Genomic DNA, 144,179 nt, shown 5'->3' on the forward strand with positions numbered 1-144,179 from the left:
ACCACCACACACAATCTGTGTTGGCGAGACAGAGCCATCGCACTCAGAGAGACATAGGGACAGACGCAAGACAGCAGCAGCAGAGAGAAAGCTGAGCAGTAATGCAATCCTGAGATAAAGGGTAGGAAATAGCATTCTGGGTATAGAAAGGCAGGCTTCAGATAGCTAACAAAGGAACTGTCTCCTGCCGGTTGATATCTGTATCAGTTTGCCATCCAGAGGTTCCTTTTCCCGTAGATTTAAGGACCAATGCCGGGGCCAGGGAGCCATGTCCCCCCACTTTTTAACAAAAGAAACTTAAGTGCAGAATTAATGTCCCTGCAGATTCCCCTCCGCCCCCCACAGAATAATAGATTCTGCCGTGCTGCAATAACACCTTTCACCCACCAGGGGCTGCTGTGGTGCCATAAGAGAGGGCAGCTGGCTCACCCCAGAGCAGCCAGCCGCAGAGAGGGAGGGGAGACTTTGGCCTTGACCCCGCACACACACACACGCACTTCTACAAAGGGTCCAGCGCCCTTGGCCAGAAGGACAATTAAGATCGTCTAGTCGGACTAAGATCATTTAGTTGGGGAATAGGTCCTGTTTCGAGCAGGGGATTGGACTAGATGACCTCCTGAGGTCCCTTCCAACCCTGATAGAGTCATATAGTCACAGACTTTAAGGTCAGAAGGGACCATTATGATCTTCTAGTCTGACCTCCTGCACAACACAGGCCACAGAATCTCATCCATCCACTCTTGTATCAAACCCCTAATCTATGTCTGAGCTGCTGAAGTCCTCAAATCATGGTTTAAAGACTTCAAGGTGCAGAGAATCCTCCACCAAGTGACCCATGCCCCACTCTGCAAAGGAAGGTGAAAAACCCCCAGGACCTCTGGAATGAGGAATTCCTTCCCATCCCCAAATATGGCGATCAGCTAAACCCTGAGCATGTGGGCAAGACTCACCAGCCAGACACCCAGGAAAGAATTCTCTGCAGTAATTCAGATCCCACCCCCTCTAACATACCATCACAGGCCATTGGGCATATTTACTGCTAATAGTCAAAGATCAATTAATTGCCAAAATTAGGCTATCCCATCATACCATCCCCTCCATAAACTTATCAAGCTTAGTCTTGAAGCCAGACGTGTCTTCTGCCCCCACTGCTCCCCTTGGAAGGCTGATATTCTATGATTCTATGACCTGTGCATGACATGGACCCGAGAACTTCACCCAGTAATTCCCACCTCTATCTAGCCCTACAGCTTGGCCGAAAACAGCAACACATTGTCAGGACTGAAGTTTTACCTCCCTCAGTTTCCAGGGCAGATTGCAGCCTACACTCAGTGATGGTCCTGGTCTCTCCACCTTACCAACACACTCATACAGCCTATGGGACCATAGCTGCAACTAGTTACAGGTTTGTTTCCCAACAATCATCTCTGAACTGTTTCCATTCATGGTCTTCCAACCCTGTCTGTCCTTCCTGGCTTTCCAGTCCCATGCCATCAGACATCCTGACATGGCCCTCGTTCCATCGGTAGACTGGAAAGTGGTCTTATTACTACAATTCCCAGGCTGCCGTGGGGAGGTGGGGAGGGGGGTCGTCGTCAACTGTAGCCAAAGCTTAAACGCACACACAATCACATCAAAATAAATTACCGGGCATAAATGGAGTTGATTCCATGATAGGCATCTCTGGTTCGGTTGTATTCTGTATTTCACTAAGTAATTCTTGTTGAGCTTCTTCGGTCTTCCCAATGAGTTCTGGCAATTGAAAATTCTCTTTGATATTCCTGCTGATTTCTCCTGGAGAGTCTGCACCCAGGTCTGCAGATTTAATTAGTAAGTGAAAGTCTTTCCCTGAATGAAAAGTATTGGTATAGATTGGAGAGGGGACCTCAGCAATCCTATGATGGCAGAAACCTATAGACAATGGTAGGAGAAGCCTAACTTCAAACCACATAGACTTCTACAGCCATGTCATTTATTGGGGAAAGATAATCCTGGCTAATATTTCAGCTGAGTACAAGTAAAAGGGACACTCAAGTTATGTAGATCGAAAGCTGGATCTACAGTGTGCACCGACCCAAACTTAACAGCTGTGTCAGAAACGAAGCTGATTGAACAGTGCAAAGCAGGGCGTGGATGTGTGCACACGCTCGAACACATGTCCCAGTACTGAATGGCTGATTAGGCCAATCCCATTCCCGCTCTGTGTTGCTCACTCGTGAGGAATCTTTGCACCATTGATGGGTTGATCACACAAAATGTGGGAGGTTGCTGCTTCTATGTATGAATCCAAGGGGAGTGTGCGAGCGCATCAGGGTGCTTGCATGGGAACAAAAGCAGTCACTACCTGTTCCACTGTTTAAAATGTGAAGGTGGCGATTATTGGTTATTTATTTGTATTATGGTAGCACCTAGAGCAGTGATTCCCAAACTTTTCAGGGTCACACTCCCTTACCCCTGTCTGGACCCTCTCCCCAGGGCTCAGAGTAGGGGCATGGCTCGGGGAGGGGGAGACATGGACAGGAGTAAGGGGGCCAAGCTGGGGGCAGGGAAGGGGCTGGAAGTGGAGCCCTGGCAGGGGGCCGAAACTGGCAGCTAGGACCCTGAGCGTGGAGCCCTGGGTGCGGAGCTGGTCTCCGGGACCCCGGGAACGGGGCCAGCAGCTGGGGCGGCTGGGAGCAGAGCCCAGGGTGTAGGGCCAACATGTGTGGGGCAGACAACTGCCGGGGCTGGGGCCAGGAGAGGGGCTGGGTGGTTCTCCCTCCCTGCTCCCCATGGGGGCTGGCCCAGGCCCCAGCCACACACCCCAGAATGTTCCTCCATGCCCCCCAGTTTGGGAACCTCTGACCTAGAGGCTCCAGAGGACACTTGAATTGTTTGTCCAGCATGGGACAAAACTTCAAAGGCGAGACTAAGGGAGCCCCCACATCAGAATACCCCATCGCTCAGTGGTTAGGAGACTTCCTGAGAAGCTGGAGCCTCCCCCCATTCAAATTCCATTCCCCTCATTTGGCAAAGGGGGAACTGAATCTGCTATTTAGGGTTTTTTAATTTAAAGTAGTGGCAATTTAATAATTTTTTTTTTAGGAGGTGTTAGGAATCAATGAACAGGGATAAAGGTTTTTTGGTTGATGTATGATTGGTATAAGTAAGTGTGTTTTTACTTCATATTACTTTTTTAATAGATTTTAAGCACATACACATATACACTATAGCGACAGGTTTAGAGCACTTTAAATATAATAGTTACTTAAACTTTTGAGATGGTTTTGAGAGATTAACAGCCGGGTTTCCAGGGGCCCTCCTTCCATCCAGCTGCTGGGGAGTTTAGGTGTTAGCTTTTGCCTTGAAGAAAAGATTTTTTTGGATTGTTTTGAAGTTTATTTTGATTTCATTTTTTATAGTTAATATAAATAAAGTATATCATTTATAGTGATTTTTAGTGAGTTATTATAGTAATCCCTACTGGATAACTATTTTTTTTTGTTTTAGCAAATTGTTTATTTTTTATTAGCAAAGTATTTTTAGTTATAATAATAAAATGTATATGTTAGGGGTATTTAAAATTAAGGTTGTTGATTTTTTTTATTTTTATGGTATATTCATTTTTTGATTTTTTTAATTTTGATTAGTAAGACTGCAGACATGCAGCTATTTGGCTTTGCTTTTTAGAGTTTTAAAAATTATTTTAGTTATGTGGTATTTGGTTTTTAGCTAGCAGTGGCTGAACACACAAAATGGCTGACTGCAGTAATGTCAAATTTAATTCTCCCATAACACCACATGCCAGGTATGTGCTCTAACCACTAGGCAAAAAGTTATAGGGGATCTGCCTCCTCCTCCACTTGCCTTCAGGAGAGGGGTTCCTGGCTGCAGGTTGCTGCAAGAGGGGACAGGGCTTAGGAGACAGGGCTTAGGACATGAGCACCTCCCATTGGCTAGTATAGGCAGGACACCACCTCACTGCTGGTTTTCATGGATCGCGTTCTAAGGTGCCTGTCTCTCCACATCATTGTACAGGAAGTGTAGACACCTAATTCAGACTTTGTGCATTCCAGTGATTTTCTAGGTGCTTAGAAGTTAGGCATTACAACACCTAAGTCTTTTGTGGATCTGGGCCCATGTCTTTTATTTGACTGTAAAACTCCACATATGTTTTCCAGGTTACATAAATGGTGATAAACTTACCGCTGTTTATGGGCATTCGTCCCAACTCACCTGCACAAACTGCAAAGATAGGAAAGACAGGGATTCATGAATAAAGCACACACAAGACCAAGCAAGCCAAGGCATTGTGGGGTCAGGCAAAGATTTTCCATCAATACTTTTTTTTTGGTGGAAAAGTCAGATTTTCAACTAAATGAAAATGTTCACAGAAAGTCTCTGTTTTGCTCAAAAACGTTCAGTGTTTTTGTTTAATAACTGAAAACTTCATGAAAAGTCAAAATTTTCCATGGAGAAGAAAACAAAAATTGCAACCAGTTCCAGTTAGTCTTAATAAGACATGCCATTGACAAGAAGGAAGGAAGGAATGTCATGTGGCTTCTTTGGTACAGGGCACGGATTAGGGACAGAGCTCACTGTCCGGAAAGGTGGTCCCTGGAACAGAGGGGAACAGGAAACAAACAAAGGAGAAAGATTCTGGATTTGCAGCATTGTCTTAACTCTTATGAAAACCCACCAAATTCCATCCTATTTAGCCTGAGCTGCCTTGTCTGACAGCAAAGATTCATAGAGATGTTAAGGCCAGACGGGACCATTATGATCATGTAGTCTGAGCTTCTGCATTACACAAGCCAGTGAACTGTGCCCTTCACCACTCTGATTACATGGGCAGCGGGTAGCACAGGCAGGGGAAGGCTGTGCCTCCCCAAACAGCCTGGCATGGCACTGCCCGCTCTTCACTCCCAGGCTCCCTCCTGCCTGCTTCCGCCAATTCCCGTCCTGCTCTTCTGTGGCCGAGAGACTGGGATAGGCAGGGGCCAGTGCACACAACACCACAGACATCAACCTTTCCTGGCACCAGTGGGTGCTCGACACCTGCCCCCTTCCCCACCCCCGCCCTGCCCCCATTCCAACCCCTTCCCCAAACTCTCCACCTAACTCTGCCCCCTCCCTGCTTCCATTGGACCCTGTTGAATGGAATTCAGTATGGTTTGCTGCAGAGCTAAAACAAACTCAAAACACAACGCCACTTCTGAGTAGTTTAAGAAAACAAGATACCTCTAATCTCCAAAGAAAACTTCAGAGCTTGCGTCCATGTCTATTTGCTTGTTGTGTGTATCTTCTAGACTAATACATAGCCTGACTTCAACAGGCAGCTTTGCACACACACAGACTAATGTATTATCGTAACAGATAGATCTCATGCAATGGGTTGTGTTTTCCTAATACAACACGTTATTTTTTATATATTTCAATGATACAAGAATAGGGTGAAAAAAATCGGGAAAAAATGAATAAGAGTTTTTATAAAGCCTGGGATTTTTTCGGTAAAAATCGATTTAAACTGAAAACGAAGGGGTTTAAGTATGATTTATGGATTATCTCTCCGATCCTCCATTATCCAAAACGCTTTGTTGTTGAAACAGGGTCATGCTCCGTCTATGAAACCCAGGGAACAGCATTTCCCGTGACGTTGGGGTAATGGGAGTTGCGCCATATATTGAACTCCAAACACCTGCATCATCATCATCATCATGACAGAGCGTCTGCCGAAAAGGAAATGCTTTGTATGACCAGTTACTAAGAAAAGCCAGAAGACTGGCATGGGAGTAAGAAGTGGTTTGGAGCCATCATCAGGTATATGCAATCATCCTGTGATCCTTATCCATGGTACAATACCATCAGCCAGCTAGGAGATAGCCGACATGGCAAGACAGGAAAGGCTTTGCTATTGAAGCCACATGAAAAGAAATGGAAAAATTGAATGTTTAAAGGGAGAAATTACAGCTTGGGAAGGAGGTCAAGACTGCAGCAGAGCCCTCGTGCCCAGTGGACGCTTGTGTTCATCTAGGGGGCTGGACTGGTAATGCGTCGCTGTTTGCAGTTAATGGGACGATATTAGCTCCGTCAAGCAGGGCTGTGCTGGCATTCAAATTGCTCCAATTTAGACACTGACAGGACTCCCGGCAGTGCCGCGTCTCAGCAAATGGGGCTTCCTTCGGCTTACTTACTGCATTTGTCACTCATTTCGCTCCTGACCACATCCTTCACTTCTTCTTCCTGTGTTTGCAGCAAGCAAAGCTTGGTTTTAGAATTAGTTTCTAAACTCACCAGGACCTCCTCTTCGATTCCATGCCCCCCAGCTACCTGGAGCCACACATATCTGACTCTGCCCCCTTGGCCAGTGGATGTAAGTTACACCCACTTTACTCCTGCTGCCGGACCCTGGTGTCACTGGGACCCTGGTGTCACTGAGAATCAGGTTCAGGGTGCGCAGCGTGTGGATAACTCATCTAAAGCAATTTTGAAATACATTTGATTAGGGCTGTTTTATAATGTAACTAAATCTCTCTTCAGTGGTAGGTGTTGCCCTGCACAGGTGAGAAATTACACAGACCTAAAGCCACATAAATGCCTGTTTCTGCCTTCAACACTATTTCATGATTGGAGATGTTGGTTTCTCAGGGTATGTCTACACTGCAGACAGGAGGTGTGACTCCAGCACACAGCAGCATACCCAAGCATAGATGACTTGTGCCTCCCCATACTGGGGTGGGTGGGGGCACAATCTAAAGGGGAGGACATGTCATTGCCCCATGTGTCTCCTCTACCCTCCCTCAGCCCTGGGTTCAGCCCGGGGTCACAGCGCTCTCCCCCCCAGCACTTTACCTGCCAGGGGTGGGGGGTGGCCTCTGGCCTTCTCCCACTGCGCCACACTCCCCACGCCCAGCATGGCTGGGGTGGTGGCATCAACCCACTCTCTCCTCAGGCCCAGCTGCCGTGGACAGGGGCTGAGTGAGGTGGAAATGCGCTGGCGGGGAGAGGGGACTCCGGCTCGCTCAGCCCCTGTCCCTAGCAGCCGGGTGGGCAGCGGGTGGCCCCCACCTCCCCAGCCAGGCTCTCGCAGGCAGCAGCTGCACTGCACGGAGCAGTGACCCGAAGAGGCCAGCTTGAGCTGTGTGAGCAGCGGCGCCCTCCCGCTCCCTGCCCAGGCTCAGCTGCCAGGGAGAGCGGCTGAACCAGGGGCATAGCCACAGGTGGGCCCACCCACTTAGCACCCAGGCCCACCTTGCCAGCCCCAGCTCTGCTCTAGCTACAGTGCTTGCCCCGCTCCGCCTGGTGCTCCTGCTGGGGCAGGGGCTCAGGGGAAGGGGCGGCGCAAGGGCAGAGGCTCGGGGGAACGGGAAGTGCGAGGGTGGGGGTTTGGGGGAAGGGGCGGTGCGAGGGAGGGGGCTCAGAGGAAGGGGCGGTGTGAGGGAGGGGACTTGGGGGAAGGGGCAGGGAGGGAGGAGGCTCAGGGGAAGAGGTCATGCAAGGGCAAGGGCTCAGAGGAAGGGGCGGTGTGAGGGCTTGGGGGAAGGGGCGGCGCAAGGGTGGGGGCTCGGGGGAAGGGGCGGTACGAGGGCTCAGGGGAAGGGGCAGTGCAAGGGCAGGCTCGGGGAAGGGGCAGTGCGAGGGTTTGAGGGAAGAGGTGGTGCAAAGGGTCGGGGGAAGGGGCAGTGCAAGGGCAGGGCTCAAGGGAAGGGGCAGTGCGAGGGCGAGGGCTTGGGAGAAGGGGTGGTGTGGGGGGGTGGAACCTTGGTTTTGGCCCCAGTGGTCCCTACACTGTTAGGAAGCTTCTGCCTCCCCTACTTCAGACATGTCTGATTCAGAAGCCAGGCTGGGAATCTTAAGAAAACAGGTTCTCTGGTGAGATTTCGGATGCTTCCCGGTTCCAGGGGGATCAGATAGACTCAGAGAACCATAGAAGATGAGGGTTGCAAGAGACCTCAGACAGTATCTAGTCCAGGGGTTCTCAACCTTTGTCTTTCTGAGGCCCCCCCAACATGCTATAAAAACTCCATGGCCCACCTGTGCCACAACAACTGGTTTTCTACATATAAAAGCCAGGGCCGGTGTCAGGGGCGGCTCTAGACATTTTGCCGCCCCAAGCAGGGCGGCGTGCCGCGGGGGGCGCTCTGCCGGTCGCCAGGAGGGCGGCTGGTGGCTCTGGTGGACCTCCCACAGGCGTCCTGCGGAGGGTCTGCTGGTCCCATGGTCCGCTGGTCCCGCGGCTCCAGTGGACCTCCAGCAGGCATGCCTGCGGGAGGTCCACCGGAGCCGCGGGACCAGTGGACCCTCCGCAGGGACGCCTGCGGGAGGTCCACTGGAGCTGCCTGCCGCCCTACCGGCAACCGGCAGAGCGCTCCCTGCGGCATGCCGCCCCAAGCAAGCGCTTGGCATGCTGGGGCCTGGAGCCACCCCTGGCCGGCGTTAAGGGGTAGCAAGCAGGACAATTGCCTGGGACCCCATGCCACAGGTGGCCACACTAAGCTAAGTTGCTCAGGCTTTGGCTTTAGCCCCCAGTGGCGGAGCTCAGGGCCCATGCAGCGAGCCGAGCCTTCAGCTTTCTGCCCTGGGCCCCAGTGAGACTAACACTGGCCCTGCTTGGTGGACCCCCTGAAACCTGTTTGAGGCCCCACCAGGGGCCCCCAGACCCCTGGTTAAGAACAACTGATCTAGTCCAACCCTCTGCTCAAAGCAGGACCAAACCCAACTAAATCATCCCAGCCAGGGCTTCGTCAAGCCAGGCCTTAAAAACCAATGAAAATGGAGATTCCACCACCTCCCTTGGTAACCCATTCTAGTGCTTCACCACCCTCCTAGTGAAATAGTTTTCCCTAATATCCAAGAGCATCTTCTCTGATTGTGTTCCAGCACCTCTGCTCCTGTGCTGAAGCCACAGGGAGCCATGGCAACAGGTTATATATTTACAGGCTTTTCTACAGCGCTCGTCTCCACAGCATGCGAATGCCTACTGGAAATGAATGTATTAAACCTAACTGCATCCATTTCATTTCCCTCATTTAACAGATGTGGAGACAGAGGCCCAGAGACATTAAGGGACCATCTCTGAAATCACACAGAGAATTGGTGGCAAAGACAGGGAGAGAACATCATTCTCCTGCATCCCACCCCTGAGCCTTAACCACCAGACCCTCCTTTGCCCAAGTCAAAATACAAAATAAACCAATCCTTTGGGAGCCTCACTCACTTTCCCAAGCGTTGCTAAAGTGTTCCCACTGATCCTTATTATATAGGTACCCATCCTGATTCACTTCACCTTCATTCCTCACTCTAAGCCAGGCCTAACCCATTGCTCCATGTGTGTCATCCCCCCCTGATCTTAATGATTCCGTTTCATGATATGGGAAGGGACACCTCCTGGCACCTGAACGTTGAGTTTCTCCTCATCATCTTGCTGTACCTTCATCTGGAGTTAAAAGCATTGTGGCTCCTGTTTTCTTTTGCCATCTCCCTTCTTGGGTGGCTCTGACCATCATCTTCATTTCATCAGCTCTAAGTCTCACTTCCTTCCTGGCAGCTGTTTCTTCACTGACTTACCTTCTCCTACATGGTTCCATGTCACATCTCTCTCTCATTCACACATTTGCCCTATCTACCAATCTTAGGGTTTTTACACAGCCGACCAGCTGTGGTACCTGCACGCCTTCCATGTAAAACCGGTTAGCAATAGCAAAGTCCCTATTTGAACTTCATGGAGTCTCAGCCTCTTCGCCCTTTTATGAAATAAACAGTCTGCCGGTGGTAGGGGTATGCTGTTGGTGGATTGGTGGTGTGTCAGTTTAATTTTGGGGTGGAGGGGATAGGTGTCAGCATTATGAATGTCATTCCTCTTACAGCAGCAAAAAGAGTCCTGTGGCACCTTATAGACTAACAGACGTAGTGGAGCATAAGCTGTCGTGGGTATACCCACCTTGTCAGACGCATGGTGCCACAGGACTCTTTGCTGCTTTTACAGATCCAGACTAACACGGCTACCCCTCTGATACTTGAGTCCTGTTACAGGGGACAGGCTTTGTCAAAGCTTCTTTTTGCTGCTCAAAACCAAGGGCACACTTCTGTCTCCCCATCGCTGTTGTACAGTCTGGTCTTGTCCCACCCATGGAATGCCTACCGATGTCAACAAAAAGCAGAGGATCCACACTGAGGATGAGAGAGGAGAAGTTTGCCCCTAGTCCCGCACGCTCGGAGAGCAGAGCTGCGGACTGCTTTGCTGTGACACTGCTCTCTGCATTCTCTCTGACTCAGCGTGCATCTAGCTGACATCTTATAAGCCACTAATGGTCCAATGCGCTGCAAACTCATCTCCTGGAGCCATTCGGAATGAATTTGCTCTGAGTGTCTCTGTCCTCCCCTGTACCTCTTAGGCATCATTTGCCCTATTTTCTCTATTCTGGCTTGTGCAATAGGCTGTTGATTTGGGGATAAAGTACTCACAGAAAGGCCAGGACCTCCTTTCTCTCCTTTCACACCAGCTGGACCATTTCCTCCCTGTTAAAAACACTTAGGTAATTACAGAGGTTCAGCAGATTAGGCAGAAAATGTCTCCAACAGTAAATGCATCCTGAATAGAAAAAGATGCTAAAGAAAGATGGGGAGGGACCACAAGGTTCAAATATGTTTTCCCGTAAATTTAAGAGACATCAGAAAATAGTTCAGTAAACTGAAATTGCCAGATTCATCCCAATGCAGGAGAGGAGGGGATACATTAGGGGGCTGGTTAAGTCCCCCTGCTTCTGTGGACTGATCTGCACTTGCCCCAGACACCAAAGGAGCTAGAGTAGCCCAGGGGCTGCTCTAACATATGCTATTTACATATGGTCCCTAAGGTACCATAGTCCAAATGAGAATCTGCTTTGTACTGATGGTCCCCTCCCAGCTACCTGAATGGACCTCCTACCCCTGATGTGCTCCCAACTTTATTCCAGATCTCCTCATGCCAGGTGAATTCTTAGCGAGCCAGCTACAGACAAAATTCTGGCTCTGTTGCATTATCTGAGTGGAGCAAAAGTTCTGGGTTGGGGAGAGAATCTGGCCTCAAAACTGAGCTACTTTACAGTCCTGTAATTCAAATGCCAGATAGACGACTGCACCAACAAGCCTTCTGATGGCATCGTAGTTACAACCTTGGGAACACAATGCCACCGCCCTCAAGGGAAACAACAAGCAGGATGGAGGATTTCTCTACTCAGTGCAGACAACTGTCTTGCAAAAGTTGCTCTGAGCCATTTCCAGCCAAATTTGTTGATTAAAAATTGCTACGCTAAAAAAAAGCCTACACGGCACAGGGCGAATTATCCGAACGGGAGCCGTGATGGCCATTTTTCTGAATCTGTGACTACTTAATGGAGGCAAAAGCACTGGAACAAATTGCATCAGCCTCAAAGGCTAAACCTGTTACGGGGCAGAACTGACATGGCCACTCACTGCTGCAGTAAAACAGTGAGTCAAGGACGTTGACATCTGTGGCAGATAAAACCTCAGCCAGAAATATGACTCAGTAGCAAAGATCTAAAGCTGTCCGAGAAAGGAGGATAAAGAGACGGTGATTTCAGAATCAGTCAGCCTTTTGCCAGTCAGTTCTCGAGCTCTGCCACCGTACCCAATTCCTGGCCAGACTAACAGGCACGAATGATTTACGTTGCTTGTCTCTGGCCTTGTTTTGCCTTCCGTCTGGCTAACTTTGTTACTGGAGTATGGGCAATTTTAGGCATTTGACTTGCTTGCAGAATAACATAAAACCCTTCAGTTCTTGCATCTGTTGCTTTTTCAAGGTTGTCTGGCCTAGTCATAATTTCCCTCTCGCTAGCAATGCAAATAGAGAAAGCCAAGATGGTCAAAACGGGAGACTAAAGTTGGGCTGATTCCATAGTCAGACCTCTGAATAAGTGGCCCGGTTTTCCGTAGTGAGAGCAATCAGCAGCTTGCGGGGTGATCTGCCCTCTGGTAAATCAGATTGCTTGTTTAGAGGCAAACACACGGGCTCAGAATCCTAACTTTAGGCTCCCGTTTTTGAAAGTCTTGGCCCTGGCTTTTTCAGCTAGACTAGCTGGGTGAAATGAGCTCTGTCGAGCTAGCTAGTCAAGCGCTTTCTGGAACCCTCAGAGGATGTAGCATCGCACCATTTAATTGGACTGCGCAACCCTCTCCAGTCAATTAAAAGGGGGAGGCTGTCAAGGAGGGTGGGCCCCAAATATAGTGTTTCCCAAAGAAGTGTTACAAACATCGTTGGCAACGAGGGTTGGCACATTGCAAATGCCTAAAGCAGACAGACAGTCTAGCCAGGATTGTGCCGCAGGACCCGGATTACTGACCCTGAGGGTGTGTCTGCACTGGAGCTGCTGGTTGTGATGGAGCTAGCGTGCTAACAAGAGACATATGCCTGCAGCGGTGAGAATGGTGGGACAGGCTGGCCACTTGAGTATGCACCTAGGATTTCAGACAGGATCAGATTCGGGTTGGCTAGCCCTGCCTGCTGCTCGCGCCACTGCATCTACACTGCTATTTTCAGCGGGCTAGCTTGATTACCTATGTCTCTGTGAGCTGGAAGTTATGTCTTCCAGTGTAGACACACCCTGAGAATGCCAGCACTCTGGGCCAACACGCTGTCTGTACACAGAGCAGTGACAGTCCACAAGGCCGGCAAATCAAAACCGAAGTCAACAGCCTTCACCCAAGACCTGATCTGATGGACTTTTCTCCTGACCCAGGGGGGGAACGATACTAACAAACTCTGCTCCCAGAGCTCAGCTGACAGTTGGCCTGACCCTCTGTGTATCAAAGCCAGGGGACAAGTTCCTGCGGAGTTCAGTGGCAGAGCATGGGACTGAATCTGGATGTCCCAAACCTCAGTTCAGTGGCCTATTATATTCATTATTTGTATTACTGAAGTACCTAGGAGCCCCAGTAACAGACCAGGGCCACCATTGTGCTAGGCATGTATAAACACAGAACAAAAAAAGAAGGTTCCCTCCCCATAACCGCCCCCTCACACACACACACAGCTTCAGTACTCACCTTTTCTCCTTTGTTGCCAGGAGTACCTGCAGGACCCCTGAGGCAGAGCTGAGGTCTTCCTCTTCTACCTCTTGCACCCTAAAAGATATAGCAAAAAGAATCATTGTATTCTAAGTGACCGGCCAGCTTCCACAGATGCCTTTGAATTCATTCTATATTTCTGCGTGTCCCCCCCAAATGCTATTCTCAGCATAACAAGACTTCAGACATCAAAGGCAACTTGGGGCAAACATCTGGAGTTCAGGTGTTGCCAAAATGTTTCCCCTTCCACCAAACGTATTGGTTTATGCTTCAGCCCCAGTACCTGCCTCATCCCCTGCAAATAAGAACCCCAGGGGACAGTAAACTGAGCAGCTCTTTAGAGTTTCTTCTGAGTCATCCCAGCAGGAGTGTGAGCTTTGCTTCTTCTGAGCCCTCCAACAGCCAAGGACGTCAAACCCCCCTATACCCATGACTCTCAAGCAATCAGCCATTGCCCCCTTCACCTCTTGGGAGCCCCCCCCCCAGCAGACAACTCCGCCTAACCCTGTCCTTGGGGTTCTCCATGGAGGACCCAATTCCTATCCTCCACCCAGTGTGGCCCAGGACCAACCTCTTGCTTTCCTGTCCAAGTGAGGCTGCTAAGAGTTTGTTGAGTCCTGTCTTTGTTGGGATAGGTCATTTGCTTTCACACACATAGGCAGCAGTCCCCCGACTAATTTAAGAACTACCATCTCAGTGGGAGGAAGAGAGCTCCCGGGGCTTTGACGGCTGCAGCTCCCTCCCATGCGGGCATCTGGAGGGCCTTGGTGCTGTTCCTGAGGCCTTTATCTTTTAATTTAGGGGAAACACAGGAAGCAGCGTGGGTGGGAAAGGCAGCATCTAATGTGTGCTTTAATCAGTGCCAAAGCTGGCATCACTAATGATCTCTTACACAGCTTTTTCGGTGTGTGTCACTTGTACTGCTAATAGAAAAGATCCGGCTTGTTTAAACATACATGAGGGTATCTCTTGCTTTCAGTTCTTTCCACCCTCTCGGCTGCTTTTAAATAGTTTTCAGCTCCAGGGACGGCAGAGAAAAGGAACAGGCCAGGAGTGCCGGAAGCTCCCATACCCCGCACTCCAACCCCTTGCCCCAGCCCTGAGCCCCCTCCCGCACCCAAAGTCCCTCCCAGAGCCCACACCCCCTCCTGCACTCCAACCCCCTGCCCCAGGCTCAGCCTGGAGCCCCCCCCCACACTCCAAACCCCTCGGATCCTCCAAGAGCCCACACCCCCTCCAACACCCCAACCTCCTGCCCCAGCCTGGTGAAAGTGAATGAGGGTGGGGGAGCAAGCGACAGAGGGAGGGGTATGTATGGAGTGAGTGGGGGTGGGGCCTCGGAGAAGGGCAGGGACACGGCCTTGGTGAAGGAGTGGGGCAAGTGTGTTTGGGTGTGTGTGATTAGACAGTTAGCATCCCTAACTCCTCTACAGAAGAAGCCAAACTCAGCACTCTTGCGAAGCAGCGCTGGGTACAGTGGTGGGCTGCAGCAGAAGCAATGGAGGGGATTCTGGGCTGTGCCTTCTTTACAAAGGCGCAGGAATTAGAGATGGAAGATGTTATAAGTTTCAGGAGGGGCACAATTTAGGGTTGCACCAGTGGCCCAGCAAGCCAAGCCAGGTTCCTTACACAGAAATGATAGACTCTAAGCACGTAACACTGGCCACTCCGCAGGCCTCACAAAAATCTCTTTCCCACGGCTTGGCCTGCCTGCCATGTTGCTTTTTGCTAAGGAAACAGAAAACACTGGGCATCTGATTCACCCCCCATCCTCCAAACACAGCTTTCTGAGGCTTGCTACAAGACAGGCCTTTACTAAGAGCAGCTGCTAACCCAGGCCCCAATCCTGCAACTCACTGTGTGTGTGGGCATCAGCCTCAACATGAGTGCCAGGGTCTAACCCTACACAGGCAGTTCCAGGATCAGGGCCCGGGCTTTCTGCAGAGAGATCTCCGCAGAATGTATGGCACGCAAAATGACGCCGATGAAGCCTCACCGATGGAAAGAGAAGAAGACAAGGAGATAGTGAAACAGTGTGTAACACCATAGAGGCGCTACGGACATGAGTGCAGCCGCTGGTGGAACACTGTATCCAGTTCAGGAGTCCACAATCCAACATGGAGGCTGATAAATTGGAGAGGGTCCTGCCAAGTGCCAGTAAAATGATTAAAGGATTGGAAAACCTGCCCTATGATGATAGACTCAAGGAGCTTAACAAAGAGAAGGTTACGGTGTGACATGATTACAGTCTTTAACGACCTACATGGGAAACAAATATTTAATAATGAGCTCTTGAATCTAGCAGAAAAAGGTGTAACACTGTCCAATGGCTGGAAGTTGAAGCTAGATGACTTCAGACTGGAAATAAGGGGCAAGTTTATAACAGAGAGGGTAATTAACCACTCGTAGAAGTGGTTGTGGTGGATTCTCTATCACTGCACGCTTTTAAATCAAGATCTGTAATTAACAGTAATTAACTCAAGGAAGTCCTATGGCCCATGTTGTACAGGAGGTCAGACTAGATGATCATAATGGTCCCTCCTGGCTTTATAATATATGAATTCCTATGGAAGCACAAAGCATGGAATGACATTACAAACACACTGACATTTACTACTTGTGTCAAGGTTTCTTTCCCCACTCTGAACTTATGGGTACAAATGTGGGGACCTGCATGGACATGTCTAAGCTTAATTACTAGCTTAGATCTCGTATACACCGCCACCCCCCAGAATTCCAGTGCACTCTCTGTCCCCCCAAAACTTCGTCCCCTCCCTGGGTTGCCTTGAGGGACTTTACCAATTCCCTGGTGAACACAGATCCAAACCCCTTGGATCTTAAAACAAGGAGAAATTTACCATCCCCCTCCTTTCCCCCCACCAATCCCTGGTGAGTCCAGATCCAATCCCCTTGGATCTTAAAACAAGGAAAAATCAATCAGGTTCTTAAAAAGAAAGCTTTTAATTAAAAAAAGAAAAGGTAAAAATTATCTCTGTAAAATCAGAATGGAAAATGCTTTACAGGGTAATCAGATTTCTATAGACCAGAGGCCCCGCCCCCTCCCCTAGCCTTAGGTTCAAAGGTACAGCAAACAGAGGTAAAATCCTTCCAACAAAAATAAACATTAACAAGTTGAGAAAACAAACATAAGCCTTGCCTGGATAATTACTTACAAGTTTGAAACATGAGAGACTGATTCAGAAAGATTTGGAGAGCCTGGATTGATGTCCCGTCCCCCTCAGTCCCGAGAGCGAACAACGAAAAAACAAAAAGCACAAACAAAGACTTCCCTCCACCAAGATTTGAAAGTATCTTGTCCCCCTATTGGTCCTTTGGTCAGGTGTCAGCCAGGCTCACTGAGCTTCTTAACCCTTTACAGGTAAAAGAGACATTAAGCCTTAATTATCTGTTTATGACCCGCCCCCCAAATCTCAGACAGTGTGGAACCACACTGGCGGTGATTTCTTCCTAGAAATTTAGAATAAACAGATTAATAAAACACATGCACCTTTACATATACTACTAATTATGTAAAACTACAAGATTTTCCACATTTCAAGGACAATTTTTAACCAGTTGATTTTGGGAAACTTTCACGGGAGAGTGCATCAGCTACTTTGTTAGAAGCTCCTGAAATGTGTTGAATTTCAAAATCAAAATCTTGGAGAGCTAAACTCCATCGAAGCAGTTTTTTGTTGTTTCTCTTGGCAGTATGAAGCCACTTTAGCGCAGCATGGTCGGTTTGTAGCTGGAAACACTGTCCCCAAACGTATGGGCGTAGCTTTTCCAGGGCATACACAATGGCGTAGCATTCTTCTTCACTGATTGACCAGTGGCTTTCCCTCTCAGACAGTTTTTTGCTGAGAAACACGACAGGATGGAATTCTTGATCCGGTCCTTCCTGCATTAAAACTGCTCCTACACCACGCTCAGACGCATCCGTGGTTACTAGGAATGGTTTGTCAAAGTCTGGGGCCCTTAGCACAGGGTCAGACATGAGGGTTGCCTTAAGCTGGGTAAAGGCCTTCTGACACTTAACTGCATTCGGCTGTGTCTTTCTGGTCAGGTCTGTAAGTGGGGCAGCGATTTGGCTGTAGTGTGGTACAAATCGCCTGTAGTACCCGGCCAAGCCTAAGAAGGATTGGACCTGTTTCTTTGACTTTGGGACAGGCCACTTTTGGATAGCATCCACCTTGGCCTGTAGGGGGTTTATTGTTCCTTGACCCACCTAGTGTCCCAGGTAAGTCACTCTGTTTTGGCCTATTTGACACTTCTTAGCCTTAACCATTAGTCCTGCCTGCCTGATGCGCTCAAAGACCTTTTCCAAGTGTTCCAGGTGTTCTGCCCATGAAACAGAAAAAATGGCCACGTCATCGAGATAGGCAACTGCATATTCTCCCAATCCTGCTAGTAGACCATCTACAAGTTTTTGGAAGGCGGTGGGTGCATTTTGCAGCCCGAAAGGAAGCATATTAAATTCATACACCCCTGCATGGATGATGAAGGCTGACCTTTCTTTGGCGGGTTCATCTAGCGGTACTTGCCAGTACCCCTTGGTTAAGTCTAACGTAGAAATGAACTGGGGACGTCCCAATTTCTCCACTAGCTCATCGGTGCGTGGCATTGGATAGTTGTCGGGACAAGTTACAGCATTTAGCTTATGGTAGTCCATGCAAAAGCATATGTCCCCATCTGCTTTGGGAACTAGAACCACTGGAGATGCCCATGCACTGTTAGAGGGGCGGATTATACCCATCTGTAGCATGCTTTGGATCTCCCGTTCTATAGCAGCTTGGGAATGAGGAGACACCCGGTAGGGTGGGGTTCTAATTGGGTAAGCATCACCTGTGTCAATGGAGTGGTATGCCCGTTCAGTCCATCCTGGGGTGGCTGAGAACATTGGGGCGAAGCTAGTGCACAGCTCCTTGATCTGTTGGCTGCTGCAGACGTTCCAGGGTGGTGGAGAGGTTCACCTCTTCCACGCCACCATCATTTTTTCCTTCATAGTAGACACCTTCAGGCCACTCAGCGTCATCTCCTCCCTGGGCTGTAAACTGACAAACCTTTATGTCTCTGGAATAAAAGGGCTTTAGAGAATTAACATGGTACACTTTAGGCTTTAGGATGGAGGTGGGGAATGCCATGAGATAGAAATCTTCATGAGGTTCTCCTGCTAGAAATCCCAGGGAAGCATCTTCTCAGGAGGGAGGAATTGAGAGCTGGCCGGAGGCGAGGCCTCCCAACTCCACAGATCCAGGGGATCCCAGGGGAAAGGGAACCCCACAATTCATGGCAGCAGGAATAGACCCATCAGAGTTGGCTCCCATGCCTCGCTGCTCTGTCTTCCATTTCCCTATGAAGCATGGCTCCTTTGTAGCATCTGGGGAGAGCATCCTATAGGAGGTAAAGCTGCTTTGGGAAGCTTTAACTGCAGAGGGACTGCCAGGTGGAGATCCATGGGGCTGAATAAAAGTTCCAGCCTGTGTGAAAAACCAAGCCCATTGTGCTACCTTCTCTCGTGCTCAGCCAAGCCCTGGGACACCCCTTCTGTGTGGAGTAGTACTGCTTTCTTCTCTTGCATGTTCTGAAGGGAGTTGAGCCTGAGTGAGGTCCCCTGTGCCTGCATAAGCTGAAAGGACAACCTGGGACACCAGGCTCAAATTCTGGAACCTCTCTAAAACATGTGGGGCCATGCATTGGCATAACAGAGAGCAAGATCTGGCCCTGTGAACATGCCAAAGCTAACTGCACGCCTCCTACTGCAGAAAAAAAGATTTAATGAACATTAGGATAGCACCACTGGACAAGTGTTACTCCCTTTGTAAACTCCTTTTCTTGGGGTTTTAGAATTTGGATGGGAATCTTGATCTGGGATGGATCTTTAGTGATAAAACTAAGTGTGGATTTTAAATAAGAAGAGCAAAAAAGGAAGTTACACCTCATAAGCCAGATGACTCCAAACGTGCTTCCTACTGGGACGCTGGGGTCGGTTTCTGCATCGCGCTCTCCCATAGTGGTTTGGATGTTTGCTACAGTAAGGGACGATATAGGCCCATCTTTTGTACTAAAGATACTTCAGGAAATGAAGGCCTGTTACTTTGTTTGAGCTTCTGCATCACGGAGTTTATTTTGTCTAGATCAGGCCCCTCTTTTATAGTATCTCCAAGTACATAATTAAGCTATTAAATCTGACAATTACCATAATGAATGCAAGCTAGAATTAGTTGTGTTCACTGCATTTGCCCTTATCTAGTTGTCTCCTCTCTAGGGTCATGATTCCCCACTGCCCTACACCTGCATCAGTAGCTACACACCTGTGCCAAAGGGCATGAAGCACTACCAGCATTTTATACCTCACTCACTTTGTACAGAGGTAAATGATGACACATGGTGCAGGGCAGTGGAAAAAATCAGGCTGCAGATTCATGCACACTGCACTAAAGACATATTCACTGCCTTTGTGTGGTCCAAGATAGGGGTCCAGTGAAAGCTAGGAGAGGACAATCTTGTGACTAATTATTGCTCATTTCAAACAGTGGATTTGGAAGCACGGTTTGCATCCCAGGCTCAAATAGAAGCCAAGGGGAAATTGGGGTGTAATGTCAGTTGTTCCATTCAGTTCAGTTCCATTTGGCCAAATTTTGAACCACTTGGAAACTACGTGTCCTAGATTAATGGAGGAAACGGAACTCTTGAGGTGCAAGCTCAGTTTGATGCTGATGTAATAAGCCCAAGGCTGCTCTGTGTTCCGCTTTTCTGTCTGTCTGCTTTGGGTCATCCCAGGAAATAGGGTTTGAATGACTTCCACAGGAGAATCTCTATTGTTTGTACAGCACAGACATTATAGAATTGTATCAGTCATACCAGCTCTGCACATCAAATTCTCCGCATCTCTTTATATGATGGGATTTGCTATATGATACTTTATTCCTCCCCCCTGTCGCCTCCCCCCACAACTGACAGGCTGACGGTGAGAGAGTCTTAAGTACTTGGGTAACACCACATAATAGTTAAAAGCAAAAATATTGGGTCTTTGTCCTCTCCTCCCCCAATATGTTGTTTTCCTGAAGCAGAGACACAACTTACCTTTCCTCCAGGAGGTATTTTACAGACCGTATATTCAAGAATCATTTCACCCACCTGTGACGTTGTGTGATGAAATATGACTATTTATGCCATTGATATTACCACTGTTATATAACTTATAACCATAAATATTGTACAAAGTGTATCATGTAAGTTATCAATGGAAAAGTTACAGTCTATCAAGTATGATTATCCTGGTTAAATCCATGTATCATCTTTATAGTGGACGTTATGACTTTTGGCTATGCAAACCTGTGCTGTATTCCTGGGAGACACCCACCAGATGGATTCACATCAGAGCTAGACAGCTATGTATTGATGGTCCATCAAGGACACTCAGATCTGACAATGGGCCTTTGAAGAAACTCATCCTGCCCAGTAGGTTTTCCTGCAGGATGCCCCAGACAGCAGGGAGCCAATGACTACTTCCCTGTGATACAGCAAACCATGTAAGCAAACCACATATACTCATGTGACCCTAGACTCAACCTTGGGCCAGTAATTTTCTACACACAGTGGCTGTGGGCTTTGTTTGGGACAGTAAATTTCCATGCACATGGCAGAGGACATAAAAGACCCCTGAGATATCTCCATTTTGCCTCTCTTCCTGCTCTAATTCTCTGGACTGTGGATTTACAAAAAATGGAGCATCTTGAACTATGGACCGAGGACCTTCCAATCTTTTGGAAGTTACCAGAGATACCTTACAAGCCAGCAAGCTATTCCATCCCTGCTACAAACCTGAGAGAAAGGCTTTGCAATCATTTGTACGTATATGATCTGTGAACCATTTATAACTCTCTTCTTTCCTTTTACTATTACAATCTTTAGTTAGTTTACTAAGGATTGACTGGGAGCATGTTATTTGGGTAAGATCTGGGATTCGTATTAACCTGGGGGTAAGTAAGTGTCTGATCCTTTGGGATTAGAAAGAACCTCACATCTGGCGAAATAGGTTTTCAATAACTTCTCACTATATTAGATTGGGTTGCCTGGATGGGAGCCAAGGGCTGGAGTGCCTAAGGGGGACTTTGTTTGGCTTCTGGTTAATTGGTGTGATGCTGCAGAAGCTCTTTTGTTACTGGTTTGGTGAATCCAAGTATAGGGTGAACCACCAGCTCTGGGGATTGTCTCTCCTATTTCATGCAGTCTGCCCTCAGTGTGACATTTTCAGTGTGGCTCATCCTGGGCATCCGGGGTCACACCACTGCTGATGTGCAACATGCAGCCACCTATGGTGTGAAACATGACACACTACAGGGGACTGGACTAGATGACCTCTCAAGGTCCCTTCCAGTCCACCGATTCTGTGATTCTATGAGCCCTCACCTATTCACTGATAGTGATTTTTAAATGCCTATTTACAGATTAATTTATGGGAAATGGTTGGCCTTTCAGACATTTACCTCTTCTATGCATTTCTCATGTTCTCCATTCTTTTGACATTCACTTACTTTTATCGTCTAGCTGAAGGCTGAAACTCTGCCTTTCCCCGCAGCACAGTCGAGAGGTATGTTTTTATTTTTAGTCCTGTTTCATTGGCAGATTTCTTGCTTATTTAATAAATGATGCTCGTAGGTTGCTGATTAGCATCAATCTACGGTATCCTCTGCTGTATTGTGCTCGCATGCACTCTTCATTATCATAAAATCTGGGGGCAGGACATTTGCATTCCTCAACAGCATTAGCATGTCTCATTTCCAAGTCTTTTTGTTATATTTCAAAAGGAGCCTAGCGTGTCTTGCGTGCAAAGACACATCTTAAAAATGACCCACAAATAGAGCTTTAAAGCATCCAATTGCTTCAGAACTATAGGCACCAAATACCCCAAATGTTTAGGGTTGTCGGGGCACATTCACCATGCTAGCAGCTTAAAATTTACCTTGTTTTCCTTTCTTATTTAGGTGCCAGTTCCTGCCCTGGAGGCTTTCCAACATGGACAGGAAAAGGATGTGAGAACGGGCATGTTGTTACCCCCATTTTATACATGGGGAACTGATGCACAGAGAGGTTAAGTGACTTGACCATGATCACAGAACAAGGTGGTGGCAGAGCCAGGATCAGAACTCCAATCTCCTTCAGCTGTCTAGAGGTCTAAAGTCCTTTATCTCTGCGGAGGCACGTCCTGCTCACCTTGAAGAGTTAAAAGAACAAGAGCAGCAGCAAAACCTGCAGACATGGACTGCTCTGAGTTCACGTTCCCACACTGAGCAAAGTTTGAGACACCTCCAGCCCATGCCACCCCTCAGGGCTTTCTTTTGTTCTAAACGTGCTTTTGCCAGGTGGCTCTGTGTAGCAAGCCCACCAAAGCCCAGTGGGACTGGAGGACCAGGCACAGGGTCTGTCATGCCCACCTACAGTTCGCAACCTTCCTCTTGCTTAAGTACTGTTTCCAAGCAGTATCTAGCTGGCCCCCATTGCCATAGTGATGGGCAGTATTTATCCCCACAACACCCCTGCAAGGCTGCCAATACCCACATTGTAAAGATGGGGAACAGAGGCTAAGTGACTTGTCCAAGATCACACAGGGAGTCTGTGGCAGAGCAGGAAGTCTCCCACATTCCAGGCTAGCATCATAACCATGGGTCTGTCCTTCCTCTTGCTGAGTCAGTAGCCCGCAGGGGGGATCCTTGAAGAGATTGACACGTGAGCTTTCTGTGGAGAGTTTTGCTTCAACTGGTTATTTCCCTCTCACCACTGATTTTAAATCTTGCCTCTTGGGTTACAATATGCCCCAGCGACTATTGGTGAGGGCCAAACTCTGTCATCTGCCACGTACCAACCACGTTGTCTGTGGAGAAGGCCGTGGTTAGAGCTGGCTATGTTGCTTATCATTGTCAGTTAGGTGCCTGTGTGCTGTCCGTATGCTGTCCCAGCACTGCGCAGATAGCTGGTTTGGAAGACCTCGATCATACTACCCAGAAGGAATGACCACTGGCACGGTTCAGTGACAAAGGCACTCGGCCAGGTTTATTGCCCTCATGACACAGTACTAGTGCCCTGGCTCCAGGGTTACAGGGACACTAACCCACGAGTGTCCAGTGGCAAGGAACAGCTCAGTCCCCAGCAGCAGGAATTTCTGCTGTCCCCAAGGCCGCACAGAGGGTTAAGGCGAGGCACCCCAATATTTATAGATAGACAAATAACTCATACCATCTTACGTGTTTCATGACATCTGCTTATTACCTCCTCTTGTATTGTGCTCCAGGTGTCTCTGGCACAACTTCCCTATTCATTACCTCTAGCAGACCCTCTGATCTGGCACTGGCCAGGATGTCCCTGGATTAAGCTTTTGGGGTGTGTTCTTGCACATACCCAGTATCTGTCACTTCTTAGGAGTGCCTGTGTTTTAGCCACACTGGCAATGCTTTTGCAAAGGTCATAGAGTGAACTTGTAAACATCTGCTTTAATATATGGCCTGACTTTGGTTCACAGCCTCTTGTCCAGGCCTCAGATCTTGCACCAGGCCCCGTGCTCCAGGCTCTCTTTTTCTCCTACAGTTACCGACTCTTAAAAGCCGAAGCCAGTGGGGTTATATGGATGCTCAGCTCCCCCGAAAAGCAAGCTGCAAGTGACCGGCCTTGGCTTTCAGGCTGCACTCAGCCCGCTAGCTCACACCCCTCTAGACAGTCGCTGGAGCTGTGTGAATTCTGCAGAGCATCTAATGCAATGTGCCCAGAATGTCTTACCTGTGGTCCTGGGTCACCCTGTGGTCCTTGAGATCCAGGTGGTCCAGTCACACCAATCTTCCCCGGCAATCCAACCTGCCCTTTAAATCCGCCCAAGCCAGGAACTCCTTTGGCCCCCTGAGAATTCCAAACAGACAGTGGGTCAGAGACTTCCCTTTAAATACAAATGCTATAGACATGCTCCCCAGAAAATGGGGGTTTGCAAAGGCCTACCCAGCCCATGCTGTCAGTGGGTTTACTGGCAGTGGGACATATATTAACCCTTTACATCTGGTTGTCCTATTAATAATGCAGTGAAATGATTTGAATGTGTATGGGGGGGTGCCCTTTGCCAACACAGACGCAGTGCTTAGTTCATCCATCCCTTGCATTCACTCAGTGCTGGCTCCAGCTTTTTTGCCACCCCAAGCGGCGAAAAAAATAAAAGAAGAACCCGACTGAGCTGCCGCCAAAGTGCCACTGAGGAGCAAGACAGCGAGTGAAGGGCCAGCCACCGAATTGCCGCCGATCCGGAGCAGGCCGATTTTGCTGCCACCGAAGTGCCGCCACTGCCCAATCTGGACGTGCCCACCTGACAAGGACACATTGCTGCCCCTTTCTATTGGCTGCCGCAGGCACCTGCCTCTTTCGCTGGTGCCTGGAGCCAGTCCTGCATTCACTACAGTTATGTCTCTGTGCCGGGCCCTCTGCTGCAATGTCAAAACAGCAGAACAAATACATTTGTGTCAGATTACACTCCCAGAGCACCCTCGTTATCTCAGAGACACTCTACCCAAAGAGCTGCCCTGTGCTAAGAGATGAATGGGGATGGGAAAATTTTCCTGGCAATATCCATTTCCATTCCCATCAATGCCAGGTGCAGGTGGGTATGGCCTCTGCTAAGGAACAGTGTTGATGATCTTGGCATCTGAACTCTTCTATTTACCCACAGAACAGTGACTAACCATCGAGGTACTCACCTGGCCCCCATCACTGAGCACTTCACAGATGTACTGATCCTCACAACCCCGCTCCCCAGCGCGAGGCAGAGCAGTGCTTTTATCCTCATTGTACAGATGGAGAACTGAGGTGCAGTGTAGATTAAGTTACTCACCCAAGGTCATGCAGGGAGTGTATGCTGGAGCCAGAATTTAAACCCAGGTCTTAGGAGCCCAAGTTCTGTGCCCTTTCCACTACATCATCCTGCCGGCCAGTGCCTGGCCTGCCAACGTGCTTCAACACTCTGGTGTGCCCATCTGTCGGGCTGAGAGGGTTGTTCAGACACCCTGGCCCAGTCAATCCCCAACCTTTCTGAAGAGGCTGCTACCAAACATGCCAATTGTGACAGTGATGGCCACACCCAATGGCACCGTCACTACTTTGTGACATGGACGTCACCCATCTACTGGGCGCTAAAGTGAGATGCCTAACTCATTTCACACGTGCTACCCAACACTCCCTGGAGGGTAACATGCTTCTCACTCCCTCTGGACCCAGGCTGGATGAGTCAGCAAGCCCAGAGGTGGAAAGGCTCAGTTACTAATACTTCAGCCATTAAATGCACACTAATGTGCACTAATGAGAATTCTCCTGAAGTTGCTCCGAGAAGAGAGAAGAACTTGAAGGAGGTGGAGGGGAAGACCTCAGTGACTCAGCCAAGCTGCATTTCTAATTCATGCAGCTGTTTCTTTTGAACACTAAGAATAGAAGCCCATCCATCTAAAGCAAGGCAGAGTCCCAGTAAACTATTCTGACGGGAGAGTCAGCTCCTTCCCTCACCCTCCCCAACCACTCCAAAGCAAAGCTCTCTTGGGGAATGAGATGGAGTGTGAGTCAGTCGGGTCGCTGAGTGTTGGAGGATCAAGATGGGAGCCCCCCCGACCTGATTGATGCAACGCATTCCCCCTGCCCAACAGAGCCTGTTTTCTCATTTAGCACAAGTGACCCCCGGTGACTCTCAGTTTAATTGTGTTTCAGGCACTGACTTGCATAAGCTTGTGCGTGGCTGTAATACAAAGGAGGCGCTCACAAGCGTGGGTGGCAGGCTGGGTAGCCACAAGGCTAGAACTTCTAAAGCAAACTAGCAAGAAGAAAAGTACGAAACTCTTCTTCTCTTTCTTCTTTTATAGGATCCCATGGTCAAGCTAGTCCAGATCCATGGTCCATCCACTCCAGAATCCCAACTCCAACAGGGTCCAAACAGATGCTTCAGAGGAAAGTGCAAGAAACCCACAGCATGAAGAAGTGGGGTAATCTGCTCCCATTGAAGATGTCCTCCTAATCCCTAGCAGAGATTGCACTGAGCCCTGATGCACTGAGGTGTTATAGCCCTTTCCAAACTTTTTAGCATTAACTGTTAAAACTCTGGATATTTTTGCTATTTATATCAAGGTCCAACTTCCTCTGACTCTTGGCAATGTTTTGGCCTCAACAGCTTCCTGTGGCAACCCAATTACACACTGAGTGGAAAAAACTGCTTCCTTTTATCAGTTTTGAATTTGCCACTTTCAATGTAACTGCATGTCTCCTTGTCTTTGAGAAATGAGACTGGGAGAAAAGAAACTCTCAATCTACTGTCTCTATCCCCTTCACTATTTCACATAGCTTTATCACGTCCCCTCTTATTTATCTCCTTTCCTAGGTAAACTATTCTCTCTCTTCTCTCTTATCCTGCTCCCTTCATCTCTTCTCCCCTCCCCTCCCTGTAGCTTTCTATCCTTCTCCATTTCCCCTCACTAGCTAGTAGCAGACAGGCAGGTATGCTGCATTAATTGTGTCGCTAATACGTCTGCATTGTCATTGAGCAATTCCGATGGCTGGAATTTTAAGTGCTGAATTTGTCCACAGCCTGGATTTCCAAGTTAATAACCCCCCCACCCCTCCACCCCCGCAAACCAACATATTTGAGTTTTGCAAAGCCTTGATAATGACATCATTTAGAAATACCATTTAAGGCTAAGAAGAGAAACAGCCAGCATGAATTCTCCTTCAGATAAATTTCCACCACACATAATAATGCATCAATTAGATTGTGATAAGAATAGAGTGTGTGCAATTCAATTCAAAGGAATTTTTTTTAATGTGAAAAAATCTGTAAAGGTGAACAGAAAAGCTGTTTTGATGTTAAAAACTCTTTAGGATACAAAAGCAGCAATAACCTAGATATTGGTGTAGTCTGCAAGTGCAGAGAATGAATGAATGGCTCCAGTGACTGGTCGTGGGAAATACAATAGAGCTGGTTGGAACATTTGCATCACACCAGTTTCCCCATCAGAAAATGTCGTTTCTACAAAAGCAAATTATTATTTTTTATTTTTGCAAAATTGTTTCGGGGAAATGAGCAACAGGGAATGGATCACTTGATGATTACCTGTTCTGTTCATTCCCTCTGGGGCACCTGGCACTGGCCACTGTCGGAAGACAGGATACTGGGCTAGATGGACCTTTGGTCTGACCGAGTATGGTCATTCTTATGCTTTTATGTTCTTATGTAATTCTGACAAAATTGCATTTAGAAAAAAAATTGGAAAAAACATTTAGAAAGTGTCAAAACATCCTGTTTCAACCTTTTTGCAACAAATCTCTCACTTTTTCATTTCAAAATGACTTTTCATTTGAAACTTAATTGTATACAAGACCAAATTTCAAAATTCAAAATTTTGGCTTTTTTTCCTGATTTGGGACCATTTAGAAAAAACACGTCAAGTTTCATGGGGCAGGAAATCTGTTTGCTAACCTGCTCTAATATACGTTCTTTCAGCACTAAGCCACAGACCGTGATAATACTGACTTCAAGTTGCAGCCATGCAATGACTGATTTAATGACCAACATGAAATGAACTGGTGGGTCTCAGTGTCATTCCAACTGGACAGTTGTCCATGTCCTCAACCCCACCCCCACCCATGGGCATTAGTAGAGAGTCTGAATGTGCTAAGAGCCTGAACTTCCTTTTCATCCCTAGAGATGGCGCTAGAGGACAGCACCATTACTGGTGGTGGGATAAAAAGGGGTCATCAAGCATGTACACTTGGCACCTTTCACCATCACTAAATTCACACACGATCATGCACGCACCATTATTAATGAGAAATTACAAATGCGGTGATAAAACAATAGAGCCGAGAAAAAGGCTGCCCTGGCACAGCACTGCCAGCCCCAAGCATTCACAAAACATGAGTCAGGACCCCCGAAAAACAATAGATTGGCTTTAAAATCATGAGGCTTTAAAAATAACACCTTTGGGTTTGCTTTACTTGCTTTCTGGAGTTTGAGCCTATAGGTTTCAAGTTTTCAAGCTTTTCTCCTCCACACAAGGAGCAGAAGCTTAGCCTTGGTCCTTTAAATGAAAGTTGAGATTCTAAAGTAATCACGTGACTCTGGGAGGTGGGGCTTTAAGAAAAAAACACCATATATATGGCAAGATGACTCAGGATAAGTCATTAGAGTTGGCAACACCTGACATTATCCGCTCAGTAACTGCTAGGGAGTGTGAGGAGGAGCAGCCAAAGCATGCATGGAGGGAAGAGTAGTTTGGAAGGAGAGCCAAGAAGTTTGGTGGGAGGGGAGCTAAGCAGTGAGGAAACCAAGGCACATATGAGAATTCGAGAGGTGGACGGGGTTGGAAGAAGCAGTAGCACAAGCAAGCCAAGGGAGCATATGGGTTTAATCTGGCCATGAATAAATTTCGGCTGAAATTGAGAGGAAGGTTTTAACCATCAGAGGAGTGAGGTTTTGAAAGCCTGCCAGTAGGAATAGTGGGGACACGGAGCCTAACTCATTTTCAGATGGAGCTTGGTAAGTTTATGAACTTCATAGAATCATAGAAATGCTGACCCCGAGAAGTCAAGTCCAGCCCCCCACATTAAGGCAGGACCAAGTAACCCAAGACCATCCGTAACAGGTATTTGTCCAACCTGTTCTTAAAAAACTCCAATGATGGGGATTTCACAGCCTCCCTTGGAAGCCTGTCTAACTTAGTTAGATAGATTTTCCTACTATCTAACCTAAATCTCCCTTACTGCAAATTAAGCCCATTACTTCTTATTCTACCTTCAGTGCACACGGAGAACAATTGATCCCCATCCTCTTTATAACAGCCCTTAACATATTGGAAGATGGTTTCTACTAGAATCATAGACTCATAGAATATCAGGGTTGGAAGGGACCTCAGGAGGTCTTCCAGTCCAACCCCCTGCTCAAAGCAGGACCAATCCCCAACTAAATCATCCCAGCCAGGGCTTTGTCAACCTCTAAGGATGGAGATTCCACCACCTCCCTAGGTAATCCATTCCAGTGCTTCACCATCCTCTTAGTGAAATAGTGTTTCCTAATATCCAACCTAGACCGCCCTCACTGCAACTTGAGACCACTTTTCCTTGTTCTGTCATCTGCCACCACTGGCAACAGCTGAACTCCATCATCTTTGGAACCCCCCTTCAGGTAGTTGAAGGCTGCTATCAAATCCCCACTCACTCTTCTCTTCTGCAGACTAAATAACCCCAGTTCCCTCAGCCTCTCCTCATAAGTCATGTGCTCCAGACCCGTAATAATTTTCGTTGCCCTCGGCTGGACTCTCTCCGATTTGTCCACATCCCTTCTGTAGCGGGGGGACCAAAACTGGACACAGTACTCCAGATGTGGCTTCACCAGTGCCGAATAGAGGGGAATAATCACTTCCCTCGATCTGTTGGCAATGCTCCTACTAATACAACCCAATACGCCATTGGCCTTCTTGGCAACAAGGGCACACTGCTGACTCATATCCAGCTTCTCGTCCACTGTAATCCCCAGGTCCTTTTCTGCAGAACTGCTGCTTAGCCAGCCGGTCCCCAGCCTGTATTAGCTGCATGGGATTCTTCCTTCCTAAGTGCAGGACTCTGCACTTGTCCTTGTTGAATCTCATCAGATTTCTTTTGGCCCAATCCTCCAATTTGTCTAGGTCACTCTGGACCTGATCCCTACCCACCAGCCTATCTACCTCTTCCCCACAGCTTAGTGTCATCTGCCAATCCATCCCATCATCCAGATCATTAATAAAGGATCATTATAAAGCAAATGCCAAATCTAATCATTCTACTATGACTTATTTCTAAAATATTTAAACTTTAGCTCACATTTATGACCCAAAAAATTTCATATTCATTAACTGCTATCAATTTGGACCCCAAATTACCATTGCTATGGAGACAGACCCCAGATGCACCAACGTGGCTACCTATGATAGGGTACTGGAGATGATGACCCAGGAGATCCAGGGCCAGCGCTTCCATTTAGGCGACCTAGGTGGTCGCCTAGGGCACCAGGATTTGGGAGGGTGGCAGACTACTCCGGTGGACCTCCCGCAGGCGTGCCTGCAGAGGGTCCGCTGGTCCGGCGGCTCCGGTGGAGCATCCGCAGGCATGCCTGCAGCAGGTCCACCGGAGCCGCGGGACCAACGGACTGTCCGCAGGGACGCCTGCGGCAGATCCACCGGAGCCGTGGGACCGGCGAGTCGGCCCTGCACCTAGGCCGCCAAAAACCCTGGCGCCGATCCTGAGGAGATCCCTTCCAATTATGTTCCTATGGAGCAGCACTGCAGACAAGGTGGATGGTGGGTACTGGACCAACCAGCAGGCAGACAGCTTGGGAGGCAGGAGGGGATATAGGGGAGAGATGGGCAGGTGAGGATCACGTACAGTGGCTGCACAGGAAGGGTAGATGGTGCCGATCCTGAGGAGATCCCTTCCAATTATGTTCCTATGGAGCAGCACTGCAGAGCAGGTGGATGGTGGGTACTGGACCAATCAGCAGGCAGACAGCTTGGGAGGCAGGAGGGGATATAGGGGAGAGATGGGCAGGTGAGGATCACATACAGTGGCTGCACAGGAAGGGTAGATGGTGCGGAGGAGCAGAAGCGGCATGTGGGATAGGACAAGAAGAGAGGTCAATGGGCAGAAGGGAACAGGCAGCTGCAGGGAGGTCAGGAGACATCTGGTGGTGTGTTGAGGTGAACAGATTTGAATGAAAGCTTTCCAAGTCTTTCCCCACTTGAGAACTTTGGCTGAGAGGGCCTGGACCTCTTAAAAACATCCCCATTATTACAACTGATGCAAATATTTGTGCAGAGAATGTTTCTTTCAAGCTAGTCCAGGGAGCTGCATGGTTGGGAAGCATTTCCCTCCCTTTCCCTGCTCTGCTTTGGATGCCACCACCATCTCACAGAACCTGGACCCCGAGTCCCGGCACAAAGGATGAAATAACAAATAAAAACGTCACCCCTGCTGTAACTGATGAGCCTTCAGTATGAGCTGGCACAGCAGTGTGGATCGTACCTCCTCACTTACACAGTGTCAGAGCCTTATTTACCTCCTACATCGGCACATCTGCAGAATACAGTGGACCTGATTCTTCAGGGGCTTAAACCAGTGGAAGTCAGGAGTGACTCCAGGGAGCAATTTAAATTAAATTGAATTAAAATTGGTATGAGTGAAAGGAGAATCAGGCCCAGTATGTTGGATGTAAAGAGTCAACACTGTGTGTATTTCAGTCCTTTAAGATCAATTTGCGATTCTACAAAAATGGCCTGGGGTGTATACACCACACCAGGGTTTCCACACCAAGGCCTAATTTACACATAGATTTTGTACCAGTATAACTATATTGGTTAGAGGTGAAATTTTTTACCAAAACATTTGCCAGTGTGGACACAGTTATACCAGCATGAAGGTATCTTATACCAATATATTCTCCTTCTGCATAGGAACGGCTATTTATGCCTTTATGCTGCTATAACTGCACCCGCACTAGGGGATTTGTACCACTTTAACTATACCGAGATAGATAAAGCAGTAGACCAGCCCCAAGGGTTAAATGCATTGCCACAGAGTGAACTTAAGGAGACATCTCCCCAAGTCCAAGCTTAATGCTTAAGACAGGTGACGCTTGTCCTCTGGAAAGGGTACATGAGATTTAGCAAGTGTATAATTTCATTAACTCAACGTGATGGATGGTTCATTCAAAACATGGCCTCTCGGTGTTCTTCTGAGAGTACTAACCTTTTCTCCTTTCTCCCCAGAAACTCCTCTGGGGCCATCTGCACCTGACATTCCTTGCTCACCCTGGAGGTAGACAAGAGAAAAATCAAAGCCAATGCATAACCGTGTCATTTTCCAAGCCAGCTGTAATTCAGTGACAAGTGCACACGCTGTTTGGAATGGGCCCTAGTACCACTTAATGCAGGAAAGAATTCATTAGATGTCACCTTAGAGACTAACAAATGTATTTGGGCATAAGCTTTCGGGGGCTAAAACACACTTCATCAGATGGATGGAGTGGAAAATACAGTAGAAAGATATACACTACAAAAGTGATTTTTTTCCTCCTGCTGATAATAGCCCATTTTAATTGATTTGTCTCATTAGAGTTGGTACGGCAACCCCTCATCTTTTCATGTTCTCTGTGAATATATATCTTCTTACTATATTTTCCACTCAATGCATCTGATGAAGTGGGTATTAGCCCACAAAAGCTTATGCCCAAATAAATGTGTTAGTCTCTAAGGTGCCACAAGGACTCCTCATTCTTTTTGCTGATACAGACTAACACGGCCACCACTCTGACACCTGTCATTAGATGTTGTGGCTCACTAGATTCCCTAAGATGGCAGTTCTATTTTGGGAGAGTAAAAAATAAAGCATGGTAGGTTGTTAGCAACAAAACCCGAGGTCTCAGGTTTTCCTTATCAAACAAGCCAATCTCCCACACATGCACAGCATCCCACCCAGGTACTAGGCGGTCACAGGGTCAGGTATGTTGTCATGGCGCCCTATTGAATCCAAGTGTTGCAGTTCGCGTTTACTAGAATTTGGTCAGCCCAGCAGAAATCCTGATGAGTAACATGCAGTGCCTGCCTGACTCTCTCTGCAACCCCTCTGACTGGGTGTATCACTGGCAGCAGATACGGTGGCAAGTTATCAGCTTTGGTTTGACACAATGAGGGTCTGGTTCAATGCCATTGAAGTTAATGGAAAAAATCTCATTGACTTCAATGGGCTCCAGATCAGGCCCTGAGTGAGTGCTCAGAGCAAGCAAACTAATGCATTGGCTGGCAAAGCTTGACACCTGCCCTCCCCTCCCCGACCAGCCATAGAGGTGAGAAAAGAGAACAAAAATCAAGAACCAAACCCAGGATTCGCTGACAGATATTTAGCATTCAGCTTTTGCTGTTCAAAAAGACCCCCCCGCAGTGTTCACTAGGCAGAGGTGCTGGAACAATTTGTACAGTGGAGGTGCTGGGAGCCATTGAACCAAACTGGAAACCCTGCATATGATGGAAACCACTTCAAGCCAGGGAGTGCTGCCATACTCCCTAGTTTTAGCACCTATGTCACTAGGCCTGGTCAACTGACCGAAATTTACAGCCATTTAACTGTATTTGGTAACAAACTGAATTTAAGCTAAAACCAGCCAGTCTGAAACTGATTTAAGCACATCCACACATGAGCTTGCGCTGATTTAGCTGCATCCGTTTAGAAGCAGATTGTGTGAAATCAGTACCATTTCTGTCCTTAGACAAGCCCACGGAGAGGGACATGGGCATTGGGTAATTATATTTCAAACAGCTGTAATGCCCTTACAAAGCTTCCAGCTGAGAGAGAAGAGGGGCCTTCCTACTCACCTTTGGCCCAAGCAGTCCATCTGACCCTGGTATCCCTGGTTTTCCAGGGCTGCCAATCTCACCCTGCATGTGGAACAAGATATTGGAAATATAAGCAGGTTGGGAACAGAAGGCACCAATTAGAAAGATGGTGGAGGGGATAATACATGTGAAAATCAGACCGAATGGAGAGTATTGCGATAAGGCGCGTTTAAACCTTCTCCAAACTGGTGAATGGATCAGCTGTCAATAGAATGGGCCATGGACTGTGTCCTCTGTTCTCCGGGTTGGGTCTGAGACAGGTTGGCAGAACATTATGACAGGATCTGTCATGGCCCAATGCTGGGCCTGACCTGTGGATAACTAGGAGGACCTCATTGCCCTGGGCTGTCATGGGCACACACTTCCCTGCGCTAGATCCCCTTTAAACTAATGTTAAAAGGAAGAAGAACAATAACAGGTCCTCACCTTTATTCCATCTGCACCAGGGCTACCCATCCGCCCGGGAAAACCACGTAAGCCCTTGGACAGAAATGACAACTAGCTGGTAAAGATACGTAGGACAAAACACAGTGATATCCACCCCTGTGAAAAGGGCCAGCACTAACTCATGCATGGCTTAACAGAGCCTGTCATAAGCAGCTGGTTAAGGGTTAATGTCTCTTTTACCTGTAAAGGGTTAAGAAGCTCAGTAAACCTGGCTGACACCTGACCAGAGGACCAATAGAGGGACAAGATACTTTCAAATCTTGATGGAGGGAAGTCTTTGTTTGTGCTTTTTGTTTTGTTCGTTGTTCGCTCTGGGGACTGAGAGAGACGGGACATCATTCCAGGCTTTTCCAGTCTTTCTGAATCAGTCTTTCATGTTTCAAAATAGTAAGTAATAGCCAGACAAGGCGGATGAGTCTTATGTTTGTTTCCTCAACTTGTAAATGTGTGTTTTTGCTGGAAGGATTTTTACCTCTGTTTGCTGTAACTTTGAATCTCAGTCTGGGTGGGGCGGGTCCCTCTAGTCTATATGAATCTGAGTACCCTGTAAAGCATTTTCCATCCTGATTTTACAGAGATAAATTTTACCTTTCCTTTCTTTAATTAAAAGCTTTCTTTTTAAGAACCTGATTGATTTTTCCTTGTTTTAAAATCCAAGGGATTGAGTTTGAACTCACCAGGGATTAGTGGGGGGAAAGGAGGGGGGAATGGTTAATTCCTCTTTGTTTTAAGATCCAAGGAGTTTGGATCTGTGTAGCCTCTCAAGGCAACCCAGGGAGGGGAGAGTCTGAGGGGAAAAGGAGGGGGATGGTTAATTTCTCCTTGTTTTAAGACCCAAGGGGTTTGGGTCTTGGGTTCCCCAGGGAAGGTTTTGGGGGAACAAACAGTGTGCCAGACACTACTTCTGGCTGGTGGCAGCGTTACCAGATCTAAGCTAGGATTTAAGCTTAGAAGGGTCCATGCAGGTCCCCCACATTGGTACTCTAAAGTTCAAAGTGGGGAAAAAACCTTGACAGAGCCTTTCTACAGAGTTGTGTAAACACTGCACTGCTCTCTTCTTCACCTGCCATCCACCTATCTAGCAGAGTGGTCCACTTGCCATTTTCTACAATCATTCAGGTCAACCAGTTTTCATATTTGTGGCACCATCTTCCCCTCTGCCCCTGAGAATAGCCAAAGCACTCATTATTTCTATGATGATGCTTGTTTCTTACCTTAGATCCTTTCCGTCCAAGGTCTCCAGATATACCAGGATCACCTTTCACTCCCTGAATAAAAGACAAACATGATTCTGAGAGAGGGAGAGAGGGAGAGGGAGAGAGAGAGAGGGAGAGGGAGAGAGAGTGTGTGTGTGTGTGTGTGTGTGTGTGTGTGTGTGTGTGTGTGTGTGTGTGTGTGTGTGTGTGTGTGTGTCACTTGCCCCACACAGAGCAGAAGAGATAAATTAGGCCAGAGGGACACTACGCAGAACCTTCTAATTAGAGAAGGGCTCAGTAAGCGAGCCAATCTGGAGGTGGCTTGTTGCAGCAGCCAATCAGGGCCAGCAGGGGCCATATATAAAGGGCTGCAGAAGGCAGTCTCTCCTTGGCCTGCTAGGGAGAAGGACTAGGAGCACCATGGCTAGAGCAGTGCTGGGCAGGGTAGCAGAAAAGAAGGAGCTTCTGGCTGACTGCTGCCAGACTGAGACCCTGGAGGAAGGGCAGATACGGTGCTAGGGCTGCCCCCACTCGCCCTGAGGGAAGTGGCCAACGTGGACTGCAGTTTTCCCTTGGAGCAAGGGACTAGACTGGTGACTGCAGCAGGCAACCAAGGCAAGTGGCTGGATTACAGACTGCCGGTTCCCCCAAAAGGCCCAGAAGAGGACGCTGCGGTCCGGGGAGCGATGCAGGTCTCAGAGAGGTGGAGACGACAAAGCGGCGTATCGGCGAGTGAGACACCACCAGAGGAGCGCGCCCTGCGGAAGGACTTGAGCTAATTCCAGAACGGCCAGCAGGAGGCGCCATGGTGGTGAGTCTCGCACCACCACCGTGTGTGTGTGTGAGCATGTGTGTGATACATACACATACACACAATGATCTGCAACTAGAAAGTTAAAAATACAGGTCTCCTAATAGCATCATCTTCAATTTATATTGCCCCTTTCACCCCAAAGGCTCCACTGCATTTTATAAGCTTGAATAAAGGAATCATTTCCCCCATGGAAATGCAGCCACCTCTGGGATGGAAAACACAGCAACACACACAATAGCGGAGTACACTCGAACACAAAGTGACCCCAAAGTGACTATCCCTCTCTGTCTTCGCATCGCAAACAATCTACTGATTTCTACATAGCTGCCAGGAATATGGTTGGAGTGTGATGAGGCTGAAAAAGTGCCATCACTCATCACAGGATGGCAGCTTGTTTTACGGGGATTCCCGATGTCAAGTGAATTGGAATAACAAACAGCCTTGAGTGTCTAGAGGTTTGGAAAGATCATATCAGTGCTGCGACAGCTAGCAGTTATTAGACAGTCTCCGTTAGCTCATTGTAGCGGAGTGGTTACCCTGCTCCTGCCCTGAAGGGCTTAAAATAGCCCTGGGAGAGGGCTGTGGCAGGGGAAAAGCTGGGCTGATTAGGAAAGCAGCCACAGCTGCAGCCAGTGCAATCAGGGCCCAGCTGACTCTTATAAGAGGGTGGTGGGCCGGAAGGACAAACACACACTCTCTCTAGCCTCCTGAGAGAGAAGGACCTGGCTGCCTGGGCGGCTGGGAAGGGTACCTGAGGTGGAGCAGTGCTGGGGAAAGGCAGAGGGAGCTGGGGAGCTCCATCCAGGAAATACCCCAAGCTGCAGGCCCTGCTAAAAGGGCCAGATAGGTACTAGGGCTGCGGAGGGGCAGCCCAGAGATAGGCAAAGGCAACTGGCCCAACCCCCCTTGACGGTGATGAGTTGAATCCTTGAGGGGGCAATTTAGGGGACTGGTCCTGCTTTGAGCAGGGGGTGGGACTAGATGATCTCCTGAGGTTCCTTCCAACCCTGATAATCTATGATTTCTATGTTTACAGATTGCATTCGGCCCCAGTGAGCAGGGGCTAGATGGTGACTGGCAGTAGCCACTGAGGCAAGGTGGGGATAGAGGGTTGGGGGTTCCCCTGTGAAGGGAGACCCAGAGCGAGGGGTTACTGCGGTGGGCAGAACCCCTGGGCAAAGGGCAGCGGGGTCCGGGAGGGACACTGGGGCCAGTGGCAGGCAAGACACCAGCTGCAGAGGGCGCTCTGGGCTGGAAAGAGTTAATTCCTGAGACGGCCAGCAGGAGGCGCCACACAGGTGAGTTGTCACCGCACCACACTCACATATTAGTTACTGCTCTGAACATTGTAGTGCCTGGCTCGTTCCCTCACTGAATGCTCTAAAGGGCTCTGAGGACTTGTAACACAAGCAGTCTGATGTGCTGCCCTGGCTTTGCACAGAGCTGGCTTTCGATATATTTGCAAAACTTTTTCAAATTCATTTGCAAAAGATTTTGGCCATTTTCCAGGAAGAGTCAAAACCAGAAAGAGTTCCCTTTTCCCCCCTGCTCCATTTTGGAGATGTTGAAGGCATTTAAAGGGTTAATGAGAGAAAAGGACAAAATTCCAACAGGAAACAAGAGCCAATTTACAGACCTTGTTTTGCCCCAGGGGAAAAGTCACTTTTGCCTGCAGAGGAAAGCTCCAACCACAATTCCCCTCGCCTTCTGTAACAAAAAAAATCTCTTTCCTAGAAAAGTTTGCAGAACTAGCAGCTGGCTGATTTTTTCCCCCTTCTCCCCACACCAGTTTTACCAGCGCTGTGGATATTGTGGTTGGAAGTAGCATGCAGGTAAACATCTGGAAAGCTGAACTTGCCCTGGGAGAATGCAAAACTGTCACAAGAGACTCAGGGCAGATTCTCAGCGGGTGCTAATCAGTTTCCAGTGGAACTACGCCAATTTATACATGCTGAGAATCTGCCCACAGCATAGCTCAGAGTTCTCCAGTGGTGTCATTCAGTAATTTTGCTTACAGCAAGTCTCACAAACAACAACAAAAGCACTTGAGGGCCTGCACCTAATGCTGAGGATTCGTTTTTTGGCGGGAATTCCAAATCTGGGTCAGAAAAGCAGTGTTGCCAACTCTCATGATTTTGTCACGAGTCTCATGCTAATTATTGTCTTCCTTAAAGCCCCAGCTCCTGGAGTCACATGGATCTGTGATGATTTCAGCCTTCATTCTTAAAGAAAAAGTCAGTTTCTAGCCCTTGCAGCTGGGGAGGAAGCTTCAAAATGTGACCCCCAGTGCACCCTAATGGCTCAGAAAGCAGAAGGCAAATAAAAGACCCCCTCATATATTATTTGTACATATTCTCATGATTTTAGAGCCAATCGCATGATTTTTGGTGAGCCTGACTTGTGATTTTTGAACACGTTGGGGTTGGCAATACTGGAAAAAGCACCAAGCCGGTTTTTCAGCCTTCAAAATATCCCTCTGTCTTTCTTTGCGAGACTCACCGGTTCCCCCTTTTGACCCTGCAGACCTCTGTCGCCTTTAGCTCCTTTGATTCCATTCTTCCCATCAAGGCCAGCCATGCCCTGTTACAAGAGGAGTAATATTAATTTCTCCATGCTGCCTGCTGGGAGGCTTCTGGGTATATTAACAAAAACAAAACCTAAATGATAGGACTAAGGCAGCGTGTCCTCCTGGGCATAGATCAGAAGCAGAAAAAATGTACTAATATTAATGCTGCAACTTTGTATTCATATCGCACTGTCCCCGGAGGGTCTCCAAGGCTTTGCACAGGTCAAGCCTTGCACCTGTGAGAAGTTTTATTACCCCTATTTTACAGATGAGGAAACTGAGGCATGCAGCAGTTGAATGACTTGCCATAGGTCGCAACACAGTTCAGTGATAAACATGCATCAAAGCCCTGAATACCAAACTGGACAAAGTGACCCATTTTTATTTTGGGAGCGAGGAGTGCACAGAGGAATGGAGATTCGCTCGCACTTGTAAAGTTGGTCTGAAGCAAAATTTGGATCTATCCACCAGTGAAAGCAGGATATTACTATGAAAACAGGGAAAGTCAGTCTCCCACTCTCCCCAGTCTCCCTATTGGTTACAATCTTGTCTTTGCATGAAATTTGCCAATAAAGAAAATAAACAAACAGCAGCAATTCTGAGAAGTGCATAAATTCATAGATTTGAAGGCCACAATGGACCATTATGTTTCTCTAATCTGACCAGGAGGCCACTGAATTTCTCCTAGTGAATCTTTTATCAGTCCCATGTTGTCACCACCTCCTGTTATTTCTGGTCTTACCTTGCGACTGTTTGAGGCAGGGCTATTGAATTTTCTCCAGCTGTACTTTGCCATGCACCCTATGGCCCCATAAACCTCTTGAGCTTATTCTCCAAGTATCTCGGGGAAAAAAGGTCAAAAGTTTGCTCTGGAAAAATCTGCGTAAAGTTGTGAAAGGTTTCATCTTTCACTGCAATTTCCTTAGGAACTGGACTGGGAGCAGGAGCTCTGGGTTTGCTTCCTGGCTCTGCCACTGGCCTGCTGTAAGACTTTGGACAAGCCACTTACTCACGCCATGCCTCAGTTTCCCAAATCTGAACAACGAGGATAGTGACACTTTGAGATCAATGATTACAATGACATTTTCACAAGGCTTGAGCCCACAGTTTGACCAGGCCTGGGAACTGAGCGAGTAGAAATGTCCAACATTGCAAAGGCTGCTGGTTCAGCTGCAGTTTATTTATCTAGTTTTGCCACCTTCAACTTCACAATTAAGAACTCCAACATTTCTGCTGACTGAAGTTGGACTCGCCCCCACTTCGGCAATGATGACTGACTGCAGAGCACGCAATGCCAGGCGAATGAGCGTGAGCCGGCTGCTTAAACAGCTCATGAGATGAGTAAGTAGCACTCAGCGGTTTGAATCAATTTGCAGTCCTTTGTTGAAAAGAAAGATTCAGTTATTAAAAAGAAAGCAGCCACCGGAGTCTTATTTAGAGAGAGTCCATTACCTCTAAAAGGGCCATTTCCCTGCCTGAAGAATGAACATCAGATCTAATCACAACAACAGGTGTGTAGGCTGCTGCTTCAGTTGTTGTCGCCCCACCAAGTCTCTATCTGACACTTCTGAATCATTTACAGTGACCAAAGGAAAGTATCCAACACAATTACCATAAACAGGGCCTGATTTTCCTATATGATGCCTACAGATCGAGTCAGCAGGGCCAGTGGTTTCAGGAACCACACCGCTCCGGCAATTAATCGCTATAATTAACCAGAAGGCATGATACCCTCTACGTCCTTTTTATTTCCACGGAGACCAGTGATTGTTTAATGACATGGTCAATTCTGTGTTGTGGCAGGATAAGTAAATATCATGTACAAACAAAGCAAATAACAGGGTTCCATTTGCTGTCTAAGCCGGATTGTTTATTTACAGGGTAAATGTCACCTGGGAAGGGAATGAGAAATAAACCTCTTTGGTGTGTGATTAAACCTTGTAGGAAGCTGAGATGTTGGAGAGTCTTCCAATATTTGATGTTTTGACTTCAAGCCCCAGCACTTGGAGTCATGTGATTATATGAGAATCTACTGACTCCAACTGGGATCAGAGCCCCATTGTGCTGGCTGCTATATGCACACACATATTCTGAGACAGTCCTTGCCTCAAATCATTTACAGTCTAAACAAACCAAAGGTGGGAGGGAACACAGATGGCTTGCCCAAAGTCACACAGCAGGGCCATGGGAGCAGCAGGATTAGAACTCAGCCTCCTGATGCCCAGCCCTGTGATCTATCCACTAGACAACACTGCCTCCCCTAAAATCAAATCCAGTCTTGGGTGGGAGAGGTGCATATTTTACATTCACTGTAACTGACTAAAATCCATTTCTCACCATATAATATTTGAGAACTGAATTTCTCACCATATAATATTTGAGAACTGACAGGCTAGGAGCAGTTTGCAGCTACAGGCAGTTACACACAGTGGGCCAGATGCTGCCGTCTGTTACACCAGTGAAAATCCAGAGTAGCTCACATTTGTTAGCGTCTGAAAATTGACCGTGCAAAGTGCAGTCCTATCACACCGTTTGGACCACACTCCCCTGGCTCAACACTTCTGGGCTTGGGGGGATGTTACCCAGGGGTGTTTCTCTGGATTTACAGTGCTACAAAAAGCAGAGTCTGACCCCAGTCACTGTCTGGGCGTGGAATATGCCAATTTGCCCATGGCATTTCCACTGAGATCAGTATATTCTGTGCTGTCTTTGTGTCCTAAAACCATAAGCACCCATGTCACATGGGGGTGAAACTAAGCTTTTAGACTGCCCCTGTATAACCACTCCGTGCACAGATCTCTCCAGTAAGAGAATCATCCAGCCCCTGGGTAAATACCTGTAAGTGGCTATTTCCATCCCAACTAGAGCCTCGTCACAGGAGCTGAAAAGGGTCACCAAATGAAATAGGGGTCACCAAATGAAATTAATGGGCAGCAGGTTTAAAACAAATAAAAGGAAGCTCTTCTTCACGCAGCGCACAGTCAACTTGTGGAACTCCTTGCCTGAGGAGGTTGTGAAGGCTAGGACTACAACAGCATTTAAAAGAGAACTAGATAAATTCATGGTGGTTAAGTCCATAAATGGCTATTAGCCAGGATGGGTAAGAAATGGTGTCCCTAGCCTCTGTTTGTCAGAGAATGGAGATGGATAGCAGGAGATAGATCACTTGATCATTGCCTGTTAGGTTGACTCCCTCTGGGGCACCTGGCATTGGCCACTGTCGGTAGACAGATACTGGGCTAGATGGACCTTTGATCTGACCCGGTACAGCCGTTCTTATGTTCTTATGTTCACACTGGCGCTATAACTTCCAGCGTGGGCTGACATACCTGCACTTCCTCTTATCGTGCGAGCATACAGAAAACAGCCATGTAGCCACTGCAGCCTGGGAGGGGTGAGCTCGCCACACCAGGTACGTACTGTGATAGACCCAGGCCAGTTGGGAACAGCAGAGTAGTAGAAGAGAGATATACTGGCCACTGGATAAGCAATTTTCTGTTCCCTGAGTGACCAGAGCAGGGGCTGCTCCAGGCTAATGAGAACACCTGACTCCAATTAACCTGCTAAGAGTCAGGTGAGGCTGTTAAGCACCTATTCTAATTAAGGCCCCTCTAATGCTATAAAAGGGCTCACTGCAGCCAGGCCAAAGAGAGCTAGGGAGCCAGAGGAGAGGAAGTGCGTGTGAGGAACTGGGAACAAGAGGTGTGCAAGAAGCTGAGAGTGAGTAGGCATACTGCTGGAGGACTGAGAAGTACAAGCGTTATCAGACATCAGGAAGAAGGTCCGGTGGTGAGGACAAAGAAGGTGTTGGGAGGAAGCCATAGGGAAGTAGCCCAGGGAGTTGTAGCTGTCGCGCAACTGTACCAGGAAGCACTCTAGACAGCTGCAGTCCACAGGGCCCTGGGCTGGAACCCAGGTTCCCCCCAAACCTCCCAACTCCTGATCAAACACAGGAGGAATTGACCTGGACTGTGGCTTCTACCAGAGAGGAAGGTCTCTGGGCTGTTTCCCGATCCACAGGGTGAATCTGTGAGGCGAGCAAATCTGCCAATAAGTGCAGGATCCACCAAAGTAGAGGAGGAACTTTGTCACAGTACCTAGAGCAGGGCCGGTGCAACCCTTTAGGCAAACTAGACGGCCGCCTAGGGCGCCTAGTGATTGGGGGCACCTAAAATCCCCCTCAGGCGAGGAGGTGGAGGTGAGCTGGGTAGGGGGGGTGCATGGGGAGCGTTGCCCGCAATAACGAGGGAGGGGGCGCAAAAGGGAACAGCTCCCCGCCCCAGCTCAACTCCGCTCTGCCTCCTCCGCTGAGCACACAGCCCAGCTCTAAGTCTCCTCCAATCATCGCCGCACACCTGGGTGGGCAGGAGAATTAGAGCAGGGCAGGTGTGCTCAGTGGAGGAGGCGGAGCCGAGGTGAGCTGGGGTGGGATACCCAGGCAGGGTTAGCTGCCGGGGGGGAAGGGGGGAAGTCTCCCCAGGCAGGGTTAGCTGCCGGGGGGGAAGGGGGGAAGTCTCCCCAGGCAGGGTTAGCTGCCGGGGGGGAAGGGGGGAAGTCTCCCCAGGCAGGGTTAGCTGCCGGGGGAGGGAAGGGGGGAAGTCTCCCCAGGCAGGGTTAGCTGCCGGGGGGGAAGGGGGGAAGTCTCCCCAGGCAGGGTTAGCTGCCGGCGGGGGGGGGGGGGAAGGGGGGAAGTCTCCCAGGCAGGGTTAGCTGCCGGGGGGGGAAGGGGGGGGAGTCTTCCCCAGGCAGGGTAGCTGCCGGGGGGGAAGGGGGGAAGTCTCCCCAGGCAGGGTTAGCTGCCGGCGGGGGGAAGGGGGGAAGTCTCCCCAGACAGGGTTAGCTGCCGGGGGGGGGAAGGGGGAAGTCTCCCCAGGCAGGGTTAGCTGCCGGGGGGGGGAAGGGGGGAAGTCTCCCCAGACAGGGTTAGCTGCCGGGGGGGGGAAGGGGGGAAGTCTCCCCAGGCAGGGTTAGCTGCCGGGGGGGGGAAGGGGGGAAGTCTCCCCAGACAGGGTTAGCTGCCGGGGGGGGAAGGGGGAAGTCTCCCCAGACAGGGTTAGCTGCCGGGGGGGGGGGAAGGGGGGAAGTCTCCCCAGGCAGGGTTAGCTGCCGGGGGGGGGAAGGGGGGGAGTCTCCCCAGGCAGGGTTAGCTGCTGGGGGGGAAGGGGCGAAGTCTCCCCAGGCAGGGTTAGCTGCCGGGGGGGGGGGAAGGGGGGAAGTCTCCCCAGGCAGGGTTAGCTGCCGGGGGAGGGAAGGGGGGAAGTCTCCCCAGGCAGGGTTAGCTGCCGGGGGGGAAGGGGGGAAGTCTCCCCAGGCAGGGTTAGCTGCCGGGGGGGAAGGGGGGAAGTCTCCCCAGGCAGGGTTAGCTGCCGGCGGGGGGGGGGGAAGGGGGGAAGTCTCCCCAGGCAGGGTTAGCTGCCGGGGGGGGAAGGGGGGGAGTCTCCCCAGGCAGGGTTAGCTGCCGGGGGGGAAGGGGGGAAGTCTCCCCAGGCAGGGTTAGCTGCTGGGGGGGAAGGGGGGAAGTCTCCCCAGGCAGGGTTAGCTGCTGGGGGGGGGGAAGGGGGGAAGTCTCCCCAGGCAGGGTTAGCTGCCGGGGGGGGGAAGGGGAGAAGTCCCCCCAGGCAGGGTTAGCTGCCGGGGGAGGGAAGGGGGGAAGTCTCCCCAGGCAGGGTTAGGTGCCGGGCGGGGGAAGGGGGGAAGTCCCCCCAGGCAGGGTTAGGTGCCGGGCGGGGGAAGGGGGGAAGTCTCCCCAGGCAGGGTTAGCTGCCGGGGGAGGGAAGGGGGGAAGTCTCCCCAGGCAGGGTTAGCTGCCGGGGGAGGGAAGGGGGGAAGTCTCCCCAGGCAGGGTTAGCTGCCGGCGGGGGGGGGGAAGGGGGGAAGTCTCCCCAGGCAGGGTTAGCTGCCGGGGGGGGGAAGGGGGGGAGTCTCCCCAGGCAGGGTTAGCTGCCGGGGGGAAGGGGGGAAGTCTCCCCAGGCAGGGTTAGCTGCTGGGGGGGAAGGCGGGAAGTCTCCCAGGCAGGGTTAGCTGCGGGGGGGGGGGAAGGGGGGAAGTCTCCCCAGGCAGGGTTAGCTGCCGGCGGGGGGGGGGGAAGGGGGGAAGTCTCCCCAGGCAGGGTTAGCTGCCGGGGGAGGGAAGGGGGGAAGTCTCCCCAGGCAGGGTTAGTTGCTGGGTGCAGGGGGAGTCTCCCCAGGCAGGGTTAGCTGCCGGGGGGGGAAGGGGGGAAGTCTCCCCAGGCAGGGTTAGCTGCCGGGGGAGGGAAGGGGGGAAGTCTCCCCAGGCAGGGTTAGTTGCTGGGGGAGGGAAGGGAGGAAGTCTCCCCAGGCAGGCTTAGCTGCCGGGGGGGGGGGGGAAGGGGGAAGTCCCCCCAGGCAGGGTTAGCTGCCGGGGGAGGGAAGGGGGGAAGTCTCCCCAGGCAGGGTTAGGTGCCGGGCGGGGGAAGGGGGGGAGTCTCCCCAGGCAGGGTTAGCTGCCGGGGGGGAGGGGGAAGTCTCCCCAGGCAGGGTTAGCTGCCGGGGGGGAAGGGGGGGAGTCTCCCCAGGCAGGGTTAGCTGCCGGGGGGGAAGGGTGGGAAGTCTCCCCAGGCAGGGTTAGCTGCTGGGGGGGAAGGGGGGAAGTCTCCCCAGGCAGGGTTAGCTGCCGGGGGGGGGGAAGGGGGAAGTCTCCCCAGGCAGGGTTAGCTGCCGGCGGGGGGGGGGGAAGGGGGGAAGTCTCCCCAGGCAGGGTTAGGTGCCGGGCGGGGGAAGGGGGGGAGTCTCCCCAGGCAGGGTTAGTTGCTGGGTGCAGGGGGAGTCTCCCCAGGCAGGGTTAGCTGCCGGGGGAGGGAAGGGGGGAAGTCTCCCCAGGCAGGGTTAGCTGCCGGGGGGGAAGGCGGGGGAAGTCTCCCCAGGCAGGGTTAGCTTGCCGGGGGAGGGAAGGGGGAAGTCTCCCCAGGCAGGGTTAGCTGCCGGGGGGGAAGGGGGGAAGTCTCCCTAGGCAGGGTTAGCTGCCGGGGGGGGGAAGGGGGAAGTCTCCCCAGGCAGGGTTAGCTGCGGGGGGGAAGGGGTGGAAGTCTCCCCAGGCAGGGGTTAGCTGCCGGGGGGGAAGGGGGGAAGTCTCCCCAGGCAGGGTTAGCTGCCGGCGGGGGGGGGAAAGGGGGGAAGTCTCCCCAGGCAGGTTAGCTGTGCCGGGGTGGGAAGGGGGGGAGTCTCCCCAGGCAGGGTTAGCTGCCGGGGGGAAGGGGGGAAGTCTCCCCAGGCTAGGGTTAGCTTGCTGGGGGGGAAGGGGGAAGTCTCCCCAGGCAGGGTTAGCTGCCGGGCGGGGGAAGGGGGGAGTCTCCCCAGGCAGGGTTAGTTGCTGGGTGCAGGGGGAGTCCCCCCAGGCAGGGTTAGCTGCCGGGGGAGGGAGGGGGAAGTCTCCCCAGGCAGGGTAAGTCTGCCCCAGCAGGCTCCCCAGGGGGGGGGTTGGCCGGGGGGGGGGGGGGGGGGGGGGCAGGGGGGCGGGGGGGGGGGGGCGGGGGGGGGGGGGGGGGGGGGGGGGGGGGGGGGGGGGGGGGGGGGGGGGGGGGGGGCAGGGGGGGCTGCCGGGGGGGAAGGGGGGAAAAGGTTGTGAAAGGGGTAAAAGGGGGAAAGGGGGGGGAAGCCCTCCAGGCCAGGCAGGGGGGGAAGGGGCAAAGGGCCCCAGGGGGGGTTAGCGGGGGGCAGAAGGGGTTGGAAAGTGGCAAGGGAGGGTTAGCCGCAGGGTTAAGGGGGAAGGTCAAAGGGGGGTGGGAAGTCCCCCAAGGGTAGCTGCCGGGCGGGGGAAGGGGGGGAGTCTCCCCAGGCAGGGTTAGTTGCTGGGTGCAGGGGGAGTCTCCCCAGGCAGGGTTAGCTGCCGGGGGAGGGAAGGGGGGAAGTCTCCCCAGGCAGGGTTAGTTGCTGGGGGAGGGAAGGGAGGAAGTCTCCCCAGGCAGGGTTAGGTGCCGGGCGGGGGAAGGGGGGGAGTCTCCCCAGGCAGGGTTAGTTGCTGGGTGCAGGGGGAGTCTCCCCAGGCAGGGTTAGTTGCCATGGGGGGGGGCGGGGGGGAGAGGGTTTAGCTGTCGTGCTGGGGGGGCTAGCTGCTGTGGGCGGGGCTCCCCGAGTGGGGTGGAGTTAGCTGCCATGGGAGAGTGGGGTTAGCTGGGTAGGGTGCAAGTTCGCCTAGGGCGCGAAACTTCCTTGCACCCGCCCTGACCTAGAGACCTGGACAGGATTGCACTCGGGGCAGCTACTCAGTTGCCAGGCAACCAACTTTTCGGTCAATTGGTGACTTTGGCATATAGTTTATGAGCAATAGGAAAAGTGGACTACTGCACACATAGAAGACACAAAAGGGCCTTAATTGCCTGCTTTTGAAATTCTCGAATTAGCCCCTTCAGGCTTTCTCCCAGACTGCCCCTCAGACTGGGGAGGTATTCCCCATACACGTCCTCAGAGCCACTTCGGTCCCTGGGGAAAGCCTTCCTTTGCTGAGAGGCCTACAAAAACCTTAACAACAGGCGGGCTGAGACCACTGCCTACCGTGCTCACTAGTACTGTCTCATTGCTTCCCTGCATCAGCCAGTCTGTATCCAGGTGTTGTCTCTTGGCTTATACTTAGATGGCAAGCTTTTTGGGACAGGGACCGTCTTTTTGTTCTATCTCCGTACAGCACCTAGCACCCCGGGGTTCAGGTCCGTGACCAGGGCTCCTAGGTGCTACAAGAATACACCAACACTCATAATAAAAAGAGGGGAGAACAGCATTCCCCCAAGGAAGGCATGCTGAGCACAGCCACTAGGAGTGGTGCCCTGGAAGTGATATTTTTCCAAGGCGATTTGTATGTAGGGCATGAAAAGAAGCTTTGAGAGCGCAGAAGGTTGGGGGAAAGGGAGATGACAAAACATAAGGAGATGAGTGGGGAAGAGGGAAGCATTTGGGGCAGGGCTGGGGAACAGTTTGATGGTGTTTAAATTCACTCTCCGAGATTTACATTTCAAGCTTCTCCAGGCAAGTCAAGGCAGGGCAATCGGAGCTCCGAAAAGGGCCATTTAAAGGTAATTACTGTGGTGGTTCTGGAAATAACTACCAATAAGTGGACACAGTCATTAAAGCACTGCCTCAGACAGGTTTCAGCTCTCTGTATAGATATTAGGTAGCACAATAGCGAAGTGATGTAGATTAGTCATGAAGGCTGAGTGCTGGTGTGACGCAAAGAAATGGTTGAACAGCCCCGGAGCACTGCCTCCAGCTACAACACTGGCCAAGCTTCGGGTGCAAGCCTGAGACGAAGCCCCTTGGTTACTGAGCTGCTGTTGCTGCTAAAGTGAGCAAATTGGGCATTTACTTCACTCCCGTCAGGGAAATGTGAACTGCAAGGGAGGGAACGGGACTTCCTAAGGACGAGCTCAGGCAGGACACCTCTGCTCAGAACAGCAGTGAAAAGCCAAATAAAAGAGCTGATTTGTTCCCAAGCCACAGGGTGGTTTGTAACCACCACTCACAGGCTCACTGCCTACCAGATTTAGAGAGATATTTGACAGGAAGTGTCTGGAGTCAGCATTCGCACAGAGGCCTCGGCGTTGCCGACTCTTATGATTTTGTCACAAGGCTCACGATAATCACTGTTGACCTTAAAGCCCCAGCTCCTGGAGTCAGGTGGATCCGTGATGATTTCTGCCTTCATTCTTAAAAAAAAAAAAGTCAGCCCTCGTGGTTGTGGGGGAAGCTTCAAAATGTGACCCCAGTGCACCCTAAAGGCTCAAAAAGCAGAAGGCAAATGAAAAGAACCCCACATCCATTATTTTTACCTAAGCTCATGATTTTATAGCCAATCTCAGGATTTTGGGTGAGCCTGACTCATGATTTTTGACCACTTGAGGTTGGCGATCCTAGAGGCCTTGATCTGCCAATGACACCAACTGCAAGCCTCCTTCCTTCCCCCCATATGACTAAGCACTTTCTTCCACTCCACCCCTGCGCTTGCAACATCCTTGCCCACATCCCTCTCCAATGAACTCTCCCTCTCCTCACTCAAATCACTCCCCAGAACACCCATTTACAGCAGCAGCAGCAGAATAGCCTTGTAATCACATAGTCACAATGTGTCCTTCCTTATTGTTCCCCTGCTCCTGAAGTATATATCTTCACTTGTCACTCATGTCCACCAGCGCTCAAGTCCACCAGGACCTTAACCCAGGCTCCACCAGGGGAATGTGCTACTCTGCTTTGGTTGGCAGAACATTTTGAAGGTCTCCCTGGGCAGCAAACCTGATGGTCTTTGTTCTGCAAAGTGCCAGGCACACTGATGGAGCTATGTTAATGACTCACGGTAATGTGCACTCGCTCCCTTCTCCAGCAGTGCTCAGGGTAATAAAAATTGGTGCATTTGAGGAGATGCATGTCCAAGTGTGACCCTCCTGGTGCTAATAAGGCACTTGACTGTATGCTCCCCTTTGGTCTTACTCTTGCTACTGAAGTGGGGTAACCTAGCATCTGCTTGGCAATGGCTCATGAAGACTGGAATCACTTGTCTGGCTCATCACTTTTTTTTGCCTAGCACATACACATGCTCGGCACTATTGCCCTGCAAGATCCATCTCTCAGTACCCATCAGCGACAGGCCAAAAGGTTTAGATTCATAGATCATTAGGGTGAGAAGAGATTTCAGGAGAGCATCTAGTCCAAACCCCTGCTCAAAGCAGGACCAATCCCTAACTGGCCCCCTCAAGGACTGAACTTACAACCCTGGGTTTAGCAAGCCAATGCACAAACCACTGAGCTATCCCTCCCCCCAAGTATGTGCTCTCCTGCATCCGTGCTGAATTTTGGGGCTTCTGATAAAATGGAGCCTGACTGCAGTGCTGACACAAGTTTCACAAAACCAAAAAAAAAATTTTACAGTCCAATCCCAGCTCCAATGACAATACAGGTACTCTTCCGAATGCAGAAAATATCCCCCATTAACTGCATCCTAATAAGGATTATTAGCCGGCGTTCCTGAACCATGAATGTTTACAAGGTACCGATTTCCAGTGGTTATTTGTCTGATACGATGAAATTTGTAGATGTCAGGAAATCAGCACGATACAGAACCACAATGTCATCCAAAGTGTAGCACAGAATGAAGAGACCATTGGTTTGGATGCAATTTGCAAGACAAAATGACTCTGAGCATAACCCCCACAGCCATTCAAGAGGGTCAAGCAGCTGGTGAGCTAACTAATGGCTCAGTTTGCTTTAGTACGGTGAGTCATTTTCTTTGGGGCTGTGTATATAATCTGAAGGGACTCCCAACAATGTATACAAACACAGGTCTGCAATTTCATGCCCGAGTCCTGCTGAGATTGACCAGATGGGATCACCGCTTTCTTGTGCACTGCTCAGGGCGCAATATTCCTTTTGGCACCTAGTCAGGAAATCACGTAAGCTTGTGCCTAAACTGACCTCAGTAGCACTCTGCATAGGCTTCAAGCTAAGCATACGCTGAAGTACTTTACGGAATCAGGGTCTTTGTCATGGGAGGCGAGTATCAAAGGCCAGGGGAGGTTAAGCCTCCCCTAACCCAGGCTGTGGCCCCACCCACATGCCGCCCCAAAGCCCCTTCCTCTCCCGCAAAGCCAGTGGGGGCTCAGCTCTGGTTGAGGGCCTGGAGCTGGGGGTCGGCTGGAGGTCTGAGGGTAACTTGGGCCAGCAGGCAGCCTGGGTCAGCCAGTGGCCCAGGGCAACTTGGGCCAGCGGGCAGCTCAGGGCTGGCCGGTGACCTGGGGCGGCTTGAGGTCAGATGGCACAGCTGGGGTAGATCGGCTGGGGAAGGCTGGCTGGCAGCTCAGGGGGCAGGCCAGCCAGTGCATCTGGGGGTCGGTCTGGCACTTGGGGCCAGCTGGTTTGGCCAGGGCTCCTCCAGCCATGGGAGAGGGGGTGGCACTCAGGGTGCTGGTGAGCGAGGGGGCGGGGCCTCAGGCAGAAGGGGCGGGGTCAGGGTTTTGCATCCCCAAAGGGGTAGTTGACACGCTGCCCATGGCCTTTGTTACACTTTGATGAGGAATTAAAGCTTTGGATCACACACGCGTAACTAGAATGAAATCCATGGCTTCCTAGAAGTTCCATGACAGTCACTATGCAGCATAGAATGGATACTAGGAATTTCACAGGAACAGGAGTGATAGAATCTGTATCCTTTTAGGTCCCAAGCACCAGCCCCTATCACTCGAGCTAAAGGAAAACATTTTCACACAGGGGAACTATTTGAAAAATGGAGAGCATCTTTCATGAGCATTTCTGAGAGACTCTAAAGTTTGCTCAAAGTTTTTCATTACATTTTTAGTATTTCATCAAAAAACTTGAAACAAAAATGTCTTTTCACTTAGTGGGAAAATGCCTACTTTCTGTCACCTTTTGAACTTCTTCCCCCATCCCCCATGAAACTGGTGGGAAAAAAGTCAAGAATGGCAAACAGATGTGGGATTTTCCCACCAAAACAAAATGAAAAAAAAATGGAAGCCCTTCAAGAATTTTGAACAGAAATTTTTCATTTTGAGTTTTTTCTGAAAAATGGGGAATTTCAAAGAATATGCAATGCTTTCCTGAAACATTTCAGTTCAGTCAAAACATCATTTTAAGACAAATTGTTTCGTTTGGCTGAAATAGTTCAACCAGCTTCTAGTTTGCAGTATGTGGACTATGAACAGAATTGAGTAGTTCTCATCCCATCCAGCAGAGGGCACTGGTGCACATTTCCAGTAGCCAGTTCACTACAGTATATCCTTTTCAGAATTCATGTGCATGGCAGTATTCTAAGGTTTAACTACTACTGTGACATATATAAGCCTATATACATGTGACGTTTTGAACATATATTAGCTTCAGTTCTGCCCATACAGTACACCCTGAAATAGGGTGACCCGACAGCAGATGTGAAAAATCGGGACAGGGTGGGAGGTTACGGGAGCCGATATAAGAAAAAGACCCATAAATCGGGACTGCCCCTGTAAAATCGGGACATCTGGTCACCCTACCATGAAAATGCTAGAGTAGTAAAATGGGGAAATGCATATTTTAGGTATTCTTTGATGCAAAATGAAACGCTCTCATTAAATAGCATCTCTGATCTCACTGATCCATACAGCCACCCTCGAGCTGTTCAGATCTCCCTTTTCATGCAAGTGTTCAAGAAAGTTTTACCCAAATTATTTCCTTCCTGGAGGCATCTTCTGCCTTTGAAACCCACAGCGTTAAGCTGTCAGTGAGTCAGAGAGGAACACACTGCACATCAAAGCCCCCCTAGCACTTCCACCACAGGAGTGCACCTGAAAAAGAACAGGATGTGCCATGAAGGGGCTATTCATGGATCCCCACATAAGGAAGGGATGTACCAAAAGTCCTGCATGTACTGTGATCCCAGCTATCAAAGTACCTGAACACCAGGCAACGTTAGCACATCTCCCTCATTCTTAATAATCTTTCAAGAGCCTGTTGACTGCCTGCTGAGAAAGTTAGAGCTCAGGGTGCTCTCATCAGCAGTGTGCAGCATGAAGCCATTAGACCAAATGGACATTATCCCAATGCTACTAACATAGGGTGACCAGACGTCCCGATTTTATCGTGACAGTCCTGATTTTAACACATTTGTCCCGTGTCCCCACCTCACATTGGTTGGGATGCTCACCATGAGTCACTGCCAAAGTCCCGGAGCTGCCGGGGTGGTGCTTCCTGGGGCAGCTCCCAGTGGCGCGCCCACCCGCCAGCAGGATTCTGCAGTGCTGGCAGCCCCTAGGCACAGAGGTGGAGAGGATCTCTGCATGCTGCACCGGTTCCCTCCTGCCCAATCAGAGCTGCGGGGGTGGGCTTTGCAAGCGCCAATAGCGGGAAGAGAGCCCTCTGCCCCCCCACTCCATCCACCTGACATGACCTGACCTGACCTGACCCTAGGAGCCAGAGGGACCTGCAGAATGCTTCCCGGGAGCCGCCCCAGGTAAGCACCGTGGGGGACTCCCCACCTCGCCCCTTGGCCGGTCCCGCTGGCTTTTAGGGTCTGGGCCCCGTGTGCGGCACAATGAGCCAGAGAGCACTGTCCTGGACTCCCAATATTAGAGGCTTTGTCTTACATAGGCAATTATTCCCTTCCCCCCCCCCCCGGCCCCCCCCCCAGGGGGCCTTATTTTTTACACTTGCTATCTGGTCACCCTATACTAACATGAAACGCTCTCACAACTCACAGCAAATCCAGGCAGGCCATGTTCTCCGGGTTCTCCCTGGGAGAGAAGGAACAATGAGTTAAACACACAGGAAAGTCTTCTCTACACTGTGCAAACAATTACCATTCAGTCACTTGATATTCTTTATCCCTAGTAAGGATTCCCCTCCAAAACCAATATCATCATCATTTTAGCTTCTGAAGGATCCCAGAGCACTTGGCTAGCTGTACGAACACAGACATCGCTTATCACACTGACTGCCAAGATAGCCACCTCTGGGGTGGGATGTGGCAGCTGTCTAGCCACCGCACAGCATCACAGCACACAATTTAGGATGGGAAGTGAAAAATAAAACATCTGATTGAAGAAACTGCAGGGGGAATTGAAAGTTGTTATTCAGTTCGGAGATGGAAGTAACACCGTCAACTCTTGCAAAATGTGCCCTGGGATGACAAAATGGTCTGATGTCAGACGGATTTCATTTATCGTCTGAAACACAATGGGTCTGGCTGACCTCATTCCCTTCGCAATTTGATGTTCTGTGGACTTTGCTCCAATCCCTTCTTTTGCAGCAACTCCTCCTATGGCAATGTGCATCCTCAGAGCACATTAGGAACCTCAGTGAGGGCATCCAGCACCCCAGCGAGGTAGCGTTGTCTCCAGTTGATAAATGGGGTAAGTGAAACACAGGGGCCTGATTCATCCTTCCAGCTGAGATGCACTCAGTGCAGGAACCTCTGCACCTGCTGGCATTCTGGGCCTGGCTGGGGGACCTGGCCAGGCCTGGTGTAAGTTAGAGCAGCCCTCAAGATTGCTTCAACGCACATCCAAGCTGCCCATGTGCCTCCCTAGGAGGAGGAGTAGGGGGCTGGCATACAGCCTTTCCACAGGTGGGCTCTATGATGGCAAGGGAACTCGCTTACTCAGAGGCATTTCACAGGAAGTTGTGGAGGAGAGGGAGAAATCTGCAGCCTTTAAGGTCTCTTTACACCACTAGGGACCTTAGAGCAAGGGGCCCAGAGAGTTTGAGTAATTCCCAAGGCCACAAAAGGAGTCAGCACAATCCCCAGGCTCAGGACTTCCTGCTTCCAGTCTCGTGCCCGACCACTTGGAGAGCACTACAGCACATGGTTCCTGATCGCCAACCCTAGCAAGATACAACTGTGCTCTTTCCACCGGAAACACTGTCAGGTCAAGCACTAACTCCAGCTACCCATGGGATGGTACAATCCTGGAGCACTACGAACATCCAGGGTACCCGGGAGTCACATTAGACCAAATACTGACATTCCAAGAGCACATCAAGAAGCTAAACAAGAAAGTGAACTCCAGGGACTGTGTACTCAAGAAACTAGTCAAATGACCCCAAACCACTCCAAGTCACCAGTCTCTCCCTGTGTTACTCGACTGCAGAGTACGGTGCCCCAGTAGGGTCATGCTCAAGCCAGGCACACAAAATTGATACTGAACTCAAAGATCATCACAAGAACTTTGAAACCTATTTCCACACTGTCCTTATACTATGTAGCTTGGGGGGGATGCACCACCACCAATGAGCTAGTTGCCTTCAGTCAAAATGAGAGTCAAAACCAGGTGTGTGATTGGAGACTCCCACTGCATGGACACGTTCCACCATCAAAGAGGCTGAAGTCTAGAAAGAGCTTTGCCTCTGAAAATCCCTTAAATAGCAACACCGAGGAAGACTACAGAAGAACAAAATGGCAGGAAACGCTGGACAACATGGCTCCTTCAGAACACTGACCTCAAACAAAACTACTGGTGTGCTCTAAATGGAGTCCGGTTGGGGTGGCAAAACCTGGTAACAATATGACCGAAGTGGAAGCTGGGGCATGTCCGGCCTAGACAAGCCTGCTGCAGTGTCCCACTGTGAAGATCCTGCCCCCCACCCCAGCCCCCCGAACTATTCAAGGTAAGTGACAAAGCCAGGGTTCGGTTGCAGTAGTGGAGCGACAAGCTAGGATGGTAACCATGTAGGTTTCTCAGCATTCATTTGGGCCATTGTACTAACCTTCTGCCCCACTGGTCCTCTCGCGCCGAACAGCCCTATGGCCCCTTTCGCACCTGCCTCGCCTTTGACCCCCTAAAATCGAACACACAAACCATGAACCTTGTTTATTCAGAAATTGTCATTTCCACTTAAAAACATACCTCGCCTCCTGCCCCCTTACACCTTTACTTGGGATTACAGATTGGGGCCTCCTCGACATTCAGCTGGCACCCATGATTTCCCCAAGGGGTGAGGTTTTCCAACGTTTTTACTCTGTGGATCACCTCATAAGAAAGATCACCACCCCACCCCCAACACCCATTGCCACCCTCCCAATCCCCCACTGCTGGCTTCTCAAACGCTCGTTCTGCACCATCGTTTAGAAGCGCTGATCCAGATGTTTGATTAACAGGGGTCACTTGGTGAAGCTCTCAGATCCCTGGGGAATCCTGATTGATGAGGCAGGGAATTTACTTCTTATGTAGAATATGCCACGGAACCAGTGGCGGCCTCCTTTTTAGGAGCTGCATCAAATACATCGCTGGCAGCTATTGCTCCTGAATTGGCAGTCAGTGGAAGAACAGGTGGAAATGGCATAGAATTATAATAGCAACCTACATTTATATAGAACCTTTAAAGATCCTAAAGCACCATACAACTATACATGTGCATAGGTGAGGGAACCAAGCACAGCATGCTGCATAATAGCTGCATGTGGGGAAGAACAGAAAAGCCAACCAGCCCACACTGAAAACGCCCTGGGATCTGCAGCAGCCACACAAGGCAAAACCGATATCCGTTTTTAAGGAATCATAATCCCAGTTCTCCAGTGAAGGGGAAGTTACACCATTTCCCCTGATGATACCGCAGTCAATTGGCTAGAGTGGATGTGCACTGCTGCCTTCTAGTGGAGAGAATCAAAACTGCCCAACTGTTGATATAGCCACCACAGTCATTACATCACTTGTGCATGTCTACACTTTGCTCCCTATGTCAGAGATGTGCATCCTCACCAGGAGAGCTTGAGCTGTCAGTGTAAGGCATTGTGGGATGGCTCTGAAAGCCAGCCACAGTTGAAGTAGGCAATGCAGTGTCTACACTGACACTGTGTTACCCTAACTACATCAGTGCTGACTTTATGCTTCTTGTGGAGTAGTGTTATTAAAATGTTGCAGTGGGTGAGTTACGTCAGTGGGAGCGAAATTTTAGTGTAGACGCTTAGAGAGTTAAGGCAAAGTAAGCTGCCTTGTGTCAACCTAACTCTGTAGCGTAGACCAGGGCTAAATGAGCCCCTGTACACCAGCCAGTAGAGTGTGTTGAGCAGATACTATGCAAGATAGCCTATAGAGGGCAGCAATGCACATATACACTCTGTATATCACAAATGAAGCCGCCTAAGATCCGCAACGGATAAGGAGGTTCCTACCTTATCTCCTGCAGGCCCATCTTCCCCTTTCTCGCCTTTGTCTCCATCAAAGCCTGGCAGGCCCCGTTCACCCTACGGGATCAGACAGAAGCTCCATGAACTACACTCGCAACGCAAGAAGGATGAGCCAGCATCTTCCAAACCTAGTCATGCCTCTTTGCTGTGCTTTCACCAGGCGTGCATCTAAGGAGCTAGCAGCACTCTGTGACCACAACTCACAGAGGTCTAGCTCAAGCTTCCCCACCTAGCTGCCTGCCAATTCTGCTTGGGGTGAGAAGGTAGCTCAACTCCACGCCCTCTAGGAATTGGATCGCCACCCAACTTGTTTCGCACAGGCAACCAAACTGCAAAAATTATTTCGCAGCAGCTTGTACAGCTGCAGAAAAGTATTATTAATAGCACTTGGCACTGTGCAGCTGAAATCATCTGCAGATCTCAAAGCATTTTGCCAAAGGCTAATAGGTATTATTAACCCCATTTTCCAGAAGGTCAAACCTAGAAAAGAGAGAAGTTAAGTGACTGCCTAAGACTGCACAGTGAACTAACTGCAAAGATGGGAACATACTCCAGATCTGCTGGACTCCTAGTCCCATGCTCTAGCCACTGTCCCACACTGCTTCTCTGTAGACAATCAACCCAGGGTCGAAACCAGCCACCTAGAGGTGAGAGGCCCTTTATGCTCTACCCAATCCCTGGAGCTCTCCATCTCCCCTGGCTCAGCATTTTATCAGCTAGCCAGCCCCCTGAGCTAGTCACCAGACCTGTTCATCAGCTCAGCCAGGGCTCCCATCTCAAAAGCCACTGAATGCACAGAAACCAGAACCAGGACATGGAATACACAGGAGAGCAGTAAACACCAATCAAGTAGGTTAAGACTGAGGGCTGTAATACTTGGGTCTAATTCTGGCAGTTGGCTTGGCGCGGGGGGTGGCTAGATGGTGCTTGGTGGCCTGTGATATACAGGAGGTCAAACTGGATGATCTGGTGGCCCCTGCTAGCTTTAAACTCTGTGACTCTTAGGTCCGTCTACACTGCAGTGTAAGCCCAGGGTTAATAGAACTCGAGTTAGCAGACCCTGGGTTTGTTAACCTAGGGTTTGAGTGCCTACACTCATTTGTAACCCCGGGTGAGAAACTGTTGAACCTTGGGTCCCAGCCTGGGGCTTCAGCATCTACACTGCATTATGCGGGCCCAAGTCCAACCACCCAGACCCCAAACTTCCTAACAATCTCCCCAAATGTAGCCGCTCTAACCATTTGTTCATGGTGCAGTGCGGGAAAACTTGACTGTCCACCAGCCAAAGGGAGTCAGCCTGTGGAATACTGTTGGCAGGCTCCCAGTGCATGAGTCTACACTACAAAGCAATAGGGCTTGAACCCTGGGTCCCAGCTTGACTCGGGCTTGGACCCTCCATGCCCGTGGAATCCTGGGTCTGAGCCCTGGCTTAGCATGATGTGTGAACAGACGTAAGGGGGGTTAGGATGGTGTCTGGGTTTGAACCCTGGGTTTCCACTGCACTGTAGATATATACCCAACAACTACTACTGCAGATAAGAGAGTGAACTGCTCCCAATTACTGAAGGGCAGGCATGCTTTCAAAGAGAACCGTCACAACCTACCAGATCTCCTTTGTTGCCTTTATAGCCTTGAGGTCCAAAAATAGTAATGGGGTCACCCTAGGAAACAGACAGGCAATAACGATGGACACCCAAGCAATGATGCAGAATTGCAGTTACCATATGCCCCACTGGACAGACCAACCTTTGCTGTGAATGGCTCATCAGACAACATGCTGGGCGATTTACAAAGCAATAACAAAGGTATACAAATATCCACCCTGCCCCTGAGCCACAATACAGATTTCATGGGCTGGCCGAGAACTGCACGAGGCAAAGCAGGAGACCTAGGTTCATTCCTGAGCTTGGGTGGCAGATGCTGCGGAGATGAGAGACTTCCATCCCAGTGTGGCGAGCTGGCTCCTCACCCTAGAGTGGCGCTCACTTGAAAGACAGAATATAACGCTAGTTCACATTGATCTCCCCAGCGCTGCACTAGGATGAACTATACCGGTGACATCTCACTGTTTCATGCGTGGTATCCCGTTATACAGATGGAGCCGTGGAGGGCAGGATGGGGTGTTCCCTCTACAGAAGTCCCAAGCAGGTTAATGTGGGCCAGAAGGGGCAAATTAACCCTATTTGCTGCACCTGGAAGGGAGCCAGGGCTTGATAAGGCCTAATTGCAGATGGAGGCCTGCTAGGGAGGAGCTGGGACAGGATAATACAGCCAGGAAGTGAGAGCAGGAGGGGGCTACACAGCAGGGGCCTGCAGCCACTGTCTAGAGGGAAAGGGACTTGGTCAGGGACAAGGAGCAAGTCTAGGGGAAGAGCACACCTTGGAATCCGGTCCTGGTCTAGGGAGTCTGGCAAAAGGACATGAGGGGTGAAGTAGCCATGGGGATCTGAGGAAATTCCAGTGGAAATCCGGAGATAGAAGGGTGGGGTAGGAAGGAGCTCAGGGAAACAGCAACAGGGACTGAGACTAAGCAGATCTGGATTGTTAGTCACAGGGTCCCTGGGCTGGAACCCAGAGTTGCCTGCAAGCCTGGTTCTCCTACCAGCCACTGGAAAGTGGTACAAGGCCTGGAGGTGGAATAGAAGACCGTCTGAGGTGGCATCCAGACAGTTTGTCCGGTGGGAATTTGATACCCCGGACAGGGGACTGGACAGTGGCCTGGCCAAGAGGGCCGAGTCATGAAGAGCAAGCACTTCGAATTGCAAAAAAAGAGTGGGACTGGCAACAGGGGGCGCCACCATGGGCAAAATCTAATTCCTGGCCCCACCTAGAGGAGGGAGCACTTGCAGTGAGCGGAGCCCTTCACACCAAGTGAATCGGTAGCAGAGCTCAGATTAGAATGCAGGAGTTCCTGGAGCAGCAGTCCCCAGCTCAGTGCACAAGACCGTGTTTCTTTCTTTGAGAGGAGAGGACTAGGGCAAGGATGGCAGTTGAAGGGGTCAAGGGATGGAGAAGTATCAATGGATGATGGGCGAACTGCAGAGTGTGGGGTTCAGGCATGTGCTAAAATGCAGAGCTGGGAGAATAGTGCAAACACTTTTCTGGGAGTTGCTGTTTGAATTTTGCAATGAATGTGTTTCAGTCGCGCTCACACCCTGTCAACATCCCAGCACTGGGTGACTGAGCTGTATTAGTGGCAGCTTTACAAACATTAATGAGTTACGACCCATACTTAATGGTGATGTCAGCAATGTTAAGTGGATATACAGCCTAGGGAGGACACCAGGGAGGTTTTGCCTTACAGCACGAGTCTGGTGATGGGTATATATCGATTTCAATATCTATTGGCGAGGGAAGTGAAACCCTCGTGGAGCACTGCAGTGTATTCCCGACCAGGTAGCAGGCAAGATGACGCTGAAAAGGAATGCACCACTTCTTATTTCCATGCTTTTCAGGTTTGGGATTGATGGGACGTGTCTTGATGACGCTTTAGCTGGCACCAAACATAGGCTTTGTTTGGTAATTAACTATGAACTTTAGTAGCACAAAGTGCACATTTAAATTGTGTGGCCTTCTTGTTAGCTTCTCTGGAGACTGTAAACCATTTGCAGCAGGGATCTACTGTGAGTTTGCACAGCACCCAACACAAAGAGGCCCCTGATCTTGACTGCAATACAAAGAATACATTCATCATCATCATCATCCCTTCCAGTTTGAGACACTCTTCCACTTTCCTGGGCTTGAAGGGTTCCAAAGCAAACTGGACTGGGATTAACAGATTTTTAAGACCAGAAGAGACCATGGGCTCATCCATTCCGAGGTCCTGCATAACACAGAGTTTCGCACAGGTGAAGCAGGAGCTAGAAGGAAAGTTAGGAAGCAATAAATTGGAAGAACTAAGCACACCCCAATGATCTCCCCCATCCTGTTTTATCTCACCAGCCTCCCTATATTTTATTAAGGCATCCTTTGGAGAAGGCATTCCACATTCCTTTAGGTTGGGAAGTATTTTCAGGTACCTTCAAGAAAGAGATTAAGAATTGATTTGTCACTGGAGCAGGGCACCTTTGAAAGTAGCTTCTTGAGACACAAATCAGCCTTAATCATTTAATACTCTTTGGCTTAACTTTAGAATTGCCATGTAGGTTTTCTAAACCTCCTTTACTAATAAGCTGTTTCACCCAGGAGAAAAGTTAACAGGAAACTTGACAGAGATTCAATACTTTCTGGACAAAGGCAATGGGGCACTTTTCAGATCTCTTCTTGGTGTTGGTTTAATATTACTTGATATAATCAATCTCATGATTTTTAAGACTCTAACATGTTTTGAGATGACCTGTGCAAACTATAATCAGATATATTTTTCACTTCCTGTCTTAAACTATTACAAAGCAGTACAGTGCAACATTAATCAGCTGCCACATTCCACCTCAGTGGTGGCTGCATTTTTGTGGTGGGTGAAGAATTCCTTCGGAATTCTCATGAAAGCAAGGTTTCATAGCAGTGACTCCAGTCAGCCATGGTGCTAACAAAAAATGGTTGAAGCTTCTTCATACAGCCCTGCCATCTCAGCTCATATCTAACTTAGAGTACTAGGCTCGGTTCTTGGTAAAGACAGAAATTTACTAGGGACAAACTTGGGTCTACAAATGCCACGTTTTCCATCTGTGAACCAAGGCAGAAGTTGAACCTAGGTCTTCTGAGATCAGAGGCCAATGCAGACACCAAAATTCAGGATCCATATCCAGAACTTGCTTCAGATTAGCTGCACCACTGTTCAGGGACTATACAGCTCTCTCTTCTACTTGGTAAGAAAACAACAGAGGTCCCAGATGTCTGAAAACATATTTTTTTCCATTTATGTCTCTAATTTGTCCACTCATTGACATTATTTTAGATACATGTCCAGCTGCCAACTGGCATGCATAAAGCCCTTCCAACTTCTTACATCCCACCTCTCCCAGACAGTCAACATTTTTTATGTCCCTTACTCTTTCTCCCTTGGGTCCCAGGAGGCCACGATCACCCTGAAACAAAAAGGACAATGAAAGGCTTTTTCTCTACCATTGGCACATCACTCAATGCACCCATCTGTTTATGAACTGCTCTTATGTATAATGCTCAGAGAATGCAATTCAGCTGAGCATCTCGAATTGCTTTGCAATGACTAACTCATCACACAAAGTTGCATGTAATGCAAGTATCGCTATACCAATTTTATAGCTGGGGAAACTGAGGCCCAGAGGACTTAGGTGACTTGCAGAACAGGGTGAAATGCAATACAGGGGGTGTTCTTCTCAGCAGGTGTCTATAAACAGGCATTGATAATCCCACAAAAGGCAGAGTCCTGGGATTCCTCACTGTCTGGCAGGAAGAATAATCCGCACTATACTTTGCCCCTAAATACCACTTTACATTCTCAAAGCGCTGCGCAAACATCAACCAGTTTCCCCATTGTCTACAGCGCCATGAGGCAGCTCAGTGTTATTTTCTCCAGCTCACATCTAGGGATCGCCCCCCATCTAACCGACACCATGACCGGATTTAAGGTGGTTGTGAACATGGTTTTGTTTTTGTTTGTATTAGGGAGCGGTATTTTAGCCTGGGTAGCTCCCATGGCTCTCGCCCAGGAATCTGACCCGGGAAACCAGAGCAAAAGGAGAGTGAATAATGTGTGGCTGGAGACTGGCTAAAATATGCATAGGAGCATGTGTCCTCAGCAATGGGTCTGGGGAACATGGCGTCCACTGGAGGTCTCTCTGGATGAGGTGATCAGGCACCGCAGAAAGTCCAGCTAAGATGCCCGCTGCTTACTCTTTCTCCTTTCGCTCCGGGCAGGCCTTTCAGACCCTGCAAACACATGAAACAGCATGTCAGAACAAACACCTGGTGGAGGCAACGCAGCAGGCAGCAGCAACCTCCTCGGGTGAGGGCAGGGCTCTGGGGACGGGATGAATGCAGCACAGAAGGTTTGAGTCACCTCTCACTCCCACCAGGGTGGCTTGGTAGAATGGCTCTGCTGTCAAAAGAGGAGACTCAGACCCCGATTGTGGCGAGTGACTGGATCCCCAAAGGACTCGGGCCCGTCTCCTCATATGCATGGGGCAAAGCGATCTATCTGTCTGAGATACTGATACAGCCCCTAGTATCTGAGCGCCTCACACTCCGTAATGTATTTATCCTCACAGCACCCCAGTGAGACGGGGACGTGCTGTTTCCACATGGCATAGGGCAGGGGAAGTTAAGTATCTACATGCCATTGAGGATCTGGGACCTAAGCACCTGGCCCCATGTCACACAAAGCTTGTACCAAAGCAAGGAATTGGACGTTGGAATCCCAGATGAGCACTGCCGGGCATCCCAACTCCCCGCTGCACTGTGGAACAGGGAAATAAAGACTTGCACTTTTCTGACTTCCCCCATTTAGCACTTTTCCTTCCTTTGGGGCTGCTGATTCTCAAAGTGGTGCAGAAGAACAATAGCTTCTCCATTTATAACCATCTGTCTACTCCTGGTGGGTGTATTCAATCCTTCCTGGGAACACTGCAGAAGAAGCAGTGTGAGACACACTCTAGAGTCACCAGTGGCTCCATTCCATCCTACCCTCCGGCTCTACACAACCAGGAGGCAGGCTTCCATGGCTTTCGGCATGCTAGGCCTTGAACTACATCCTGACAAAATCATCTGCACTAACATAGCACCCAAAGATCTCAAAGCGCTTTCCAAAGCTAGGGAAGGATCATTATCCTCATTTTACAGATGGGTGGGGAAAGGGGGCCCAGACATTTTAAACAAATTCCATAAGGGTACATGGAGGTTACCTACAATGGCATGAAGCCGACCTGCAATCAGTAGCAGCAAATATCTCCAGTGGCCGGAGATGGAACATGAAATGGGGACAGCTCTGAGCTACTGTAGAGAATTCCTTCTCAGGTGTCTGGTTGGTAAGTCTTGCCCACATACTCAGGGTCTAACTGATCGCCAGATTTGAGGTCAGGAAGGATTTTTTCTCCAGGTCAGATTGGCAGGGACCTGAGGGGGGGCAGGAAGCGGGGGAGTTCGCCTTCCTCTGCAGCATGTGGCACTTGCAGGTTTAAACTAATGTAAATGGTGGATTCTCTGCAACATATAGTCTTTAAACCATAATTTGAGGACTTCAGTAGCTCAGTCAGAGGTTAGGGATCTGCTACAGGAGTGGGTGGGCAAGGTTCTGTGGCCTGCCATGTGCAGAAGGTCAGACTTGGTGATCAGGATGGTCCCTTCTGGCATTAAGGTCTTTGAGGGCACACCGAGTGGAAGAGCAGAGAATGGAACTCAAGTCTCTAGACTCCACTCTGCTGCTTTAACCACTAAATTATTCTGCCTTAATAATGTAAGAGGTGCCCTCACCATGCACTGCGTTTATGCATGAGATTTACCGCCAGGCCTTGTGATACAATAATCTCTGGGTTTCCACAACTGTCACTATTTCCCATCAGATTCCATCTACTTCTCCTTTATTCCCCTCTGCGGGTACTCCCTGGAACCTTGTGTTGTTATTGCTGTACCTAGTCAGGGATTTTTGGCCCATAACTCAGCCCTTTGGGAACATGGGGCAAGAGCTCGTACGGACTCAGAGCTCTATGAAATCATGCAGAGAAAGGGATGCAGGGGGAATGGAGCTGCATGCTGAATTAAAAAGCCCTTTGTGGATGGGTCATGCTGAATGGGCAAGGAATGCAAGTCAGTACACTCAGCATTGAGCCCCATGTTTCAAACCCACCTATAGGATCTGCCCACCCAACTCCCATTAAAATCAGTGGGAAGTGGGCACCCATCCCTATGTGGCCTTGAAAACCTCATCCTATAGCAGCGTCCACATCTAGGGCATCTCGTCCGCCAGCCTTGGGCCTGGTGCCACAAAACCATTCTCATAGACTTCAGAGGCTGGATCACTCGATAATTGCCCTGTTCTGTTCACTCCTTCTGAAGCATCTGGCACCAGCCACTGTCAGAAGATGGGATACTGGGCTAGAGGGACCACTGGTCTGGCCCTCTAAGGTCGTTCTTTTGTTCTGAGTGACTTACCATCATGCCAGTGGGGCCTCGGACTCCTGAAATGCCCTCCTCCCCCTGTTAGCAAAGAGAGATTTAGTTTCATTACAGTGTCTACAAACACTGAAGCATGGATAATACACACAAGCCCCAATCCTGCGAGCCCTCTGTGCATGGTGCTTCCACTGAAGTCAATGGATGATCTGTGCATAGAGGCCCAAATCCTCAAAGATATTTAGGAGCCAAACTCCCATTGAAACCACTGGAAATTCAGCTCCTAAATACCTTTGAGGACTCGGGCCAGAGAGCCTGCAGGGCTGGACCCTCTGTCACCAGCCTATTATTCAGTGCTCAGTTCCCTTGCCGTAAGTGGAGAACGATGACCTGGACAGCTTCAAAGTCACAGTGCGTTCATCACAAAGCTGCGTTTCCAGCTGTCCTGTGCATGCGGCATGGGGAACAGGAGGCAAGACAGTCCCTGCCTGGTGGGGTAGGGAGCAGTGGGTGACCAGCGGAAAAGGTTGAGGCAGGGAACGATCTTCTCAGCTCCCGGTGTTTCCAGGAGGGGTCAGATGCTTTCCTATGGAGTTGTTCTGCGACAAGCAAAGGGCCGAGTTCTGTTTGCGTGAATGTCAGGGAGACCAAGCACCGTAAATAAGGCAGCCCAGAGTCTGGCCTGGAATGCACCTCATTGCTCTGTCCCCTCTACGTTTGTTGATAGGAATTGTTTGCCTGTTATCTTCCTATCCCTTTACAAAATGTGTGCACATGTAGCCTTCCTATGAAGTGTAACCCATGTGCCTATATCCATCTATAACACACGCCCCACGTCTCTACCCTGCTTAGAACACCTATTACTCATGTATTAACCCTTCAGAAACCTTCGTATGCAGTGTAGCCTTGCCAGCTAATTCATCCAGTACATTTTGGCCTTCCAAGCTAAATTCTGGAAGATCTGTCTGACAGCAAGTGCCAGACCTTTATACAGACCTAAGTATGCCCCAGGAGGCCAGGTTCTCATCTCAGTTACACGAGTGTAAACCCAGCGTAACGCCAAAGAATGCAGTGAGTCACTCTAGATTTACACAACAGTACTAAAAGTAGAATTAGCTCCTCATTGTTTCATTACCTCCCCCCACCCACAAAAAAAACCCCAAACACCTTAGCAAGATTTACACTAGATCTTACACAGCTGTTGACATTCTCAGTCAGCGGCACTTCCCAGGTGCCTATTTGAACAGCTCTCCTGGCAGCTGGTGGGTATAAACGTCTTGCATGATAAAGTCAGTTTATTCATAGAACGGCCACAGATGAAGCAGCGTATAAAGACGTCTTCTCTGATCTAGCTGCATGAGGCTTTGCATCCCGCCCTGGTACTGCACCCTGGGGGGGTGTTATTCTGCTTAAGCAGCTCAGCTCTCACTGTTCAAATGTACTAATAAGATGTTTATTTTTTATCAATAATTATTTCACAGAATCATATAATATTAGGGTTGGAAGAGACCTCATCTAGTCCAATCCCCTGCTCAAAGCAGGACCAACCCCAACATCCCAGTAAGGGATTTGTCAAGCTGGGCCTTAAAAACCACTATGGATGGAGATTCTACCTCCTCCCTAGGTAACCCATTCCAGTGCTTCATCACCCTCCTAGTGAAATAGCGTTTCCAAATATCCAACCTAGACCTCCCCCACTGCAACTTGAGACCATTACTCCTTGTTCTGTCATCTGCCACCACTGAGAACAGCGGAGCTCCGTCCTCTTTGGAACCCCCTTCAGGTTTATACAACATTTATACGACAGTAGCACCTACAGGCCCAGGATTGGGCCCCTTTACGGTTGGCACTTTACAGATATATCCGTTCGTTTGTTAAAAATTGCGTGTATTTTATTCCAGGGGTGGGGAGGCAGAGAGGAATTCATGTGTTAATTCTTTTAATTAATTTTAAATGAACAGAAAAATCTGGGATGTCAGGCTGGCTGAATAGCCACATGTTTATGGCAGTGTAAATGAGGAGTGGGGCATATGGGGTGCCCAGGGAGGGGTAGTACCTCTGATGGGGGGACTTGTCATACCCCTTCAGGGGTAGTCTGTCCACTTTGGTCCCCACCTGTCACTCAGCTCTCACCTGTGGCTCCAAGTAGCTGCAGCATGCGCAGTGGCCACATCTGGGCAACGGCTTCGACAGGCTGGCCAAACCAGGTGAGTGTAACTGATGGGACTCAAACCCTCAGTGAATTAGGGATATGCCTACCCACATGTGACATCAGCTCCGGCGGACTGGGCGAAAGAGATCACTATGATCCAACGGCCAAGAAGGTGGTTCTGCAACGCTTTGTGGAAAGTGAAGGGCTTGACGAGGCAGAAAAGACATCAAGGCCATTCACTGCAACCAAAGAAGTTACCAGTCGTGATGATTTTTTGTACCATTGGTGTTTGGCTTCTAAGGTCGAGAGAGTGGGAATGCTCCTGTGCAACGGCTCTACCACTTAAAAAGCTTTCACGCACATGGCCTGTGCAAATCATCAAACATCATCATACCACCCAAATTATGTGGCGATGGGGGAGGGGCAAAGCGACAGGTGGAGGTTACCACTGGGCGTCGTAGTCCCAATCCTGCCCGCAGGCGGCATGTGGTGGTCGTCCAGCTCTGTACTTGGGGCAGCAGAGTTTCCCGGCAGCATCCCAGGCGTCTGAGCAGCCCTCTTTAGGACAGCACTGCTCACCCTAGTAAAGGAGGGGCCTAGAAAAGGTGGCCTAAAAATTACCTGCCCTACAACAGCGGCCAGCAAGCCACGGCTGGCAGTTTAACCCAATCTGCGGCCAAAACGAAAAGAAAAATTTGAGAAAACTTATCATTGGTGTATGGAATGTTCGTACCCTCATGGATCGAGAAGCTGTTGCAAGACCTGAGAGAAGGACAGCTCTCATTGCTCGAGAACTAGCCCGCTACAACATTGATATAGCGACATTAAGCAAAACAAGATTGCCTGGGGAACGTTTCAAGATTGCCTGAGCGAACCAGGAAGTGGTTACACCTTCTGGAAGGGTAAGACTGAGACAGAGGACAGAATACATGGAGCTGGTCTGGCAATAAAAACCTAATTGATGCATCAACTCCCAGACCTTCCAGTGGGTATCAATGAAAGATTGCTGAAACTACGCTTCCCACTAAATGCCAAACGTCATGCCACCATCATTAGTGCACATGCACCCACTCTAACATGCTCTGACAACTCAAAGGAACAATTCTATGAAGATCTCGACAGACTGATCAAGGCCACACCTGTAACAGACAAACTGCTCCTACTTGGAGATTTCAGCACCCGAGTCGGGGCTGATAACGAGAACTGGAAAGGAATAACCGGGCCACATGGTGTAGGCAAAATGAACAGCAATGGACTATTCCTTTTGTGCCTTTGTTGTGAAAATAACCTGACCATTACTAACACTCTGTTCTGACAAGCGGATAAATACAAAACTACGTGGACGCACCCTAGGTCCAAACAGTGGCATCTGATAGATTATGCCCTTGTCAGAAGGTGAGACATCCGAGACGTAATGATCACCAGAGTAATGCGAGGCGCAGAGTGCTGGACAGACCACAGATTAGTCAGGATGTCTCTCCAACTTTACATCGCTCCCTCTCGGCACAAACGCCCTAAGCATGTGTGACCTGCTTTCAACATAGCCAAACTGAAGGATGCTCAATGTTTCAACAACTTTCAGAAGAGTCTTCATGACAAACCGACATCCCATGGACAACTGATCAATACTGCAACTGAAAAGTGGGACCAGTTCAAGCAGATGGTGACTGACACAGCAATAACATCTCTTGGACCAAAGAAAAGAACACATCAGGGTTGGTTTGATGAGAACCAAGAAGACATATGCTCAGCTCTGGAAGTAAAGAGAAAAGCCTTTATCGAATGGCAGAATGATCCCTCCTCAGTCTCTGAACGGGACCATTTCAAGTACCTTCAGAGCAAAACACAGAAAGCCCTCCGTCAGACACAAGACAACTGGTGGGAGAGCAAAGCCAAAGAAATTGAGCACTGTGCTGAGACCCACAATTCAAAGATGTTCTTCCGTGCTATTAAGACTGTCTATGGACCTTCTAAACCAAGGACCACCCCACTGCTCTCATCAGACAACACAACGCTGATTAGAGATAAAGACGGCATCAGTGAAAGATGGTGAGAACACTTTAGCAACCTTCTCAATAGACCATCAACCGTGAACAAAAACGTCCTCAGTGAAATTCCACAACAACCTGCTCTGACAGATCTTGACTCTCTGCCCACTATAGATGAGATGAAGAAAGCTGTTAGTCTGATGAGTTCAGGAAAAGCTCCTGGAAAAGACTGGATACCAGCAGAGATATACAAAGCAGCAGGTCCAGCAGAACTAGCAGCATTACACAGCGTGATCATCAGCATCTGGGAGGATGAAAACATACCACAGAACCTCCGCGACGCTAGTATTGTCTCTCTTTTCAAGAACAAAGGTAGCAAAGCAGAATGTGGAAATTATAGAGGCATATCCCTCCTCTCCGTTGGAGGAAAAATCATCGCCTGCATCATCTTGAACGGCCTAATAGCCAGTATTTCTGAGGCAAATCTACCTGAAAGTCAATGTGGTTTTCGACTTGGCCGGAGCACAGTCGACATGGTGTTTGCTGTCAGACAAATACAAGAGAAGTGCATTGAACAGAACATGCACCTGTATGCTGTCTTCATAGATCTGACAAAGGTGTTTGATACCGCCAACAGGGAAGCCCTTTGGACTATTCTAACATGACTTGGCTGCCCAAGAAAATTTGTCCAGATTATACGCCTTTTTCATGACAGCATGACAGGCGAAGTATTGTCTGATGGAATCACATCTGCCCCCTTCAACATCACCAGCGGCGTGAAATAAGGATGTGTTCTCGCTCCTGTCTTATTTAACCTGTTCTTTGCATGCGTCCTCAACCATGCAATGAAAGATCTGGATCGAGGTATATATTTGAAATACCAGCACGATGGTTCACTTTTTGACCTCCGTCGCCTGAATGCAAAGACTAAGACAGTGCAGAAACTCCTTTTTGAGGCACTCTTTGCCGATGACTGTGCCCTCATGGCTCACACTGAAAATGATCTTCAGCACACTGTCAACAAGTTTGCCGAGACCTCGCAACTCTTCGGACTATCAGCCTCAGAAAGACAGAAGTTCTCCATCAACCTGTACCTGGATCAAATGCTTCTGTCCCATGTATCTCCATTGATGGCACTCAGTTTAAAGTAGTGGAGAACTTTAAATACCTGGGTAGTGTCATACCCAGTGATGGATCACTGGATAATGAGATCAACACACACATATCCAAAGCAAACCAGGCACTTGGCTATCTGCGTGTCAAAGTTTTAAACCACCATAACATCCGGATGTCAACAAAACTGCTTGTGTATAGAGCTGATGTTCCTTCATCTCTTTTGTATGGATGTGAAACATGGACACTATATAGGCATCACATCAAGCAACTCAAAGCATTTCACAGGCTTTGCCTCCACAACATCATGAAGATCCGCTGGCAAGACAAAGTGCCCAATCTTGAGGTCCTTGAGAAAGCCCAGATGACAAGCATCGAAATGATGATCATGAAGTCACAGCTATGTTGGACCGGTCATGTCAGCCGCATGGATGCCAACAAAATCCCCCGCCAGCTTCTCTATGGTGAGTTCTCCTAGGGCATCCACCGGGATCTGATTTGGATATGGATAGAGACTTCTTTAATGTTTTTAATGAAGTAAACACTAATGGGAAATGTGTGATCATGAGAGACTTTGACTTCCCAGATATAGACTGGAGGACAAGTGCTAGCAAGAATAATAGGGCTCAGATTTTTCTGGATGTGATAGCAGATGGATTCTTCACCAAGTAGCTGAAGAACCAACAAGAGGGGATGTCATTTTAGATTTGGTTTTGGTGAGTAGTGAGGACCTCATAGAAGAAATGGTTGTAGGGGACAACCTTGGTTTGAGTGATCATGAGCTAATTCAGTTCAAACTAGATGGAAGGATAAACAAAAATAGATCTGGGACTAGGGTTTTTGACTTCTCAAGGGCTAACTTTAAAGAATTAAGGAAATCAGTTAGGGAAGTGGATTGGACTGAAGAACTTGTGGATCTAAATGCGGAGGAGGCCTGAAATTACTTTAAGTCGCAGCTGCAGAAACTATCAGAAGCCTGCATCCCAAGAAAGGGGAAAAAAACCATAGGCAGGAGCTGTAGACCAAGCTGGATGAGCAAGCATCTCAGAGAGGTAATTAAGAAAAAGCAGAAAGCCTACAAGGAGTGGAAGAAGGGTGGGATTAGCAAGGAAAGCTACCTTAGTGAGGTCAGAACATGTAGGGATAAAGTGAGAAAGGCTCAAAGCCATGTAGAGTTGGACCTTGCAAAGGGAATTAAAACCAATAGTAAAAGGTTCTATAGCCATATAAATAAGAAGAAACCAAAGAAAGAAGAAGTGGGACCGCTAAACACTGAGGATGGAATGGAGGTTAAGGATAACCTAGGCATGGCCCAATATCTAAATAAGTACTTTGCCTCAGTCTTTAATAAGGCTAATGAGGAGCTTAGGGGTAATGGAAGGATGACAAACGGGAATGAGGATATGGAGGTGGATATTACCACATCTGAGGTAGAAGCCAAACTTGAACAGCTTAATGGGACAAAATCGGAGGGCCTAGATAATCTTCATCCAAGAATATTAAAGGAACTGGCGCATGAAACTGCAAGCCCATTAGCAAGAATTTTTAATGAATCGGTAAACTCAGGGGTTGTACCGTACTACTGGAGAATTGCTAACATAGCTCCTATCTTTAAGAAAGGGGAAAAAAGTGATCCGAGTAACTATAGGCTTGTTAGTTTGACATCTGTAGTATGTAAGGTCTTGGAAAAAATTTTGAAGGAGAAAGTAGTTAAGGACATTGAGCTCAATGGTAATTGGGACAAGTTACAACATGGTTTTACAAAAGGTAGATCGTGCCAAACCAACCTGATCTCCTTCTTTGAGAAGGTGACAGATTATTTAGACAAAGGAAATGCAGTAGATCTAATTTACCTCGATTTCAGTAAGGCATTTGACACAGTTCCACATGGGGAATTATTAGTTAAATTGGAAAAGATGGGGATCAATATGAAAGGTGGATAAGGAACTGGTTAAAGGGGAGACTCCAACGGGTCGTACTGAAGGGTGGACTGTCAGGCTGGAAGGAGGTTACTAGTGGAGTTCCTCAAGGATCAGTTTTGGGACCAATCTTATTTAACCTTTTTATTACTGACCTTGGCACAAAAAGCGGGAATGTGCTAATAAAGTTTGCGGATGACACAAAGCTGGGGGGTATTGCTTACACAGAGAAGGACCGGGATATCATACAGGAAGCTCTGGATAACCTTGTAAACTGGAGTAATAGTAATAGGATAAAATTTAATAGTGAAAAGTGCAAGCTCATGCACTTAGGGATTAATAATAAGAATTTTAGATATACATTGGGGACACATCAGTTGGAAGCAACAGAGGAGGAGAAGGACCTTGGAGTATTGGTTGATCACAGGATGACTATGAGCCACCAATGTGATATGGCCGATAAAAAAGCTAATGCCGTTTTAGGATGCATGAGGCGAGGTATTTCCAGCAAAGATAAGGAGGTGTTAGTACCATTATATAAGGCACTGGTGAGACCTCATCTGGAAGACTGTGTGCAGTTCTGGTCTCCCATGTTTAAGAAGGATGAATTCAAACTGGAACAGGTTCAGAGACGGGCTACTAGGATGATCCGAGGAATGGAAAACCTGCCTTATGAAAGGAGACTCAAAGAGCTTGGCTTGTTTAGTCTAGCCAAAAGAAGGCTGAGGGGGGATATGCTTTGCTCTTTATAAATATATCAGAGGGATTAATATTAAGGAGGGAGAGGAATTATTTAAGCTTAGTACCAATGTAGACACAAGAACAAATGGGTATAAACTGGACACTAGGAAGTTTAGACTTGAAATTAGATGAAGGTTTCTAAACATTAGAGGAGTGAAGTTCTGGAACAGCCTTCCAAAGGGAGTAGTAGGGGCAAAAGACATATCTGGCTTTAAGACTAAGCTTGATATGTTTATGGAAGGGATGGTATGATGGGATAGCTTAATTTTGGCAATTGATCTTTGATTATCAGCATGGGATGGGATCTGAGTTACTGCAGAGAATTCTTTCCTGAGTGCTGGCTGGTGAGTCTTGCCCACATGCTCAGGGTTTAGCCGATCGCCATATTTGGGATCGGGAAGGAATTTTCCTCCGGGGCAGATTGGCAGAGGCCCTGGAGGTTTTTCGCCTTCCTCTGCAGCATGGGGCATGGGTCACTTGCTGGTGGATTCTCTGCAGCTTGAGGTCTTCAAACCACAATTTGAAGACTTCAGTAACTCGGACATAGGTTAGGAGTTTGTTATAGAAGTGGATGGGTAGGGTTCTGTGGCCTGCTTTGTGCAGAAGGTCAGACTAGATGATCATATTGGTCCCTTCTGACCCTAAAGTCTATGAGTATATATAGGTCGTCCACGAAAACATTACAAGGACACCATCAAAGCCAATCTGCATTATAGCAGTATCAAACCCAGAGACCTTGAGGACGCCGCCAGCGACAGAACACAGAGGCGTGCAACAGTCAGAAATACCTGCATCACCTTTGAGGAAGACCACTGCCGGCGTCTACAAGAGGCACGTGAACAACGTCACAGAGCACCAGCCGTGCACAACCCACTGACTGCGAACTTACCACGCACTATCTGCAGCCAAATGTGCACCTCTAGAATTGGCTTGTATAGCCATCAGAGGGCACACCATGAGACCAACAATAGATGATTTGCTCAGATTTGTCATCATCGTATCGATGGACTACCAAGAAAGAGGAGTAAATCCACGGAAGGCCATGAAGCTACATGAGTGTGAGTGTAAGTTTACATAGCAGGAGCTGTGCACCAGGCTAGCCTACCTGAGTTAGCTTGAAGCCATCTACCGCCGGTGATGTTAGCAGTGAAGTGTGGGCTAGCAAGCTAAGAACGTACCCAGAGTCTGTGCCAGGCTTTGCAGTGAGTATCTGTCTTCACTATTGCTGTTACCCCACTAACCTGGATTTAAGGTAGCTCAGGGGTAGGGTAGCCCGTGATCAGCTTCTCCTCTGCAGAGACATACCCTCCATGAGATCAGCATCAGGCCCTCAGCCTCTGTTATGTTCACTTACTGAGGAGTGGTTTCCACCTGTGCCACCTGGAGGCAGGGTGGGGTGGCTGAGTGCAAAGGAGTAGGGCAGGAGATCATGGTCTGGTGGCTCAGAGAGAGACACAGCCAGTCAGTGTTATTCCCATGACGCCTCCTTTGCACCATGGGGGAAGATCAGTAGTGGTGGGAGGGAGCATTAGCTTCATGCCAACTCCACAGAGGCACAGGTGTGTGTGGGGTGGACAGAGCCCGTCGCCTCTGAGCATGGCCAAATTTGGTCTCAGTGAAAATTCAAAGGAATTGAAAGGGTCAGCACCTGAAGGGGCTTTTGATATTAGTGGTTATTGCACAATAACACATTTAGCATGTTCGGAACAGACATTGCAATGAGAACCGAACGGAACCTGGCGTGGTGATGGAACAACCTACCCCGGGGCCTGGCAGTCCACGGGGACCTCTCACACCTGCCACACCGAGGCCAATCTCCCCCTGCACAACAGAAAGGAACACAAAGGGGTCATTTCAGGGACACAGCTGCACATTTCTCCTCTTGGTGCCAGACCTCTCTGTTATTACGTAGGGCATGAGGCAAAGCCCCCTGAAATCAATGGGCATTTTGCTATCAGTTCCAGCGGGCGTTGGCTCAGTCTTTTGTATTGCAAAGACCACAATGGCTGGGCCCAAACCACGCCTATCTCCCTGTTATTGCTCTCGTGCCCGGTCTTGCCGGGCCCGCAGTTTAAGAGGGCAACATCAAAGGGCATGTCTACTCATGTTAGCCCAGGCTCTTATCCACACACACCCCTACAGTCCACACAGAAAAACCTTGGATCTGGGTTTGGAGGAGGCTTAAGCCAGGGCCACCTTCCCCAGTTGGAACTTGAGTTGGAATTCGCCCACTTTGATGTGAGGACACTGGCTAAACCACTCAAGTGGTCACAGTCCTCCAATGCCGTGCCACAGTTTCCCCTGAAGGACAGAGAAGTTCTCCTGCAATTGACCAGAAAAGAATCCTAGATCATTGCAGCACAAAGACGCGTGGGCTATGCCCCTGGTACACACGGGCAAGTGCAGAGAGCACAAGGACACAGTGACGCAGGTAGGGCTCGCCAGCGGGGTTGCTCACACCTGGACGAGGCTAACAAAGGGGATCAGACCCAGATGTCAATCACCCAGGTTAACTGTGCTGCACAGACACAGCCTAAAGCACAGGCATGTGACTGGCGTGCAACAAAAACACAGCGGGGTGGGGCAGCTCGCCTGGATCCCACCCATTCCAGTGTTTTCTTAATTAATTTTTCCATTTTTTACAAGTTAGTGGGAAGTGATAATCCCTCAAGTAGGGCCCTAATTGGAAGCCCACTGCAATCCATGGAAAAAGCTCCCTGGGCTTGGGATCAGGCCTCTCATCTGTTAATACTGCTTTAGAGGACACCATTCAGGTGTGTGGGTTCTCAGGGGAAAGTTCATGAAGGGGAAGCAGGTGTAGGATTGCCAACTTCGAATTTCTGAAAACCACACACTACAGGACGAGCCCTGGAACCTTCTGCCACCCCCTGCTCTGCCTCCCCATCCTGAGTCCCCACCCCCTGCTCTGCCTCTTCCTGAGGCCCGTTGCTGCTCTCCCTCTTCCTCATCACTCGAGCCTCTCCACCACCCTCCCGCCCCCCGTTCTGGGCTTCCTCTGCTCCAGGGCTGGGACAGGAGCTGCAGTCCTTGACATGGAGCCTGTCTGCCCATGAGATGCAGGTAGGAGGAGGCGGCCCTGGCTGAGTAGGAGCTGGTGCGGGTTGTTGACCCGGTGCCTCTCCCTGTCCCCACCCACCGTAAAAGACGGTTACTCACCTTTGTAACTGTTGTTCTTCGAGATGTGTTGCTCATATCCATTCCAGTTAGGTGTGTGCATGCTGCATGCACGTTTGTCGGAAGACTTTTACCCTAGCAACACTCGGAGGGTCGGCTGGACGCCCCCTGGAGTGGCACCACTATGGCACCGGATATATACCCCAGCCAACCCAGCCACCCTTCAGTTCCTTCTTGCCGGCTACTCCGACAGTGGGGAAGGAGGGCGGCTGTGGAATGGATATGAGCAACACATCTCGAAGAACAACAGTTACAAAGGTGAGTAACCGTCTTTTCTTCTTCGAGTGATTGCTCATATCCATTCCAGTTAGGTGATTCCCAAGCCTTACCTAGGCGGTAGGGTCAGAGTGAGATGTGGCAGAGTGCAAAACTGCTGAGCCAAAGGCTGCATCATCTCTAGACTGTTGGACCAGAGCATAGTGCGAAGCAAAGGTGTGGACAGAGGACCAGGTAGCTGCACGACATATCTCCTGGATTGGTACATGGGCCAGGAAGGCGGCTGATGAAGCCTGAGCTCTGGTAGAATGTGCAGTGAGATGGCCTGAGGGAACGTGAACCAAGTCATAGCATGTGCGTATGCACGCTGTCACCCAAGAGGAGTTTCTCTGGGAGGAGACAGGTAGGCCTTTCATCCGGTCAGCCACTGCAATGAAGAGTTGGGGGGATTTTCGGAAGGGCTTCATCCGATCGATGTAAAAAGTGAGTGCCCTACGGACATCTAAGGAGTGTAACTGCTGTTCCCGTCGAGATGAGTGAGGCTTCGGGAAGAAGACTGGAAGGAAGATGTCCCGATTGGTATAGAAGGCCAACACCACCTTAGGGAGGAATGCCGGATGTGGTCGCAACTGTACCTTGTCTTTGTGACAGACAGTATACAGTGGGTCCACCATAAGCGCTCCAAGTTCAGAGACTCGTCTGGCCGATGTAATGGCTACTAGAAAAACTGTCTTCCAGGACAGGTATAGCAGTGAGCAAGTTGCCAACGGCTCGAATGGCAAAAGCATAAGCCTGTTTAGGACTAGGTTGAGGTCCCAGGTAGGGGCAGGGCAGCGTACTTGGGGGTAGAGGCGCTCCAGGCCCTTGAGAAATCTAGTAACTAAAGGGTGGGAAAACAAGGAGTGGCCACCAAGTGCACCCTCAAAGAAGATATTGCCAGGCCCTGCTGCTTAAGGGACCAGAGGTAGTCCAAGATAGCGGGGATCGAGACCTGAGAGGGAGTAGTATTCTGCGTTTCACACCAGCAAGAGAAACGTTTCCACTTGGCCAGATATGTTGACAGAGTGGAAGGCTTTCTGCTACTCAGGAGTATATGTTGTACTGGAGCGGAGCAGCGTAACTCCGACCTGTTTAGCCACGCAGGAGCCACGCCGTGAGGTGAAGGGCCTGCAGGTCCGGGTGGCAAAGATTGCCATGGTCCTGCGTTATGAGGTCCAGGTGGAGAGGCGGATAATTGGGCTGGCTATGGACAGGTTGAGCAGTGTGGTGTACCAGTGCTGTCTGGGCCACGCTGGCGCGATCATGATTAGGTGCACTCTGTTTTATCAGGACCTTGTGAACCAGCAGGAATGGTGGGAAGGCATAGAGCAGCCGGTGCTTCCACGACATGAGGAATGCATCCGAGATTGATCTCAGTGAAAGACCCTGGAAGGAGCAGAACGCTTGGCATTTCCTGTTCGTGCGAGAGGCAAACAGGTCTATGTGGGGAAAGCCCCACTTCTGGAAGACGGAATGAATAACATCTGGTCTTATCAACCATTCGTGACAGAGGAAGGATCTGCTCAGCTGATCCGCTAGAGTGTTCTGAACCCCTGGGAGAAAGGATGCTACCAGGTCTATCGAGTAGGCTATACAGAAGTCCCAGAGTCGTATGGTCTCCTGACAGAGCGGGGACGATCGAGTCTCTCCCTGTTTGTTGATATAATACATGGCCGTTGTGTTGTCTGTGAACACTGAGACACAACGGCCATGTAGATGCTGCTGGAATGTTTGGCACGCCAGGCGGACCACTCTCAGCTCTCGGACATTTATGTGAAGCGTCAGCTCCTGCGATGACCAAAGGCCCTGGATATGAAGGTGTCCAAGGTGAGCCCCCCATCCGAGAGATGACGCGTCCGTCGTCAGGGACAGTGAGGATTGTGGCGGATGGAACGGTAACCCTGCACCTACCAGGGAAGGGGTTAGCCACCAGTCGAGGGAGCACAGGGTGCTTGGGGGAATGGTGACTATTGTGTCTATTGGGTCCCTGCCCAGACGGTAGACCGAGTTGAGCCACATTTGGAGGGGTTGGAGGCAGAGCCTGGCATATTTGGTCACATAAGTACAGACAGCGATGTGACCTAGGAGACCAAGACAGGTGCGAGCCGAGGTCGTTGGGAAGTTCTGCAGACCTCGAATGATCATTGCCATTGCTTGGAATCGCGGCTGGGGTAGGTAGGCCTTGGCTAGATTGGGGTCCAGGGTAGCTCCTATGAAGTCTAGCCTTTGTGTGGGGACCAGTGTGGATTTCTCCGTATTGAGCATCAGGCCTAAGCGTGTGAATAGGTCCCTGACAATGCCTACATGCTGCCTGACCTGTGTCTTGGAGGTCCCTCTGATGAGCCAGTCATCCAGATATGGGAATACATATATCCGACGTCGGCGGAGGTGTGCGGCGACTACGGAGATACATTTTGTAAACACCCTTGGGGCCGTGGAGAGGCCAAAGGGGAGGACCGTAAATTGGAAGTGCTGGTGGTTGGCTACAAAGCAAAGATACCTGCTATGTGGAGGAAAAATGGCGATGTGAAAGTAGGCGTCCTTCATATCGAGGGCAGCATACCAGTCTCCAGGATCCAAGGACGGGATAATGGTCCCCAGGGAGACCATGCAGAACTTCAACTTTATCATGAACTTGTTGAGGCCTCGCAGGTCTAGGATGGGCCTGAGGCCTCCTTTCGGCTTGGGGATCAGAAAGTAACAGGAGTAAAACCCTTTGCCCTTTTCGTCTTGTGGTACCTCCTCTATTGCTCCTATGGCGAGGAGTGTCTGCATCTCTTGTAGGAGGAATTGCTCGTGAGAGGGGTCCCTGAAGAGGGACTGGGTTGGAGGGTGGGAAGGTGGGGATGAAACAAATTAGAGGTGGTATCCTTGTTTCACCGTGCATAGGACCCAGAGGACTTAGGTCAATTGGGACCACACCAGGAGGAAGTAGGAGAGGCGGCTGGAAAAGGGAGGAAAAGGATCCTGTCCTGAAACTGGTATGCCATCCTCGGGCGTACCTTCAAAAGGTAGACTTAGGTCCTGCTGGTGGTTTTGAGGGGCCGTGGTTTTGGCCCCCTTGGGGTCCGGACTGGCATCTACAGCCACCCCGCCTGCACCGTCTGTTAAAGTCTTGCCTGTGTCTGGGCACAAAGTACGGCCGGTGAGTCTGGGGACGGAAAGATCTGCGTTGGGTCACAGGTGTATGCATGCCCAAAGAACGCATGATGACCCTGTTGTCTTTCAAGCTTTGTAGCCTGGGGTTAGTCTTCTCCGAGAACAGACCCTTACCATCAAAGGGTAAGTCCTGGATGGTATATTGTAATTCAGGCGGGAGGTTGGAAACCTGTAGCCATGAGATGCATCTCATGGTGATACTGGAGGCCAGAGTTCTGGCTGCCGAGTCAGCCGCATCTAGAGAAGCCTGGACGGAGGTTCTGGCCACCTTTTTCCCTTCCTCCAGGAATGCGGCGAATTCCTGGCAGGAGTCCAGGAGGAGTAGTTCTGTAAATCTACCCATCTCCGCTCAGGTGCTGATTTGCCACCAGGAGCTGTAGGGCACCTGCCAAATACATCTTACGGCAGAGCAGGTTCATTCGTCTAGCCTCCTTTGACTTTGGGGCTGGCACCTGTTGGCCATTGCGCTCCCTCTCGTTGACCGATTGGACAACTAGCGAGGAGGGAGGAGGGTGGAAATATAGATACTTGTATCCCCGAGACGGTACCATGTATTTAAGCTCGACCCCCTTTGCTGTAGGGGGGATGGAGGCTGGGGACTGCCATAAGGTGTCTGCATTGGCCTGGATGGTCCTGATGAAGAGCAAAGCCCCCTAGTGGGGGGTATCTGCCAACAGGATGCTCAATACAGGGTCCTCTACCTCTGGGACCTCCTCCACCTGGAGGTTCATGTTGAGCACTACTCTCCTGAGGAGGTCCTGATGGGCTCTTAGATCTATTGGAGGTGGCCCCGAGGAGGAAGTCCCTGCCACTGCCTCATCTGGAGAGGAAGAAGATGAAATGCCTGGGATGAGCAGGTCCTGTATGGCCTCTCGCTCATGCGCCGGTTCCTGCTCCAGCGGCACTGGGGAACCCAGTGGGTGAACTAGTGGCTCCTCCGTACCGGGTGGAGGAGGACGGCTAACTGTGGCCTCTGGTGCTCGGTGCTCTGATGAAGTGGAGCGGGTCGGAACTAGCGGAGCACCTTGGGCCTGGTGGTACGCCCAAGGTGTCCAAAAGGACCACTGGTGAGGTCCTTGGTCCTGAGACCGGGCTTCTTGAAACACTCCGCTGGACACATCCGAATTGCGGTCTTGGCCATAGTAGCTGTCTGCGTGGGAGGACACCGACGTATGTCTGGACGGCCATGGAGGAGCAGAGAAGCCTTGTGCAGATGTTCCAATGGACCTCGCTCCCCTACGTATCGGGGACCGGTGCCGGGATGCATATCGGCACAGGGATTGAGAGTGGGACCTGTGACCAGATCGGTGCCGGGAGGTCGACCAAGCTCTCGAATCCTGGCAATGTGAATGGCTTCGGGAGGCACGGTGCCTGGAGCGGCGCCAAGAACTGGAGTGGTGCCACGGGTAGTGAGCCAGTGAACTGGAGTCTAACCGGTGCCATGAGTCTGACCGGTGCCGTATAGTAGAACGGTGCCAGGACTGCGAGTGGCGTCGAGAGCGGAAGCGCCGTCTGGATCTGGAGCATCTGCGGGACCGCGATCTTGAGCGGTACCGGTCTGCTGTGCTGATGGAGGGTGGTCTAATCAAGGTCGACTTGCCTATGGATTGGATTATCCTCACTGGTGGTGCCGGGGGTAGAGGCAGTGCCGAGTCTGTCAAGGCGATCAGCTCCCTCGCCACTGAGAACGCCTCTGACGTGGACGGCATGGTGAGCTCTACCGCAACGCGCCGGGAAGTAACAGGCGCCAGACTGGATGGCCCTTGTGGGAGCAGAATCGACAGTGCCAATTTAGTTGGTGCCGCAGCGGGTGTCGGCGCCGGGCGATCCGACCTAGGCATACTCTCTGGCTGTGGTGCGGACGGTGCTGAAGCAGCAGGAGTCTTGGCCTTCCTCAACCTCGGGGAGAGGGAGCGTCATGGAGCCGACTTCAGAGCCGGTGACGTCCGATGCCGAGAGTCTTTGCGTGTACCGGTGCGGTCCGGTGCCACGGAGGTGCTTCTGCTCACTGACTGACCAGTGCTCGGTGCTGAAGGTGGAAGGGTGAGAGCCGCCTCCATGAGGAGCTGTTTAAACCTGATGTCCTGCTCCTTTTTTGTTCGCGGCTTGAAAGCCTTGCAAATGGGGCACTTAGCTGTCAAGTGCGATTCCCCGAGGCACTTTAAACAGGAGTAGTGCGGATCTCTTGTCGGCATCGGCCTGTGGCAGGCCGAGCACAGTTTGAAACCCGGTGAGCGGGCATGGGCTCCGGCACCGGGTGCGGGGAAGGGGCTACTCCCCGAACCCCGCTAACTATTACTAAACTACCTATGCTATTAAGGAAGAAATGTATAACTATAGGGGAGTGGAGGTCAGCTAAGCCGCACTCCACTGTTCCAACGACCGACACGGGTGGTAAAAAGGAACTGAAGGGTGGCTGGGTCGGCAGGGGTATATATCCAGTGCCATAGCAGCGCCACTCCAGGGGGCGCCCAGCCGACCCATCGAGCGTTGCTAGGGTAAAAAGTCTTCCGATGAACGTGCACACGGCGCGCGCACACCCAACTGGAATGGATATGAGCAATCACTCAAAGAAGAACTGGACTTTTGGTGTCCAGTCAGTGCATTTGACCGGACACTGTACAGGTCCCCTTTTGAACAGAGTGTCCAGTCAAAAACCAGTCACCAGGCAACCCTAAGCAGGAGGGGATGTGGGATAGGGTCAGGCATGGCTTCCAGCTGTATGGGGTGTTTCCTTTCTGTCCTTCTCAGAGTGCAATTCCCATCCCTCCATCCCTGCCCATAGCTTTGGGCAGAGGCTACCGTTTTGGGATTCATACTGGCATCGTCTCTGTCTTTCCCACCATCCGCAGCTCACCTTGTTGCCATTGGTCCCGGGTAGGCCTCGGATCCCCTGCCGAGCAAGGAGACACACTTTGGTTTGCAACACTTCTGATGCACTTTGCCCCAAGGAACGGAGCCGGCGAGCAGCAGGCAGGTTGTAATACACACAGCAAAAGGAATTCAGTGCGGGTGAAAACAACTAGGCTGAGAGCCAGGGAACAAAGCCCTCCCTCCCTCCACGGGACAGATACAGCATGGGCAGCAGCAACACCAACCTCCCTGCCATGATCCCTCTGCCATTTGGGCCTCATTCCTGATCAGAGGCCAAATCTGCATGTGGAAGGATCCATGCACCATCCCCTTCCAGCCCCTGTGTAGGACTCCCCCTCACAGTCTGGGGTCTGTGCACTAAGAATCTGTGTTTGTACAGCACCTAACCCATGGATCCTGGTCCATGACTGGGGAGCACATAAAATATACAACAACAAGGGTACGTGTAGCTCACTCAAGGAATGCAACAGTGAAAGTAACCAAAGGTCACCTGTTTTCCCGGGGGCCCTGGACGTCCTGCTGGCCCAGTGGATCCATTCCTGCCTCTCTTACCACGTTCCCCCTTCAAAACAGAAAACCCATTAAGAGGGAGATGGGCAGTAAATGGCCTAAATAGTAAAAGAAGCTTACAACAGTTGTAAGGCAACTGGGCAGGGGGTTGGGTCAAAAGAAGGGTGCAGCGAGGTGGTGTGGTTCCCCGCCAGCCTTGAGAGGGATGAGCCTCTCAGGACCCCAAAGTGGAAGGAGCCAGCAAATCCTGCGCCCCCCTCCCGGACGTCAAGGCACAGGACAGGAGGTATAAAAACTCAACCCCCGAGCTCACTAGAACAGTCGCCAGGGAGGCCAGACGCCTGTGGCCTAGCTCCTGATTGGGAGACCCCGTTAACTGGTGGCGGACCCGGTGACTGGCCTGACCTGCCGACGCCTGACCCTGACCAGAGCCCTGAGGAGCTGTCAAGCCTGCCCCTCACAAGTTACCCAGAGGAGCTGCCAAGCCTACCCCTCGTCAGGTACCCTGAGGAGCATGGTGCTGGACCCCCTGAAGGACACCGTCCAGACCCAGGTACCCACACGAGGAGCAGTTAGGCAGTAGCCCAGGGGCAGCTGACCCTAGTCTGGCTGCAGCACTGCCAGATCCGATGTCCATGTGTTGCAGCCAGGATCCCGACGGACACAGCAGCAGGTCTTCTGCTACTGCTCGGGCCCGGGCTGGGATGCAGGGGACTGTGAGGGCCTGTGTTCTCCTTGCCACCCAACTTGCAAGTGGCTGTCTCCCCTTCTCCCAGGCCCTTTGGAGCCAAGAGTCTGGACTTGCTGTCTACCTGCCTTTGTTCAGCCCTGCCTGAGGGCCTGAGCCATTGACGCCCTGACCCAGGGCCGGGGCCTGCTCATTATATAACAGCAGCAAAGAATCCTGTGGCACCTTATAGACTAACAGACGTTTTGGAGCATGAGCTTTCGTGGGTGAATACCCACTTCCTCAGATGCATCTGAGGAAGTGGGTATTCACCCACGAAAGCTCATGCTCCAAAACGTCTGTTAGTCTATAAGGTGCCACAGGATTCTTTGCTGCTTTTACAGATCCAGACTAACACGGCTACCCTCTGATACTCATTATATGACAGTTGCCCAGCTCCTGTCTGAGGACCTGAGCCCGTGACTCACTACTGCCCGCTGATCAGGCGTGAATAACTATTCGTGTTTTGCCTCTACTGCTGCCGCGGCGAAAGACTCCCGTGGCCAGGGTAATTCCCTATCATAACTGAAAGGAAGTAGCAAGGTGGTCTGATTCGCTGCCGTCCGGAGAGGGACGAGCCCCAGCCAAACCCCTCTACAAGGGGGCGGCTGAGGAACCACCTCCACCTCCCTAGATCACACTAAGCAACTCTGAGCTTTTCTAGGAATTAAAAAGAAGATCCCTTTGGGCCCAGAGGGTGTCTGGCTCTGCAGGCAGATCTGGAGATCCATCCCAGGGAGAAAGCTTGTTTGGACAATGTCAGAGATCGGCTACTGAGCTAGATGGAGCGTGGGTCTGATGCAATCTGACCATCCCTAGGTTCGACTGTTGAGCAGGTCATTTGAAATCCTCCAGCGTACTACCATCCGCACAAGCTGATAGAGACAAGATGCTCTAGCTCACAGACTAGGTCTGGGCTTGATGCTGGAATCTCTAGGGTGAGGTTCTCCAGCCTGTGTTACGCAGGAGGTCAGCTTAGATGGTCCCCTGTGGCTTCACAGCCTCAAGGAGTTAATAAATGGGGGAAAGAGTGAACCACTGTTGGAGGGCAAGTGGAAACAGTGATCGGGCACCATGCAAGGGGAGCAGTGCTTGGGAGGGGGCTACTGTTTGTTTTTCCTGGGCTGGACTGGCTGATGTGGTCTAACATTAAATACAGCAGCTTCCAAGCGCCCTGGTGATTCAAAACCTGGGACTGCTCTCGGTGTCGCATGGAACAATCGAGCAAAGGAACATCTCAACCTCAGCAGCGCCTGGCAAGGATTAACTGTCCTCGTGCATCACGCAGTTCTTCGCTCTCAACACGAGAGCTTGCTCACTACGCTGGAACTGCTGTGCTTGTAGCACTGAGACTGATGAGCTTGGAATCCGGTCTGTGTCAGGGTGACACAGCCATTTCCCGGGGAGGAAAGTCTTTGTGCTCCTGCAGCAGGACACGTGCTGAGAACAGCTCTGCCTCCTGAATCTCTCAGGCAAGATTTCAGCTGGGTGTGGGGGAACGGTAGTGGCCCTTGAGACTCGCTGTCCCACCTTGCGTGAAGTCCCTCCCACCATACGTCTTCTCACAGAGCCTCAGCATCTGTTTGCACCCTTGTGCCTTGCAATTGTGGGTACAATGCAGTCCTCTCTCCTCACCCCCAACACACTCACTCTTTAGTGCCCATGACTTGTCACCTACCTTCTGCCCTGGCATGCCCGGTGGACCTGGGGGTCCCCTCTCTCCCGGTGATCCTGGAATGCCAGGGTTGCCACGAATACCCTGGATGCCCTGCACTCCCGGAGGTCCGGGGGCCCCAGGCTCCCCCTGTGGCAAAGGAATCGTGTGGATGTAGTCACAACGCAAGCCGTGGGCTCCCTGGTAACACAGCTCATTGTAGCCATGACCAGCAGGCTACTCGCAAGGAATTCTCTGCTCCCTTGTCATCTACTGCTCCTTCCAGATTTAACTGGTGAGTCCACCGACTGCCCATGCAATGACACTGGCCTGAGCCGGGCACAGGGCTGACAGGGACCTCTCTGCACACTGTTGCCCTTGTGAGACCTGTAACACCCCCCACCACCCTAGCCCTCAGCTCTGACGCAGCTCACACACCCACCTCTGCCCTGCAGCTGCACCACTCTTCCCCCCCGGCAGCCATTGCAGCCCCGATGCCCCACGCTGCTCTGCCAGAGCATCTTAACGCTGACCTGCGAGCTCACCTCTATTATTCCAGCCCGAAATGGCTCCACCAATGCCCCCCAATCCTGACATGCCTGCAATGTCCCATTTATTTCAGTCCTGGGATCTCAACAAGCGCAGCCAGGCTAATACACTTCGCCCCTGATTCTTCAGCATCCCACTCTGGCAATGGTAAAACGACCCTCCATCTGTCCACCCCAAAGGAAACATCTGGTGTGAAACAGTGCCATGCAGGAGACAGTCCCCAGAGCTGTTTGTTTGGAACACACGGGTGGTCTTGTCCTCCAGAGCCTTGACTGGCTTTGGTAGCCCATCTCTGCAAGCCCCACTGAGCCCCATGGCCCCTTAGTGCCTGCCTGAATGGTGGTTGTGCGATCAGCGAGGGACACAAGGAGAGAGCATCTTGGATGATGTGCACACAAAGTGAGATCCTGTGCACTAACCTTATGCCCAGGGGGCCCAGCCTGACCAACGGGGCCTCTGAACCCAATTCCTGGTTCTCCCTGTAAAGAGAGACAAGGCGAGGAGATCAAGAACAATCAGAAACACACCACTTCCTCCATCATGGGCCTGTCAAAATCATACTGGACACATCATTACGTGCTGCTCACTTCAGCCCCAATCCAACCCCCGCTGAAGTCAATACTCTGGAGACGGGAGCTACAGAACCCACCCAAGATAGATGGATGTAAGGCTGCTGCATCCGCCATTGAGGGAGGAGAGTTATATGGCCCAATCCCAGAGGGAGAGAACTACAGAGAGAAGCTAAACAGTTTGATGCTGGAGAAAACGGAAGAGACAGCGGTAGGCAGCAGCTGATCGTCTACAATTATTAGCTCTATATACACATTACTGACCAAAGCCCTTTTGTGTACAGAGAAGAACCAGGAAGGGACAGCAAGACATGAATTCTAATGGTGTAAGTACAGCGGCCTAAACAGGAGAGTCCTTGAGTATGGTACCAAAGTTGTCTTTTACCTTTTGACCGTTTTCTCCTCTGTCTCCTTTAGTGCCCTAGGAATGAAGAAAACCCATGATCATTGCTGGGGAAGAGAGCTGGCTGAAATATGCCCTGCATGGGACCAGGAACCGTGTCAGAGATTTCTGTGTAATCTGCAAGGGGCACAGAGAATCTCCGGCTGGTCATAACTGGGGGCTAGGAACTGCTGCTTCCACTCACCACGAGGGCACAGGAAGCATGGTCGTGGAGCAAAAGGGACGGAGAGCACTAGCTGAATGATCCTAAGTGTATACAGATAAGTCGTAGATCTTTCCTGCAGTCTAACCCTTGGAATCACCAGCAGGTCCTAGGCAGCTATGAATGAGTGGGTTTTAGGAACAGAATTACTGCTTTGGGGGTTAAAATCCAGGAGCTTTCGTTTGTAGGAAGCAGCTTCAAAGGAGCTCTTTAGCACCAGAAACAAACAATCTTAGGCCAGCAGCCCGCTCTTTCGAATTCACTGTGGATCTGGTCAGTACTAGAGCTAGGCGGGAACTAAAGAGAGTCTGAATGCCCCAAACACTGGGGGAATTTGGATCTGAGTCTTTATCTTTCCTATGGGCAAAACCCACACGCTGGATCCCAACAGTAGGACCATAAGAAACTTCTGATCTGGATCCAGATGTAGACTTTGCGGCTTAAGTTCTCTCCCGGCTCCCCCATCTCCCCTGGCAAGGAGAAGACATCACCTCTTCTAGATGCCCAGTTCTTCCTCATCTCCCTCACTACAGAGCATGCACATTACAAACAGCTCTGCAGTGTGATCATTTAATGACACAACCCCGTGAGCAAACCATTCTGATGCTTGCAGTTTCCTCCCTCCTCGCTCCCAAGACACTTTTACAGTGACATGCCTTCGACATGCCTACGTAGAACAGGTGGCCCAGCCAGCTTTCCGATCATCATTATCCCAAAGACACACAGCCTCCTTGCAGATTGAACGCCAATCAGGTCGATCCCTAGCTAGGTCCTTAAGAAGGTCTTGCTAGACGTTCAGTCCATGTCCATCACTGGCGAGCTTATTGTGCCACCAAATTTTTAGCAACCGCATGATTGCTGGCCATGCAGTGGCATTCCCATCCTGGTTGACCCATCCGCCCATTCTCTGGATACAAATGGCACGGCATAGACTCAGTGCAATCCACTTCAGTGGCCCTAGACGCTGGACACATGGCTTAAAAGGCCTGCCCAGCACGGTCTTTCATTGATACTTGGTGGGAACTATTGTATGATCCCAGGTACCTCCCGCTCTGTCACCCTGGGTTCACACCAGCCCATCGTCTCTCCTAGTCTGCAGCAATCTTTTGTGCTGCTTCCTTGCCCTGACTGAGAACCGCATTCCCCTCTCCTTCGCATTCTGGAATATTTGAATATTTCCACCTTGTTTATTTCACTAAAGCCATCTGAAAAATAAGAAAGGCCACACCCCCTAGGACAGCGCATTGCTACCAGCACCTGGATCAGCACAGCAAGAGCTCCGGGGGATCCTGCTTGAGGTCTGCCACTGAGCCGGACAGACTGGGCCCACGTCCCACTGCCTTGCACCTTCCATCATCCTTTCCACCATGCGAAGAGCCTGTGAGATGCTCCCCGTTCCGAGCTGGTAGCTCAGACAGAAGTCCCAAGGCAGTAGGGAACTCAGGTCTGCTGCAGAAAGGGGCAGACATATTCTTAGGCACTATCTATTGGCACGTGATCTTTAACTAATTACACATGTGCCGACACAGGTCACTCTCGTAGCAATCAGGGCCCCATTTAAATCTCCCGGGCTCCAGATTCATCTAGGACTTGAGTTAGTAGTTGGCTGGCAATGGATAGCCAGGTCAGCCCCCTAGGGAGCTGGGGACTCGCTCCCCGTGTCAAAAATTGATGCAACACACAAAACAATTGAAAGGTACCTTTTCTCCTTTGTCTCCCCTGGCGCTGGGAGATCCCTTTTCTCCCTGCAAAGCAAAAAGCCACTCCTTCACTCCTTTGTGCTAACCTTAGTGACTGACCAGAGCCCTCAATCTGTCCAGTCGATGCCTAGATACCACAGTGGTGGGCACAATGGAAATACATAGAGTTAGAGTACAGACATGATGGAGGGGGCGGATGTACATTCGTTGTGGTGTGGGTGGGAACAAGGGAGATTGGCTTTTATTCTAACACAGGGAGAGGGGCCTATAGGATAGAACTGGATGAAACATGATTCCCCCCGCAAAGAAAATTTCAACCAAAAAACTCTAAATCCCTTTTCATTGGAAATTTCCAAGGAAAATTGATTATTTGGTGGAAATTTGAGGCCGAAAAATTCTGGCTGAAAACTGGAAATATTTGGAAATACTGCCATAGTGCCTCATGGGAGTTGTAGTTTGGGGGCCTCTTCCATAGGCCAGGCTCCATCTCCTGAGGGGCAGTGGGAGAGCTCTGCCTGCTTCGTGCAGCAGCACTCATTGGCTGCTCTTCCCCAGACGGTGGGGAAGTGGGGATGGCAGCCAATCAGAGGGAGTTTTCCCCAGGCAGGGCTGGAATTTGCATGAGGGCTGGTGGTCCTTGTGATGGCATCAGGAGCGCCGCCAGCTTTTTTGCCATCCTAGGCGGCGGAAGGTCCCGCCCTCGAAATGCCACCCCTGACAGAGGCGGCGGAAGGTCCAGCCACCGCGGTCACCACCCCCCAAATGTAATTTCCCTAGGCGACCGCCTAGGTCGCCTAATGGGTTGCGCTGGCCCTGGATGGCATCATCGTGAGCCAAGTTCCAGTAATGCCTGTCACCTGCTGAGATCTGCCTTTGGGTTTCTCCTGCAAACATGGAGAGCAACATGAACAAATGGCGCACCACTGCATCCCTCAACTGCCACAGTAACCCTGGGCCAGCCAAGGTTATGTCTACCCTACATTGTGAACCTGGGCCTGTGGGAGTTGAGTTTGTGCACCTGGTGTTTCCAAGTCTATGCTTGGGCATCCCCACAGCTTTGTGGCTTACTATCGCTGGACCCAGATCTCACAGCCATGCTAACACATCCAGACCTCACTACACAGATCTTCTGACTCAGATCTGCAGCTTGAGCTGCATCCACACTGCAAAACAACAGGGCTTGGAGCCAAGTCACAGAACCCAGATCCTGAGTGCTGGCTGACCCAAGTCAGACTGATTTGTGTGTGGAAGGAAGTGGGGCTTGGGCTCAAACCTGAGTCGGAGCCCGGGCATAGTGTGCAGTGTAGCCATACACTGTACACCTCAGCTGCACCTCAGCTGCCCATCTGTAACATGGGAATAATACGACCTCCTTTCTCCCACTTTTGTCTGTATCATGTTTTGAGACTGGAAACTTTTCATATGCATGTACAGCACCTTGCACAAGAGGCCCCTGATCTCAGCTGGGGCTTCTAAATGGTACCACAATACAAATAATAAACAGCAACAAGAACTGACACCCCACTTTGCTCCAGTGTAAATGACTTTACAAGACATTGGGCCGTGGGGAGTCAGGCCCAACAGGCTGATGATTATTTGGGATCTTCAAGGATTTAATTTGTATTTAAAGGCCTTTCAGCTCAGCTTTGTGACAGAGCTCCAATTCTGTGGGGTTTTTGTTTGTTTGTTTTGTTAAAACGTTAAAGAAAAACTCAGACCTTTTGACCTTGGAATGGCACCAGTTCTGGATCCACCATGTCTGATTCCTGCTTCTGCAAAAAGAAAATAGAGCCCCCCGCACCCCACACATATACAATCAAACAGGAGATTTTGGACAGAATGATGAAGAACCAGCTGCATCTAACACACATGGAGCTGTAGTAGCAGCTCTATAAAATAAATATATTACCTTGATCCTCCTTGCACCTTGAGGTCCTGGATATGTCTTGAATTTTTTTTTTAAAAAAGAGGAGTTTTCAGAAGAGAGCGTATGATAGCATGCTAATATTTCATATTTTAGAGATATTTCATCCACAAGATGTGGAAAAGAACTATTTGAACACGGAGGCACGTTATACCTCTCACGATCAATGCAACCATTCATTCTTACTGCATCTCGATGCCAACCATGATGAATTGGATGCATTTAGTGGACAGGTTACGTCTTAGCAGGAATCAGTGAACACTTACCAGGGGTCACTTAGCCGCAGCCTTATCCAATTGAACATAGGGGCGAATGACACAAAAAAGGATTTCATTGAAGCTGTTCCGAAATTAGGCTGTGGGAACTGAGAGCAGAATGTGCCTATTGTCTGTTTTTTCAGTGTGATCAAGTGCAATGAAAAGGAAAATAAGTGAAACTTTAGGATCAACTCACAACAAACTTAGTTATCTGGAGTTCAAGTGGCTTCTGCTCCTCATGCATTTGGGGAACAAAAGGTTTCAGAGCCCCAAACCCAATGCTCAGTTGAGGTCTCCGCACCTCTCCCCAAAAAGAATGTTAGCGTTACAAGACAAAATCCCAACAAGGCATGTACACAAAGCAGGAAATGCCCAGTTAAGATGCTCCTTCACACACAACACAACTATGTCACCTTAACTCTGCCCTCATAGGGATGGCAATAGGTTCATCACAATAGCTTACTCCTCCCTAACGAAAATTTCCTTTGTGCCAACCACAGCTCCCAATCAGGACTCCTATTCATGCAGTCTGAGAGGACCCTCCACCAGCCAAGCTGCAGAATCAGGGCTATAATAGGGAAATGTTTTCTTGTTTAAAAGAATGAGTTTCCACTAAGATTTTTTTTAAAGGGAAACATTCATATCAGTCTTAATTCTGTAAAAGTTTTTACCAAACCTGCTTTTCAGACCAAATATTTTGGCAAGTGAGCAGGTCAGAAATTGTCAGAGAGAAATTTTTCCAAGAGCGCAGGTTCCCTCTGACTGAGCTGCATGGTGCATCGTGAGTCACATGACTGAGGTCCATCATGGGAAACGTAGTTTGGCCAGGCAGCCCAGCCCATACGGGGGAATAAGGGCATGTGGCATCCAAACTACAACTCCCATGAGGCACTGCGGCACCATAAGAAGATGCAGTCTAACACTGAAGTGAACTATTTTGACATTTTCCAAATAAATTTTCTGAATTTTTTTTCCACTACAAATTTGAATATCCTGACTCTTTTTCTCAGTCTAGGATGAAACCAAATGTAGAAATAGCGAGAGTTCCAGCCAGGGGCGCCGGAACAGGGAGGCAGGGCCCCCCCCACACTTTTTATCAGCTGTAACGGAGTGATGGGGTACGGGGATGGAGAGGAGCGAGTGTGGGCAAGATCTTGAGGAGGAAGAGGTGGAGTGGGAGTGATGCCTCAAAGGAAGGGGTGGTGCCAGGGCGGGGGCTTAGGGAAAAGGGGTGCGGGAGGCACAAGGCCTTGGAGAAAGGAGTGGTGTTGGGGTGGGGCCTCAGAGGGAAGGGGCAGCGGGGGGGGCATGGTTGGGGCACCAGTGGCCCCCCCACTTTTAAGGACCTTCTGCTACTCCCGATTTTTGCTCTGTTCTGATGCTGAAGAACCGTTTAGAGTGTTTCACATATCCAGTCTGACATACGTAACCACAATAAAACAGCTGTGTATAATTGTGTGTGTAGGTATATATATATTTTATAGGTATATTTGTTGCACACACAAAACTTCTCCAAAGCTGGCCATTGTGTTCCATCAGTGATTAACGTTGGTTTCTCTGTTCCTCTTGTGTTCTTTAAGCATCATACACTTCCCTTCCCCATCTCTCTTGGGAGGAGCACTTAGCGGTACCAAGGGACAGTGGCTGGCTGCTGGTTAATTATTTACAGGGAGCGTTTCACCCTCACCCTAGGAGTATTGCTATTTCTAATGAGTGAGAAAACAGCAAGAGCTGTTACTCCAGTGTCCATCTCATCAGCACTATCTCTGCAAACAGTCCAGATATTCGGCCATCGCTTACCACATATCCAGCCAGGGATTTCTGAACTCCAGCGGTGCCAGGTGAGTTAACCTGTAAAGGGACAACAAGGAGTTATTACCGCATCCTTCCAAGTCGTGTTGATTGCTTTGCGCTCATGCACAACAGACTGAGGTGGCTGAAACAGGGGTCTTTACCATGTGCCTCTGTCTCTCAGCCTTTCTTCTGACTCTAACATGGCTCGTTAACTCAGGGCCATCAGCTGGATCTGCGTTTTCCTGCTTGAAGGAAAATAGCATCCCTTAAAGCACTCAGATGTATAAGTCAGATTTTATTTAATTTTACATTGTGCCATAACTTTACTGCTACTTCAAAAAAGCTAATGCATTGCAATTGCTAGGGTTAATTGCAGAAGTGGCACTGAACTGTTCAGGTGTGTCCATGTAGAATTCACCTGTGGTGTTGCTGAAGATACTGTGTACATCCAGAAAGAATGCACCTACCTTTTGGACTATTACACGTACCAACCATGTCTAGGTAACATGCAACTGCAGTGGTGCTCGGTGCACTAGCTGAGTCTAGGTACAGCACACCTGCTTTGGTGCTCAGTGGACGTGGTATATTCTACTGGAATATTAATGTCCAAGGGCCCCAGCACCACATGATGAAAGGCCATATGGGCAGAGCCAACGAGGGGGGGCGGTACAAATTACCAGGGCCCGGAGGTCCGGAAGGGGGCCCAGGGCCCGGCTTCATCAGCCCTGTTTAGCCGATCTGCCCTTGCTGGGGGGCCCGAACCCACTCTCGGCGGCCCTGCAGATGGGAATGGCTCAATCTGCAACTCACAGATGTTTGTAATGTTTGTGTTTTGGGACTTTCTGGCACCATACATGTGAGATCTGTATGCTAGAAACTGTGCTAAGGGTCATCTGCCCTAGCAGTAAACACTCAATGCCTATAGGAGTTCCTACATATTAATCGTATCCAATTATCTGCTCCTGTATTTTGAAAGGGAGGAAATTAGAAGCTGCCAGACATTACTCCCCACACCATGAACCACCAGGACATGAAAACAAAGGAGCTGAGTGATTCATGCTGAAATAAACCCAGCTACCCCAGTGGATCGTAGGGCTTTGTCTGTGGAAGAGTCAGGAACAGAACCCCATTGTTTAAACTCCCACCCATGTATTTTAACCACAAGCTCATTCCTCCTCTCAGATGTAACTGCATGTTATGAAGCAAATAAGACTGGTTACTTTCACCTGAGATGCATGTACATTACCCGCTGACTTTAATGAGACTCTCCGGGCAATACAGTGTTACTTGACATGAGGAGGGGAATCAGAATCTAACCCATCGTAACAGAAATATTGGGCCTCAGAGAAAAAGAACTGTAGCATCAAAATGTTGGTAACAAGCCCCATAGTGGTTCCCATCTGCTATTTACAACGTTCTGGAAGTGATTCGTTACAGGAAGTGTGGATGAAATTGACTCCATGCAGAGGGCCAAGGGGCCATCGCTTTGTTCCAGGCAACCCCTCTTCACAGGAGGGGATTTTCACCTGAATAAATTGTAAACCCTCTGGAGCAGGGACTCTCGTTTTGTTCTGTGTTCGTACAGCACCTAGCACAATGAGCCATGACTGGGTTCCTAAGCATTGCTGGAATATGCATAAATAAATAATAATCATTGAATAATTCACTGGGAACCAAATGGATCAAATCAATGCATTAGCTTATTGCGTGCCCCCAAAATAAAATGAAGTGAAGTAAAAAGCAAAATAACAGTATTTCTCTCAGCTCCCCACTAGTTCTCGCTTTAATTTAATTCATTAACTGGTTTCTTTTGTACCTCTGGGTTTATTCCCAGCTCATGATCCTTGCACATCTGGGAAGGGGACAAAAAGGCAGAGTCACTTGGGGATGGACAGTGCAGAAAGCTGAAGCACGGGAGTTGTTGGAAATGGGAAAGAAGAGACTGGGGAACCGCTGGTGAATGGTAGAGATTATGGTCATGGGTCCTCGTGCATTTAATAACTGACTGACCAGCCTGTTTGTACAAGACAAACTTGAACGTGGTCCATGTGAACAAGCACCAGGCCCAAAGGAATTTGACACTTCCTGTGTGGCTTGAGTTCCATCATAAGAGGGGTTTATTAAAGAAGAAGCTATGTGGTAAGAGTATCGCATGTCCATCTCCACCACTGGAGCCCAGTTGTGGTAATTTCCCACATCAATGAGCCCCATTGGTCTTATCCATTCCTAGTCAGGCAACAGACACGCCATTGCCTGGACCCTGGGTAGGTCTTCAGCAGCAGTGATAAAACGTGCAACCTCTGGATCCTAAACCATGAGCCTGTACTGCTAAAAGAGCCAGCTCTGTTAGCCAAAGCTGTAGCAGGCACAGCCTCTAGCTTCAGGCCAGACATCACTGTAGCACTACACTGAGCGGGTGGAGATTAGCAAGCCATTTTATGATATCTACAAGAATGTTTTTTAAAGCGGTGGTTTGGTTCCTTCCCCCACCTCGTCAAACTCCAGACAACCCAAAGGAATTTGCTGAAATGCTCTAGGGAAAAAAAAAAACACTTTCCTACCTGGAAGGTTTTACCAAGAGAGAAAAGTTTCAGCCCCCAAAATGAAAGTTTTGGAAAGTTACAAGGATGTGAAAAGAGGGTGATAAACAGAAGCTATACAGTTTAACTACAGCGGATGCTGCTTGTGCTTGCTATAATGACATAATTTAAAAGACAAGGGACTTGATAGATTAGGTTAGATTGTAAACTTTAGGGCAGGGACTGTCTATTTGTTAATATATTAATAATTATATATGAATACCCAGCTCTTATCTAGCCCTTCTCATCAGTAGATCTCAAAGCACTTTATAACAGAGATATCTTTATCCCCATTGGGAAAACTGAGGCCCAGAGCAGTAATGTTTACAAACCTAACATCGTGGGGTCCTGGTCTGTGACTAGGGCTCCTACATGCTATAAAGAAAGAAGCAGAATAATAGCTACAGGGACTATAGCAGGAACTTTTCATCTCAAGGGCTCCAAGCCTGCAAGCTGCTCTGTGCATCTTTGCCATTGCACCCATGTTGACTTCAGTGATCTGCGTGGAGCAATTTCCAGGAGCAAGGCCGGGCTCACGAAGACCTGAAACATGTTACCTCCTGTGGAGCGGGGGATGTGGAAGGAGCTAAGCAAGGACAAGCAGATGCTACCTGTAGTAAATAGAGGCTCTGAGACATAAGCCTTGGTATCAGAGGCCCGGTGTGAGGCCTGAGGCCTGAACTAAAGTAATGGTCAAGACTTTGCTAGTATAAAGCAAAGTTAAACTGTGAGCCAGAGGGTCGGGGTCACCAGTGTTGTCAGATGCTACCAGTGTGGTGCTCTGCTCTCTTCAATGTTGATATCACTTGGCTGTGTGTGTGTGTTCCCTCTGTGTGCTGTCCCAGCTCTGCACAGATAGCTGACACAGCAGATCTTGAGAAAACTCCCAATAACCACAGAATCTAGTAAGGTACGAAGGCACGTCGGCCAGGTTTATTGTCAAACTAAGCACAATGATAGTTCCCTCTAGATTTTTGCTCTAATGCAGGGCATACTACGAATATGTGCCCCCTGGCAATGGACTCAGCTCAGTCAGTGGCGGGACTTTCCACTGCCCCCTTGGCTGGACAAAGACACCGCCCCAGGGATGTATTCTTATACACCGGGACAAACAAGCTACACGTCACTCCTGACGTATTGAGGTGCAACCCCTCTACGTAGTAAAGTGCCACCTTTCACCTTGTACATGTTGGTTCGAACAAGACAACTCTATCCATCATATTACCCTTTTGGCCCTGTCATTGGGATGGGTCAGCCTGTTCCTTGTTATCTGTGTGGAATGTGCAGTATTAGAGTGTCCTGGTACCGTGTTTATACTTCAATACACTGTGTGGATATATGTTTATGGAACATCAGCCCTTTTCTTGCCAGCTTCTGTGAGCAGTGCCTGCCTCTGGCTCACAGCTTAACTTTGCTTTATATTAGCAAAGTCTTGACGACTACTTTAGTTCAGGCCTCAGGCCTCACATCAGGCCTCTGATACCAAGGCTTATGTCTCAGGGCCTCTACTTACTACACTGCCTGTTACCTTTATGTCTGGGAGGACTGTATCAGCTGCTTCAGAAGAACCATTGTTGCTCATTGAACGATCAGGCTGCAAAAGAAAACAGCACAATTCAGGCTGGGAGCTTTCTTGGCATTGGCATGATAGGTTTTTTTGCAGTGGCCAAGATGATTGGATGGGAGGTCTCAGGCAGTACTCTTACTGTTATTATTCAAATGGAGGAAAGTAACTTCTACTTTTCATCTAGAACAGCAGGTTTAAAACAAACAAAAGGAAGTATTTCTTCACACAACACACAGTCAACTTGTGGAACTCCTTGCCAGAGGATGTTGTGAAGGCCAAGACTAGAACAGGGTTGAAAAAAGAACTAGTTAAGTTCATGGAGGATAGGTCCATCAATGGCTATTAGCCAGGATGGGCAGGGATGGTGTCCCTAGCCTCTGTTTGCCAGAAGCTGGGAATTGGCAACAGGGGATGGATCACTTGATCACCTGTTTTGGTCATTCCCTCTGGGGCACCTGGCATTGGCCACTGTCAGAAGACAGAATACTGGGCTAGATGGGCCTTTGGTACAGCCGGTCTTATGTATGACACAACTACTTGGGTTGGCTTTGCTTTTCTCTCCGACAAAGTTAATCTGATTCCACCTCCCACTTTTAGTAAACTCTTCTACCACCAAGAAATTGTACCTCTGGAGCCAACTGCTTGGGTTATTATCGACTCAACACCTGTCAAGGGCCTCATGAACCTTTTAATGATTATGTTTCCTGATTAGAGCTGCTGCTAATGGGGACAACCACCGGCTATATTTATCTATAGCTGTATTTCCCCCTGGTGGGTATGTAGTTATTTAATCAAAGACACCTGAGCCATGCTGCAAGTGAAGAGGAGAGAGAAGCTGGTATCTTGCCACCGTTGCATACACAGAACCCACAATGAAGTCAAGAGGAGTTTTACATCAAAATCAACAGCAGGAGACTGCTCTGAACTTAAGATTAGAATGGGCTTTGGCAACTTACAAGCCAATTAAGCTAAAAACAAGTCCACTTTCTGCATTTTTTCCACACGTTTGGCATGTCTGCCAACAACCTGTGTTTGACTAGCGCATATCTTGTGTTTGGCTGAAGCCCAGCGTCCAGAAGGGTGGTCAATCTTGAGCTGAAGACCACAAGAGATGACGAATCCACCCAATGCCCCCACATGGAGCCCCATGGGTCTGCTGACATGAAACAACTTGCAGGACTGAAGTCTACATTTTCAGATGTAGCCATGGATTTGGGAAGCCCCAATTTTGGGGTGCCAAACCTGAGACCCTTGGGGACTGATTTCTACCCAAAATGCCAATTGAAATCAATGGGAGCTGTGGGTGCCCAGCACCCCTGATAATCCTAGATGTCTTCAGTTGGACAGCCTACCACTGAAGCACCCCAAAAGAGGGGCAAGTTTTGAAAATGGAGGCTTCAGGGACTTGCCCAAGGTCACACAGAGACATCAGTAGCAGAGCACAGAATAGACCTAGATCATAGAATATGAGGGTTAGAACGGACCTTAGGAGAGCATCGAGTCCAACCACCTACTCAAAGGGGACTAAGCCACAGATTTTTAAAACAGGTCCCTAAATGGGCTCCACAAGGATTGAGCTCACAACCCTGGGTTTAATAAGCTAGTGCTCAAACCACTGAGCTACCCTTAGACCTACTGAATTCTATTGTAGCCCTTTAACCACAAGACTTTCCTCTCCAGGGAGCGGCACCAAGAAACTCCTAAAATAGGCTGGATCTCTGCCAGATTCGACTGTAGTGCTAACCCCTCCTAGAAATGTAGGGACATCTGGGTCACAGACTGTGCTCCTGAGCAACAAGAATTTTGTTTTCATTCAAATATCCCTTGGAGAAGGAAAATCAGGGAAGTGAAATAGAGGCAAATATGCCAGCAGGAGAGATCTTGAAATCTGCCAGTTCCCATAGTGTGCTTACTCGGAGAACTTGTTTCCAGAGCTATAACAGATATGTTCCAGGCCTGTATGTGTTGGGCTCCCTCTAGTGGTCCCAGAACAGGAGCTCACAGTTATACTGATTTGCATCTGAATTCCTTCTGAAATCTCAGGACAGAGCCAGGCATGATGCAGAAGATTGTGGCCTGAAGAAAGGGGAGTGGCAGCAGGTCTGTTCTAATCAGAGTTGAATTTTGTCCTAATGTGCATCATTGCAGCGAACTATCCAGAACCCACTGCCTATTATTGCAGCGATATTTGTAAGAATATGGCACTGGTTTTCAGCTCAGTTCAAAGGGCCTGGCCAGCAGATCTTCCAGTATTTTCTAAAATAATATTTCTCTCTCTGACAAACACCTGGATGCTTGAAAATGACAGTGGATTTCCTCACAGTGCCTCTCTTAGCCCCATCACTAACCCACAAGGGCATAGGGCCTCGGCCACTCTTGGATGCCAGGATGTTGGGCTAGATGGACCATTGGTTCTTATGTTCTATTGCTGGAGAGCAGCTGAGCTGAGGGCACTGGTTTGTCAGTGTAGGGTCACTCGGGAGCACAAGATTGAACATGCTGGTTTATTATTGTCAGGCATTGGGCTACGCACACACCAAAGTGGCCTGTTTCGGGCTCCGAGAAGGGGATGTAATTAGGCACGTGCAGAAGGGCAGAGAAATACAAAGGCGTGAAATGCCAACATAGCAGGGGTGAAAGCCTCAAATCTCCTGCTCCTACCCTGAAGTCCCTGCCCTAGGGCCCACACAATTGGACTCAGGTGGGACAAGGGAGACTCGCTGATTTGCAGACACGGCATAGAGTGTCAAACCCCTGCCCATGCAGAGGCTTACTCTATTGGTTCCTTTCTCCTTCCTCTGCTCCCCAGTGCCTTTTCTTCAGGGAAGCCAGAAGCTCCCTGGACCCATTTCCTGGGAAGTGATATCCTGACTCTGGATGGACCCTGGCGGAGCACGGCAGAGAATGAAGGCAGCAAGTCAGAGGCAGCCTGGTCCGACCAACTGAAGCCGAGAGAATGCAGAGCTAGACCTCAGGAGTTCCCAAGCCAAGCTCTGATGGTCTAGATAATACTTAGTCCAGCCACAAGTGCAGGCGACTGGACTAGATGACCTCTTGAGGTCCCTTCCAGTCCTATGATTCTAGTCCAGTCCCCTGCACTGAGGCAGGACTAAGTATTATCTAGACCAGTGGTTCTTAACCTGGGGTGCACACACCCCCTGGGGTTGCAACATGTCAGCTTTTTTTAGAAAGTAAATCATCAAAAACAGAAATTAAGCACAGGCACGTAAGTACAGCTACTTTGGTTCATCAAACCAATGTATTTATTAACATTATACATATTTTAATGATTACTGTAATATACAAACAAAAATATATCAGGGGTACGAGAACATATTTTGAGGACCAAAGGGCTGCAGGCTGCAGTAAAGGTTAAGAACCACTGATCTAGACCATCCCTGACAGATGTTTGTCTTAAAACCTCCACTGATGGAGATTCCACAACCTGCCTAGATAATTTGTCCCAGTGCTTAACTGCCCTGACGGTTCACAAGCTTTTCTTAATGTCCAACCTAGGCAAAACTTTCTTGTAGATCCCCAACAATCAACACTAGCCCCTTAGCTGCAGCTTCTCTTAGTGTCAATTTTAAGGTCACGTGTGGGAAGCGATTAATTGAAAGTCAGCAATGGACATTTTTATACATCTTCACGCAAAGCACTTACTCTGCTCACGTCTTTCTCTTTCCTCCTCTTCTTCAAGGGCTCTGGTGTGTCTGCAGAAATGTTTCCCAGTGCTGGAGGTTCCGACCCCAGAGCAAGACCAGCGGGGTTCGGCCAAGCCTGAAGAAAGCAGGTTATTTCTTTAAGGCACCACGTCTCTCCCAAGGCACATACAGTCCATGAGGTAGAAGTCTTATTACTCCCTCTCACACACACTCCTTTTCCCTTTATCAGCTATTCAATAGCAATATGACGATCAATTAAACACTACGCATACAATGGTGCACAGCCAAGGTTACAGACTCCTGAGTGCTCTGTTGTAAATCAGGACACACTGCGGTCAACAAGAGTATTATTTAAAAGCAGAGCATGGGCAGTCTGAGTAGCTCACAAGGCTGGTTATGGATAAAGCGGGGTGGGAATTTTTAGAAGAAATTTTTTTGGTCAGAAAACGCCAATTCATTGAAACTGAAACTTCAGGAAACGATATCATTTTTGACAAAAAAGTCACAGGGAAGGTTTTGTAGGTCCAGGATGGACTTTTTGGCCACAGAGACACATCAAAAGACCAGAACTGCCAACAGGTTAGGGCATTCAGGTGGGATGTGGGAGAGGCAGGAAGATCAGGGGCTTAAACTTGCACTATCTACACTGCAGATGAGGGCCTAGCCATCAGGGACGGCTCCAGGCCTCAGCACGCCAAGCGCATGCTTGGGGCGGCAAGCCGCGGGAGACACTGTGCCGGCGCCGCGAGGGCAGCAGGCAGGCTGCCTTCGGCGGCTTGCCTGCAGAGGGTCCGCTGGTCCCGTGGCTTCAGAGGACCTCCTGCAGACGTGCTTGCGGAAGGTCTGCTGGTCCCGCAGCTTCGGAGGACCTCCCGCAGGCAAACCACCAGAGGCAACCTGCCTGCCGTGGTTGGGGCTGCAAAATCCCTAGAGCCGCCCCTGCCAGCCACTATCCTATTGCAAGCAGAATGACCCAAAACCTATCTTTAAAGTCATGTTAGAAAGGTATGTGACTGGTAAAGGGGTGCAATCCTGGTAGATAGGTTAGAACTTTGAAACGCAAACCTATATTGTTAGAAGTTAGAAGTGTCATCGCTGGTTCTCCACTTGTAAGGTAACTCCCTTCTCTTCATGTGCCAGTATATTTATGCCTGTATCTGTAATTTTCACTCCATGCATCCAAAGAAGTGGGTTTTTTACCCACGAAAGCTTATGCCCAAATAAATCGGTTCATCTTTAAGGTGCTAGCAGACTCCTCATTGTTTTTGTGGATACAGACTAACAGGGCTACCCCTCTGATACTTAAAAAGCGACAAAGAGTCCTGTGGCACCTTATAGACTAACAGACGCATAAGCTCCTCTGATACTTGACACTAATTGTGTGTGTATCTTAGACGCTAGCCATGTAAACAGACAATTCCTGTCTGTCACTATAACTATTAATTCAGGGACCAAAAGGGAATATTAACATTTAGATGAATCTTGGGTGAAGTAATGTCATTGTCTATATGTCTCTTTGAAGTTTGTGATAGACTGCCTAATGGATAAATTGCCCTATGTTAATTTGTGTAACTAATTACTGGTGATGTTTAGAAAGCAGAAGGTTACATCAAAAGCTTATTGTTTACCCAGCACTGCATGGCCAAGAAGCTGTTTTATGCTGGCTTGGTAAATCTAAGTATTGGAATATCTACCAGCTTTGGGGTTTGTCTGCCCCATTCTTTGCAGTTCACCCTAATTGAGTAACACTTACCTGGCCCCCACTGAGACCCTGGTCACACAAGGCAAGCTCTATTCTCAACAAACAGATATCTGCAAAGAACTGAATTTAAGCACAAAAAACCAAGAGATTTCTTGGGACCCTATGTAAGCTCAGCAGTTCACCATCCGATCTGCGGGGTCCATCAGCCAGGCGAGGTTTCTGTTCATCTCAGAAGCAGTCCTGTATCCACATGGCAGCTAGCACCCACTCTCAAAGGAGGCCAAGAGAGAAGTGGGCACAGAGACTGAACTGCCCTCTCGGCACTAGAGCACTTAGGGCCGATCCCTCTTGGCCAGGATTGGGACAGTATTTGAAGCAGGGCATGTTTGCTGGTGCTGAAAAGGAGAATGTCTGTGTCTAGGGCTGCACCTCACTGCAAATCTAATTTAACTTTAAAAATCCCAGCACAGCCCACGACCGGAATCTCTTTGTAGTGGTGGGTGATGGGTTTCCTGTAGTCTACAGAGTCCTCCATGGGTGCAATGGACTAAGTAGGCCCTTTGAGACTTCCAAGGGAGCGCTCTTGGGCCAGCACTACATTGTCCCATGTTTGCCACTGTCATAAACAGATAGCTAAGGGTTAATGTCTCTTACACCTGGAAAGAAGTAACCTGAAACACCTGACCAGAGGACCAATCAGGAAACAAGACTTTTTCAAATCTGGGTGGAGGGAAGTTTGTGTGTGAGTCCTTTGTTCTTGGTCTTCTGCCTGTCTCTCTCTCGGCTATGGGAGGATTTCTGTCTATTGCTTTCTAATCTTCTGTTTCCCAGTTGTAAGTACAAAAGATCAGATAGTGATTTATATGTTTTTTTTGTATTTACATGTGTGTAGTTGCTGGGGTGCTTTGAATTGTATTCTTTTTGAATAAGGCTGTTTATTCAATATTTCTTTTAAGTAATTGACTCTGTATTTGTCACCTTAATACAGAGAGACCATTTTTATGTATTTTTCTTTCTTTTTACATAAAGCTTTCTTTTAAGACCTGTTGGAGTTTTTTCTTTAGTGGGGAACTCCAGGGAATTGAGTCTGCAGCTCACCAGGGAATTGGTGGGAGGAAGAAGTCAGGGGGAAATCTGTGTGTGTTAGATTTACTAGCCTGACTTTGCATACCCTCTGGGTGAAGAGGGAAGTGCTTGTGTTTCCAGGACTGGAAATAGGAGAGGGTGGAGTCCCTCTGTTTAGATTCACGGAGCTTGCTTCTGTGTATCTCTCTAGGAACCCAGGGAGGAAACACCTGGAGGGGGGAAGGGAAATGGTTTATTTCCCTTCATTGTGAGACTTAAGGGATTTGGGTCCTGGGGTCCCCAGGGAAGGTTTTTGGGGGGACCAGAGTGCCCCAAAACACTCTAATTTTTTGGGTGGTGGCAGCTTTACCAGGTCCAAGCTGGTAACTAAGCTTGGAGGTTTTCATGCTAACCCCCATATTTTGGACGCTAAGGTCCAAATCTGGGAATAGGTTATGACAGCCACTTAAAAATTCCTGGTAACGGGGCACAGTTGCTGAGGAGGAGGAATTAACTGGGGAAGCAGTCTCAAGTTTACGACAAGGCTTATGCAGCTGATCCCAGCTTTAAGGCCCAAGGTTGAAGTCTGAGGAGTAGGGTGGGCTGGAACTCCCCTGGCAGAAAGAGAAAGGGAGTGGTCAGGGTCAGGGGTACTCAAGATCCAAGACAGCAGGATGGCTGGGAAATGTAGTCTCTCTTGGCTGCCATGTTGTAGTCCCGGCTTGAGGCATGGCATTCTGGGAAATAAGGAAATTATATAAATGTCACCCTCTCCATACATGAGGTCTTTAGAAGGAAGTAGGCTGTGTGGCTGGTGTCTCCAGAAAGATATTGACAAGTCAACCCATTTCCTTTGGTTGCTTGACCAATCTTTTTGCTTTATAACGGGGCTTTGAGGTGGGCACTTCAATGAGCATCAGAAGCAATATTCAGAGAGTCTGTGGGGACATTTTGGTCCCATTCGGGGTTAATGGGAAGATACCCTCAGGCAGGGAATGTCTCTGTTTATAAATTCCACAGAAGCACCTTTGTTGGATCTGACCTGATGTGTGAGATGCTCAACAACAAACAGGTCTAGCTTGGGAATACAAACCAAATATAAGGGGATTTTAAATGTTACCTCTTCATTCTCCCTTATTACTGACCCATCCACCTCCTGGCACTCAAGAGAGGTATTTTCAGCAGGATATTGTTGCCCTGCAGTGGGATCTTCTTGGCTAGTTTATAGCCGGGTTGCATTCAGAGCTCTAGGTCCGCCTTCCCATTTCTCAGCCTCTGGCTGTCTCTGACATGAGTGCACCTGATTTACCATTACTTCCACCTCGGTGTAGTCACCAGGACCGATGGCTGTTGTACCATCGGCCAAAGTTTTCTTCTGACCTGTTACAGCCTGACAAAACAGTGAAAGGGGGCTGAAGAAAGAAAGAAATGTCTGTGTGTGACTAGAGGCTTCCTGCTAACCGGCATCTTCCAAAGAGCTGCATTTACATGGGTCCACGGGCCTAGAACTAGGAGACCTGGATTCTATTCCCACCATAGGTCTGTTATGTCATCTTTTGTGTGAGTCACTTCAGTTCTCTGAACTGATGTTTCCCCATTCAGCGAGATGGGGCTAACGCTACTCATCCACCTTTGCGAAGTGCTTTGATTCTGTGTGCTACAGAAGTGCTAATAATCCCATGCTGTGATCACTTTAATGCTATCTAGCTCTGATACCAACGTGGTAGGTGATGATGGGCAATCACTCGTTACTGAGTATGATCATCTTCCATGGGAGTTATGGGTCCTCAGGAGGCTGATAAGACCAATTCTTGGACCACAAGTTCTATTGCAATGAGGGCAGATGTTTTCAGGCTCAGTAGGACCATGACTGGAAGCCAGTCTCTCCTTCCTCCTGCACCTCTTGTCCTCTTCAACTTGTTGGCGAGCAAGTTCAAAATGCAGGGGACCATCACGTAGGACTTCACTCCATTTTAAGCGATCATGGGCAAGTGTCTCCAGGAAATACTGTGTATCTGGGTACTTCACAATCTTTCATGCATTTATCTTACCCCTGCAGTGCTGGAAAATGCTATTAGCCCCAATTTACAGATGAGGAACTGAAACAAAGGGAGGCTAAGGGCCAGATTTTTAAACATATTTAGATGTTGCTTTGCCCAACATTGCAATGCCTAACTGACTTAGAAGCCTAAGTCCTACTGACTTTCAATGAGATTTAGGTTTCTAAATCAGTTAGGCACTGAGTGCAGCAATGCCTAAATACCTTTAAAAAATCTGTTCCAAAATGACTTGGCAAAGGCCATACCAGAAGTCTGTAGCAGAGCAGGAACTGAACCCGAGTCTCCAGCTAGCACCATAACCATTGGAACACCCTTCTGCCAGTGATTTTATTAAACAACCAACAACAAATGAAGATAAAGCCACTGGTATCTGGGTTTCAAATAGCAACACAGTTAGAAGCATCACTTCCTGCCACTGAGCTGCTCGGGGAGGGTCGTACACAGATAGCGAGTTGCCACTGACCTTTCATCCAGAGAAAATTAGAAAAGCCCCACAATGGATTCAGGTGTGACGCTGCACCCCATAATGCTTTATGGGAATATGCTTATGAATGTATATATGACATAAATGGGATATGCTTTATGCCAGTGGTCCCCAACCTTTTTCGTCTGGCACGTGCCAGATGAAGGACCATGGCGGCGGACAGGCATCCATCGAAATGCCGCTGAAATTCAGCGGCATTTCGGCGGCGACGCCTCTGTATGACATTTCGGTGGATGCTCGTCTGCCGGTCAGTACGCAGGTACATTTCACCCACAGGCACCGCGTTGGGGACCCCTGCTTTATGCTATATATGCCATGTAACATATCTATGTAAAGGTTATGATCTACTGAATACACTCATCTTATTTGTATGTATGTGTCACTGTATTCAAAGTTATGGATCTTGGCTGTACACTCGTTTGATTTTAAAAATAGCCTTAGTAAGGCATTTGGTCAGCTTCATTAGAAAGGAATTTGCAAGTTAAATGCCCAATCAAAAAGCACTTAACGGACAATGGCTCTTGGAAGGCTCCAATCCACGTAAGAAGTCTACCTGAGGACATTCAAGGTAGCATGTGAACCATGACTGCTACCTGTAAGTTCCGAGTCATGCATCCATGTGTGACTTGCCCATGTGACTCCAAAACTCCATCTTGTAGCTGGTATTCTACACAGGGGGAGGGGAGGGTCTCCATCCACAAGGGAAAGTCTATTTAAGCCCCTGGGAGACCCCACCATTTTGCCTTCAGCTGGCTCAAGAGATAGCCTCTCCACCCCAAGGATACTTGAAAGAAACTGGAATCAGGGGTGGCTCCAGGCACCAGCACACCAAGCACGTGCTTGGGGTGGCAAGCCACTGAGGGCGCTCTGCCAGTCACCGTGAGGGCGACAGGCAGGCTGCTTCGGCGGCATGCCTGCGGAAAGTCCGCTGGTCCCACGGCTTCGGTGGACCTCCCACAGGCAAGCCGCTGAAGGCAGCCTGCCTGCCGTGCTTGGGGCGGCAAAATGCCTAGAGCCACCCCTGACTGGAATAAAGGACAGTAACTACAGGGGTGTGAGTGATTGCTGAACCCAGACTAGAAGGAGACTAGTCTGTAAAAGGAAGCTTACTGGAACACCTCTGAGGGTGAGGTTTTATCTGTATTTAATTTTCTTACTTTATTTAGGCATAGGCCTGTGTATTTTATTTTATTTTGCTTGGTAATTCACTTTGTTCTGTCTGTTACTACTTGGAACCACTTAAATCCTACTTTCTGTATTTAATAAAATCACTTGTTACTTATTATTTAACCCAGAGTATGTATTAGTACTTGGGGGAGGGGGCAAACAGTTGTGCATATCTCTCTATCAGTGTTGTAGAGGGTGAACAATTTATGAGTTTACCCCGTATAAGCTTTATACAGGTAAAACAGATTTATTTGGGGTTTGAACCCCATTGGGAGCTGGGCATCTGAGTGTTAAAGACAGGAACACTTCTTAAGCTGCTTGCAGGACGTGATTCAGACCTGGGTCTGGGTTTGTGGCTGGCAAACATTTCTGGCCCAACCAGGCAGGGCTCTGGAGTCCTGAGCTGGCAGAGGGAAAGCAGGGGCAGAAGTAGTCTTGGCACATCAGTTGGCAGCCCCAGGGGGTTTCTGTGATCCAACCTATCACATCAGGAAATGGCAACACCAAAGGGTGAAATGTACCAGTGTTCTCTGCATTCAGCCAAACTCTGCTACCAGTGAAGTCAAGTAGATCTGTACCATTGACTTCAGAGGGAAAAAAGTATCAGAGGGGTAGCCGTGTTAGTCTGGATCTGTAAAAACAGCAAAGAATCCTGTGGCACCTTATAGACTAACAATATGCTCCAAAACGTCTGTTAGTCTATAAGGTGCCACAGGATTCTTTGCTGCTTTTACAGAGGGAAAAAAGTTAGGCCAACACTGGGCTCTTTTGAAAATACAAATGGAGAAACAGATGCTAACTGCAGACTTTATCTTTGGAAGGTGTTCAGATTACCATGGGTGATGGGCACTGTGCAAGAATATGAATGTAGCCTAGAGAAGACAGCTTAGTAATGGCTAAGTAACCTAGGAGCTACCCATTAACCCCAAATGCAAAGAATGAATCCTACTAAACTTCCTCAACTTATTGTTACCTTAGTAGGTTGTCCTACAGCTGCTGGAACTGTAAGGTGATGCCCGACATCAATACTCAGGTCTTCTTCAGTGACTTCTATAGTAGTAAGAGGGTCGCTAGAAAAATCATACTTCAAGGAAGCCTGTAAATCCCAAGAAAAGTGGTTAGACTCAGTTGAGCAACCTTAGCATGGACTCCCAGATGAGACCATGAGCCTTTCCAGGTAGATTTAATTGAGCTCCGTGATACCAGCTCTTTGAAGGTCTTGCAGACTAAGACTGTCCACTCTCTGTGGTGAGCACCTGCTACTCTTGAGGATAGTAGAGATTAGCTCCAGCATCACTGGCTAAATTTTCCCCTCTTACCATAGCTGGGTGCCAGCTGATTGCCATTCTCTCTCCCCAGAGGTGGCTGCATGTCACTGGGGCCGAATGGATGCAGTAGGGATGGGGCCACCAGGTCACAAAGGGAACGTCTACTCAGTCTGCAGCAGCAAGCCCCAGAGCCCAGATCTACAGACCAGGGGGGGCTCTAGACATTTCACCGCCCCAAGCACGGCGGCATGCCGCTGGGGGCGCTCTGCTGGTCACTGGTCCCACGGCTTCGGTGGAGCCGCGGGACCAGCGGACCCTCCCGGCAACCGGCAGAGCACCCCCCGCGGCATGCCGCCCCAAGCACACGCTTGGTATGCTGGGGTCTGGAGCCACGCCTGCTACAGACTCGGGCTCCAGCACTAAAAACAGCGGCGTAGATGTTGGAGCTCCAGCTCTGAAGCCCATCCCCCTCCCTAGGCTTCAGAGGCCAAGGTCCAGCCCAAGGCTGAATACCTACACGGCTGTTCTTAGTGCTGGTAAGTGCGAGCTGGAGTCTGCAGACCGGGGCTCTGAGACCTGCTGCCGCTTGCTGTGTAGACAAAACCAAAATCTGCACAACAATTTCAAACACCCCTGAGGTTTTTCACATCCAGGCTTTGCATTTGCTTGTCAAGAGAAGGGCCATCTGGACCTGGGTTCAGATTTCAAACACCCCATGTTTCCGGGATGTTTGGCTCTGATGGTTTGGTTCCTGGCCATTTGCATTAGATGGCTGCTCAAAGCACTCTGGGATTTTTTAAGGTGAAAAGCCCCATAAGTAGGTTAAAATGTTGTCCCTTTGGCCCAAGCAATCAGCCAATATTCAGGGCCTTGCTGGGTTGTTTTTGTTAGGGGCAGAAACTGATTATGCGAGCCAGATATATTCTTTGGAGTGATCCTGTTTATTTATAAAGAATGTAGAGAAAGTCCGGTTTCCCTGAACACAGTGAAACAAACAACAGCGGGCAGTTTCCTTGCTCACAGTTTCCAATCCTGCCTTTCCAGCCAGTCCTGTGCCCCCAGGATCTCTGTCTCTGGTCCCTGTGAGGGCTGTGTCCTTGACAGCTTCTCTCATTTTCTGCTGGCTTTCTACTTCTAACCTACACAAACAGCTTGCCAAGCAATCCTCTAATCCCTGGATTTACAACCACTCCTGGGGAACCCTCTCAGCCCACATGGCTTAGCCCTGCTGAAGTTTTGCCATGTGTCTGATTGCCTTGGGCGATATCTTCTACTGTCTGCAATTATCTCACTCCATAAAGTGGCTTACTTCCTCCTTTCATTTAGCCTGAAAGGTGGTTAACTCACCTGTACACTTTAACAAGATCAAAGACCCACTTGATGGCAGCCATTAACATGTTCCAACATAATATGATGGCATAACAGTATTAGCTACTACAAATCACCATAATCTGCATGACAATAAACTGTCCTCTTGCAGCTCCCAGCTACCATTGCTACCAGCAGCCCTACTCTTCCTTGCAATGATAACACAGCAGGGGAGGGGAAGGGAAAGAAGATCTTGATATTGAAACCACAGGACTTGGCGTCAATGAGAACAGGCTCTATTCCTGGCTCTGCCAATGACTTTCTCTGGAGCCCTGAACAAGCCATTTCTTGGTGCCTCCATTTCTCCCCAGCTCTCCCCCCCGATGCCGCGGAAGTTCAGGAGGATGAATACTCACAGCATAGTCCGTAGCTTGCATAGATCCCTCTTTTTTCTTAGGGGGCTTGCCTTTCCCTGAGCTGATTCGCCGCTGGATCAGCGCTTCAAGGCCATCCCTCAGGAGAAGATCGGTCAGTTCCTTCAGCAGCACCAGCTGCAACAGCACATCAACAATCAATGATCAAACAATGACCACCTCTCTCCCTGTCCCCCGCTGCTCCCCAAGGTAACTGAGAAAGGCAGAACCCTCACAATGTGAGAGTAGGATACACATGCACTCAGGGCCGTTGTCTGGCATGTGGACAGACAGATGCCTGCAGATCTCCAGGAAGTGCCAGTACCCTGTGGAACTGCCTTCTGGTGAAAGGTCCAGAATTACCAGCACCAGAGAGCAGCAAAGAGTCCTGTGGCACCTTATAGACTAACAGACGTTTTGGAGCATGAGCTTTCGTGGGTGAATACCCACTTCCTCAGATGCCTCTGACGAAGTGGGTATTCACCCACGAAAGCTCATGCTCCAAAACGTCTGTTAGTCTATAAGGTGCCACAGGATTCTTTGCTGCTTTTACAGATCCAGACTAACACGGCTACCCTCTGATACTTGAAACCCTAGGGGGTAGCTGTGCAAGGCTGGTGGCAGGGTGAGATGCCGCACACGGGGCTGGCCGTTCCTCCTGCTGCTCCGTCAGCACAGCCCCCTGCTGCATACCAGCTCTCGGCCAGCAGGGCCCTACCCCGTCCCATTTCCGGCTGGCACTGTCTGCGAGCAGCAGTGGCTGGTGAGTGCAGGCAGGTGCCAGGTAGAGTCCAGTTACATGTCACCTCTGCTGCCCACCCATCAGTCCTTTACGTGCTTCCCCTCTCATTGCTTTGTCACTTCGTGCCCCCCCCCCAGCTCCGCTGCTCCTCCAGAACCCCCCCAGAGCGATGCGTCCCACTCCCAGCACTGTGCGGGAGTGGGACGCATATGGGAGCAGTGTGGTGGGGGGAGAGAGGAGCTCTGCACAGACACAGACTGGGTCATCCCTTCCCCCCTCCTCCCCTGCAGCTGGCTGACTGCAGCTCCCGTCCCTTCCTGGCCACACAGCGCTGACAGGCTGCTGCTGGCCACATTCTGGTGTGAACCCCGGTAGAAATCTGGGGAGGGGAGGCATGTGAGCCTGCATGCCCCCCTATATGCTGCCTCATAAAGACGCGGTGCCAGGTACCAGGAGAGATGGGCCCATCCTGGGGGCCCAGCCAGACATGGAGGGTGGAGAGCACCGGGCAGGGAGGGTCGGGTCAGTCAGCCACCTCCCCTGCTCCATGTGAGAGAGGTGTACAGGCATAGGTGCCGACTCCACGGGTGCTCAGGGGCTGGAGCACCCACAGGGAAAGATTAGTGGGTGCTCTGCACCCACCGGCAGCCAAGCTCCCCTCCCCACCCCGCATCCCACTTCACCTCTGCCTCCATCTCCTCCCCTGGAGCGCACAGTGTCCTCACTTCTCCGCCTACCTCCCAGCACTTGCCGCCACAAAACAGCTGTTTTGTGGTGTAACAAGCTCCGGGAGGGAAGGGGGAAGAGCGGGAACATGGCACGCTCTGCGGAAGAGGCGGAGCCACGGCTGGGATTTGGGGGAGGAGGTGGAGTTGGGGCGGGGACTTAGGAGAAGGGGTTGCAATGGTGGCAGATGTGGGTCAAGCACCCACCGGCACCAGCAAAAGTCAGTGTCTATGTGTACAGGAGTGTGTGTGTGTGTGTGTGTGTGTGTGTGTGTGTGTGTGTGTGTGTGTGTGTGTGTGTGTGTGTGTGTGTGAGAGAGAGAGAGAGAGAGAGAGAGACACCCCTCCCCGTGTGAGCCCTAAAGCCTTAAAGATAAGGTAAATAAAAAGAATCCAACTACGCAGTATTTCTTTTTAACAGGGGCTCAGCCAACTTGATGTTAATTTGAACATCTGTACAATCGATTGCCATTGAACTTGCTTGAATACGAGTAAATTTACCAGGTGTCCCGTATTCACCATAGGGAAATATGGCTGCCCTAGGGAGAGCAGCCATGGGGTGGTCTCTGGTGATAGGGAGACAGACCACAAGCAGGAAGAGCCCCTGGGAGAGGAGGCAGAGGGACCTTGCTGTGAGCGACCTCTTGAGGTAGAGTTGCCACAGGCAGGCGACTGGAGGCGTAGGTGCCAACTCCGTGGGTGCTCCGGAGCTGGAGCACCCATGGGGAAGAATTAGTGGGTGCTCTGCACTCACAGGCAGCCAAGCTCACCCTCCACCCCGAGTGCACCGCATCCCCGCTCCTCTACCTACCTCCCAGCATTTCCCGCCTGGATGCCGCCAAACAGCTGTTTGGCGGCATTAACAAGCTCTGGGAAGGGGTGGGAAGGAGTGGGAATGTGGCGTGCTTGGGGGAGAAGGTGGGACCAGGGCGGGGATTTGGGGAAAGAGTTGGCATATTGGCAGGGAGGGGCAGAGTTGGGGTGGGGACTTTGGAGAAGGAATTGGAATGGGGGCGGGGTGGGGTGGGAAGAGGTGGGGCAGGGGCGGGGCATCGTGGAAGGGATGGAGTGGAGCAGGGCCAGGGGCAAAGGGGGGTCGAGGACCTAGGGGAAAGAGGGGAAGTCGACGCCTATGACTGGAGGAGAAACAGGTCTCTGGGAAAGCTGCCAAGCTGGCTTGCTGACCTTCCTGAGCCAGACAGCCAAGGCTGGAGGGGGCTGGAGGCACAGAGCAAAGGGAGATTTCTGCTGGCTCTCAGAGCTGGAGACCTGGACATGCGGTCCAGACTGTGTCCTATCCTAGGTTATACATAGCACCCCATGTGGACCACCCAGAGTCTGTTAGCCTGCTCTGTAGGCGATAGTTGGATTCGCTGGACCAGTGACACTACATCACTCAATGTATTACAAGCCGGGGACCAATTAAGATTGGACTCCCCCGGTGCTAGGCACTATACGTACACACAGGGAGAGACAGACTCTGTCCTGAAGAGCTAACACTCGAAACAGACAAAAGATGTATTATCCCCAGTTTGCAGATGCACAATTAAGACCCAGGGAGATTAAATCACTCCCCCAAGGAATCTCTTAGCAGAGCCAGCAATTGAACCTAGATCTTCTGAGTTGCAGGCCTGTACCTTAACTACAAAACCCTTTCTTCCCCAGTAATATTTGCTGTAAAGCTGCCATAGATGAATCTGAATGTTAGTGATAACTAGCCCCAGGACCTGAAATAACCTACACATTAACCTCGGTGTTGGAAACAGAAGAGCCGAGCCTCTCTCCAGAACACCATAGAAGCCAGAGGGATGAGATGAAGGCTTGTTAGGGCTTGTCTAAGTTTAATGGTAACAATCTCATCTCAGGAAGCAATTACATCTAACAGCAGTGGGCCAAACATTCAGAAGGAAAGTAAAATATTCACATACCTTGATCCCATAGGCTTCAAAAAGTCTCTCCAGATCCTGAATTAGGAATGAAGGGTGTTAGCCAATGAACGTATGTTGGGCGTAGCATACACCACATTAATAGATATTATGTGCATGGAAAAGAAAGAAAGAAAGGATGGATTTGGGAAGTTATGTTAACTGAATTCCGTACACCCCTGCCAATCATCCCTCAACACTTTGCAAAGCTGAAGTCAGCATTGGCATTAGAAAATAGAAAGCTTGCCAATGGCAAACCACGTTAATGTTCTGCCCTGGTACATGCCGTCCTGGACCAGTACCTGGAAAGCTAGTCTCCAAGATAAGGAAGGTACAGAACAACAAGTTAAGAAACTGCTATGAACTGGTGGGTAGAATTCTAGTGATGTGCAAAGAGGTTTGTAACTTGTGAAATCATCCAATAAATGCTCCTAGCTGAAATGTGTCACTCTGGAAGCAAGCCTTCTGTGTAAGGTGAATTCAACCACGCTGCATGAGATGGCTTCCTGGAAGCTGGTATCATGTTGAACCTTTTTTCCTGTACTACATGATTAGTGTCTTTTAGCAATAAACCGGATTGATATTGGTTATTTAGTCTCTTGAGTATATTTCATAACAAACCAAAGTGCGTTCAAGCAATTGACTATACAATTTACCACCAAGGGAAATAACATTAACTCAAGTATAACCTCCATAGATGAGCAGTTACAAGCCCCTAGATACTGATGGCTGGATTCTGCTCTCATTGAAGTCAATGGAAGCTTTGCCATTGGCTTGGACAGGCATAACATCGGACCTTGCATCATGGGAACAGGGTAGGTGTTGATCGGCTCTTTCAGCAGCAAATGTCCCATTGGGTTCTCATTAACAGGCCACAATGATTAGCTACATAATGTGGTTAGCAGGAAACAACACTTCCCAAAGTAGGGAACCATACACTCCTCCTCCCTGTCACCCACATGAAAATGCTGTGAGAAAGGAGCTCGTGTCCGTGGAGCTGTAGGGCAGGGATCCACATTCATAGCTGCCCATTAGTTCATACTACATTTCACAAGGGATCTCTCTACAGAGCTGCAGCAGTGACCAACAAAGCACCCATCCTGGTTAAAGTCACTAACCTGGATCCTGCTGGAAGGCCAAATGACCTGATCTTACTGCAGCAATGGGGTAAGATTTATGACTAGCTCCTCAGCATCTTGTTCTACACTGGCTTTCTTAGGATTTTGTCTCTGAATCTTAGCACCTGGGGGTGGGGCTCAGAGACCCAGGCACAGAGAAACACAGTGAGAGAAACAGGGATGGAGAGACAGTGTATCAATATTATAATTTTCCACATGTTTTTATTTACCTTGATCTCCACTCCTTTGCCGGGTGGACCTGTATCTCCCTTTAAGAAAACAAACAAACAAACAAACAATAGCTGGTTAACAAAAGCATTAGCCCACAGAAATGCAGTGACAGGTGTCTGGAGTGTCTGGAGCAGAGGTTTGGCAGTCAGGTTTCCTGGGTTCTAGTCCTGACTGTGCCAGAGACTTGTTGTCTGAGCATGGGCAAGTTACTTAAAATATGCCTACACTTTGAGTTGGTAATGCGATTTCTAGCTCAGAGAGCCACAGCTACATTCTATTTTTAGCATGCTAGCTCAATCAGAGCTGGCACAGGTATGTCTTCTTGAGATGGAAATCACGCCCCCAGCTTGAAGTGTCGACATGCCCAAGTGGGGCAATGACTTAACTACCTCGCAGTGGGAATGAGAGGCTTCAATTAATGCTTGTAAAAGTCTTTGAAATCCTCCAATGAACTTGGCAGCTAGTCCCCCTTCATTAGGCCCCACCTGAACCAGAACCTCAGGCCATGTCTACATCTAAAATTTTGCAGCGCTGGTTGTTACAGCTGTATTAGTACAGCTGTATAGGGCCAGCGCTGCAGAGTGGCCACACTTACAGCAACCAGCGCTGCAAGTGGTGTTAGATGTGGCCACACTGCAGCGCTGTTGGGCGGCTTCAAGCAGGGTTCGGGGAACGCGAGAGCAAACCGCGGGGAATCAGGTCTCCTTCCCCGGTTTGCTCCAGTGTTCCCCGAACAAGCAGGTCTCCTTCCCTGCGGTTTGCAGGGTGGTTCCGGGAAACGCGAGAGCAAACCGCGGCGAAGCTGGTCTCCTTTCCCGGTTTGCTCTCTCGTTCCCCGAACAAGCAGGTCTCCTTCCCTGCGGTTTGCAGGGTGGTTCGGGGAACGCGAGAGCAAACCCGGGAAAGGAGACCAGCTTCGCCGCGGTTTGCTCTCGCGTTCCCCGAACAAGCAGGTCTCCTTCCCTGCGGTTTGCAGGGTGGTTCCGGGAAACACGAGAGCAAACCGCGGCGAAGCTGGTCTCCTTTCCCGGTTTGCTCTCGCGTTCCCGGAACCACCCAGCAAACCTCAGGGAAGGAGACCTGCTTGCTCGGGGTTCGGGGAACGCGCGAGCAAACCGCGGCGAAGCTGGTCTCCTTTCCCGGTTTGCTCTCGCGGTCCCGGAACCACCCAGCAAACCTCAGGGAAGGAGACCTGCTTGCTCGGGGTTCGGGGAACGCGAGAGCAAACCGCGGCGAAGCTGGTCTCCTTTCCCGGTTTGCTCTCGCGTTCCCGGAACCACCCAGCAAACCTCAGGGAAGGAGACCTGCTTGCTCGGGGTTCGGGGAACGCGAGAGCAAACCGGGGAAGGAGACCAGCTTGATTACCAGAGGCTTCCTCAGGTATGCTGGGATACCTGCTTATTCCACGGAGGTCAAGAAAAGCGCTGGTAAGTGTCTATATTTGATTACCAGCGCTGGATCACCAGCGCTGGATCCTCTACACCCGAGACAAAACGGGAGTACGGCCAGCGCTGCAAACAGGGAGTTGCAGCACTGGTGGTGCCCTGCAGATGTGTACACCTCCTAAGTTGCAGCGCTGTAACTCCCTCACCAGCGCTGCAACTTTCTGATGTAGACAAGCCCTCAGATACAAATACCCTTCAACTTGACGGAAGCTTGGATTCATGTCAGAACTTTGGGCTGATCTGCAGGTGCTGGGTTCACTAGAGCATACACCTCAGACAGTGAAACCTTTGGATGAGCAGCCAGTTCCACACTGTGCTTTGCCTAATTCAATCTGTGATATGGTATGTGAGCAATGCTGGGATAACTGGGCCTACAAAGTTACCCGAACAGTGAGCTTCATAGTAAGTAGGTCCATCAGCTGTCACAATAATGTATAACTACAAATATTGATTGAAAAAGGGATGAAAGGGGGACAGAATTAATTCGTCCAAACAAAAAGTCCTGATATAACTCAAAGGCTGTGGTAAGAGCATGCCTGGTACACTTGTAAATGTGGGACCAGAAATTAATGAACCAATAAAGAGGGAGTGGGCTATTCCACCCATCACTCCCTTTTGGGGTCCTTAAAAGAAGAGACTTAGGAGGGAAATTGGCCATTGGACCAAGCTTCATCATCATGGCTGCCACCCCAACCACCTTCTGGGACCCTGGAAGCTCTTCATCCTAATCCTGAGAGATGTCCTCACCAGACCAGGCCAGGGAGAGGGACCCAGATGCCATCGCCACCTTTGCTAGCTACAGATGAATCCCAGCCGCCACCTGAGATGAAACAGGATCGGACTTTAATAGCAGCAGCAGCTCCAGCCTATCTCAACTGACTTCCTCTCTTTTTCCCAAAAGGACAGTTATCACCAGCTCTGATTCCACCTAAGAGACAGTCGGAAAAGGGAGGTTTTCCTTCTAAAATCTCTCTCTTCCTAAAGGCAACGGGAACAGGGAGATTGTTAAAATGAAAGCTTCATTCAATACTTCACATTTCAAATGTTTTAACTGTTTTTTCTTCTTCTCTTAATCTTTCATAAAGGTGAAAAGGATTGTTAATGGCGTGTTTGCCATCATCCTAAGTGTTAAGATAAGTTCCTGTCTGCATCCTAAAAGACTTGCCCATACCGGTATTGCCCTGGCCTCTTCCTTTGTCAGTCAGTGTTAAAGGCATTCTGAACTATATGCATTTCCTCACCTTTTGGGGGCGAAGCCAGACTTTCAGGCACCTGCTCCCCTACTTGGTGTAAACTTTGCTTGTACCAATCAGAAACGAACACACACAGTTTTTGGGCCCCGTCCCCTATGACACTTCTATGATGTCATAGTGGGTATTTTAGGCTGGTCTGCCATGTGCAGGCAGAAGAGGAGAAAGAAAAACGAATCCTGTGTACCTTGTACACACCCGTAACCGAGCCTGATCACCTCGAAGCCTCTCTCAGCTCACGTGTTTTAAGCAGAGTTTCTACGTTTGCCGGTCGTTATGAGTTGGTTTGTATTCGTAAGTATTGGTTATTACTAAACGCTGCATTCGTGTTTATAAATATTGTTTACTGCATCTTTGTTTATAAATATTGTTTAATAGTAAATACTTTAGCCATTGTATGTTTTAAGTTCCATTAACCCTATTAGCTAATTATACACTGCTCCCCTACCCCTTGTAACTATCCCCAATAAAATTTTTAATTAATTAATTTTAGTTGTGTGCGTGCCTGCAGTTTGCATCGTGACCCAGACCCTCCTTGCATCCCTTACCTATACAGTCTATTGCCACATGCAGCCTGGTAAATAACAGCTCTGCATTTTTCTTTCGCCCCTAAAAGTACGTGGCAATTTACATGGCATCACGAACAGGATGCACGGAGGTTGGGCCATGCCCGTGGCACATTGCAGATCACGCAGATTATGAAACTGAACAGTTCCAACATTTGCAGTTTCACCTTCTTACTAGCCAAAATTCAACTAATCCAAAAATAGAATGGATCTGTTCTCTTGGCTCGGGCAAAACTCTAAAAGGTTATACTGTACCATTATATGGGATGCCTCCTACGGTGCCACCCGAGCTTTAGGAGTCAGCCAGCCGATTGTTCCCTGCAGCCTCAGGGCACGGAGACTGTGGAAAACCTCGGTGCTGCAGATCCCTCTCAACTTTGGAGAGAATGTAGCCGCACTGTTAGAAAATCTGGAGGCACCGTTACCAAATTAATTCCCCCACCTCGGGTAATACCTGCTGATCTGGCACATAAATTATTATGCCAAATGATAAAAGAATTAAATTTGATTAAGAAAACCAAAAAATTGCGACCCGATGAATATAAATCTGAGGATGTTTCCACTGTCCTGTTTAGCATGATATGCAAGGCCCTCGATCTGTGCTCTGTCCTCCATGGAGGCACAATGTTTGCAGCTAAACAGGCAGCCCCAGTGTCATAAACAGATAGCTAAGGGTTAATGTCTCTTCCACCTGAAGCACCTGACCAGAGGACCAATCAGGAAACCGGATTTTTTCAACTCTGGGTGGAGGGAGTTTGTATCTGAGTCTTTGTCTGCCTGCCTGCTTTCTCTGAGCTTTGGAGAAGTAGTTCTATTTTCTAGTCTTCTGTTTCTAAGTGTAAGGACAAAGAGATCAGATAGTAAGTTATATGGTTTCTTTTCTTTGGTATTTGCATGAATATAAGTGCTGGAGTGCTTTGATTTGTATTCTTTTTGAATAAGGCTGTTTATTCAATATTCTTTTAAGCAATTGACCCTGTGTTGTATCATCTTAATACAGAGAGAACATTTGTACTTATTTTTCTTTCTTTTTATATAAAGCTTTCTTTTAAGACCTGTTGGAGTTTTTCTTTACTTCAGGGAAATTGAGTCTGTACTCACCAGGGAATTGGTGGGAGGAAGAAATCAAGGGGAGATTTGTGTGTTGGATCGCTAGCCTGATTTTGCATTCCCTCTGGGGGAATAGGAAAGTACTTTTTGTTTCCAGGATTGGGAACGGAGAGGGGGAGTCCCTCTGTGTAGTTTCACAGAGCTTGTGTCTGTGTATCTCTCCAGGAGCACCTGGAGGGGGGAAGGGAAAAAGGATTATTTCCCTTGGTTGTGAGACTCAAGGGATTTGGGTCTTGGGGTCCCCAGGGAAGGTTTTTCAGAGGGACCAGAGTGCCCCAAAACACTCTAATTTTTTGGGTGGTGGCAGCAGGTACCAGGTCCAAGCTGGTAACTAAGCTTGGAGGTTTTCATGCTAACCCCCATATTTTGGACGCTAAGGTCCAAATCTGGGACTAAGGTTATGTCATGGTGTGCAGCTGGTGGGATATAGACAGAATCCAGAAGCCAGTGGAAATATTTTATTTTTCTCTTCTCTGCTAAGGGCTTTTTAGCAGAGAGAAACGGTTGGTTTTAAAAGGGAACCAGAGAGAATTTTTTTTTTCTGCTCTCTCTCGCAGTTTGTGGCTTGCATGTTAAGGGTCTTTTGTCATGCAATTGCTCTCCCATTAGGAGGCAAGTACCAGCACTTATAGGCATGCAAATAAAGTGGTTTTTCTGGTTTCCCTTCATTGAACATTAGCTAGAGAGAGAAAAGGAAAATTAGCTAAAGGCACTGTTGCTAGGCAGACTTCAGGAGGCAACAGAGAACCTGCAGTGCAGAAGATAAACACCGGAGGGCACCCCAACACAAGAAAACAGGAATCATGACTTCTAAGGCAAAAATTGAGGCCGAAGAGCAACTCAAAGAAGCTGAACACAGGCGACAACTGGAAATAAAACAAAAAGAGATGGAGATGAAAGAAAGAGAAGAACAGATCAAAGAGGCAGCCTACCAAAGAGAACAGGCAGCCAAAGAGGCAGCCAAAGAGGCAGCACACAAAAGAAAACTAGAAGAAGAAGAGGTGGCCTACCGAAGGAAACAAGCAGAAGATGAGTTGGCCCACAGAAGGAAGCAAGAAGAAGAGGAGGCGGCCCACCGCCGAGACATGGAAAAACACCAAAAAGAAATGGAAAAACAACAAAAAGAAATGGAAAAACAACAAAAAGAGAATGAAGAGAAGGAAAAACAGAGAAAACATGAACTGGAGATGGCAAAAGCTGGGCTGCCTGTGCCAGCCAACCCTAACAACCCGGCGCCAAATATTGCTCCACAGCACAGGAAATTTCCCACCTACAAGGCAGGTGATGACACCGAGGCCTTCTTGGAAAACTTTGAAAGAGCCTGTCTTGGGTACAGCATCCCCGAAGACCAGTACATGGTAGAATTAAGGCCACACCTCAGTGGACCTTTAGCAGAGGTGGCAGCTGAAATGCCTAAGCAGCAAATGAATGACTATAAACTTTTTCAAACCAAGGCCAGATACAGGATGGGGATAACCCCAGATCATGCCCGTCGGCGCTTCAGAACCCAAAAGTGGAAACCAGAGGTGTCATTTCCCAAACACGCCTACTACATTGCAAAAAACTATGAGACCTGGCTAACAGGAAACAACATTCAAACCTTGGAAGAACTGAACCTCCTCATACAAATGGAGCAGTTCTTGGATGGTGTTCCTGAAGACATCACACGGTACATACAAGATGGAAACCCCAAGAATATCGCTGAGGCGGGGGAGATTGGAGCCAAATGGATGGAACTGGCAGAAAGCAAGAAAGCTACTGTCAAGGGGAACGATTACCCCAGGGGGCACACAGACCATAAACCCTACAACCGAGGACAGCCAAAGACCCCACATACCACCCAAGTAAAGCCACAGATACCCTACCCTTCAACCTCACCAGTCTCCAGTAACTCACCTCGGCCCAGTGACCCATCAGATGGAAGATGCTTTAAGTGTAATGAACTGGGACATATCAAGGCCAAGTGTCCCAAGAACACCATGCGAGTGCAATTCATTACACCACCATCACACCAAAGATCCCCAGGCCCGGATGCCTCTCAAATACCCTTGGAGCGAAGGGAAAATTTGAGAGTGGGCGGAAAGAAGGTTACTGCGTGGAGAGACACGGGGGCACAAGTGTCAGCTATCCACCAATCCTTCGTTGACCCCAAATTCATCAACCCAAAGGCCAAAGTTACAATTTACCCCTTCATGTCACAAGCTGTAGACTTGCCTACAGCTCAACTGCCTGTCAGTACAAAGGCTGGTCAGGAATGTGGACTTTTGCAGTCTATGACAATTATCCTATCCCCATGCTACTGGGGGAAGACTTGGCCAACCAGGTGAGGCAGGCCAAGAGAGTGGGAATGGTTACACGTAGCCAAACCAGGCAAGCTTCCAGACCCATTCCTGTTCCTGAGCCGTCCACAGAGGCCCCGTCTGTGTTACCAGAGACCCAGACAGAGGTAGTGGACCCGGATTCCATGCCAACCACTGAAACAGCCACAGCACCTCCAGTCCCAGGCCCGGAACTGGAACAGCAACCAGCACCAGCAAGTGCAACTACATCTTCAAACTCAACGCCAGAGGGCGCCAGCGAGCCAAAACTGGCAGAAGCAACAGACAGCCATACCCAAAAGGCTCAGCCAGAGCCTGAAATACCCTCAGGTGCACCAGCGGAGAGCGGTTCACCAGCAACGGAAACAACCCCATCACCTACATCGCTTCCAGAGGGACCAAGCCCAAGTCCACAGTCTGAGGAAGAACTGGTGACCCCAGCCTCAAGGGAACAGTTCCAGACTGAGCAGGAAGCGGATGACAGCCTTCAGAAAGCTTGGGCGGCGGCACGGAGCACCCCACCGCCTCTCAGCTCTTCTAATCGATCCCGGTTTGTTATAGACCAAGGACTTTTATACAAGGAAATTCTTTCTGGTGGACACCGGGAAGAATGGCAGCCGCAAAAACAGTTGGTGGTTCCAACTAAGTACCGGGGGAAGCTCTTAAGCTTAGCCCATGATCATCCCAGTGGCCATGCTGGGGTGAACCGAACCAAGGACCGGTTGGGGAAGTCCTTCCACTGGGAGGGGATGGGCAAGGACGTTGCCAAGTATGTCCGGTCTTGTGAGGTATGCCAAAGAGTGGGTAAGCCTCAAGACCAGGTCAAGGCCCCTCTCCAGCCACTCCCCATAATTGAGGTCCCATTTCAGCGAGTAGCTGTGGATATTCTGGGCCCTTTCCCAAAAAAGACGCCCAGAGGAAAGCAGTACGTACTGACTTTAGTGGACTTTGCTACCCGATGGCCAGAAGCAGTCGCTCTAGGCAACACCAGGGCTAACACTGTGTGCCTGGCCCTAACAGACATCTTTGCCAGGGTAGGTTGGCCCTGCGATATCCTTACAGATTCAGGGTCTAATTTCCTGGCAGGGACCATGGAAAAACTGTGGGAAACTCATGGGGTGAATCACTTGGTTGCCACCCCATACCACCATCAAACCAATGGCCTGGTGGAAAGGTTCAATGGAACTTTGGGGGCCATGATACGAAAATTCATCAACGAATTCTCCAATAATTGGGACCTAGTGTTGCAGCAGTTGCTGTTTGCCTACAGGGCTGTACCACATCCCAGTTTAGGGTTTTCACCATTTGAACTTGTGTATGGTCACGAGGTTAAGGGGCCATTACAGTTGGTGAAGCAGCAATGGGAGGGGTTTACGCCTTCTCCAGGAACTAACATTCTGGACTTTGTAAGCAACCTACAAAGCACCCTCCGACACTCTTTAGCCCTTGCTAGAGAGAACCTAAAGGATGCTCAAGAATAGCAAAAGGCCTGGTATGACAGACATGCCAGAGAACGTTCCTTCAAGGTAGGAGACCAGGTTATGGTCTTGAAGGCGCAACAGGCCCATAAGATGGAAGCATCATGGGAAGGGCCCTTCACGGTCCAAGAGCGCCTGGGAGCTGTAAACTACCTCATAGCATTTCCCAATTCCTCACTAAAGCCTAAAGTGTACCATGTTAATTCTCTCAAGCCTTTCTATTCCAGAGACTTACAGGTTTGTCAGTTTACAGTCCAGGGAGATGATGCTGAGTGGCCTGACGGTGTCTACTACGACGGGAAAAAAGACGGTGGCGTGGAAGAGGTGAACCTCTCAACCACCCTGGAACGTCTGCAGCGGCAACAAATCCAGGAGCTGTGCACTAGCTTCGCCCCATTGTTCTCAGCCACCCCAGGACGGACTGAACGGGCATACCACTCCATTGATACAGGTAATGCTCACCCAATCAGAACCCCACCCTACCGAGTGTCTCCTCATGCCCAAGCTGCTATAGAACGGGAGATCCAGAACATGCTACAGATGGGTATAATCCGCCCATCTACCAGTGCATGGGCATCTCCAGTGGTTCTGGTACCCAAACCAGATGGGGAAATACGCTTTTGCGTGGACTACCGTAAGCTAAATGCTGTAACTCGTCCGGACAACTATCCAATGCCACGCACCGATGAGCTATTGGAGAAGTTGGGACGTGCCCAGTTCATCTCTACAATAGACTTAACCAAGGGGTACTGGCAAGTACCGCTAGATGAACCTGCCAAGGAGAGGTCAGCATTCGTCACCCATGCGGGGGTGTATGAATTCAATGTCCTTCCTTTCGGCCTTCGAAATGCACCCGCCACCTTCCAGAGGCTGGTAGATGGTCTACTAGCTGGACTGGGAGAATGTGCAGTTGCCTACCTCGATGATGTGGCCATTTTTTCAGACTCCTGGCCCGAACACCTACTACACCTGGAAAAGGTCTTTGAGCGCATCAGGCAGGCAGGACTAACTGTTAAGGCCAAAAAGTGTCAAATAGGCCAAAACAGAGTGACTTACCTGGGGCACCAGGTGGGTCGAGGAACCATTAACCCCCTACAGGCCAAGGTGGATGCTATCCAAAAGTGGCCTGTCCCACGGTCCAAGAAGCAGGTCCAATCCTTCTTAGGCTTGGCCGGATACTACAGGCGATTTGTACCCCACTACAGCCAAATCGCTGCCCCATTGACTGACCTGACCAAAAAGACCCAGCCAAATGCCGTTAAGTGGACTAATGAGTGTCAAAAGGCCTTTACCCAGCTTAAGGCGATGCTCATGTCTGACCCCGTGCTCAGGGCCCCGGATTTTGACAAGCCATTCCTAGTAACCACAGATGCATCTGAGCGTGGTATAGGAGCGGTGCTCATGCAGGAAGCAACAGATCACAACTTCCATCCTGTCGTGTTTCTCAGCAAGAAACTGTCTGAGAGGGAAAGTCACTGGTCAGTCAGTGAAAAGGAATGCTATGCCATTGTGTACGCCCTGGAAAAGCTACGCCCATATGTTTGGGGACGGCGGTTCCAACTACAAACTGACCATGCTGCACTAAAGTGGCTTCATACTGCCAAGGGGAACAACAAGAAACTTCTTCGAACACATCACAGGAGCTTCTAACAAAGTAGCTGATGCACTCTCCCGTGAGAGTTTCCCAGAATTCAGTAGTTAAAAAGTGTTCTTAAAATGTAGAAGTCTGTTAGTTATATACTTAGGAGTATATGTAAAGGTGCATGTGTTGTATTAATCTGTTTATTTTCAAGTTCTAGAAGGAAATCGCCGCCAGTGAGCTTCCCCACTGTCTGCAATTTGGGGGGCGTGTCATAAACAGATAGCTAAGGGTTAATGTCTCTTCCACCTGAAGCACCTGACCAGAGGACCAATCAGGAAACCGGATTTTTTCAACTCTGGGTGGAGGGAGTTTGTATCTGAGTCTTTGTCTGCCTGCCTGCTTTCTCTGAGCTTTGGAGAAGTAGTTCTATTTTCTAGTCTTCTGTTTCTAAGTGTAAGGACAAAGAGATCAGATAGTAAGTTATATGGTTTCTTTTCTTTGGTATTTGCATGAATATAAGTGCTGGAGTGCTTTGATTTGTATTCTTTTTGAATAAGGCTGTTTATTCAATATTCTTTTAAGCAATTGACCCTGTGTTGTATCATCTTAATACAGAGAGAACATTTGTACTTATTTTTCTTTCTTTTTATATAAAGCTTTCTTTTAAGACCTGTTGGAGTTTTTCTTTACTTCAGGGAAATTGAGTCTGTACTCACCAGGGAATTGGTGGGAGGAAGAAATCAAGGGGAGATTTGTGTGTTGGATCGCTAGCCTGATTTTGCATTCCCTCTGGGGGAATAGGAAAGTACTTTTTGTTTCCAGGATTGGGAACGGAGAGGGGGAGTCCCTCTGTGTAGTTTCACAGAGCTTGTGTCTGTGTATCTCTCCAGGAGCACCTGGAGGGGGGAAGGGAAAAAGGATTATTTCCCTTGGTTGTGAGACTCAAGGGATTTGGGTCTTGGGGTCCCCAGGGAAGGTTTTTCAGAGGGACCAGAGTGCCCCAAAACACTCTAATTTTTTGGGTGGTGGCAGCAGGTACCAGGTCCAAGCTGGTAACTAAGCTTGGAGGTTTTCATGCTAACCCCCATATTTTGGACGCTAAGGTCCAAATCTGGGACTAAGGTTATGTCACCCAGGCTCTCCTAAAGGTAATAATGAGAAGAAGACAGAAAAGGTACAGCCCATCACTACCCCCCCAAGTCCCTCTTGGAAAATTTTGCCACTCCCATATGAAACTCCTAAAACTCCTCTGTATCCAGCTCTGCCAACAGCCCCAGAATTTTGATTTAAAAGATATGTTTTACCAAATCCCACTCCAGGACACACAAGGAATCTTAAACTTTGCTTTTAAGGGCGTCCAATATAAATGGAAAGTTTGCCCACAGGGGTTCTGTAATTCTCCTGCACTTGCATCATCCCATCTCAATATCACATTACAAAAGGTAAAACCCCTACAGGATGTGTACGTGCTAACCTATGCAGATGACATTGTCATTTGTGGGCCTAATCCACAAGCAGTTCAAAGTACCACCCAAATGATAATTGATGCATTAGAAGCAGATGGGTGGCAAATTAACAAAACAAAGAGCCACCTGCAGGCCAGCCAGCAATTCTCATTCTTGGGACTCCATTTCACTCCCACCACTCACACCCAAGCCCCAGCCAGTGTATTAGACCCTTGGAGAGAAGCCCCTCCACAAAATAAACGAGAGCTTCAGCAGCTATTAGGTCTCCTTAATTATCACCGCCATTTTATCCCGGCACAGCTAATTTTTAACCTAGAAATCCTACAAAGCTCTCTCTCTTCTAAACGCTCCCGAGAAGTATGGAACGCATCAGCACAACAAAGCTTAGAGAAACTAGCTGGCTGGTTCGCCTCTAACCCCCACCTCGCCCGTTTTGATTCCCAAGAACCCCTCAACATTAATCTGTTTATTACAAAACACCATGTAGGGTTCACTGTACTGCAACATGGTAATGCTATTTACAATTGGGCCCATCGCCTGTCTGGACCCCAGTACAACTATGGTCTAGTGGGAAAAATGCTACTGGCTGCATCCAGTGCGCGTCACTGGTCCCAACTCCCTATCCCAGGTACCCTGTCTGGACCATGTGTTCATTTAATCCCATGGCTTACAAGTACCCCTCCACCCGAGTTTCATGGCACTACTCGCACCTGGCAGCTTCTATGTTTCCAGGTTGAGGTAGCTTGGCAGGCATGGACCCTAACTCCCAGCGATAACATCTTAGCCCCCCCCCCCTTCACCAACCGTTATGCACTGAAGTAAAATATGATCCCTGGGTTGTGTCTGATGGGGGCACCTCACCATCCCCTAGGGCAAGAGTTCTTTGTTCCATATGTAATCACTTTAATGTGCAGTTGCTGCCCCCCTCCTGCTCCGCACAAGAATGCGAGGTGCAGGGCATTCTTTTAGCTGCCCAACATGTTGCTAATGCCCACTCTGCCAACAAGCAAGTTGTTTTAGGTATCGATTCTCAATTTTGTTTAGACATTTTAATTGAGCAAGCCTCTCCCTCAGCTTTTGTTAAATTGTGGGACCAAATTTTTGCCCTAATTCATAAATTCTCTCACCCTTGGTTCATTACGCAGTGTCCCTCCCATCGACCAGACTCTAACCCCCTGCATTCCAGTCTTGATCAAAGAATGAGAGAGGTCTCCCAAGTTCATATGGCAAATCCCGCCGTACAGGCAGACCCGTTGTTGCGCTGGCTCCACGAAGAATGGGGACACTTACCACCCACAAAATTGTACGGCCTGTTATCTAGCTTTTCTAACCAAAAGCCTGACGTTAGCCGCAGTCAGTGCGAGCTCATTGTTCAGTCCTGCTTGCAGTGTGTGCAGGTAAAAACTATGAATCGTCCCCGATATGAGCGCTCTGCATACGCTGCAGAACACTTTGCCCCAGGTCTCTGTACACCAAATGCCGAACCTTAGTGCTGTTTAATGTTGGACAGTGACTGAGCTATACAAAATACTTTTAGGTCCATTTATTCCATCTAAATTAATACAACAGCACAAGAAATTTTTCCTGGTACCTGACCAAGTCAAACAATCATTATTTGCCCAGTTTTATTAGCATAAGCACTATTACCGTGACATAAAACAAAAGGTTGATACCTGCTGTATTGCTGCTCTGCAGACCATCCTTGCTGTTGTGTATAAATCTAGAACAACACCTGAGTGATTCACTGTAGCTAGGGCCTTAGAAAGGCACTTGGAGACAGGACACCTCAGTTCTCTTTTTAACTCCACCACTGATTCATTGTTTGACCACACCCAGGTCATTTAGACCAACATTTTCAAACCTGGCCACATTTTCCCCAAGAGCCAAGCATCCACAGACCCCCACTGAAGACTTTTTTCAGATCAGAGCCACACTTTCATCGCTCTGGGCCTCAGTTTCTCCCAGGTGTGAAATTGGTGTTCCAATGACATCAGTGGCAGTTTGACACATGGATCAAAGGCAGGACACATGACAAATTCAGAGCAGAGGATTTTACCAATGACAGGCAGATGAGGCCCAGGTCCAACCCACTTAGGCTATGTCTACACTACAAGTGAGGGGTGTAATTTCCTTGCTCATGCACACATATTCACACTAGTGCTCATCAAGTTAGTGCATGTATAAATAGCAGTGTCGCCGCCGTAGCACGGGTACTGGCAGCGGAGGCCTGGCTGTCTCCACCAGTTTCAGGCAGGAAAATCACATCTCAGCTCATAGTGTAGACATGGCCTGATAGTATCAATGCTCCTTCCCAGAGGATGAAAGTGTGTTGTGTCTCCTGCGCAGACGTGAAAGAACCAAGGGATGCAGGACATAACCTATTCAATGCTAGGACCTTTGTCAATGCAATGTTAGTGCTGCCAAGTTAGATTCGGGGGAGTCAGGCACTTTGAAAGTCAGAGCTCCAACAGGAATATTACAGCAGCTTGGGATCGTCCCAAACACCCATTGACTAAGCCTCACAAGACCAAGTGGATGGTAACTACTGTCCTTCACATTTCACCCTTGGGGTTAAACTGAGTCACGCTAAGGGTCAGAGCCAGGATTAGAACCCAGATCTCCTCACTCATCCTGGGACCATGCCGTCTCCCCTTAATTAAGCTGCAGGTTTAATTAGAAAAAACAATCCTAGGAAATATGGCGTGTGTGCAGTGCAGATGAGTTAACATTACAACAGGAGCCTTGAACTTTGCAGCCACCTTAACATTGAGCTTTTGGTCAACATTCTCTCCAAGGGCGAAAGGGGCATGACGGTGAGGGGTTGAATTCCATGTCTGATGGGCTTCATTACACTGAAATCTGGTTTCTGCCTCTACAGATTCCGGTGGAATGAAGGGCACCAGCAAACCATGGACTAGGTTGGCCTCCAACCACTCAACACGTTTTGCACAGGAGAGAAAATAATCCAAGAGGCTCCAGAGACCACCCAGCTGGTTATACCACTCCAAGAAAGTATTGGCTTGAGAGCTATGGGACCTTGGCAATCATGTGACTTGGGCAATTCCCTTCGCCAATGGGCGCCCCCATATTCCCAGCCCGGGGCTCAGCATATTTACGTCCCGAATGTTGGCAAAGAGTTTATAGATTCATAGACTCTAGGACTGGAAGGGACCTCGAGAGGTCATCGAGTCCAGTCCCCTGCCCTCATGGCAGGACCAAATACTGTCTAGACCATCCCTGATAGACATTTATCTAACCTACTCTAAAATATCTCCAGAGATGGTGATTCCACAGTCTCCCTAGGCAGTTTATTCCAATGTCTAACCACCCTAACAGGAACTTTTTCCTAATGTCCAACCTAAACCTCTCTTGCTGCAGTTTAAGCCCATTGCTTCTTGTTCTATCCTTAGAGGCCAAGATTAACAAGTTTTCTCCCACCTCCTTATGACACCCTTTTAGATACCTGAAAACTGCTATTATATCCCCTCTCAGTCTTCTCTTTTCCAAACTAAACAAACCCAATCCTTTCAGCCTTCCTTCAAGGTCATGTTCTCAAGACCTTTAATCATTCTTCAGAGGGGTAGCCGTGTTAGTCTGGATCTGTAAAAGCAGCAAAGAGTCCTGTGGCACCTTATAGACTAACAGACGTTTTGGAGCATGAGCTTTCGTGGGTGAATACCCACTTTGTCAGATGCATGCATCTGATGAAGTGAGTATTCACCCACGAAAACTCATGTTCCAAAACGTCTGTTAGTCTATAAGGTGCCACAGGACTCTTTGCTGCTTTTAATCATTCTTGTTGCTCTTCTCTGGACCCTCTCCAGTTTCTCTACATCTTTTTTGAAACGTGGTGCCCAGAACTGGACACAATACTCTAGCTGAGGCCTGACCAGTGCAGAGTACATCAGAAGAATGACTTCTCGTATCTTGTTCACAACACACCGGTTAATGCATCCCAGAATCATGTTTGATTTTTTTGCAACAGCACCACTCTGTTGACTCATATTTAGCTTGTGGTCCACGATAACCCCTAGATCCCTTTCTGCCGTACTTCTTCCCAGACAGTCTCTTCCCATTCTGTATGTGTGAAACTGATTGTTCCTTCCTAAGTGGAGCACTTTGCATTTGTCTTTATATCAATGCAGAGAATTAAGGCCAGCCATTAGCAGAGGTGGGGAAAGAATTGAGGAGCAGTCGGACCCTGGCCTTTTGCTTAACCCACTAGGCCATGATGAGTTTGCCCTGGCATACACCTACTCCACTCCTCCTGCGCTTTAAATAATCTCCAGTGTGACTCTATTGACAGAAAATGGCTGTTAAACTCACGTGTCTTCAGATTCCAGATACATCCCCCCTCCAAACACACACAGAGCAATTAGACTCTGGCTCAAATCTTGACTCTACAATTTCCAAGCACCACCCAGAGTTTTTTCCCCTTTGGTGTCTCAACCATGGCAATATGTAGCATAACTAAAGTACGTGACAACGGGGTTTGCTCTAAAGCGGTTTTAACTGCAGTTTCTCTTTGGGAAGACCTGCATGACTCACTCTTAGTCCAGTGACGTGGCAGCAAGGTGAACATCCCGAACTCACAGCAATACACACCTCCCAGCTCAGTGTCGCTGTGCATGCTCTGTCCATGGATGGGCGTGAATATATTTTTGTGCCAATCAGTGGCACATTTCTATGTACAAATAATTTTCTTTTCCATTTTGAGCAAACAATACTCCCACAGAGAGAGGCCTGGTTCCCTTCACCATGATGATGATCTGCACTACAGAAGTGTCAAGGGCAAGCCTCCCCCACCCCCCAGGACCCCCCATTGTGCTAGCAAAGTACAAACAAATACAAAGCACAGTCCCTTCCCTAAATAATTCACAATCTAGAATTATGACATTAGAAGCTGTTACCTTTTCCCCTTTTGTCCCCTTTTCTGACATGTTATCCAGCTTGGAGAGGGGGAGAAAAAGGCATGAAATCAGTATTGAATGTTTCAGGAACGGATACACCAGAATGTAACAGCCATGGTTAAGAAGTAGAACCTGATACTTACTAGATTAGTTAATGTGCTTCAACAAGGATACATTTGATACAGAATATGGTATCCTCTATCTATTTAATAGTATTCTAAAACCATGGTTTATGAAGAGATCATTTAAGTAATGTTGATTATATGTAGAAAACAAGGCTAGGAAAGTAATATACCAGAGTCCCACCTGCAGGCCCTGGGAGACCATCCAGCCCCTTAAAATACAAAATAAAGGTAGGTTTGACCTCATGGTTCCCATGTTCCAAAGGGATATTACAGTACAGACCCATTTACGCGCAGATGTCGGGAGTCAAGCTGTCACGACCATGTGTTAACTGTCCGCAGGTTAAGAGGGCCGTGCTGAAATATCTTAAGATAGCTATATATATACACACACACACGTATAATTATCTAGGATTACATACATATTCACAGCGTCCCATATACTGTAGGCCTATCTGTTAATGGCGCTTTGCAAGAATATAAATTCAAATGTGTACTCTAATAAAATCATTATTACTACACAGGGGTGAAGGTAACTCAGGACACTTACTGGGATGGGGTGGGGGCAGCTCTGGGCCCCGGAAGGGATGGGGCATCAGGCAGAAGGGGCGGGGCTACGGGGTCAGCATCGCCCAGCCAGCCCTTCCAGGCCGCCTGGTCCACACCGCTCGGAGTTCCCTTGGCAATTTAAAGGGCCCAGGGCAGTAAAGACATACAACACGTTTCTGCTCTGCACTTCCTGTCGATTTCTATGTCAGTGAGTTAGTGAGCAAATCTGTAGCGCTACATAGCAAGCTCCTGTGCTGCATGTTAACGAGTCTCATGTGTTAAATAGGTAGCACTGGGAGGCATGGCGCTACCGCATGTTAAACGGATTTGCGCATAAACAGGTCTGTGCTGTATCTCCACAACTAAAATTTGACAGTAAGGAGTAATTTCTGAATGCTGTCACTGCCCCCTATTCCCGAGGACCAAAGGGTAGGTCCCCCCACATTGCTGGTCCCAAGCTAGTTATAATTCAGGCTATGAAAGAGTTCCCGCTAAACAGAATCTAAGCACGGTGGGCTGGCCCTTCCCAGCTGCCCAGCAGAAATGGGATGTGTAAATGAAGAGTTTTGCACAGTTTGGAGCCAGGTGGACACCGAAGTTCTATTAAATTTCCAGCTGAGTGGCCCAGTATTTATATTTGGGGATCATCAGGTTGGATGATGATTATTCTTTATGAACTGTATTGTGGTAGCAGATGAATGTGTCTGTTAAATGCTAAAAGCACCAGGCTGCCCCAAGCAGCAGATCCCACGGTCAAGTGGCAAAGTAAAGATCCACCATACAAGCCTGTGCTCCTGCAAAGGCCTAGGCAGTCGGTAACTTTACGCATGCAAATAGCCCCTTTGATCTCTATTGGACTACTCATCTGCATGAAGTTATGCAGGTGCAGAAGTTTTGGCATGATCTAGGCCCAGGTGTGGCCATGAGTTTAACAGCTCAGCTCAAAACCTCTTGCTGTTTAAATCCAACCTTTCGGGGCTCCAAGCACATGAGAGATCTGACCTAATTGTCCGTCCACCTGCAAGCCCAACAAAAACACTCACCTGCAGACTCCCACACTTACCCTGGGACCTGGAGGGCCTCTCTCTCCTTTCAGGCCTGTATCCCCTGGATCTCCCTGTAACCCAGCAGGAATGGGTTAGCTCTCTCTCTTTGGCACTGCAACATGACTGATACCTGCATTGCTTTATCTGGGGAGAGCTTTGGTTTAATGCTTTGTCGTTAGCCATGGGAATGGAACAAACTCTCAGGACTATTGCTTTAGACTCTTGTCCTCCCGGGGTCCCCCCAGAACCACCCTTTCCTAGCTTGCAAGGAAACAACCACTACTACAAATGCACAGAAAATGTTAGCATGAAACTGATGCTGTGGAAGGTCCGCTCTCATGATGGCCAAGTCGCCTCTCCCTGTCCCCTGCTGCACAGAGGGTGAAGATGCCAGAAGATGAAGATGAGTCACAATTTTTGCTAAACTCTGTGATTTCAAGTCATATTTTTCCTCCACTCAGTTGGGAGATGTTCCTTGGCAAAATGGCTGTTCTGGATAACACCTGACCCAATCTCTCCTCCCGCGTACGTCAGATCGGATGCTGCATGTGGTGATGTGGGTGGTGCATGAAAGGGGCTGGATTCTTTGCAGTTCGTTTCTCTGAGTAGAGAAATGGTACAGAAGAATGGCATGAAGCAAAGAACACATGGTGTTCCACGTCTCTCAGCCACTACTTTAGTATCTTCTGAAGGGTGCTGCTCCCTGAACTCTGCGTTCCCCTACTCTTAGGTACTGTATTCAATTTCCCTTTTTTTTTTTTTTTTATCCAGACACCCCATACGGGTGGAATCCCTCCCTGTTGATCTTTATTACTGACCTTCCATGCATCTTACATCCATCATACTGTGATCAATTGTCTGAGTGCACTGCACTAATCCTTGAAAGGTGCTGCTCAAAACACACCTGGATATGGCTCTCTTACCCTAGACAAAGATGCAAAGCAGTGTTGCTTGCCAGAGCTGGCATAAACAAGTGATTTTTCTCCCCCTTTAATGAGAAGTCAGTTGCCTTCGCCCAAGTTCAGCAAAGTGCTCAAGCATGTGCTTAACTTTAAGCATGTAAATGATCCTATCCCCATTTGGCAAAGCACTTAAGGCAATGGGAGTAAGGCACCTAAATACCCTTAAAAATCTGGCTCTTAAGCACATGCTTAATTCCAAGTACCTGCCTGAGTCCCATTGACTTCAGTGAATGCTTTGATGAATCAGGGCTTGAGTGTTTATTCCTGTCTGCCCTGCAGAACCCACACAGCTCTGGAAAGAGAGCTGGAGTCCATTCTGCCTCTTGCGTCCTCAACAACATTATCAGCTACGTTCCATTTGCAGCACCTTTGTTACTGGTGAAGTGAACAGGAGAACTCAGTTTGCTTTGCAGAGTTCAGCATTTCAGATCCCAAGTTGAATTTTGTGGGATTTTGACTTGCAAAAAAGTCAACCTGAGTGGAGAAAACTTGATCTGGAAGTCATAGGGTATGTCGAGACTGCAAGCACAGCACCTGAGCTTGCTAAATTCCCAGAGCAGTGAAGGTGCAGCAGTGCAGGCTAGTCCTGCAAATAATTACCCAGGCTTCCAGGTGGGCTTGTACAGCTCGCACTGACATACATGCTGCTCCAGCTTCCCTGCTCCAGTAACTGAGATAGCTACATTACAGCTACCTTGGGTGTGTCTACTCGAGCTGGGAGTGATTGCAGGGTAGATATGCCCTTTGTTTCACAGCAGTGGAGGATTATGTGCTCCTCACAGCTGGAAAAGTTTGAGGTCAATTCTATCATCTCTATTTCATAGAATTTCTTTAATTTTTTTAACTTAATCCTTTGCAGCTGTTACAGCTTATTTAAAACTTGTGTTGTTGTTGGAGGGTAAAACACTCCCATGCAAAACAACTACACAACCAGTGTTAGGGGACAGTCATCTCAGCGCATCATTGCTTCTCCGGCAAGGGAAAGATTTTACCTTATCGCCTTTGTTGATGATGCTGTTCTCCAGAGATGATACCTACACCAGATGGAGGAAAGACAGGTCACAAAGTGTTGTTGGTCCCAATTAGGAACAGATCTGTGATGAGCAACCTCATCTCCGCGTACCCTCCTTCTGGTTCTGATACACCCCTTTGGCACAAGGATTAATTAACTCACTTTCTTTCCTCCTCTAAAAATTAGCCCTTCATCTGAGCTGCAATATTTGGATCCAAAGCTTCTAGGCTAAGGAGCGTCTTCATCCAATGAGCAGTAGAGATATGAGACAGCTGTGAAGTTTGAGTCTGCGGCTGCACATCCACAAAGCTTGAAGTGTTTAGGTCTCACCCGTTACAGAGATTGAGGCCAACAGCAAATCCAATATCCAAAGTTCCCCAGAGCTCAGGGATGTTCAGATTTAGGAATTTGTTCGGGCCCCTTTCTGCTGCTGAATCAACTTTTGACGGCACAGTTTAGAACCCTTCCCCTTTGAATCAGAAGACGATGTTCTTAGGTCACTGGGTGTGGTGATCATTGTGCTAGTGCAGGGTGAGAGAGCCACAGGAGTCGAGCCTCCTGCCCTTCCATCAGGAGCTGGGAATTAAGAGCCTACTGGGCAGCATAGACCGTACGCTGCCTTCCCTCTCCATCCCCAGTGGCGTTGCAGTTTCAGAGGAGCATAGTTCACTAAGAGGTGCGTGAGCGGTGAGCGAATGGGAGAACGGCAACCAAGGATGACAAGGCTGGGGCAACCAAAGGCCTGGTGAGATAGCTGAGAGCCTCCATAGCATATTCCCATGGGAACTGATTTAGTTAAGCACATGATTAACTTTAAGTCATGATTAACCATTGAAGTCAAGCATGTGCTTAAATCTCATTGACTTCAGTGGGATTAAAGGATGTACTTAAAGTTTGCCATGTGCTTTCTGGAATAAGTATAGCATTAAGCACGTACTCATATTCCTGAATCAGGTCCAGAGGGCTGTTATACTCACACATGTGCTGAATGAATTGCTGTGATGTATTCATAGAATATCAGGGTTGGAAGGGACCTCAGGAGGTCATCTAGTCCAACCCCCTGCTCAAAGCAGGACCAATCTCCAGACAGATTTTTGCCTCAGATCCCTAAGTGGCCCCCTCAAGGAATGAACTCGCAACCCTGGGTTTAGCAGGTGTGGTAGACCCAGGCCAGTTGGGAACAGCAGAGTACTAGAAGGGAGATATACTGGCCACTGGATAAGCAGTCTTCTGTTCCCTGAGTGACCAAAGCAGGGGCTGCTCCAGGCTAATGAGAACACCTGACTCCAGTTAACTTGCTAAGAGTCAAGTGAGGCTGTTAAGCACCTACTCTAATTAAGGCCCCTCTGATGCTATAAAAGGGCTCACTCCAGTCAGGCCAAGGAGAGCCAGGGAGCCAGATGAGAGGAAGTGCATGCAAGGAACTGGGAACAAGAGGTGTGCAAGAAGCTGAGAGCAAGTAGGCATACTGCTGGAGGACTGAGAAGTACAAGCGTTATCAGACATCAGGAGGAAGGCCAACGCTCAAACCACTATTCGCTACAACAGAGAGACTATGGTCTCCACTACGGTGACTCTGGCCTCTCGTGGCAGGCACTAGGTACAGGCCACTACCCTCAGTGCTGCTGCAGACTCACAGCACAGCTGCCTGCAAAGGAATGGGAGCCCCTCCCTCTCGTTGCCAGGACAATGCACCCCCTCTGCCCCAGTTCCCCTTCCCTCCCACCGGTGAGCAACTTCAGAAAAAAAGAGTATTACTCACAATGCTTCCAGGTAACCCGGGCAGCCCAGGCTTCCCCTGCGGAGACACAACGCCCCCCATCCCCCAAAGAGGCGAGTGGTGAACGTTAGCGTGTCACATCCCAAGCTGGACTCTCTCTCATACAAGGTTAAAAAGGAAAACATGCAAACCTACAGCTTCACCCTTGTCTCCCTTCTCTCCGGCAACTCCCTGGGAGGAGAGAGGAGCAAGGTGAGAACCGGCCCTCGGTAGCACAGAGTCAAGGCAGCTCCCCCAACCCCCGCCTCAGGCCCACTCAACGTACGCTGAGCCTCAGCATCTACCAGGCTGGAAATGCAAGTGACACTTCCTCCGAGGTGGGCAGAGGAGATTTTGCACACTCATGTGGCGTGCACACCAGGGGTGCCCATGGCAGAATCCTGCCTGATGTCTTATGCTCCAGCCCAATCAGATGTTATTCAAACTGGTTCCACCCCTTCCTGCTGGGGAGCAGACCTGCAACGCTGGGCTTGCCACGCTCCATCACACAGAGGGAGGGAGCTTGCAGCCTTTAAAGAGCAGAGTTATGGGCCTCTCTTTTGCCTGCTACAATATTGTCTCCCAAGCTCCCTTTCCTTCCATCACACCATCAATGACTGACTTACATGCTTTCCCGGTTCTCCTATCTCGCCTTTGATCCCCTGTTCTCCACGACGGCCCGGAAGCCCAAAAGGTCCCTGCAAAATGATTCAAAGAAACAATCATGAGTGAAACAAGAGATTGATCTTCGCACATACAGCCCAATGGGCTTTCCAGACCCTGTGCAGCAGCACAGAAGTGCAGAAGACTTCACCATAAGTACTCCCTTGAACTCTTTGTGGTTCTCATTTAGGAAGTTGACTCTTTGTGCATGTGAATTCCAATGCTGCTGACCGGTGCCAGATTGAAAGCCCTAGGAGAAAGCCCTGGGCTGAGAACCACTAAACTCATTGCACAGATCTCTTTTTCCCTCACTAATTCCCTTCAATAACTACTCAGACATGGAAACACAGTGCCTGAAGGATGCCACTGAAGCACCGAAAGCTCATTCTGAACCCTGGAATGAATCATTACCTGGATTCCTCTCTCTCCTGGCTCCCCTGGGGCGCCTGCTTCTCCCTAAAGGAAAGGAGGACAATTTTTTTTTTACAGACTTAATAGCAGCCTCAGGTAAATGGGTGTGTCAGGCTGCCCCAGCACTTGGGACATTAATTATGCAGCACTTATGCCTGCAGAGGCCAGTTCAAATGGAGAAAGAGTCAAGCCCACTTATCTGGCCAGTGGCTTTGAATGAGGCCAGTCTCCTACCCCAGCACCCACCAGAGGAGCAGGCAATGATAAAGATGGGGTGGGTCGTCAGAGGTGCAGTAAATGGGGATGACATTTCAGTGGGTGCCCGGAGCTAGAGTAAATAGGGTCAGATGTTGCAGGGAGATGTCAGAGTTGCAATAATGCTAGTAGAGGTGAGAGGAGGTTGACAATTCCCACCAATCATCAATGGGATTTTGGGAAAGTCTCCTGCTTTCCACCTCCTCAGCCTTAACAAGCAGGTGACCGCCCTCATAGCTACTCCCACCCCTCAGAACTTGGGGGTGGAACTCCTGTCCCGGAAGGAAAAAGGTTCTGAAGTCCAGTTTGACAGGCCGGTTGCAGTCTCTAACTTTGGCAGGTGAAACCGAACCCAGAAGGAAAAACCTAACCAGAGTTGGAGCCAGTTTGGGGGACATTTCAATAACTTGGGTTGGTCGAGCCAAGCTGAACCAAATGCAAACCTGACCTCCACGCCTCTCATCTGAATCAAAGCCCTCAAAATGGGAAAACAAGAGGGTCCTTTTGGATGACTTAGGAGTCACATCAGAACTACTTCACATTAATATTTATCAGGAGGTTCCGCATTCTACTACAGACTACAGCAGAGAGAGCTCAACCATCTCCGTGGCTAAGGGAAAGCACAGAATTCCCTTTATGTTACCTTAGTCCCCATGTTCCCTTTCTGCCCTGGTTCTCCCTAGAACATAACAAAAAGTGTCAGATTAAAGTTCAGTTTGTGACCAGTTTTGTTATTCTGAATTTCCCAGTTGGATTAAAGTGTCTGGCTGAGTTCTGATCTTACTGTTGCCAGTGTAAACCAGAAGTAACTCCTCTGAAGTCAGTGATGTTACTCTAGTGTAACCTGAGATGAGGATCAGGGCTCTTCCCTTTAATCCTCTCCTTTGTGGATCAGTACATACAAGGGACACTTGGGCTCTATTCTGCCACAGGACAATGTGATAGTAACTCCAGTGATGGAAAGATTCTTGGACGGTCAAACTCCTTGAACTAAAGGAGAGTGGCTATTGGCTGTCATTAGTAAAGAGTCTTCCCTGAGGCCTGTAATAAAGCTCTCTAGGGTGGCTGCCTGTGTTCCCTCTAAGCTACGCAGTTGGGTGGCCACGCAGGAGAGATTCAAATGCTGCACACTTGATTAGCAGAGCTGCGCACATCCGGCAGCAAGTGTTCAGGTGCCCCTCCCCCCGCTGCTTTGCACCCACGTTACTCCTGCAGCTGCTCCCAGGACCCTTCTGCTGGCTGTGCAAAGCAGGGGTGGGAGGGGGGTGCTGATGTCAGGGTGTTCCCTGTACCCCATCTTCACAGAGCAGAGGAGAGGGGCCAGCCTGGCTCAGAACTCGAGAGCAGCTGCGGTCTGAGATCTAAACCAGCCTTACGGGTGAGTGAGTGCCTTTCTTAAAGAGACAGCCATGGTCTCGGAGACTTCCCCAGCAGTCAGCTCACACAATCTCTCTCTCTCTCTCTCACATACACACACACACACACACACACACACACACAGCCTCTATATCTCACTCTCACCTCCCAACACATACTTGTTTTATTGTTGTTGTTACTTTTTGGTACTTCCTGCAATGCACAGATATGTTCTGTAATTTTATTCTTTCAGTGTGTTATTTTAGTTTTTTGACTGATCTGTGCATTTAATAATTTTTATTTCTCTTACACTTAAATTTAATTCTTTGAGAAGTGAGTTCTAAAATGCCTAGCCTGTCCTGACTGAAGTAATTATCCCTGTGGTAACTTTTTAAAAATATATATTATATCTAGGATTTTTTGTTTCTACAGTGGCGCACGTCCACACATGCCTTGGTGCACATAACAAAATTTATTCCGCACATGGATGGAAAAAATTAAGAGGGAACATTGGACTGCTGCCTGTCTCAATTCTAATGGAGCAGTCTGACATCCTGCAAAATAAACCAGCATGCCCTAAAATGTCCTTGAGGGTTAGTGCATCGTCAAAATGCCAAGATATCATGGTGCAACGTACAGTTGTCACGATTTGACGATATGTCATCATGTGATGGTGCAATGTCAAGATGTTGCAACACAAATGCCCTGGTGCATATATCTGTCCCACTTCAGATGAAGTTAAAGAGCCAGTGCACTTTGACTGACAGAGCTCTGCCCAGATATGTGCCCTAATGCCCAGGACACAGCCACATTGCTGTGCATCTTCACGCCAGCTGGGACAGAGCAGAGCGGTATTTTGCTTGAGTACCTGAATTTCACATAGTGTAACGGGTCACAGACTGAGCCATTTCACCTCATTATTGCAGGTTCCAGCCTCCCATGCCCAAAACAAAACTGACACCCACCAGCTCCTTCCACATAAACCACTCTCCCCTTATCAGATGGTAGCAAGGAGCCATTTTTAATATGGAAGCATCTTTTTCCTTTTGTGTCTAAGAAAATGATGCAATTCAGCAAAGTGTACTGACATGACTTACTGGACCATTAGTTTCTACTTACATCTTTACCTCTTAGTCCGGTCTCTCCTGGTTTCCCAGGTGTTCCTGGTTCACCTTTCTCTCCCCTCAGACCCATTTCCCCCTGGAGATAAACAGTGAACATAACTGTTGCTTTCTTCTGCATTTTGTACCCCCAGTGTTCTAAGCTGCTGTGTGATGTGGGTCTCTCTCTCTCTCTATGGCAGCTGTGTTTAGGGATGTGAAACAAGCCCAGCTCACGCTGTTTGGCACCTAAACATCTCACCTAGGTAAGGTTTGCAAAAGAGGCATTCTATATTCATTCTTATCATTGCTCACCAGCATCACCATGTCCCCTTTGTAGGCCATGCTGGTGCCCTACGCATAAGTAACAGTATGAACCAAAGGCTTTGAACCGGAGTAGGCCGGGCTTCAGCACAATAGCAACGCGCCAGGTGTCAGTTAACTACGTTAGCACATTCTTGTCTGGAAAGGATGGTACAAAAATACACAGCTCTCTCAAGTAACTATATAAACACATTCTTCAGGGATAGTACAAGAACACATTGACCCCTCAGAACATAAGGAGGGAATGACAGGATAATGGATGAGGATATTTTGTTCTAACTAGCAGGTACAAGGATAAAAGTTCTAGCTAACAACATCTGGAGAGTAATACTTAACTTGTTTGTATCAATGTATAAATAGAGAAGTCATAAAAGCAGCATCTCTGGTGTCCTGATCGAGCTGGTCCCATGTCGTGGGAGCCAGGGTGCTAGTACCATGCTTCCTCGATAATAAGCCTGGCCCAGGGTCTTTACCACCGAACCAAGCCTGTAGCCGTTCTTTACGAGTGACATCGAGGTTTGCTGAATCAGTATGATGCATTCTCAGCTAGTGCAGCTAACATCGGAGCTCCAAGACTGAGCAGCCTCAACAGCTCTCCACAGCACTAACATCATCCTTCCTTACCCAAACACCCTTCACCTCTGTCCACTGGCTCCCCCACTTCTCCACCACATTGAGTTAAAACGTCTTGTCCTCACCTTTGCGAGCCTTTGCTTTTCCACTCTGGCCTACATCTCCCAATCACCTAGGTGCACCCTCTCCCTATCCCCCAAGTCCACCCATCCCAAAGCAGCCCACAGTTTTTCTGCCATATTTGGGGAAGGACCAGTCTCCCAAAACAAAATTCCCCTTCAACAAAGTCTAGGGAACGCCATGAGAGAAATATCATCATTAAGTATCAGAGGGGTAGCCGTGTTTGCTGCTTTCATAGATCCAGACTAAGAGTCCTGTGGCACTTTATAGACTAACAGACGTATAGGAGCATGAGCTTTCATGGGTGAACGCATAGGTGAGCTCATGCTCCTATATGTCTGTTAGTCTATAAGGTGCCACAAGACTCTTTGCTGCACGAGGGGCCAGACTGACAGAGGTACTTTGGTGGGGGGTGGGGAGTCAGCTGCCTGAGTATCTTTGTGAATCTGCATCTAGGCTTTTTTCCGTGCCCTTGTCCACTGGTCTGGCACATTGCAAAGAGACACTGAGAGGTATTTTTGAATCCAGCCTTTAGAAGATATTTCAAGCTGGCCCTCTAAGTCCCCAGAAGGGATGGAAAGTAGGTTATATTGGGATTGAGGTCTCTAGGTTTCTGCATACCCAGAAATGGCCTGGACACCTTCCTACTGGTGTGTTAGGGTTAAGCAAGGGGAGAGAACAAAGAGGCAGTTTTAGCCTGTCCTCTTGCAATGTCCAGGGCCCCAGCTCTGCTGAATGGAGATTCCAGAAGAGCCACAACTTGCCTTGAAGCCTCTTCAGTCTTTACAGCTTCCCTGCCCCACAAATGTCCACTCTAATCCCACTTTAACAGCATCATTTTTTCATTGCAAAACCCAACTGACCAAACTCCATTTGGGCGACACAAGCAAGAGTTGTGATTTTGCTGTGCACGCTATGCGGTCTGTGCTCACTCACCTTTAGGCCAGGTTTGCCGGATAAACCTACATTCCCCTGCGGAGAAATCAGACTGTAAATCACTTGGAAGAACAATACCCCTAGATGTCACTGAGTTCTGATCTCACAACCCAAGCAAAACACAGTCAGCAGCAGCTACAACTCACGCAAGTAATTCCGAAGACACTCTAGGAATGCGGGTGCTGCAGCCAACATGTTTAGACCTGGCTAGTGATTTTGGGTACCCAATCTGAGACACATTAAAAGGGTGTGTTGGAAACTGCTAAGCACCCACTCTTTGAAATTAAGGTCCCTGGAAAGTGTCGCAATTTGAGCTCTCTGAAATGACAGTCACAATTAAAAACCTTGGCCTAAGTGTGCCCAAGTTTGCCAGTTGGTGGCCAGGCTTTAAAATGGCCATTCTGTGGCCTGGGACACAATGTGCGTGTATGTCTTTGAACTACAGCAGCCAACACCAGGTAGGACACTTATGGTCTCTAAGCAGCAGGTCTGCCTGGTGAGCCAAAGTGGCATCTTCCCTTAGCTGAGCTGTTCGAAGCTGCCTTTTGCAGCTTTTTGAGGTGCTACGTTATGCAGCCACCTGCTCTTTGCTTGCGCTCTGTTAGCAGCTGGACTAGTATGCTATCACATGGGGAGGGGGGAGAAAGCATGTTTTTTTTAATAGCAAGGGCTTTGATTGTCCACAGTCCTGTGTTTCAAAATAGCCAAAGTCCTAGAGTCTAAGGCCAGAAGGGACCTGACCAGATCTCATAGTCTGACAGCCTGTATATGACAGGCCACCAGTCAGCCATCCCCACACCCAGCCCAACAGCGCTACAGCCCTCTGGACATTAAACGGTGGTGAGCCACAGGCAGAGAACAGGAGGGACTGTGGTGCAGCCATGCCCAAAGTCCTTGCAATGGCAGGGACCTGATTAAGGCCTGGCTTGACAAAGCCTTCGCTGGGATGATTTAGTTGGTGTTGGTCCTTCTTTGAGGTCTCTTCCAACCCTAATCTTTTATGATTCTAAGTAACAGATTCAGGGGGCGACCCTAGATCTGCACAACAGGGGGAGTTCACCTTCACCTTTGCTCTGCAGTCCCACAGCCTGGGATGAGCTGCGCTGTAATACGATCATGCCCTATGGGCTCTGTAGAGTGTTTAAGGTGCATCGTTTTTGTATCAGAAGCTACTGGATTAATTTGCTAATGACAGGCCACATGGGGCTAGGCCAGATTTCGCTAGGGTGACCAGATGTCCTGATTTTATAGGGACAATCCTGATTTGGGGGTCTTTTTCTTATATAGGCTCCTATTACTCCCCACCCCCATCCCAATTTTTCACATTTGCTGTCTGGTCACCCTAGATTTCACTTAGTGCAGCCCCACTGACTCGTCACGTTGATTTCAGTGCAGGTACACAGAGGTAACGGAGCAGAATCAAGCTCAGGGTCTCTTGTTGTCTGTCCTTTCCCCTCTCAGTTCCCATTCATGGCATGGTCCCCACTCACCCTTTCGCCCATGTCCCCCTTCAATCCTGGTTGCCCTGGAATGCCAAAACCTGGACTTCCCTGCAGGGAGAGCAAGGAACACAAATGCATCAAATTCACAGTGCTGCTTGCAGTAAAATACAGTGATTCTTTTGTCCTCCTCCCTTTTCCTGCCTCCCTAGGAAGACTGAGATGAGACTGTCTCTCTCATCGGGCATCAGCAGCATTCAGCAACTTGCAGGAATACAGACCTGGGCTCGGCAGCCAGCATGGAGGTTTTCAGGAGGCAGCAGTTCTCATGCAAAGGCTCTTAGGTCTTTTGTGCTAGTATCTGCCATGAACATCACATTGAACAAGTCATATCTGGGGGCAAACGCTGCTGCTAGAATTCTGATCAGTGAACAGAGAGAGTGCATCACTCTTGTTCCACCATCATTGCACCGGCTGCCTGTCCGACTCTGCGTTAGCATCACCGGTCTGCTCTCAACCTACGGAAGCCCTTGAGAATTCCCTTCCCCAAGCACCAGCTGGAGGTTGCCTGCCCCTGCTCCCTATGTCACCCTGCTTCAGTAACATGTCACGTGGTGTGTCCATTGCTTCAACTATCTATCTCTCCCCTCTCTTAAGACCACCCACTCAGGGTTCAGAGATGCTGACCTGCTTCCAGTTCATACTATAATTACCAGACAGTGTGCTTTGTGCTGCAGAAGACACAAAGGGAGATACAGTTCCACCCCCAGACAGCTTCCAACTCAACAGACAAGCCTTTGCGTTTAGGGCCAGACGGAAAGGAGGCAGCTCCCACATGATGCATTTCCAGCGAGGAAAGATAGAAAGTGAAAGGAGACATGTATTGCTGGACCTCATTGTCACCCTCCCTCCTTACAACATACTTATCTCAAAGTCTTTGGCCTCAGTGTGCCACTGCAAACATCGGGGGCTACCATGCATGGACCGTGCACACCAGTTAGCTTAATGAGAAGCTCAGGCCACATTGTGGCGTTCTTTGCAGACACCCACAATATACAATTTGAACCCACAAAGGAACTGAAAGTTTCCAGTGCCACAAGCATAGCCTTTACCTTCTCTCCTTTATCTCCTTGTTTTCCTTTGTTTCCCTGTGGTCCTGTGAGGCCGACAGGTCCAATATCCCCCTAAGTGTGAAGAAGTCACAAAGTTAGTAATGTCCTATCCAGGGCTTGCCCTTCCTGTGTGACTGCTGGAATCCATGCAATGTGTAGTTCACAGTTTTCAATCCACTCGGATGACTAGTTTCGTTGAGAAATCTACCCATTTATCTTCGGATTTTATCCTGCCGCCCATCACCATAGTATCTGGGTGCCTACTATGTAAAAATCAATATCTATAGTTAAGTCCCTAGTGGATTTCATGGAGTCTGAGGCTCTGAAAATAATATCCTTAGCTGTGAAAAACTGTGCAACAGGGGAAGGAATTAGCAGCGTTAGCCGGACTTTGCTCTCATGTACACCGGTTTAACTCCATTGGAGCAACTCCTAATTTACACTGGTGTAAATGTGATGAGACACTGGCC

General features: G+C 49.2%; 1 protein-coding gene and 1 long non-coding RNA gene across 2 annotated transcripts in view; both read right to left on the reverse strand.

Moving 5' to 3' along the window:
• Positions 1 to 18,550: 18,550 nt before the first annotated feature.
• Positions 18,551 to 84,529, reverse strand: LOC127040083 (collagen alpha-3(IX) chain-like). Its single transcript, XM_050933856.1, has 18 exons — positions 84,453 to 84,529; positions 82,028 to 82,099; positions 81,521 to 81,556; positions 73,816 to 73,875; positions 64,181 to 64,225; positions 61,928 to 61,963; positions 61,105 to 61,140; positions 57,718 to 57,774; positions 56,099 to 56,170; positions 54,694 to 54,765; positions 52,686 to 52,721; positions 38,433 to 38,513; positions 35,138 to 35,191; positions 33,903 to 33,956; positions 33,456 to 33,518; positions 31,834 to 31,896; positions 23,821 to 23,937; positions 18,551 to 18,673 (listed from the first exon to the last, which is right to left on the reverse strand). Exons 1-18 carry the CDS (start codon positions 84,465 to 84,467, stop codon positions 18,551 to 18,553), a joined length of 1,092 nt encoding a protein of 363 aa, XP_050789813.1. The 5' UTR covers positions 84,468 to 84,529.
• Positions 84,530 to 143,709: 59,180 nt separating this feature from the next.
• Positions 143,710 to 144,179, reverse strand: part of LOC127043220 (uncharacterized) — a 4,135-nt gene continuing 3,665 nt past the window's right edge. Inside the window, exon 3 of the long non-coding RNA XR_007772184.1 lies at positions 143,710 to 143,781. This is a non-coding gene — a long non-coding RNA (uncharacterized LOC127043220). The remainder of the gene's footprint in view (positions 143,782 to 144,179) is intronic.

The sequence above is a fragment of the Gopherus flavomarginatus genome, chromosome 1, assembly GCF_025201925.1.
Source record: "Gopherus flavomarginatus isolate rGopFla2 chromosome 1, rGopFla2.mat.asm, whole genome shotgun sequence".
NCBI classification, from domain to species: Eukaryota; Metazoa; Chordata; order Testudines; family Testudinidae; genus Gopherus; species Gopherus flavomarginatus.

What these genes read in the sequence shown, in the direction of transcription:
- LOC127040083 (XM_050933856.1), bottom strand. An exon ending in AGGGTCAAAAGGGGGAACCG is followed by an intron (nt 35,192 to 38,432) that starts GTGAGTCTCGCA and finishes TCTTTTATTCAG; the next exon opens with GGAGTGAAAGGTGATCCTGG. An exon ending in CTGGTGCAGATGGAATAAAG is followed by an intron (nt 33,519 to 33,902) that starts GTGAGGACCTGT and finishes TTCCACATGCAG; the next exon opens with GGTGAGATTGGCAGCCCTGG.